The 144,179-nt window shown below is 36.3% G+C and overlaps 7 protein-coding genes and 2 non-coding genes across 18 annotated transcripts; 2 read left to right on the forward strand and 7 right to left on the reverse strand.

The window, feature by feature from the left end:
• Positions 1–31,551: 31,551 nt before the first annotated feature.
• On the reverse strand, positions 31,552–34,133 carry LOC133797695 (uncharacterized). The gene is made up of 2 exons (XM_062235689.1): positions 33,462–34,133; positions 31,552–32,284 (listed from the first exon to the last, which is right to left on the reverse strand). Exons 1-2 carry the CDS (start codon positions 33,783–33,785, stop codon positions 31,766–31,768), a joined length of 843 nt encoding a protein of 280 aa, XP_062091673.1. The 5' UTR covers positions 33,786–34,133; the 3' UTR covers positions 31,552–31,765.
• A 2,052-nt stretch (positions 34,134–36,185) lies between these two features.
• Positions 36,186–36,278, forward strand: TRNAY-GUA (transfer RNA tyrosine (anticodon GUA)). The gene is made up of 2 exons: positions 36,186–36,222; positions 36,243–36,278. It is a non-coding gene; the product is annotated as a tRNA-Tyr (tRNA).
• A 760-nt stretch (positions 36,279–37,038) lies between these two features.
• On the reverse strand, positions 37,039–37,131 carry TRNAY-GUA (transfer RNA tyrosine (anticodon GUA)). Its single transcript has 2 exons — positions 37,095–37,131; positions 37,039–37,074 (listed from the first exon to the last, which is right to left on the reverse strand). It is a non-coding gene; the product is annotated as a tRNA-Tyr (tRNA).
• A 144-nt stretch (positions 37,132–37,275) lies between these two features.
• Positions 37,276–41,101, reverse strand: LOC133797694 (elongation factor 2-like). The gene is made up of 4 exons (XM_062235688.1): positions 40,985–41,101; positions 40,557–40,599; positions 40,381–40,468; positions 37,276–40,094 (listed from the first exon to the last, which is right to left on the reverse strand). Exons 2-4 carry the CDS (start codon positions 40,557–40,559, stop codon positions 37,654–37,656), a joined length of 2,532 nt encoding a protein of 843 aa, XP_062091672.1. The 5' UTR covers positions 40,560–40,599; positions 40,985–41,101; the 3' UTR covers positions 37,276–37,653.
• A 4,935-nt stretch (positions 41,102–46,036) lies between these two features.
• Positions 46,037–65,347, reverse strand: LOC133797696 (ubiquitin C-terminal hydrolase 12-like). 4 transcript variants are annotated; one of them, XM_062235693.1, is made up of 32 exons: positions 65,122–65,347; positions 64,859–64,931; positions 64,193–64,337; positions 63,928–64,085; positions 62,706–62,971; positions 62,399–62,617; positions 62,204–62,312; positions 62,005–62,120; positions 61,719–61,817; positions 59,803–59,912; positions 59,186–59,260; positions 58,511–58,589; positions 58,267–58,413; positions 58,085–58,165; positions 57,832–57,951; positions 57,101–57,223; positions 55,912–55,989; positions 55,702–55,790; positions 55,501–55,609; positions 55,314–55,382; positions 55,020–55,124; positions 50,504–50,559; positions 50,240–50,417; positions 49,329–49,430; positions 49,159–49,230; positions 48,830–48,895; positions 48,480–48,545; positions 48,171–48,254; positions 47,956–48,072; positions 47,725–47,799; positions 47,526–47,612; positions 46,037–46,611 (listed from the first exon to the last, which is right to left on the reverse strand). In XM_062235693.1, the coding sequence occupies exons 1-32, from the start codon at positions 65,149–65,151 to the stop codon at positions 46,570–46,572; spliced, it is 3,345 nt and encodes a 1,114-aa protein (XP_062091677.1). In that variant the 5' UTR covers positions 65,152–65,347; the 3' UTR covers positions 46,037–46,569. The 4 variants fall into 4 exon arrangements, with proteins under 4 accessions (XP_062091677.1, XP_062091675.1, XP_062091676.1 ...); XM_062235691.1 differs by having other exon boundaries at positions 64,193–64,340; positions 65,122–65,346; XM_062235692.1 differs by having other exon boundaries at positions 64,859–64,934; positions 65,122–65,346.
• A 3,468-nt stretch (positions 65,348–68,815) lies between these two features.
• LOC133797697 (ABC transporter I family member 6, chloroplastic) lies at positions 68,816–73,078 on the reverse strand. 4 transcript variants are annotated; one of them, XR_009875682.1, is made up of 8 exons: positions 72,641–73,078; positions 72,486–72,536; positions 72,136–72,357; positions 71,470–71,592; positions 70,807–70,983; positions 69,989–70,088; positions 69,226–69,271; positions 68,816–69,138 (listed from the first exon to the last, which is right to left on the reverse strand). XR_009875682.1 is itself a non-coding variant. In XM_062235694.1 (7 exons), exons 1-6 carry the CDS (start codon positions 72,992–72,994, stop codon positions 70,002–70,004), a joined length of 1,014 nt encoding a protein of 337 aa, XP_062091678.1. In that variant the 5' UTR covers positions 72,995–73,078; the 3' UTR covers positions 68,816–69,271; positions 69,989–70,001. The 4 variants fall into 4 exon arrangements, 2 of the variants coding, with proteins under 2 accessions (XP_062091678.1, XP_062091679.1); XR_009875681.1 differs by having other exon boundaries at positions 69,226–69,355; XM_062235694.1 differs by having other exon boundaries at positions 68,816–69,271.
• Positions 73,079–74,188: 1,110 nt separating this feature from the next.
• LOC133797699 (protein cornichon homolog 4) lies at positions 74,189–78,431 on the forward strand. Of its 2 annotated transcripts, none has more exons than XM_062235697.1 (6): positions 74,189–74,475; positions 75,843–75,918; positions 75,996–76,096; positions 77,455–77,636; positions 77,771–77,893; positions 77,998–78,431. In XM_062235697.1, exons 3-6 carry the CDS (start codon positions 76,025–76,027, stop codon positions 78,032–78,034), a joined length of 414 nt encoding a protein of 137 aa, XP_062091681.1. In that variant the 5' UTR covers positions 74,189–74,475; positions 75,843–75,918; positions 75,996–76,024; the 3' UTR covers positions 78,035–78,431. The 2 variants fall into 2 exon arrangements, with proteins under 2 accessions (XP_062091681.1, XP_062091680.1); XM_062235696.1 differs by having other exon boundaries at positions 74,190–74,475; positions 75,832–75,918.
• A 2,040-nt stretch (positions 78,432–80,471) lies between these two features.
• On the reverse strand, positions 80,472–83,323 carry LOC133797700 (pentatricopeptide repeat-containing protein At1g25360-like). The gene has a single exon (XM_062235698.1). It carries the CDS (start codon positions 83,047–83,049, stop codon positions 80,641–80,643), a length of 2,409 nt encoding a protein of 802 aa, XP_062091682.1. The 5' UTR covers positions 83,050–83,323; the 3' UTR covers positions 80,472–80,640.
• A 131-nt stretch (positions 83,324–83,454) lies between these two features.
• On the reverse strand, positions 83,455–86,861 carry LOC133797701 (MATH domain and coiled-coil domain-containing protein At2g42480-like). Of its 3 annotated transcripts, none has more exons than XM_062235700.1 (7): positions 86,710–86,861; positions 86,343–86,484; positions 86,085–86,242; positions 85,812–85,936; positions 85,557–85,607; positions 84,457–84,792; positions 83,455–84,376 (listed from the first exon to the last, which is right to left on the reverse strand). In XM_062235700.1, exons 1-7 carry the CDS (start codon positions 86,729–86,731, stop codon positions 83,696–83,698), a joined length of 1,515 nt encoding a protein of 504 aa, XP_062091684.1. In that variant the 5' UTR covers positions 86,732–86,861; the 3' UTR covers positions 83,455–83,695. The 3 variants fall into 3 exon arrangements, with proteins under 3 accessions (XP_062091684.1, XP_062091683.1, XP_062091685.1); XM_062235699.1 differs by having other exon boundaries at positions 83,455–84,379; XM_062235701.1 differs by having other exon boundaries at positions 83,455–84,379; positions 86,343–86,475; positions 86,710–86,850.
• Positions 86,862–144,179: the final 57,318 nt, after the last annotated feature.

The following is a 144,179-nucleotide window of genomic DNA, read 5'->3' on the forward strand; positions in this document are numbered from 1 at the left end:
TGGAAGAAATGTAAATTTTAATAAAACAAACTTTTAAGACCATTAATTTACTTAAAAAGTTCTTAGTTCATAGTTCTTTTATTACCCAAGAAAAACAACTAGATATTTGTAGGATTCTTCCTTCATAAAATAATATAAGCTTGTTCTCTCTTTTTTTTTTTTTTTTAAAAAAAAACATTTGGGTCCGAAAAGTGGAGTTACAAAACATACCGGGGTGTCTTCTAGCTTAATTTCAAATTTAAGGTGGTCTCTTTTCAGAAGAACACTTAAATATTAAAGTAAAAGAATTTAAAAGAATAAATAAATAAAAACATGGGATAAATATGTGTCTACTGTCTACTGTCTACTGTCTACTGTCAACTTCAAGAGTTATTTTTTTTTTAACAATACTGTCAAGTGTTATTAAATTAGAAAAGATATAATTAATTATGAATATTATTTGCTTGAAAGACCTTATCTAATACATTGATAATTTTTAGAAACTAATTAGTAATTATAATAAAGTTTATTTTTAAATAAAATATATCTTAATTAATATTTTTTTAAGGAAATAATTTTTAAAAAAATATTACATGATATATGAAGTTACATGTCACTAATTAATACTTATTAAATATTTTTAGTCAATTATTAAACTAATCACAACTATTTAATGATCTAATAACTAAAATTAATATAATCATCTATAATATATATTTATATAACCATTGAGTACTTACCTTATTTATTATAAACTATTTAAAAAAAATAGAAATAATTATCCCATATTGATTAGAGAGTAAATTTTTCATACCATTCTCTTCTATATTATATACATATATGTAAATACATAAATTACAAAATTTTAGGGGTCATGGCCCCTTTTACCTATAACATGGTTCCCCACTGCAACCATTATATGCATAAAAAAAACTTCTATATTTTTTTGCATAAGGGAAATAAAAGCAACAATGTCATTCAAACAAGTAAAATCAAACCAAAATCATCAACATCACCTATCATAAAGTCAAAATTCGACCAAAAGAAAATTTCAAAAATATATGTAAATTCCAAATCAAAATCTTCAACATTATTTTTCATAAAATCAAAATTCAACCAAAAAAATCAAAAGCACATATTAAATTACCAACGAGCATTTTGAATTTAAGAGGGTAATTGTTTAGTAGTGAAAATGTATATTTATTGATTTTAAATGTCAAATTAAATTAAGTTTTAATTAATATTTAAAAAATAATTTTGTAATATATTTTACAATTAAAAATATTTAATTTGAAATTGATTTATTTTTACAGAAATTAAAATATATTTTGGCAAAGAGTAACAAAAAGAAAAAGCAAACAAAATAGCATCTTTGAAGACCCAAACTTACATGGCCCAAGCATAAAGCCCATTTTTTCTGGCCCAAATTCATGAGCAGTTCACGTGTAGGCTCCAAAGCACATGCATGCATCTCATATCATGGATCCAAGTCCAATTACTCTTACATGTTAGTTTCATCTAAGGCTAAATGGGCCTTAACTCCTTTCACTTGGCCCAAAGCCAATCAATGCATAACTTGGCCCAAGCTCTTCAATTCAGCAAATCATCAGCGCATTCAATGCCTATTTCCATCAGCCACGCGCCTACGTGGTGTCCTGACATTGGTCAGCACCTGCCACGCGTCGATACATCAGTCAACGTATCAGATCAATCTTTTCCATCAGTTTCAGCTGCTCCTGTCATTTTCTACTCCACCTACTTCCATAAGAAAGATCAAATTAGCAGTTATAAAACCACACAAAATAATACTATTAATAATAAATATAATTTTTGGACTGGGCTTTGGTGCGGGCGTACGAAACGTCTGCATCTGTGCGGCTGTTTTGTGATAGTTTTTATTGGTTGAAAAAAGAAGGTATTATTTGGTATTGTGGGGTTAAATGTAGGATATATCTCTCAGCTTATTCACCTCACCAACGTTCAGTGTCAACTTCTCAGGTGTTATTTGGGGTTGGGCTTGAGCCGAAAGAAAGAAAACCTTGTGATTTTCATTTGATGCCGAAAAAATTTACAGATTTGTAGCCGATAACAAAGACCTTGGGTTGAATGATATGTGGTTTCTTCATTATCATCTGTGGTTTCTTCATTATCACCTTGGTTAAATGTAGTCGAGTGTTAATGGAAAGGATGTGAAATTTTTTCCTTGTCATCTTTGTGCGCAAATTGTGTTTTACTCCACTATTTTGTTTCTTAACATTTTACCCAAAATAATCTGTGTGAAGTTTCAGGGGGAGTTAATTCTCTAGTGTGGTAGTAGTTTTGTAGAGTGTTTCGACTAAACCCTAATTTCTCTGGTTGGCATCGTCAAAGTTAAGAGGAGATCACTGGTAAGAGGATTTTTGGGGTTCACTAGTATGAGGGTTCTGCGTTTACTTACTTGTTATGCTTCATTTATGTTTTATAATTGGTTATAATTTATAAGAATTAACTATTTACACGGTTCTGCTCATTTGTTGGCAGTAGGGCGAATTAGAAGAAGATAGAAGGAGAAGCTACTGAATCCAAAAAAATCACCTCATATACCATGCATTCCATTATTTGATGATACGAATATATGCATTTTGTACCTGAAAGTATTTTACCAGTTATTTTGTTTTATATACATAAATGTGAAGGGGTTAAACAACACAAAAAAATAATAAATATTGGATTGTTATTATTCATATGTCTTTGTTTGGTGGCATTGACTAGAGAATTCAATAAATATATATTCTTTAGTGGTGTTTATGTTAAAGAGAGGCAGTATTCATGAAAAATATTTTGCTTGTTGAAAAGTTATGCTGAGAAATTTATATTGAATTGAATCTCTGCTTTCTGTCATTATAAATTTAGATTTTTTGGTCCCCGTATTACCATTATTGCATATTTTGAGCTCAATTTTACTATTTCTGAATGACTTTTTGTATAACCATTGTAGAAGTTAGTTCGCTTTATAGTATTTTTGGAGGTTGAATTAGAGCAACTATGTTATAATAGGCCAAAAAAGCACCTGCCACTAGTGCTAGTACACTTTATTCAGTGGATTTTTGTAGCTTAATCCTGAAATACATAGTTGTAGCACATATCGTGTTGTCAAATAATTAGCAGGGGGATTTATCTTAATGGATTAGATGGTGTCATTTATTATTGCATTTAGAAGTAGATGAATTTGTATTAATTAATACAGACGGTGCAAGACCAGTATGTAAGGTGTAGTGTATCTATAATAAATGAATGTGAAAGTTGAAATATTTGAATTTCATTTATAAATATAGACATGTAATTGTAAATTAATCAAAGGCATTTATTATTAGTTGAGGTGGGGTGGTTGTTATTGTTCTTATTATATGTTATTTGTTTTGTATACACAGATGGAAGTTTTGATTTTGAATGAGATATTAAAGTCTATTGGAAGACTGCGTAACGAGTATGATGCAGTGAAGGATGATTTGAGGATAATTAAGTGTGATTTGCATAGAATACTCGATAATGGTAAACGTAGAGATGACGATCGAAAAATGTATGAATCTAGAGTGGTAGAAAGGTTTCTGGGAAGTTGTGATGCAACGGACTTAGTGAATCGCTCGGGGAAAGACGACATTGGTGATTGTGATGTACATACAGAGGGTGGGTTTGAGGGTAGAAGGTCTGAAAGTAAGATTGGAGATTTGGGTCTGGGTTCGCTAGACAGGAACAAACAGGGACGTTTGAGATAAATAAACCCACTTCTTCATTTGGTTTGGGTGGCTTTAAAAGTGGCATGCAAAGTTCTGTTGATTTGTGTGGAAAGAGTGTGAAATTCCGTTTTTATAAGATTACCAACTTAATTATTCAAATAAAATAATTAATTGTTGAACTGTTACAAAAATGTTTAAACATACACGAAGACTGTTTGAACAGAAACCAGATATGTTTAAACAATTTGTGACCAGAAGATAAAAAAGAACTTAAAGTAAATAACACACGAATTTTTACGTGGTATCAGCAATCTTTGCAAATTGCTACTAGTCCACAAAGCCACGCCCAGAGAATGAAATTTATTAGAAGAATATCTAAATGATTACAAAACCAAATTGACTTATACAAATAAAGACTCCATCTTGAATTTGTCGCAACTGTTGTAATCTAAACTCCTAATCAAATTTCTGAAGTGCTAAGATCTTGAACTCCCTTCAAATCATAACACTTGCACTTTTCCTCCCGAAAAGTGACTCACGAACAAGACTTCTCCCGAAGCTTGATGACCAATGTCCAAGTGTGTTCAACCTGCACAATTAACACTAAGAAACCAATACAGAAGTACACTGTAATAAACCACTAAGAACTTGCTGGACTCAAGTTCTTCACATAAAAAGTCTCTCTAAAACTTGAAAAATATTTGGAAATAATACACCAAGAGAGATAATCAAAAATCAGCGACCTAAGGATGATTATATACATTTTAGAATCCCTTTAGGTCGTGGAAAAACAAATCAGAAACCAATCAGCCAATAAATGGAAAAATCGTCCAAAACAGGAAAGTCAGAATCTGTTCAAACAGACTGGCAATCCGTTCAAACAGATTCATTGAACCTGGACAGTTTTTCAACCCAGTTTCCTTAAATAAATAAGGAAACAATATCTACATTATCACTGCAAGCTGTACACGATTTCTGGACAAATAAATCAGATTAAAACATAAAAATAAATACCAATAATTTCCATTTCAAGAAAAGATATTCTTTTATAGGAAATTATATATTTATTTTATTAACATATATATAATAATCTGATTATAAAAAGACACATTTCAACAAAACAGGAAACTACCTATTTTTCGAAAATACTCATTTAATTAATTTTGTCAATATTGTCAAATATGCCAATAAAAGATTTTACAGAGTGAGAAGAAGGTTATAAGTAATATGGGCGGTAGTTCCATGAGTGGGAAGAGGATGAAGTTTGATGATACAGTTTTTAAGATGTCATCTCAATTTGGTGAAACTCTAATGTAGCGTCAGATGTCGAAGAAAGTAAGTAGATTTAACTAATGATATCTTTAATAGATTTTTTGTTTTAATGTTTTTTTGGTTGGAAAATCATTATGGTTGTCTAACTTAGATTGTGTAAAAGGGAGGAGTTCGCACAATAAAGGGCAAAACACAAAGTGTTGGAGATGTGAAGGGGCAAAGTCGTTCATCATCGAGGACAAAGTCCGGCAATTGTGAACTTGAAAAAATGAAGGTATATGTATCGTTCATTCTTAATATTTTTTGTTTGTTTTTGTTATGTGATTGATTTGTTTTTGTTATGTGATTTTTTATTTACTTGAACGATCTATGTCAATAGGCGAAGACGATGCCTGAGTCAATTCCACGTGGTGGTGGTTTGTCAAAGTCTGATGATCATATGAAGGCAGTTGGTCCATTCAAAGTGTCTCACCCAATTTTTGATGCTGATATTGTGGAGTTGGTTGAATATATATTTGATGAGGGTGGACCGTTGGAGTATGTTTGACATAGTTTTATAAAGTTATTTTTTAACTTTTTTATTCTTCATCATTTATGATATTTGTGTTTTTTTTTTATTTTGCTTTAGTGACATATTGGTACAGACTAATTTTAATTTCCTAGACAGAAGGTTGCTTAGAAGCTTGGGTCCACATGAGCAGTTGAAGGGAGATGTTAGCTATGTTGTTTAGTCGTATATTGATTGGTGTAGTTGGTTGAGTAGATTTTGTGCTTTAATTTACAATTGTTTTTAAATTAAATGTTGTCCTACCTTCCTTATTATTGGTTTTATTTTTATTTAGAAATTTTTTGATTGGTTTCATTGGAAATATTGCAAGTGTTGAATATAGTTTGTGAGATGAATACACGTCAAGAGCTACTCGTCTTGGAAGATCGATCACATTGGTATCTAAATACTAGAATGACGGTACGTTTATATTTATTTGGAATGTGGTATATTTGTAATATTGGGTTGACGACTGACATTGAATCTTATTATATTAACGCTTAGACATCTGGGGTGAGTGTTCAGACTTTATTTCCTGATAATGGTAGTAGAGATTGTGCTCGAAAGTTTTTTATTGGAAACTTGAAGAAATGCAAGGAGGTAATTAAATTTCCTTTATTTTTGTTTATGTTGGTCATGTGAAATTCGCATTTCATGCATATTGTTTATTTATGTGCATTATATTGCAGATTTTTATTCCAATTCATCAACAAACTATATTACACTTTTTGCTGTTGATAGTCCATGTGAGTTAGGAAGTTGTAGAAATATGTGATTCTTTGCTTGGAAAAGATGACATTTCTAGTGGCCGTGGTCTTGTGAAAATGGTGGTGAGTTTTAATTTTGAATACTGAAACTTTGATTAAAATATGTCATTAGATGGAATTAGGCTGTGATTATACAGGGGTAATTGAAAGGATTCTTTCAATTATTTTGTTTAATTAATTTAACTGTTTAGTGAGCATGTGAACCTAAATTTTATGAATCCTTAGTAGTTGAAATTGTAGATGCAGAAGCTTGACTCATTGCTGGCTGAAGACATAGCAAAGATGGAGAAACATTTTTCATTTTGTACCTTTAAGGTCCTAACAAATTGTGGAGTTATACAACAATCAAATGGATATGATTGTGGCGTCCATGTTATTAATTTGATTGAGCGTCGACATGCTCTTTATTACAAACACTCATCAGTAAGGCATTGTCATGTTAATTTTTAATATATTTGTTGATTATTCCACTAAAATCGTTGCTGTAGTTATGATTATTTTGTAAATATTTGTTATCAGTTTAATTCTGAAGAGGAGAGGATTCACATTGCTGTTAGTTTGGTATCCTCCACTCACAACAAGAAGTGGCCAGAAGTTAAGAAGGCGATTTTGGCTTCGAAGCATAGCAAGAAGTGTCGCAAGGGCATATTTGAGGAGTAGCTATTTTAATTTGATTTGGTATGTTTTTTGATGTGTTATAATTTTTTGAGAAATCAATGAACGATTGAGGTTTTACCTTACTGGTAGATTTGAAATAAAAAAGTATGATTTTGAATTTCCACCATATTGTTTGTATAAACCTCATGGTTTAACATAACATTAAATACGACTGACATGATATGGCATGGTTACATAGAGTTTGGGGATTTGATTGCTATAATCTATATCTTACTTTTCTTTTAAAGCTCATTATTGTTGTACATTAAAAGATAGACCATGTGAATAAATAAATTTTAAAGAAAACAAAAATCTGGTTGCCTTACCTGGTTTAAAGGTTTGATCAAAAGAATGGCTATGTGGACGTTAGTTAAATTTGTTCAATTAAATTTTGACATTTCAGTTTGTCAATGAGCAGGCAAGGTTGTTGCTGTGAAAAAAGAATAGTAACCGAAGATCAATATTGCTTCATAACGCAGTTATGAAAGAGATGTGTTTGATAGAAAGAACCAGTAATTAAACATGTTAAGGCAAAAACCTATTATATGCACAATCAATGTTTCTTTGAGTTTGTAATCATCACAGGTTATGCATTACATAAAAAAAGAAAGCATTTCAATAGATTGGCTACTTAGAAACTTAATCTGAGATTTTGGGTGTATTAGATTGCAAGTTAACACCGAGTCTTACCAAACACATTGTTTTATTTGAACTACTATTCATTTACTTATGGAATTTTTTTATTTAGAATTTAATAACTTATAAACAAACAACTATCAAGTCGAACATAGTATTATTCCGACAGGGTTTAACTAAGTAGATAACATGTAAGTATTTCTGCCAAATTTTATAATACAATTCTAATGCAAAATGCTTTCATTTTCTTTAATTTACATTGTTATTTCCCACCTAGTTTTTGCATTTTTCCTATTTCATTCCTTTTCAAGTAAACATTACGCTGAACTCCCATCTGCTTAGTTAAAATTTTAAAAAAAAAGAACAACATGCTTCATAATACACATAATCATTAGACTCTTTGTTAGGGAAAACTGGAAAATTGGGTCATCTATATATAAAAAGCATGATCAGTGCATATTGAATGTTGCCACACATGAATTCCAATATACGATGAATATAGAGCAATACTTAACAACTATATTGGTGTTACATGTGTCCATGCTCTGTCCAGCACCCCTTCTATTTCAGTTATTCAGTTATAGTGCCCAAACCTTAGATGAACTTCTCAAACTCTGCGTCAATGCAATATCAACAATCCATAAAGCAATTCCAGAAGTTGATCACATCCTTATTATATCAATTATATATACAAAGTCGTATCATTCATTGTTTTATTTGAACTAACTTCAAAACTTTCATTACCACTTAATCTAAATATATTCGACATTAAGGACATCAATTGCTCCTTAAATTAGTCCCTCTAAATACCTGAAAATATTATTGTAGAGATACTATAGATGTATTTGAACAAGATTCATAGTAGGACACCACCAAATTTATATGTAATATATCAGAATTAATCCATCAAATTACAGTTGTAGTTGTTTTTTCAACTTTTGTCTATTCCCACTAGATATCAAAGTAACTGGTATGGCTTACTTGTGAGATAATTATTATTCACACTAGCTCTCCACACACCAGCCAAGACTACTTTACAAGGGCGGCCAAGATGATCCTTAATGTAATATGATTTAGATCAAGTAGGGGGGCTCACTTTGTTAAGTGCCTTCAAAGTTGTCTGGAGACTCTTTCACGACCTTTGTTATGTTCACCTGGACAATGCATATCACAGTAAGCGAGGGATTGACCACTATGTCATGTTATTTAAGAACCAATGTCCACTGTAATTAATCATGTCTTTTTATACATCTCCGACATTTCCATTTGAAACATGTATGGAATATTAAAAAAAAGCTTAAAAGTTATATTGTCCTTCATTTTTAATACAAATTTCCACTCCATTACCTAAAACCAGAAACAATGTAATTGATAATTCTTTAGTAAAAGAAGTCTGGCCAACTAAATCACAGTTACTAATACAATTTAGACCTCATTCATGTCATATTTTACAACTTGCCTACTTAACCAACTTAATGTAATGTATTCTCAAACCAAGGTACATCAAAAAAGTGAAGTTATCATGTTCTTAAAGTGCCCACATATTGCCCCACAAGTTAAATTTTATCATGTTCTCAGACTCTTCATGCTCTTCCATTTCAACATTTACTTCCTCATTCCCATCGATCTGTAACTCTGGTGTTCCATCCCTCTCATTACGTTCCATATCCATGGTGGTTTCTGTTGTCCAATTCACATCTTCTTCTCCCTCCACGTGTGATTGTTCATTATCATATGCTGAATCCTCGTGATCCCCTGCTTTCTCTGTTTTCTTGACTTTGCTTGGACATGTCAACTTGTTGTGGCCTGATTTTTTGCAAACACTGCACTTCCGCCCAACACCTGCTCTAGACCCGACCATCCTCCCTGTTCCCTTTGTCTTGGTGAAGTCTGGATTGGCCACCTTAAATTCTGAATGCCTCCTCAGCGGCAACTTGCTCTTCCCTATGTCTTCTCCTATGTGCAATGATTCCTTCAGTCCAACACAAATCCTCTGAATTTGAAGGACAGCTTCTCTATACGCTGCCTGACTCTGACTTCCGAGGTACGCTACTTCATTTAAAATACTACTAAGTTCACCAAATCTTCCCGTAACCTTAGACTCCTTATCGGGGTAATTGGCGGGCTCTGGCTACGTAGTACTCAGCCCAGCTTCTAGCGTCCACTGGGTCAATATAAGTGACTTTGGCATCTCAATTACATTAAGGCGTTTGATGGCTGCGAATATATGACGACATGGTATGCCAAATGAAATGAAGTTTTGGCACTCACAAACAAAAACATCACGGCCAGCTGTCGCATACACGAATCTCCTATACCTATTGTCTCCATACTTCTGCAGTTCCATAATAGTCCCCTCCTCGTCATTTTCCAAACTACTAACTCGGTAATCACCTTCCCGGGACATTTGTTGTCTAACTTTGTAAAACATGTTCCTTGTATAGATTTTAGATAACTCTGCTTCTATTTTAGGCAAATTTGTCACTCCCAAAACAGGATTCGTGTGTAAACACTGATAATCTTCTTTTAGATGTCCATGTCGAACCCATGAAGTAGCCATGTCAATGGTTCAAACAAAGTCGTACAACCTCATATTTTCATTGACTTTCCTCTTCAACACTGCATTAATACCTTCGTTACACTGTGTGGTGGTCATCCCACAAAAATTTTTTACCCTGAGGAAAGTCTCCCCCCACTTGTGTTTTGTTGCCCATAGTTTTGCTGCATAGTCGGTGCCATCTAGTTCGTGGTCTGTTATTAGTTCATTCAGTTTGTGGTCAAACACCTCCTCCTCATAGTACGTGAAACATAAGTCACTAAACCTTTCCGCAAACGTACAGTCCTTACCCTTCAAAATAGCTTTGTTGTGTAAATGCCAATAACAAAGACGATGTACTGCATTCGACATCAGCGCTTCGATGGATGCTTCCATAGCAAGATCACCATCTGTGACCACAGTCTTTGGCGCCACCCCATTCATGCATTCGAGGAATGCCTTTATTGCCCACATATAACAACTTGTCGACTCATTATCAAGGATTGCATAGCCAAATGGACATGTTTTGAAGTGGTTATTGACTCCTATCCATATCAACAAGGGCTTACCGTAGCTATTTGTTTTATAAGTCGAGTCAAAGGCAACTGAGTGTCCATATGTCCGTAATCTAAATGAGCTTTCCCATCACCCCAAAATAAGTTCAGAAGTTGATTTGAATTATCATATGAAAAAGTTCCAAAGAAATTAGGGCCCATATCTGCTTTATGTTCTAAGTACCCCAACGCTCGACCGGCATCTGATGCAGCAAAGTCGATTGTTGACACAGTTCACATTCGATTGTAAAGGCCCTTCATTGTAAAAGGCATTTTATGGTAACCTCCAACTTGATTTTCCATGTACGACATTATGTGACACATCCGCACACCAGCTTCTTTCAAGGTCTTCGCTTGGTTAGTATATCCATCTAAAACAACCCGGTTTGATCGAAGGAATTGCTTGTGCAATTCGAAAGTCAACGGGTGGGAATGGTCAGTAATAAACTCCTTGCAGACCCACTTGCTAGTTGTCTGAACAAGATTAACTCGGAAAGCCATCTTGCAACACACTCGAGTTAGAGCATTGGGCCTCCTTTTCCTATTTTCCCTTGTCAAATGACTGTTTGACCTAGTTCCTTGTCGTGAGCAAACCCACTCTCTTTCCCGAATCTCTCCACAAGAATTCTTCCTCATGTGACTTTTGCGAAGGCTAAATCCCACAACCTTAGCGTATTCATATATAAATTCTTTGTCGGAATCCAAAGAGTCAAATACGTGGCCTATAAGGCTACTCTTACTCAACTTGAATGGGTCTCCATTAATTCCATACTTTTCTAAAACATTTGCCTCATCCATTTCCAAATGCAAGCTAACATCCCCTTGTACATTTTCCTCTGCGGTTTACTGTGTAGCACTAGTATGGCGACAATGATATCCCATTTCAGTGTCGTCATTATAATCAAATATTTCATCGAAATCACCCTCAGCATTGACTCCTTCCATGTCACTGTTGTCCCTGGTCGTCAAGGAAATATAATCAATAATGACACATGCAACATATTTCATTTCATAAACTGACTTATAAATATCTGAAATCACCAAATCAATTTCGTAGGCCCATATTTTACCCATGACTATACTAACACATTCATCCTTAGCCTCCCAGCCCAACTGTATGGTGGGCCTCACCTATTCCGACACCGAAACTCCTCATCCAAGAATGTCCACCTTCTGATATGGGCCGCAAATTTTAAAACCCCAAATGACATAATTCGCAACATTCTACTACCATCTTTGGATAAATCCAAACTAACTATCAATATTAATGTTTTTTTAAAACAAAACAAATAAACTAATACACCAACATTGTCATTAAAGTTTACAATTTTTACCAAAATTACTATTTTAATTCAAATGCGTCAACTAAGTAACATAGCCATGTACATTACCAAAAAATATATTTAAAAAAATATAAACTATTAAAAAGAAAATGTACCTGTTATTTACGGTGCTTTAGTTCCTACAACTTGGTGACTATTTCAATGGAAGGATTCAAATAAATTTTATAAGACCACCTCCTCCTTGGTCGACTACTCTTTCATATATACATCACTCCTTTCACAAACAACCTACCTCTCTAAACAAGATAAAAAAACCTAGTGTTAATTGCCATACAATAAGAACCCATCATTCCTATACAGAGGTATATCACGCCCAAAGAGTGTTAGTGTTGTCTACGTGCCACTCTTTGGTCCAATGGTTTAAGAAATGTTGCACCTTTGAAATTATGTTCACATGGGGGAGTACAATCGAGCCCCGATATTGTGATCACTTCAAGCTGTGGAACACGTATCTTTTCCTTTATGAGAAATTGTACGTTTAATTTAATTGACAATAAAAATAGTTTGCTTTTGTACTTTGACCTGACACCTTTTCAGCAACTAAAGCATCACTCCAAACGTGTATAGCTGACCTTCTTAGACGTGTACAACTGAATCATATTGCTACTCGGTACACAGTTTTAGATTTATTAGTTTGGCCAATATAAAATATTATTTAAACACGTACACTTTTAATGAATTATAATCATTACTTTAAATGAATAAAATATTATTCAACAAGTTGCAATAATTTAAAACTTCAGCTGTAACATCTCAACATGTACGGTATCGTCATCTTTCATTTTTTATTCTAATCAAAAGTAAATGTGTGAGACCATTTAAAATTTATGAAACATACAATTTTAAAAATTGCAACCACAATCAGACAACATAATTTTAGATATTAAAGAGTTAGTACCAACAAAGAAATAGATATATGACACATTATTATTGGTAAGCATGAAATGTGAGTTTATAATACTAAATATGTAGAATTTTAAAATACAGAGTACCGAATATGTACAATTTCAAAATATTGGGTACAAAATGAATATTATTGTAAACACAGGTATCAAAATGATACTTTACAAAAACACAGGGTACCAAATGGTTACCTACCCATTTTTTTTAACAGAAAAATTAAATAAAATAACCATTTACAACCACCAAGATTTTTTATATCTATTAACTTAATAGAGGTTCTTGGTTGAAAAAGATGACCAATGAACAACAAAGGGATGCTACACGATTTGGGTCTACAGTATTTTTTATACTTAATTTTTGTGTAATTGGAGTAAGTCAGAACCGTGCACATGGCATTTGTTTTTATCTCATTAATACACATTTTCGAAATCAATATTTTACTCAGTCTTTTCTTTTTGCTACAAACCGGTGAGTTGTTTTTGGGAGAAACGATGAGGTTATCATTATCTGTTGAACCAAAAAAGAAATGAAAAGACAGAATTTTGGGAAACTAAATACACAATTAATTTTGTTTATTTCTTTTCTATTAAATAAAGAATAAAAATATTACAACTGTGATGCCACATGCACGGGGGTTAGAATCCAACCTCATATTTAGGTTTTCTCATTTAAATCAAAGCATTTGGATAGGCGGCGACCGTAAACATTCGTTTATCCTATCCATTATAGATATGTTGTTTACTTCTCAAATAAGCTATCACCTGCACACGTAAGGGAGGAGATTAGACACCTATATCATTAATGTCTGACCACAAATCGACACCATTGGCCACAATTTCGGTATCTCATTTACAAAACCCATTATTCTTCTTCCTTGCATAACCATTATTCTCTCTCTCTCACTCAATTAACCTCCCACACACTCTGCAATGTCCATGGCTTCCACACAGAAAGGATGTCGAAGGGGCGACTTTGGTAGAGGAATCCCCAATAATTCTACTGATTCATGGACATCAGATGGTTATTCTGACTTTTCTGGGCCAGTTCAAGTTTCCTACGAAGTGCCAATGGATATCCGTCCTAAGAAAACTGAATATGTCAAATGGACGTCCTCCTTCCCAGATCCTTGTATTCTAAACAGGAGGGGGAAATAGTCCGTCGTTGATCTCACCGTTTCTTCTGAGGAGTTAGGTCCACGAGAACCTTGACATACCAGTAAGTCGCAGTCAAATCTCTCAACTGGTTTTGGTTCAACCCATAAGCAAGGTACGTACTTATTCCCAAAGTTCAGTGAATGTTTTGCACACCAACTTCAAGTGGTACATTCCTTTACTAGCTAACTTCGTCCCTTTGCATGTTCAAGGGACTTGTAGTGACTCCACTCCTCACCCAGCTTATAATAATATTCCTAAAACACTTTGTCTAATAAATTTGTTACCAAAAACTGCAGGAGTTCGTCACCCTAAACCAGACAATCAGGCCAATACTGTTAGGCCAGGGAAAAGTGGTCGCGTTGGAGACGATTGCCTTCATGATGCTGTGTATGACGATGACCTGCTAGACGAGCCCATGCTCTACATGAGTCCTGATCTCTTCCAGGCAATAACAATGGCTAACATGCGAACAATCCAGGAGGAGCTGGCTAAGTGTAACCAGAAGCTGAGTGACATATGCGAGCATCTCCAACCAGCCGCATATGGACCTGGAACTGGTGCTTATAAGGAGAATGGGGTACCCGCTAAACAAATTACTATGGCACTGCGCCGCTCCCCAAGACTACTCTCCCGCAAGTCAGGTTAGTGTTGCACTTCAAAACCTAGGGAAGTGCCTTTTGGGTTGTTTTGTTTTAATGCATTCTGTGTATCCAAAAACATCGGACTTTTCCTAATATGAATTAGTGGTTAATGCTTCTATATGCGTAATGCTTCGGAATCAAATAGCACGACTTTTGTATGGTTGATGTTTCCGACTCCAATAGGAGGACTTTTGTATGCGTAGCATTGTACAATCTTCTTAATCTTGCAATGAACATCTACATGTATATTTTATTTGTACCGTTTGCTTTGATAGCTTTTAATCGTAAAAGTTTAAAACACATGTCAATGTTGATTGTTCGCTAATAGGTGCTACAATCTGCTCTTAGTTCCTATTTCGTCTAATATGGCCAATTAACTGTGATTGGAACCTTTTAATTGAGTTCGCGCTATCTAACCCTAGCAAAAAATGGAATAACCACTATGTGTTGCTATCCGTTACGAAATTAAATGAATTATTCCAACGTTCATCAAAACGATTTTGGTTTATAATTTTCCCTTTCATATAATTTTCGAACGAAATTAAATGAATTATCCCAAGGTAGGTGGTGTAACGTATATATTGAATGCTTGTATGATTTTCAGTTAATACCATTCCGTGTATTAAATTTAATTACGATTTACACTATCATTATCTACACAATAATTATCAATTTGTTAGATAAATTTTAATATATCGAAATGTTAGTATTATAAAATATAAATAACAAACATTTATTTTCCATTTAGTTATACCTTTTATGTTTTACTTAAAATACAAATCTCTTACATACAATGTCAGTAATACAATCAATTTAAACCTATTTTATTGCCTTACTTAGTTTGGTTTTATTTCTTAAAATCACTATTTTATTGAAAAATGGCCAATTCCACAATCCAAAATGGAAATTGCATTACATAAATTTAAAATTAAATAGTTTATTTTTTAGGAGAAATCCATAAACAATATTTGTATATCTACTCCATTATACATAATTATTGATTTATCTGGATACTATTTTGTTTTTTTTTTATATATATTTTTATCAATTGTTTTTTTTATATATTTTTGTCAATTATTATTTTAGGCCAACGAAATGGTATCAAATATCATTTCTTTCAAAATTATTGTTATTCTACTTGTTAACTCACTTTTCATAGTAGTATACTAGTACATAATTAATAAATATGATATTAATAAGTTTTTGTTCTACTAATGGGTATTCATAATTAAACTATGGAAAACACCAAAAACATAGAACATCTTTCGACAACTTGGATTATGCAATTAATCCATCTAAAGTGAATACTTTTTATTTTTTGTTATTTATTTTATTTTCATAGTTTTAACAAAAAATCCATTGAATGATTAAAATAACCCTACCCCTATTCCAATATAAATAAATTTTATCACATTACATTAAAGTCTTCCTAATGACTCCCCATTGTATATATTTTTAATCCACAATTTTGACATCACTCATTTACAAATTTCACAGCCATAAAGTAATAATCCGAAGATCAGGATTTTCCACAGGAATAATTAATTTAGTAAAATGTATAAGCACAATGGTCTTCTAATCCAATCTACAATTAAATCAGTTGACATGCACTAATTTACTAACTAATGAATTATTTGTTAAGCATCACTGAATGTAATCGAACTTACGATCCCTATAGTTGGATATTATATAAAGATTTGATATCCCTTTTTTCGAGTATGATCCAAAAGGGTATATGCTTGAACTTATTACTGAACTTATTCCTATTAAGAAGTAATACATAAGCTTCTCTAGTGTTATCACCAGTCACCCCATATCTTTAAGGATACTTTCAAATTATTACATTGACTCGGTCAGTTTAGTCGATCTTTATCTGAAAACATATCCTGCACATGTCACTCTTCAAACAGATTTAACTTAGGGGTTCCGAACAATCCCTGGTAATTCAACGTCGACCCGAGACTTAGTGTTTTCCATACTTTAATGTTTTATTTAAAAAAAATTGCAATACAAGTTAAGAAAAGTTACAATCCCATATTTTTGCACATTGATAGTATAAAATGCCCTATTTTTAAAACAATCCCTATTATAATTGGTATAAAATAATATATTAGTCATTTAATATGTGTAATGATTCATAAAAAGCTTGGAAAGCAGAAAATAAAAAACACCAACTAATGTTTGTTTTGTTTTGGAGGAGTTAAGTAAATCAACAAATCAAAAGGGCCCATACGGTCTGAAGTGGGAATCATTTGAGCTAATAATAGTTCAATATGTGGGCCTTGTACATTTGACCACTCCATCAGCCCAGTCCACTGTACCTCTTCCACATAATAGTTATCGGCGTCTACCTTATTGGCCACATCAATGTGTTTTCGAATCCATGCCCTACCTTTGAATGATAACGATGTTGTGCTAAGAGATTCAAAGTTAAGTTTTGGGAGGCAGTTAGGAGAGGTAGCCAGTCATTAAATTTGAGGAGATTATTAGACCTACCCAACATGAGTGGGTTCTGATTTGGGGTTTTATTAACAATAGTCAATCCAAAACCTTTCTATTACGCTGGAAGCATAATATAAATTATGGTATGATGCACAACCACTCACAAAATCGAGGTACAATCAATGGAGGCAGATTGAATAACCGTAGTTACAGGCGATGAGGAAGGGAATTCAATGGTTTGCACTGCTATGAATGAGATCAAGTCAGGTAAGCACCTTCTTATATGATTGTCCCTGGGTCTATACACATATAGGCACCCTCCAAATTAATTATATCTATACATTTACGATGGTAGTATTGAAAAATGTGGACTGTATAGATTGCAATCCATGAATCACCACGCCATTATTCAATCTTCTAATTCATAGTGCGAGTAGGAATACGTATATTGGAAAGGTTAGATCTTGTTAAGGATACCAATACTTCGCATAGAATAAGGCTAGCATAAGGTAATGCCACATAAGTGTGTGTATCTGTGTGTGCCTTTTTGCAGAAAGATGGCCAATGTAACATAACAGGCTTATTTCTCTAAATTTAGGTATGCTCAGTTATGCATTTGATATGTCATGTTGGTTTGGTATTACTGGTATGTTGGAATACGTCGTATGTTATAAGTAGGGCACGTTTGCTATCATTGTCTCTCAATTGATAGTCTAGAGTTATTCATCCTGTAATAATTTTACTTATGTTGTTTCGATAGGGTTGTCTGGAGGAAGAGTCTAAGGCAGTGTTTGCCCTTGTCCCACATATCTCGTATTATCCGTACAACGCAAAGTATTATTTATGAAACGAAGAGCGAACCTTCACCAAGCACAAATCCATTATGCCAATGGAGAAGAATTTTTGGGTGCGACTATTCAGCCTCCACCCTCATGGTCAACTAACAATTCCCAAAGTATTTCATCGAGGAGGCAGAAATCTTGTAATGATGAGTTGATTGTCCAGTAAGGGCAGCATGGTATTCGCCGAAGAAACCATTTGAACTCCAAAAAATTTATCAGCAGTGTTAGATTACATGAGGAGGAACACATCTCGTATTCGGTAGTACCATTCTCTAGCCTGACTAAACTTGATAATAAATTGAATTTCATTAACCAAATTAATGTGTATATTAGGAAAAAGAAGTAAAGATTGAAGGAGAGGGAAACACTCTGATGTTATTGGAATGGTATGCGCTTCTACCAACCCAAGTGAGAGAACGAGTCAAAGTTACAGGGATGCAAGTATTATTGGATAGAATAAATCATGCAGAAATAGACAGCCTACTAATACAAGCACTGGCCGAGAAGTGGTGGGATACTACACACACCTTCATATTGGAAGATTTATGAGAGATGACTATGACTCTGACGGACTTTAGTGCAATTGTGGGTCTACCAGTGTACGGAAGGCCATTGGCAATAGACAGAAGGCTTCATCGAAACACTGGAAAAATTAAATAATCTGGTCGGGGAACCATTAGCCAAACTAAGAAAAAGAAGGGTGGACATCACTTGGTTGTACCAAACGTACAAGAACATGGAGGCCATGTCTGTAAAAGATTATGACATACTTACGCGAGTCTTCATCTTAGCACTGCTAGGTTTCACTCTATTTGCACGGGCAAATAACATGGTGCACTTGTACTACCTGCCTTGTTTGGAATGTATTGCAAATATAGGTAGTTTCAATTGGGGGGTGCTGGCTTGGCTTTCTCATATCAGTAGATGGATGATCTATGCAGAGAGAATACAACATGCATAGGTGGCCTTTGGAAAGGATGGGAGGTAAAGTATATTGCAAATACAAATAGTTTATAAAATATTGTCATTCAATTATTAAGTGTTTGCCTGACCTACCTATCATATTTTATTTGCTATGGACAGGTTTGGGGAAGAGAGTACATCCCATCTCTACGAGTAACCGTACAATCCATCCCATTGAAAGTATTCCCACGAAGTATCCTATGGAGTTGTTGTCCACCACCTAGCATGGACTCTTCTGTATTATTGAAGTACTACAGAGGCAAACTAGCCCGCCTAACAGTGAATGAGGTATGTCAAATTAATTTTCGATACTATAAGTTCAATAGAAGCGAATTTCCTTTTCGGGTCAACAATAAATAATACATAAATCATATAGCATGGCATGCATCCTTATTTATATAATCAATGGTGCACAATCATTTAGTTGTACGATTAAAAGTTGGCATTCTTATACAAGTTTAATGGGAAGACCTAATTCAAATTAATTTCCTAAATGTTGGTTTTTAGTCATTTTTTTTCTCCATTCAATATCTACGTTTTTATTGTGAAGATGTCTGCAAGATCCCAAGGCAACTTCCTATTAGCTATCACTGACCTTACATTTTTTTAGAACAAACTATCTGATTTTCCATATTAATTAACCATGTTTTATACTTACAAAGAGATACTAGAATGATAAAACTCATATAATGTAATTAGAATCAAGTCTATCGTGTGCAACGAAAATAGTGGACACTTATTTGCCTAAAAAAAAATTAGGGGATTAACTTGGGAAGCAACATTAAAGATTAGGCTATGTATAACACAAATTAAATCATCTACCAACATAAAATACGATACTCAATTTAATCTGTAATAATGTAAAGTGATACAAGTGTATAAATTCCAGGTTGAATGGTATCCGTGGGGAGAAGATGTGATCCGACCTTATTATGTTGCTTAGAGTAATGAAGCAAATACACGCCGCATACTCCTCCTTGGCCCAGAGGGAGCAGAATGGTACTTGGGTGAGCGAGTGACGATGCAGAGTTGGTGCTACTTCCCACCCCGTATACCAAGGCTACCACCAAACTCTATGTTATGTAAAGAATGCCTAGTTATCATTACAAAACCATGGTGTTTGACAGGCAAGCCAGCAACCAACTTTTGCGATGACAGGACAACAATAAATTATGAAAAATACAAGACCCAAGTGTACTGTAAAACATTTCCTCATAATGTAAAATCTATTAAGTAGATTGTATTTATTTGGTAAGTGTTGTACTTATGTTTCAAACCAAAGCCCCGAAATACACATCACTTGCAATAGGCTTACCGCATCTTATAATCATTCTCTTTAATAAACCATTGAACACAAACAAATTTAAACTGTTTTTGCAGGCACACAAGCATGAAGAAAATTACAAAAAAGAAAAGACAGTGGCCGACCCTCCTTTCTCAAACTATCTTTCCATGGCAAGATGAATCATTTTATATTAAGTTGTATTCATTTCGTAAATTACTAATAATAATTTAAATTTTATGTTACTCCTAGACAAAATTATCATCAGCTACCCACCTTGTAAGCAAGATGGACGGGGTGCAGCATAACCTAATAAAACATATGACGTCAACCAGTGAAGCACTTAAGCAATACAAAGCTATACTTGACACCGTTCATAAGGAAATGGTATAGTTCATTTTGTTTTTATATAATGTATATAATCTGAAATGTCTCCTCATTTTAAAAATTGACCATCTAAGTTCATAAATTATGCAGAACCATTGTGGAAACAAAGAGTTTGACGATGAGTCAACTGGTAATATATGAACACTTTAAAGTATAAAGCATCGTCAACCGTTCATCAAGTATGAGGTTATGCAACTGAAATAAAATAATACTGAAATATGTAAAAGGAGATGGACTGTAATAGTTTTAAATTTTTTATGCATTATTCAAAGAGACTAAGGATCGAACACATTTGTATTGAAAGTATAATATAACTGACTTTATTTTAATTTGGGGATCTGGTAAGTATGTACAAATAAGTATTTCTGCAAAATGGCAAACCATTTCACACTGCTAGTGGTGTTTGGAGTACAGTAAACTAAATTATCTTACCTCACTTTTATATTTTATAATTTGTGATATAGTGATATTTACCATATTATCCAAACTCCACCTTCCATGAAATTAATTAACTTTTAAATACTTAGCCTAATAGTTATGAAGTCTTATCTAATGGATTCTTTTCAAAACTACTACTTACTTAACAAATAGATCAAACTCCATTCACAACATTTTACACCTGGATTATAGCTAAATAAATAAAATTTCAATACTTTATTTCGATGAACAAGATTAACTCTGATTGTGCATATGGACCTATATGAACTTTAATTTCCATTCTGCCAAAAATCACTAACTAGTTCACTAGATTATAGATAAAAAATATAACTATTAAAATGTCGACATTGAAAAAGGCATTCAAACTTTACAAAAACAAAATACACCAGTCATGGCCTTTCATGCCCATAATTGTATAGAAGAATGATCAGCAGTTGATTCAAAATCTTCCAACATCATCGATGGAGGGTGTCAACAAAGTTGTTGAGCTTTATGAAGGAGTGTATGTCTGACTTTGTTACTCCTAGAAGTCAAAATCCTTGCACCTATAATTTGTCTATCAAACTCCGTTGGTACCTTCAAAGATTTACAAACAAAAATTCCAAATAATACCATAAGATATAAAATCAACCCATGTTATAACAAACAAAACTAAGTAATAAATAAAAAAACTTGCATTAGTTGGGTCGATGCTTATGCATCTGAAATCCAATTCCTAAAGAACGTCATCTCTAGAAGAGCCAAAAACTCCACCCACATATTCATGCAACAGCATCTTCATCACATACACCCCACAATCATAATCCATACACTCTTTTTTGTGTGAGGCGGGCTCAGCAATACTGAAATCACGAAAATATACGTCATCCCCATGCATGGCCTTCAATAACTCACTAAATGCATTTTTCATTGATTCCAACTGCACAAACAACAGTCAAAGCAATAGACCATAAATAATAAATATACTAGTATAAACTAATCTCAAGTCAGATAGTGTTTTCTATATATATGACCCAAAATTGATAAAACCCACCATCTTGTTGATAACAGCAAGACCCAACATAGAAGAAGGCATCTGAAAGTTATCATACACATCCACTTTCTTTAAAGGCAAACGTAATATGGCAAGGAACCAATGTCTCTTAGCAAGGACAGGGACATAGACCTATAATCATAAAACATGCATCATTTCGCATATTCTACAAAGTATAATTGAATACTCATACACAAAAATATGAGACAGTACCTTTTCACAATGTCCGAGTTCTCCACACCACTCAAACCATTTACTTCCCTCACTTTTAGTACTATAACATAACGGATCTGGACGCTTCAATAGCAAAATTACAAGCAATTCCAAAACATCAATGATACGTATTTCTTAGTAATCCATCAGCAAAGAAAGATTCGAAAAAAAACATATAACACTCACACATAAAGATGTCGAGATCCACCAAAATTTACTCTTCTGACCACGTTCATCCACCTCAGCAGCTGATAAAACTTCAACTAAACAGTTCACAACCTTTAAAAATGCACAGGCTAATGTACGTACTCTTCTTCGTAAGTATTGAAATGTAAATCATGTGTAAAAAAATTAGGAACTTACTCTAGCACTAACAAGTTGCTTTTCTGCTAGCGTCCAGAAGTCTACCCTCAGTCCAATGACTTTATTGCCAACAAACACAATCTCACTATAGAAAACAAAATACAAAAATTATACTACTGGCAACTAACAACCAATCAAACAAAGAAAATCTAAACAATATAAACATTCACTGGAGCACAAAACTACTACTTATAAAATTACTTTGGGGGTAATTTACGCTCCATGACATAATTCATCAACAGTTTATCAACCCCATTAAAACCATCCAATTCTCCCCAATCACTATGATTCAAAATCGATGATGGAAAAACAGAATTCTCACACAACTCCTGCATAAACAAAAAATTACACAATCCTCAAAAGAAGACCTAGATAAACTATTTCATAACTCACAAAATTTAATTTGGTATAGAAATAAATAACATCAAATGGAAAATACTCACCTCTGAATCAACCAATAAATTTTCACCAACTTCAACATGAAACAAATCACAGTCAAATCCAGAACCACCATACTTTGACACCAACACCCTCTCATCATCAAAGTGTTTCTTTATTTCATCATTAACATTGTACAATCTGCGATTAAAGTACTCCTTATTGCTTGAAAGCATTTTCACGAGTTCATTCAATTGCACAGAAAAGTCATCTCCTTCTTCAACACTATTCGACCCAACATATTCTGAAGAATAATGACTCTAAAGTGTGCAAGGCAAACTAATGTTCAACCCTTTATCCTCCATATCCAATACAACATTTACATCTTCCTCTCTCACATTTTCTTCGTCCAAAAGATTCAAATTAACTAAACGATGTTCATTCAACTTAAAATCTCTCCTTTCTAAACTCAAACTACCTTTACAATTATTATCATCATCATCCATGTCTACCTCAACAATTTCAAAACTTAAATCTACCAAGCAATTGTGATTCAACTCTTCTCCAACATTTTCTACATCACATCTACTCCTAAGAACCTCAGGAACATAGTCGCCCCTAGCTCGGTGTTTCTTATCAGCCAAAATACTCTAACACAAATGCCCGTCTACAATATATTCATTGAGGTTGCATGAAATGACCTCCTTGCAATCCATGTTCCTTATCTCTACATTGAAATCATCCTGAGGGTCCTTAACCAAACCACCTTCATTCACCAAATTTGTATTAAAATCAATGCAACAAGCATCATGCAACTCCCCCTCCTCACTTTTCACTTTGAAATTACCTGAAGAAAGCTTACCCATATTGCAATTTCCAATCTCAGTATTGATCTCACCAAACGAATTGTTAAAAGTTTGAGTACAACATTCACATTCTGACATTATGCGAGCTGCTTCCTCAATCAAGAAATCTAACGAATCCCCCCTCTCAGCTTCTGTATTCTGTTGAGCACTTAACTGAGACACATCATGTCTAATACCAGCAACCTGACACCTAAAATCTTCAAATTCGCGCTCGTGTGCACACAACGACGACAAAATTTCACATAACTTTGCTCTATCCATATTTACCTACAACCATGGCATAAAAACAGTCAAAGATAATTATTCAAACGATCGAAAACAAAAAGATAACATTAACTATTAAAAATAAATGATATATTTCTTCTACTACATGCTAAACAACTAACATAAACTAAGACTGAGTTTGATTTATTCACCAGTAGTATCAAGGTATCAAAATTCACTTTTCAAAAACAAAATCATTACTTAGTAACCAGTGAGGTGGTTTTCCTAACCTAAAACAACCATAACAACTGATTTATACAAAAGAATAATACAGATACAAAATATTAAATCATACATATTCAGACAAACATGGTAAATTAATATCAACTTCAACTAAATTATAACAACTATATAAATAGCTAGCAAAGACCAAGAATATTTACATATCTCACCAACGACACTTATTTAGTACTCTTCACTTACTATATATGATATTTCAACTATAATAGTATTCAATGCCCAAATTGAACTCCATAGACAACGCGCAAAATTAAAATAAAATTTGTATCACATTTCCACCAAAATTATACCATTCTGAAATCTATATTACATCATTAATATACCAATGAATTTCTGAAAGTTACAAGTGGGATATACTCATTAAAAACATTTCTTCCAACCAATTATACGATAGGACAATATGTGCTACAACTACAAAATGCAATAAATAGAGTTTACTAGTCCTGGTCGAAGTTGCTTCTTTTGCCTTTTATACCATCGATGCTCTACTTCAACAATGAGATACAGACAGTCAACGTGTACTCAACAAATGCAGTAATGGATTCGATTGAAACAACATGAAATTAAAAAACTACAGAAAACAGCTACTCAATACATTTTTCTCAACAAAACTATTCAATGTGCAGAAGATTTTCTCGACAATGGGGCCTTCTCTTTAACATAACAATTGCTATTAATATATACGTTTTCACTTCTCTACTTAATGTCACTGAACAATGACAAATACAGGTGTATCATAATAAATCTAATTGTTATTATTATTTATCATATAAAATATAATTTCAAACGTTCACATTTCTATCTATACAATAAATAATATTCTTCTATCTTCTTTTAATTCACCCTACTACCAACAAATGACCAAATTCAGAATCTACATACATACTATTAAAATCCCTAATATAATTGTTGGAGAATTAGCTCACAAAACAGAGGACATGTCAGCCACTTCTCTTTTAGGAAATTGATTTGGTTAGTTAGTTACTCTCTCGGATCAACTAACTCCAAACCTTATAAATAGACCACAACACTCCAAACTCGATATACAACTCAACACCTAGATGAAACTCTGCGATCTATAATTCTGTCCAAGAAAACCAGAGTGAAGGAGGGTTGTAAATGGAACACACGTGTATTTGATCATGTGATTCCCAGTGTGAGATTTATGTAATTGGTGTTAACCACCATAGCCATGTAAGGTTGAGTTGCAATCTCAGTTTGTAATGTGCTGAATCTAGTCAATAAAGATCATTCAATTCTCCATTGTTTTCAAGCTAAGTTTTCTGGTTTTATTAGTTTCTGGTTTTACAGTTTTTGCTATTCTTACAAAGTTTGCAATAATGTGTGTTCTTAATCATTGTTTACCAATCAAACAATGAATTTATGGTGAATTAATTTCACTACAATAATTTACATCTCCTCAACTAACTGGGTACTGGCCCAACACAAAATAGCTTCATATTTCCTCTATGATTTACATTGCCCCAAATTATATGCTTTCGTAATATTGATTTCAAATAAAAAATTGATGATAACAAAGAAGGTAAAAGAAATATACAAAACAACTTCACAGATGATAATGAAGAAACCACATACCATTCAACCCAAGGTCTTTGTTATCGGCTACAAATCTGCAAAATTTTTTGGCATCAAACGGAAAACACAGGGTTTTCTTTCTTTCGGCTCAAGCCGAACCCCAAATAACACCTCTGAAGTTGACACTGAACGTTAGTGAGATGACTAAGCTGAGAGATATATCCTACATTTAACCCCACCATACCAAATAACACCTTTTTTCAACCAATAAAAACTATCACAAAACAGCTGCACAGGTGTGGGCATTCCGTACGCCCGCACCAAAGATTTTTCCTATAATTTTATATAAGATTTCATTATTAATATTATTACTATATTTTGTAACCTCAAAATTTTCTTTGTTTAAGTTTTAGTATTTTTTTAGATTTTATAAATAAAAACTCATTTTTCATAGTTTAATATGTAATTTTGAGCTAGTAAAACTCGACTAAACATTATTCTCAACTTCTTATTCTTTAGAATTTCTACGAGAATGTGTAACATAGGTTAACATTATTTGAAATGTTAGAATGATTGTATATGTACTATAACTTTATTTGATATTTTTTATTTATTATGTTCTTCAAGTTTATCTATTTTAATGATTTATTTTATTTAATCTTTTTTTCTTCATCTTATTATCTTTATTTATATTTACTAATGGTATATAGATTTTGTCAATCACTTTCTATGTATTATCAAATTAATAAAAATAATATAGATAATATATTTATTATTTTCTCTATCTCATTCATATGTATTTACTTTTGCTAAATCGATATAGAATTAGTCATGCAATTTCTATTTATTTTAAAAATAATAAAAGTAATACTTGTATTAGGTTTTATGTCCAATCTTTTATTACATTATTGTCAATGATGTATTATCATTTTTTGATTTCTCATAAGACTTATCTCTTCCTTCCATAGTAAATAATATTAATCACTTAAATGCATTTTTATGAAATATATTTGTGCTTCAATGTTTAAATCTTACAAATGAATAGTTGGGATGTGAACTATTGATTTGTGTAATTTTTGTGAAACAAATATCCAAATAAATAAGTATGCATATATGTGACTCTTATTCATTCCTACTAGTTATTTTTTGTTACATCACATATTTTTATCTTCTCTTTATTTGTAATCATTAAACCCTAAAACAACAAAAATATCAATTGATCTATTTTTCTCACATTATTTATCTTTCACTTTATTTATTGTTAACTTTGTTTATTTACCTCCACGTGGAATCGACCATAATCTATACTACAACCACCGCTAGTGAAAATCACATTTGGGTGTTAAACATTAATATTTTTCTAATACATATATTTTACAATTAATCTCTTGTGGGCCAGCTATTGAGATGGCTATTGAGATTTTTTTATAAAGTGACTAAATCACAAAGAATGAAAAGAAAAAAGCAAAAACATAGACGAGTCATTTCCATATAGTTAGTTTATTGTCAAGCCAAACAACATGCAAATCAATCTATTAGTCGCCTTATAAGAAAGAAGATTGAAATTCCGTTTTTAGTAATTACCAAATTAATTAAACCAAGTGAATTAATTAAAGTGCGGAATGGTAATTAACTGTTTACACAGAATACAGTTCTGTCGGGACAGAAACTGAACACAATAAAAAGACAGTGCAAAACAATAAAGAACACAACGAATTTTTACAAGGTTCAGAAACCCTTTTGGATAACCTACTCCTTGGGGCCACGCCCAGAGAATAAAACCAATTAATAAAGAATCACAAGTACAAAAACATTGACTTAAACAAAACAAGACTCCATCTTGAGATTTGCCGCAACTTGTTGTACTTCTCTTCACTAATCTGATCTTGATTGAAACGCTCAACCACTTGAACTCCCTTCAATGGCTAGCGAGTGCTTGCATCCTCCCGACGCAAGGCTTGTAAAAATCTTCTCCCGAAGACTATAAACGTTGTGTTCGAATTACAATGTGTATTCACTCATGAACATGGTATAAACTCACCACTAAAAAACTAAACATACATAATTCTACAAGATCACATGAATACTTATGATCTTGAATACAAAGAGGAACTCTCACAAATATTACAATAATGCTCACAAATAATGCACCAAAGAGTTCATCTTTCTCACTGCCTTTAGAGCCCTATTTATAGAGTCTTTTTCGTGCTCACAAAGGCAGAGAAAGAGTTCTTCTAATAAAGGCAAGAATCACAGAAGATATTCTTGATTGTCGAAGAGTTTCCTTATTTAGAAGATGCTGATCCGACAGATGCGATATCGGTGGGGACAGCTCAGACCTGTGTCGGATCAAAACAAGCTCAAAAAGGAAACAATAATTAATGACATTAAGAACCAGTTTCCTGATTGCAATCCTTGAGCTGCACGAAAATATATCAGCAAATAATCCAAAAAACAACTTTGGGTAAGTACCGAATATTTGCAATAAACTTTGTTTCCTTTATAAACAAAATGAGACAATATAGGCTAAATAAGGAAGCACATTATTGTCCAAAATTCACACAAAAGGAAAGTGGTTTTCCGAAAATATCAATAAAGGAAACCAAACAATTCCGAAAATTATAATAAAGGGAAACAAACATTTCCGAATATTATAATAAAGGGAAACAACTAATTCAACCAATTTTATCTTTTAAGAAAAAGATATTTCTATAAAAATGCCAATAAGGATTAACAAAGATTAACAAAAAGATAGATGCCTCATATTTAAACAAAAAATATATACAAAATAAACAAAACAAAATATAAGATCGAGCACTTGAGCCCCCAAAACACTTGCAAAATAGGGAATTTACTCATTTGGTACCCTGTGTTTTTGTAAAGTATCATTTTGGTATTTTTTTTTTTAATAATGCTCATATGGTACCCTATATTTTAAAATCATATATATTTTTGGTACCTTAGACTTAGATTTGACAAATAAAATTTTATCAATATGATAAAATTGTTATCAATTATATATAATTAAGAAATTAAATTTGAATATGAATTTGGAACTCATATAATTGAGAGCAGCTTGATTAAATTAGAAAAATTATAGTAATTAAATTTGAGTTTAAGATACCAAATATGTACGGTTTCAAAATACAGGGTAACAAATGAGCATTATTGTAAACACAAAGTACCAAAACGATACTTTACAAAAACATAAGGTACCAAATGATTACCTACCCTACAAAATAAATAAACAAATGAATTAGCACACTAAATAATGATTATATTAATAATATGAAAAAAAATGATATTGGAAGAAATATCTTCCCAAATTATTCATTTTAATGAAAATGCTAAAACCTCTTTTTCTTAAAAAGAAGTTGAGATTTTTTATAACAGTTTCTCCTTTTTGTCAATTAAGCTTCTTTTTCTTAAAAAATGAGCAAACTCATGTTCTTGATTATCAAGAACACAAAGTGATATTTTTCTAGTATATTTTGTAATGAAATGTAAACACATAATTAAGTGAAGAATCTAGCCTGATTCCATTGTTGTCATTGTTATTACGAGAGAGACAACATGCTTAATCTTTTTATGAAAATGGTTGAACATGTGTTATTTTCTTATAGGGTAAGAGAGAAAGAACTTAAGTTGTAATAATAACTTCTTTCAAAGACCACTAAAGTATCAAATAAAGAAGTTTACATAAATATGGTTAAATTAAAGTTAGTTTCTATATTTATGGAAAAAAAAGATATGCTACATAATATAGTAAGTTGACTAAGAAAAAGGTTAAAATATGACAATTCAATAAAATATAAAAAAGAGATATTACCATAAACAAAATCACAAAATACCCTTTCTCACTCCCACTCTCTCTGTGTCAATCTCTCTCTCCCCCCCACCCCTCTCTTTTAACCAATTATCTCTTCTTCTTCTTGGTTATTTCCAAATCTCTTTAGTTAACGAATTACCTTCTTCAATCTTCTCTTTTTCTTCTCTTTTTTTTCTTGGTTGTTTTTAGATCTGATTTCGTTTTTCAAATCTATTTTTTTTCTTCCAAATGTGGTTAAGTAACTAGTTATTTTTTTTTTATCTTCTTCTTCTTAGTTGTTTTCAAATCTAATTATGTTTTTCAGATCAATTTTTTTTTCTTCAGATTTGGATAAGTAGCCAGTTACCAAAGTGGGATCGGATTAGCTTAAGTAACCTATTTTCTAGGTTTCAGATCTAGTTGTAATTAGCATAACGCGGTATTTTGATAGTGGTAATTAGTTACTATTACATCACTAAAAAAATAAAAATTATTTTAATAATGGTAACCGATAATAAATTCTTAAATCATGAAAATAAATATTATTTTAATTACATTACGTGAATCTCACAATTTTAAGAAATTTTAATTTAAAATATTTCACTGAGGAAAAAATTGCAGATTTCATTTCAGCCTTACTCTTGCATAGTTGTCTTCATATCCTCTATAAATCTTTAGTCTTTTTTTTTAATTGAAAATAGAGGGGAAAAAAAACTGCGTTATCACAAATGTTAACTTCTCCTAGAAAAACTTTAATATTTTTTTCAAATTTTTATTGGTAAAAGTCTTATGTCTTAAGTTAATTGCTATATTGATCATCTTTCCCTACCCCTACTTTGTTAGGGGTATTCGTGGTGAGATTTTTTAACAAATTTTCAAATCTAATTTATTTTTCAGATCTCGTTAATTAACCAATTACCCTCTTCGATATTCTCTTCCTCTTCTTGGTTGTTTTTAGATTTTATTTTATTTTTCAGATCTATTTTTTTTCTTCCGAATGTGGCTAACTAATCAGTTACCTTTTTTGATATTCTTCTTCTTGGTTGTTTTCAAATCTAATTATGTCCTTCAGATTTGGATGAGTAACCAGTTACCATTATGTGAGATCGGTTTAGCATAAGTAACCTATTTTCTAGGTTTCAGATCTAGTTGTTATCAGCATAACAAGTTATTTTGATAGTGGTAACCAGTTACTATTACATCACTAAAAAAATAAAAATGATTTTTTATAGTGGTAACCGATACCACCACATCGCTAAAACCATAAAAACTAATTTTATAGTGGTAACCAATTACCACCACTATAATAATAATAATAATAATATTAATAATAGATTACTACCACATAAAAAAAAACTATTTTGATAGTAGTAATGTTAAAAATAACATTTGACACTAGTAATTGGTTATCATCACATAAGTAAAAAAAAATGGTAAAACAAAAGTAATATTACTAAAATATGGGAAAAAAACTCACCAAGTGTAAATATATAGAAAAAACTATAAAAAAAATTAACAAAGTTGAAAGCCCCATATTTATCAAAATTATAGAAGAAAAAAATCATATTTCATGTAATTTCCACTATTTAGCCCAACTTTAATGATATATATATAATATTATAAATTATATATTTGACAATTAGACTTCTACACAATTAAACTCATCGTATACTAATAAGTGGTAGTTTTGCAAATCTTGTATTATTCATAACATATCACATAATCGGTTTCGGACCTTAATTAATTAAATAGCCAATCTTTTGTGTGCTATAAATAAATGTTAGCCCATAATCATTAAATTGCATGAATAATTTAAAAATATGAGGATTGATGTGAGCATTTGCAAAATATTGACACAAATAATATGTTAATTTTTTTTTTAAAAAAAAAAAACTTAACTATTACATGTAATTGGTATGCCAAAAGAAAAGACCGCAAAAACACAATCGTAATAATCTGTAAGACTGCCTTATAATTCAACGACGTGCCTAGCACGTGAGCTAGCTTAGAAAAGAAATGGAAGGAGAGCCTTGACGTGTTTAGGGAAGTCTTCAAACTTGGAAAGGTACCATCTCCTAGTGGCGCAACTCCTTCCCATCAAGTAGAAAATAGTGGCTAATGTGAAACAGTATGCATACAAAGTTTGAGAAATGAATGAAATTCCCACAAAGGCTAAAATCTCAAAGAGGTAGTGAGGGCAAATCACCAACCCAAAGAGACCTCCCTTGGGAATCTTGTATGTTGATGATGACTCTTTATCTCCTTTTTTCCTAAGTTGGGAAAGAAGGCAATGGTGGTACAAGTTCCCAGCTATGCCTATCAAAAACAGCACAACTCCAATGTATTTCATATCAATAAATGTTGTGCTTGATTGCTCACCATCATTACCAGCTGTGTCTTGTAGTGTTGGGTACAGTTTATAGTGACAATAAATCATGTTGGCTGTGGAGAAGAAGTAACTGAAGCTTATCAGAATTGCACTGTCAATCACCATTGCTCCACTGTACTTGTGAATGAACAAAACCTACAAGTCAAAATTAACAACAAATTATTGACTGACTTTGATTTGGATGTAGTTTTCCAAGTTGATGTGTGCAATATGAGATTGTGGGCACCGAAAAATACATCTCGTTAGTTATTTCTCATTGTAGCTGTAGCTATATATAGATTATTAATGTATTTTTTTAGAACTTGAATTTTGTCCTATTAATTATTTGGATCCTGTGTTTTGACAAATTATTTTTTGGACCCTATATTTTATAAAATAGTTAAAAATAGAACCCTAAACTCGATTTTGGTGAATGTTTTTTCAACTAAAATCATAAATAATTTATCAAACTAACAATTCAGAACAAAAATAAAATTATTCTGCTTAAAAACCGTGTTGTTATATTCAATTTTTTCTTCATTAAAATTGAGTTTAGGGTTCTATTTTAACAATTTTACAAAACATAAAGTCCAAAAAATAATTTATCAAAACACAGAGTCCAAACAATTAATGGAATAAAACACAATATCAAAAAAAAAAAGTATAAATTCAAGATGAATTTCTAATAAGCGTGTAAAAAACAAATAATTTTTTGAGAATGAGCTGAAGTTTAAACTAGTCAAAAGGGTATATGTCATATCAATAATAGTAATTTATGTCAAAATTGCTATTGAGGTGAGATGATGAAATACTATCTTTAGTGCTTGAGTTGAGATTTTTCAAATCCAATATGAACTTTTTTTTATATATAAATCACATCTGCTTAAATTTAGAATCACACTTAACTATCTTTCTCATTTCTCTTTATTATTTTATTTTATTTATGTCTCTCTTGGAAAAAAATATTTTTCAAACTAGGTGGTGGTATTATTAAGTGCCAAGACAAAACTATTAAATGTTAGTAGGTGGTAGTTCCACTCCCCAAATATATTCATACATTTACACATGTAAGTAACATCGACATTTCATTAATGTTGTCACCTGCCCATTAAATACGTACCTATCTAAGATTTCATTCACATATACACAGTTCAATTTTTTTATTTATTTTTTAAATCACAATTATAATGTTAGCTTTGTTAGAACTCCAATTCAAATCCCTTCACAAAAAAAAAAAAATAAGAAGAAAAAAAAAACTCCAATCCAAAGAAAAATCAAAATAATAATAAAGAGATAAAAAAAAAAAAAAAAAGATATGAATGAATATATATACCTCGAAAACCCTTTTGAAGAAATGAATGGTGAGGGCTAAGGTGAGCAAAAGGAACCTGAGATCGTTAGTATGTGGCACAAGCAGCAGCAAGGAAGCAAGGCCGGCGAGAAAGGCCGGCGTGTAGAGCAACAACATGCCGGCTCTGCTCGACATCTTGGCACGATTTTGTGAGCTGAAATTGTAAAATTTGGAATACCCTAAATGTTTTCCGGCCACCTCAAGCAACCCCAGCACACCTATTGCTACTAAGGTCACCAATGACAAGGCCTTGATGTAAAGAGAAGGTGGTGTTTCCATCATCACTCTTGAAAATATGGACTCCATAACTAATTTCTCTCCTCAAAACCCAAAATATGAAAAGGAAACAACAATTAGGGTACTGTTGTGAGGAGAAAGCCTACCAAAGCTCTTTTATATATAGGTACCATTTTGGTAATTGCATTGCCAGCCGAGAAGAGCCTTCTACTATCTTATACAGTCAGCTTTTGAATTTTCTTTTGTTTTTTCCTCGAAAAAGGAAAAAAAGAATATTGTTTTGTATTTTTTATTACGAGTTTGCTAAAAACACATGTTTCGCAATGCTAATCTTTTCGGCCAAGAAAATAACAATTGTTTGAAGTTTGAAAGAGAATAAGTTCAAAAGGAAAAAAAGTGTACGAAACACCACCGACGTCGAACATAAGTCAAGTAGATAACCAAGTTTTTATTTGTTTTTACAAGTTCTTTTGTAGTGAACGTGGGAGCACTCAGAATTATTATGTAAAATAGTTAAAAAATTATATATGAGAGCTGTGACAGGGAAATTTGATTTTTTCTATGATTAATAGTGTCGTGTAATACAAAATAATATTAGGTATTTTTAACATTATAAAATAATACCAAAAATTTTACTAGTACCTAAATTACCCCTGTTACAATACCCAAAGTTTTACAATTATGACATGGGTATTTTTTATACTAGCAAAACTTTTAGCATTATTTTGTAATGTTAAAAATATCTAATATTATTTTATATTACACCGCACCATTAAGTATAAAAAGTACAATTTCCCTATTAAAATGTTGTGCTGTTCCCATTTCAAATAATAATAATAATAATAATGTTGTGGTGTCCCATACCATCTTTGACTGTATTGATATAGTGATAAGATCAGATCTGGATTGGTTGATTTTATAATTAATAAAGGAATCTTTGCTTGATGGAAACAATAGTTGTATTTCTTTATTTATATAATTTTTTTTTTAAGTATTTGCATCACTTTTACTTTTATTGTAAGAGCATTTTATTTATTTATTTTCATAACCTATTTTTTTTTTTTTTTGCATGATGGTGAATGTTATAGTTATAACAGACATTCTGCTAATTTTTAAAAAATTTGGAATAATTTATGATGCTAAAATCAGAGTTCAAACAGTCAGTTGCACACATGTTTGATTTTTTTTATACGCGTGGAAAACTGACTATTTGAACTCTGATTTCAATACTATAAATTTATCAGAATTTCTTGAAAATTGGCGGGATACCTGTTGTAACTACAATATATATGCAATCGTGCAAAAAAAATTGGGTCATAATTTCTCCAAGTACTAAAAATAAAAAACGGCAAAAATAATGCTCATACCTATGAAGCTTCCTATATATATATATATTAAAATATCAATCAAAACATTATTCATATACGTTATGTTCCTCAGCTTATTAGAGAATAGAATCCCACGTAGAAATTATATGGGATTGTCATATTATTTATAAGAGCATGAGTTACTCCACTCATCACCTATTAGTTTTTAGATGAAACCTCATGCTTCTTACCATGCACAATTTCCTACTTTCTAACCAACCTTTTACATTCTAACATGGTATTCGAGCCAAACAAAACTCTAATGAGTCTGATCCAAATTCAAACCGGTCTAAAAAGAAAGAGCCAAAAATGACACTTGTGATTCAAGGATAGTAAGCCAAAAACAAACCAAAAAAGCCACTTGCGATCGAGCCGTCCAAGATATTGGTGAGCAAAAATAGTCACCATCGAATGATAGAGAATAGAACCCCACATAGAAAGTGTATGAGATCATCATACCATTTATAAGAACATGAATTATTCCACTCAACACTAATTGATTTTGAGATGGAACCATGCTTCTTACCATACAATATTTCCAAACTTTATAAACCACCTTCCATATACTAACGCAGCCTCTCATACCATACATTTATTATATATTTGTGTTTGCATGCTCGCTTTTATAGCTTTCATAATTCATAAGCTTGGAGTTGGAGGCTATACCCATGATGTTGTCAGCCTACATTATAAGACCATCTTAGCTTGAAGGAGAAGTTAATTAATTAGAGAAATAGAGAGCTGAAATCTCGTGTACATACCCAGAAATTTGACCCTACACTAACACTTTGATCACCGCCAGTAACAATTTTATTTATGTAAAAAAAAAAAAGAGTAAGAAAAATATCAGTACAATCTGAAAAATAATCAGTGTTTTTATGTTGCACTTTTACAACACTATTATACATAACATTTGGATTTGATATTAGGATATACATAGCCAAATGAGTTAAAAAAAAAAGTACTTCTTTTAGATATGGTACGTGAGAAATCTTTTAAGAGTGTATAAAAATGTACATGCAATATTAAAATAGAAAATAGTAAGGGAAGGTCTGAACTTTTAAATTGATATGATTTATATTATGCTAAGCATTAACACAAACCGACCTTAGCTCAGTTGGCAGAGCGGAGGACTGTAGTTGGTAATAACCAAATAGATATCCTTAGGTCACTGGTTCGAATCCGGTAGGTCGGATTTTTTATTTTTTTTCCTTTCCTTTTTATGGTGTTTTCTAGTTAATTATTTTTTTCATTAGAAAATCCTTGAAATCGGTTAAAAAAATTCTTTCCATAAAGTTAAAAGTACAATATTCGATTAAAAAAGTTAGTACACTTTTTCTATGATGAAAGTATTCTCAATAGACAAAACTTTCCACTATCCTCCTATTTAAACTTTTCTTCCTTAAAAATTTAAATGTTCAACATCCAATGATTAAAAAATTTGTCACCATATTTGGTTGTGATTGATAAAATTTTTATTTTTGAATTTTTTAAACACAAAAATAGAAATATTATTTTATTTTTGTTTCTTTATTTTAAAAAAATAAAAATATATTTGATAATTATTTTTGTTTTCTGTTTTTAAAAACAAAAAATAAAAATAAAAGTTATCAATCATGTTTATTATTATTTTTTCAACAATATGATGTGTTGATTTGAATAAGAGAAGAAAAAAAAAAATTGAATTGTCAAAACCCATAATCTTGGTCAAATTTTTATGTTTAATTGTCAAATTTTTAATTAATTAAATAAAAAACTATTTTCTTAAGTGTTATCAAACAACACCTTTAAATTTAAAAAAATATATTTCAGAGGTGTAATAGATTTTAAACAATTTGCAATTTTTTGTAGTGAAATTATCTTGGTCTTGTTATAATCTTTTTTCTAACCATGTGTTGAAGTTAAAACTTGAAACACAATTGTAAAGCTCTCATTTAAAAAATAAATAAAAAAAATCCGACCTACCGGATTCGAACCAGTGACCTAAGGATATCTATTTGGTTATTACCAACTACAGTCCTCCGCTCTGCCAACTGAGCTAAGGTCGGTTTGTATTAATACTTCCAAATCTCAATTAATCATTAAAATTTAGTTTTAGTTATCAAATCAAAAGACTTTCCCGAGATAATAACTTCAAGACAATTTGATCACATATGACAAGGAGTGATGTTATACATAATTGAGAAACTATCTTAAATATATAATACGATACCTAAAACAATTTTATTATTAATTGGTGCGATAGATTTAATACAACCCCCCAATTGTTTGTGCTTGAATAATAATACAAAAGCTCGGGAGATATGCATGTTTCGCTAAAAGAACACCCCAAAAATATTATAAACAAATCCACAAACCATGCAAGACGTACTCATATCATAAAATAAAAACTCACATAACCTCCAAACCAATGCGGTTGGAGCAACTCTAAGGTTAAATAAACTAATTACTAAGGACACGAGACAACATAAAAAAAAAAAAGACACTAACTACCATAATTCCAAATCCCGTTTATTGTCTGTAACTTTATATTATCAGGCACTTGAGGCTTTAATGATGTAAAAATTAACTCACAGCTTGTCTTCATACTCGGAGAGTGGAGTCATTTGCTCCTTCAAGCCCTTTCTCTTGCGGATGTCAGCAACCAGCGCGGCTGCCTGAGTTCCAGGCTCCAAAGGGTCGGACATCATCATATCCCAGTGGTCGAACACACACTGAGGGAAAGCCTGGCCGGATGTTGCAGCTCTCAGAGTACTTGAGAATCCAAATGACTCAATGACTGGTAGATATGCCTTGATGTTGTAGAGTGGAGTACCAGGCCTCTGCATTTCCTCAAATACATGCCCACGCTTCTGGTTAAGGACACTGTAGATACCACCAAGAGCCTGTTCTGGAGCTTGGATTTCAACAAGGTAAACGGGCTCGAGAAGCCTTGGCTTGGCTGTGATTTGAGAAGCATAGATAACCCTCCGAGCAGTTGGGATAACCTGACCTCCACCTCTGTGGATGGCATCGGCATGGAGAACAACATCACAAACTTCAAAGCAAATACCCCTCATGTTTTCTTCAGACAAAGCTCCTTCCTTGGAGGCCCACTGGAATCCAGCAACAACAGAGTCCTTGATTTCATTCAGGTACTGGACTCCCTTACACATGTCCACAACCATATTTGGACCAGTGGTCTCCGGGCCAAAGCACCAAATCTTCTTAGCAAGATCCTTATCCCAACCAAACTCCTCGGATAATATCTTGGAACGAACTTTAGGATCATCCCTTGGACCAATACGACCATCATCAATGGCCTCAGCAAGCCCATCCTCCAAAGGTCTTGCTTCCATGTACAAACGGTTGTGCTTGTTGGGTGACTTGCTCATCACGGTGCGGCTTGACTTCTCAAGAACAGTTTCACGGAATGAGACAACTGGATCAGATTTTATGATTTCAGCACCACCCATGAAGTCGTCCTGCAAGTCCTTCAAGCAGATCTCCAGATGGAGTTCTCCAGCACCAGCAACAATGTGCTCCCCAGATTCTTCAATAGAACACACCACCATAGGATCTGACTTGGCTAAACGTTTCAGACCTTCAACAAGTTTGGGAAGGTCGGATGCAACTTTGCATTGCACGGCCACACGCACAACAGGGGAGACCGAAAACTTCATGGCTCGGATAGGATGAGCATCGACTTCCTTTTCATTTGTCAAAGTTGCATTCTTGGTAATGAACTGATCCAAACCAACCATAGCAACTGTATTACCACATGGAACATCCTCAACTGTTTCTTGTCTCTTTCCCATCCAAATGACAGTTCTCTGAACACTCTTCACATACAAATCTTTCTTCTCTCCAGGGACAAAGTTTGGACCCATAATCCTAACCTTCATACCAGTAGCGACCTTGCCTGCAAAGACACGACCAAAGGCAAAGAACCTACCCTTATCGGATGCAGGAATCATCTTTGATACATAGAGCATAAGGGGTCCATTAGGATCACAGTTCCTGATAGCAGTTGCGTATATATCATCAAGAGGACCTTCATACAAGTTCTCCACACGATATTTCTGAGCCGTTGCAGGGGAAGGAAGATGAAAGATCATCATTTCCAACAGAGCAGTACTAGCAGGAAGCCATGTTTGCATGACTCGCTTCATCAATGCCTTTCCCATCAGTTCTTTCTCATCAGACTTCATGGTGACACCAAGCTTCTGTAGCATAGGCCATAGCTTATCCTTTTGGTCATTCATACAAGTATTAATAATCTGCTTGATAGGTTCATAACAGAACATAACAAAACCACGCTTGCAGCTGGGAGATCCAGTGTTCTTGCTTGTCCATTTCTTGGTAGCAGGATCAAAGAAGTTTTCACCCCAGAGACGCTCCATCATCTTTGACTCATCGACACCAAACTTGGAGGCATACATCTTGGCAAAGTTAGTCAGAGTAAACGCCCAACCATGCAAACCAGCAGAGAAAGCTACTGTTCCTTTCTCAGGATAGACCTGAACATCACCAAGAAGAGAATCTTCATAGGTAGCCATAATCACATTGGCATTCTCAATGACTCTCTGGAAAGTTTGGTAAGCTTCCTCCCCATCAACCTGCAGCTCAAGGAAACACCTGTCCATCTTGTTAACAGTCAACACAGGCCTAATCCTTTCACCAAGGGCTTGACGGAGCACAGTTTCTGTTTGGACACAGACACCCTCAATACAATCAACCACAACAAGTGCACCATCAGTGATACGAAGAGCAGCAGTGACTTCTGATGAGAAGTCAACATGCCCAGGTGAATCAATGAGATTGATGAGGTACTCATTCCCTTGTCTCTCTCCTTTGTAACTCTTAAGAGATTCATCAGACATCTCATAATAGAGAGAGATACCCGTGGACTTAATTGTAATGCCACGTTCTGCCTCATCCTGACGAGTATCAGTCATACGTACATCACCAGCAACTTCTTGCGCAATAATACCAGCAGCAGCCACTAGAGAGTCGGTAAGAGTTGATTTTCCTGAGACACACCAAAGTACCATTAAAGAGAAGTATACAAATCAAATAAGCTCAAATGAAGAGTAAAATTCTGTTTTTTTTTTTTTTGTGGATCAAATATTCCATTATAAAAGTTGAAAGATTGGATTGTTTCGGAAATTATTACTGTATTAACAATACTATTCAACAGCAGCCCCATAAAAATCCAACATCATAACAAAAACTGGAGATAATTCTTTCACATCTACACTGCTTTTGACAAGTTTAGAAAAGTAATGGAAAAAGTGAGTAAAAAAACATAAACTTACCATGATCAACATGGGCAATAACGGACATATTCCGTATATTGTGCTTATAGTCCATAATTCTCCTCAACTCCTCTGCTGTGAATTTCACCTGCACAAACAAGAATAATTTTGTCCATTATACTCGAGCAAAGAGCAAACAATTCCTTCAAAATCACTAAATTAACAACTCATCTTACCATCTTGACTAGATTTCACGTGTATCACCCCCGAAAGTAACCCCTGCCGACATAAACAAAAAATATATATGTTATATATCTTTAGGAAACTGGCAAATAAACAATAAAATGCTCACAAAATTCCAACATTCAATCATTAGAAGACAACAACAACAACAAGATATCACCATCAATACACACATTCTAACACTCAGTTAAAAAGAACATGTTCAATTAAAACTCAATCTAGCTACAAAATAGATGTTCACCACATCAAAAAATCTATATGTCAAGAGCCAACTACCAAAAAAAAGTTAATCTTTCATTATATCCATGAACAAACAAAATAGTATCAATTGTTACACCCGATGATATATATAAAACATAATCCGAAGTGACGAGATATCAAACAGAAAAGAGTTTGTGATCAGTGAAATAAAGAAGAAAACCTGAGAAGAAAAGCTGGAAGAGAGAAAGAGAAAAAGCTTGTGCGCCACCAGATAGATAGGGGTAGGGATTATGGGGATTATGGGGAATTGAGAATATAACGGGAAAACAGTTGGGAGTAAATAATAGGAATATAATATATATATATATATAATATAAAACTCTCGGTGGTAGGGTTTTTAGTAGCTGGGCCACTCAGAGAATTCCCTCAAATGGGCCGCCGGCCTTCCATTCTCTTTCTTTATTCGGTCATAGATTTTTATCATGTTTAAAAAAAACTTTTTTTTAACATATAAATATTTTTATTAAATATCTGTTTAGTATAAAATTTTACACCTTCAAATATTTTTTAATTTCTTATTTGATTAGAAATAAAAAAAATTGTCATTCAGGTACAGTTGTAGATAAACTGGGTTTATTTTTTAAAAAAAATATACAATTTTAAAAAAAATTTAGAAATTCTAAATAATTAAAGTTTCAAAAATAAAATTCAAACAACTTGTTGTAAGCTTGTTTTTATTTATTTATGGTTATTAATTATACACTTTGCGTGATTTTTTGTAAAAATTATAAATTATGTATAAATAAATCTATAAAATAATTAGGAAACATATAATGTATATTATTAATAATAATATAATTATTAAAAAATTAGTTATTCACAAATATCTTATTTAAAAATTAAAAAATAGTAGAATAAAAAAATTAGAAAATGGGAAGTGAAAATAAAAAAAAAGTGAAAAAAATGAAGAATGTTTAAAAAGAAATAAAAAAAGTGAAAAAAAAATGAGAAAATAGAAAAAATGATTTGAAGCAATTTTAGAGTGTCACATTATCTCTTTGGTGTTCTTCTTTATATAAACATGTAGATATACATTATAATTTGAAAAAGAAGAATTAAAAAATGTGAAAAATTTAGAAAAAAATTATATCTTATAATTATTATAAGGTGTATGGTAATTTATTAGTGCAATTACATTTAATAACATGTGAATAGTTTTTAATTTTAGATATTTATATATGTTTAGATGGTTTAGATATTTTAGTTTTTTTCTTTTTTAATTATTAACTAATAATCATAAATTTGAAAAAGAAGAATTAAAAAATTGTGAAAAATTTAGAAAATGGAAAGAGTGCTTTGAAGCAATTTTAGAGTGTTACATCATCTTTTTGATACTCTCCTTTATATAAATATTTAGATATATAGATTTACTAATTATTTTTATTAAGTATTTATGATTGTCATATTAACTTTAAATAAATAAAAAATATTATACATAAAATAATGACGTAAATATATTAAAATAAAAATTAAACCAAAATATTGTTTATGGTTTTCTTTTAAAAAAATAAGTGAAAATTACATATTATATGGGAATTTTAATAGATTGTGCAAAAATATAGCTTTTTTTTTCAAGAAAAGTTAATCTATGGCTTTTTTGTTTTAATTTCACTTTTATGGGTTTAGTTTCCCATATTTTTGTAATAAAAGTTTGTTTATGCCATATTTTCACTCTTAATCAAGTTTTATGAATTTGGAAGGGTATGTTTGTAATTTGATTATTTTTTTAGCTTATTTGATTATTTTTTTATATTAATTTTATATAACTATTTTTATATTACATTTTTCCATGGTTGTTTTGCAATTTTTTTTTTTTGTAATATGAATTGTGTTTATTATTTTTTTTTTATTTATTGTAAATATTTTTTTTTCCTTTTTTTTAGGCTGTACATTTTTTTTTTCAAATTCTGGGTAGGGTAACCAGTTACTTGATTGATCTTAAAAAAAAATCTTAGAGCTAGGTTAAATAACATGCACCAGGAGGGGTAACCAGTTATTCTGAGATGGGTAACTTTCTGCCATAAGAGAGGTAACCAGTTACCTAAGAGAGGTGACGAGTTACTTATATTAAATATGAAAATAAACATCAAATTTGAAGGAAAAAAATGAAAGAACATTTCATTAAAAAAAGGAATAATAAGTAACTATGATTTTAGTAACATAAGTAACTAGTTACCATAAAGAAACCATAAATACACACACACCAGAACGTGAAAGTAACCAGTTACCCTCATAAATATACACACAAAGAATGTGAAGGTAACCAGTTACTCATTCACGTTTTCAGATTTTTATTAGTTTTCTTTCCAAATTTTGGTATTCCTATAAGTGTTACAGTAAAAAGAAAATGCTGAAAAAATTGATTTGAATTTTTTTTACATATAGTGGAAAAACTATAAAAAAAATTACAATAATAAAAGATAATAAATAAAAAAAATAGTAGAATAATTATGTAATGTTAAATAATATGTGTGAAAAAAAAGAAAAAAAAAGAAATAGAATGAGAAAAGAATAAGTACAAAAATGAAAAAAAAACAAAAGAAATGATGAATGAAAAAAAAAATAGATGAATAAATAAGAATGAAAAGAAGAAGAAGAAAAATAATGGAAAATGAAAAGAAAAAAATATGAATGAAAAAATTGGTAGAAAAAAATGAAAAAAGAATGGAAGAAGAAAAAAAAGCTCATATGTGTGAAAAAATGAAGAAAAAAAATTAAAGGAGAAAATAATAAATTCAAAAATGAAGAAAAAATAAAATGAAAAAAAAAACTGAAAAAATATGAAAAAAAAAACAAAACAATACAAATGAAAGAAAAAAATAGATAAATGAATAAAAATGAAAAAAAATAGTACCCCTCCTTTTGCTCATTTGTTTTGATTAGTTTTGATTAATTTTGATTTCAAATATGGGATTAGTTTTCCCATAAACTAAGTTTTCTTAATTAAATTTTCCCATACAAATTAAAGAAAGTTAAACTCCCATATTTTTGCACAATGGTGGCTAAAAAGCCATATTTTTGAAAAATCCCCAAAAAATAATACTATAATATTTTAGATCACAAACTACCCTACAAACAAACATTCATAATATCATTCAAATCATATCTCAATGATTGGAGAAGAAATTTGTTTATTCTTGATGGAGGATAAATGTTATTCTAATGTCTTATTTAGTTACGCAGTCATATTATTTGTACACATATGACATATATATAATGTATTTATTATGTATGATATATTGTTATAATAATAATATTTTATAACATGTTAATTTATAATAATATAATTATTAAATAATTTATTTTATATTAAATATTATTATAATAATGATATTTATAATATTTTAATTTATATTAATATAATTAATACATATTTATTTTTAATTTGTTTCAAAAATATATTTTATTAAATATTTAAAATATTATGTTAAAGTTAATCAGTTAAAACTAAAAATTTATATTATCTACACACTTTTTATATGGAAAATATAGAAGATATATTTTTATTTAATATCTGCTTGATTTAAAATTTTAAATATTTGAAAATTAAAAAAATTTAATTACTAATTTATAATCTTATAATTAAATATTTTAACTTTGAAATTATTCTACTTTCTCAGCAACTAAGTTATTACTTAATTTGTGCTGCAAAAAAAAAGTTAGTTACTTAATTTATTTATTAACACTTATTATTATTATTATTATTATTATTATTATTATTATCATTATTATTATTACTACTACTTCATGATATATTATGTTGCAATTTTCTTTTATTCAATGAATGATGCATTTTTTTTAAATAAAAATAAAAATATAGTCAACTAATTGTGGTCTACTCTCAAAACTTGCTGCCCAAGTTTCATTGCTAGCCATTCAAATCCATTTAATCCTTCAAAATCCTAAATTCTTGCTCCCCAAGTTTACCTGAGAAATTTTGAAAGAGATTTGTTTTCTGAAATCGGATCTCTACGTAACTAAATTAAATAAAAAGAAAGTGGGTTAACCCTAATTAATTTTTTTAATAGTTGTATTATGCTAATGATAAGAAAGGGAAAGCGTGATTTGAATTATAGTTGTTAGGTGTAAATAGTTTTTATGATTTTAATAATAAAGAATAGAAGATTATTTTTTGTTCATGCATTTGAATTGTTGATATGTAAATTACTCATTAAGATTTTCAGTAACAAAGAATAAGGAGATAAGCATTAGGGAATTAGGGAAATATTAGAGGTGATTCGATTGATTTTTTTTTTATCAATTTTAAAATCGTCGAATTAATTTTGATTTTTAAAACCAAAACCAATCAAGCTTCAAGCATTTAATAGCAAGCGATCAACTGATAGAAGTCACAAATGTTTTCTTGCCCCTTAGTAGCTATTGGAAGTTTTAACCATCCTTATTCCTCCCCGGTTATTATTCCTCCCCCGGTTATTGGTTCAAAACCAAGATGTTTAACCGACAAATTAAAATAATATCATTTGAGTACCTTCCGACTATACATGTATCACTCCTTACTTTGAGAATTTTTGTCGTACATTTTTTAAATTTGAATTAATTTAAAATATCTTTTTAATTTATTTTTCTAATTTAAAATATTTTTTTATAAAAAAATTATGAAATAAACCAATTACAAAATGACAAATGTTTACCTAGTCAACATATTTAACAACTCTAATAAATAAAATACTTACAGAAACAATGTTTTGACAACTTTAAATATTTTTACCACAAAGAAAAAAAATTAAACATTTATCTTTAACATATATTAAAGATTTAATATTACTGCCTTAAAAATAAAATATTATATATTTAACTGTAACGTGAAACAAACATTTTGAGTACTCATGCTACAAATACTCCTTACTTTGAATGATCTTTAAATTACATTACGTAATTTCACTGTTGGTGTTCATATAATATGATTTATGAAGAGCTAATGAAACAAACAATAAAATTCATTTTCAAATGTTAGCCAAATAAACTCTAAATTGTTTTTTTTCTAGCAATATAATAGAAAATCTTCACAACTACAGGTATAAGAAAACTAGCCATCAACTGACACATCACCAATTTAAATGTTTGTAGTTGCACATTAGTAAAGGTTCTAATCGAGGGAAAACAAATTCAAAACTGTCATATCTGAAGCATTCAAGTGTTGTTACTCGAAGTATCTGAATGAAATCATGGAATTTTTGAAGTAAAATCAACATGAAAATAAAAAGTTAATTTCTTTTGCCAAAATCGAGAAACTAATCATTCCCTCCCAAAGGAAGAAGGGGATCGTAAACTTACAGAAAAAGAAGCAAAGCAGCTGGCTGTAAGCTCAGATGATAGAACATTATACACAAATCCCCATCCCCTAATGATGGGAGAATCAGATGAAACAAAAACCACATGGAAGAAATATCCACCTATACTCTATACATTCCCTAATCCAAAATCTTATGTACTAAGATTACAAACGAATCGAAGACAAAAGTTCCCACCTACCTCATCTTAAGCAAGCACGCACGCACCCACATCTGCAAAAGAATACCACTTCTTTTAACACTTCAAAAGTGAACCCACCTCTTCTATCACAGAAAGAACTACACACAACAAGAGTAGTGTGAAGCCAAACAGCGCAAGCTTCCTCAGCCCCCTCTCACTTTCTCTACCCAAAAAACGCACAGGCTACTAGAAATTGGCTGAATCGAGTGAGCTGGAGTAGTTCCATTTTCTTTTTCCGCCCTCGCCCTTTTCCTAGTTATAAATTTTCACCGGCTTCTCGTATGCATGACGATTCTGCAAAATTCAGGCAAGGTTCCAAATAGCATATAGGCATCAGCTAGTAAAAGAACTTTGACAGTACAATATTTTTGGTTTTGAAAATCTTTTAGAAAAGAGTGTTCAGTGGTCCTGTTTTGAATTGATTCTAAAATCTTTAAAAGAGTTTCGATACTATGTTTAAAAAGCAGCTAGTCAGTATCTGATTCTTGCAAAATCACACCTTTCGAATTTCAAGACTCCCGTTAATTAATTATAACTAACTCCAATTCACTTCAAATTATAATGAACTCATTTTGCAAAAAACAAGTCTCTTATTTCCTGGATAATCAAACTCTGATTACAACCTGATTTATAAAGATTGTTCAACAAACTCTCCTAAATAATTACAGCAATTAGTTAGTTTTCTAAATTACACACCACCCAAAAAACCATCTCTCAAGTCATTTATTAGTTGACATGAATTGGCTATGGTTAGTTCAAGTAAGGTAAAGTTGGGAATGCCCTACTCTAAGTAAGAAAAAATCCATCTTTACTTGTGAGGTAAGGTCAACAAGGATGTATGATAGGATAAAAGTTGTGGCCCAAAATTAGTAGAAATATGAAGATTTGCAATAAAATTCCCAAGGGATTCCATCATTTCGATAAGTGTGTGAGAAGAAGTTATAAATAACACACTTCTTCTTAGACAGGGAGTGGCAATTGTAAGTGTCAGATTCAAGGGTTCAAAGGTCGTAATGACAGATAAACAGTGGTATACACAGCTTTGGAAATTATGACAAATGTACAAATTAATTAACTGAAAAAGTGATCCACCAGTAACTAATGAAAGCATCACCTAATACCATGTTTCTACATCCATCTGCCAATGTAAAAGTGTGCATGGATTTTACTTATTTAAAAGCTGTGGCAGGGACTGTGAAGTTATATACCTGATTGGCAGTGTAAGATCTTTTAGGAGCAGTGTCAGTGTGTTCCAATCCAAGATATTGCTCCCAAGCACCATAAACATCCCTCCTCTGAAAAATCAAATAAAAAATAAATTCAACATCCAGAAGTGAGCACTTGTATTTTATTTTTGTGTGTTTGTGGGAGAGTAAAAGAGAGAGAGAGAAAGAGAGATCTCAGCACCTGAAACCGACTGGCCACAACATCACTGTCTTGAAGGTACTCAGGACGACCCAGTGACAAAAATGCAAATTTCCACTGAAAAAACAAAATCACAGAAAAAGATTAAGAGAGGTATCATAGTTTTTACAATCAAACTGCAACATAATGTTCAGAAAATGATCATAGACGAACTGGGTTTCTTCTTTTCAGTAGTCAGTGTAATAAATATCAACTAAGGAGAGAAGATAATACCTTTGCAAACTCCTCGTCAGGGATTTGCAACTTCTTCTGTATTCTCACCTTAACTTCAGCTAAAGTCTCATCCTCTCTAATTACCAAGAAAAAAGGCTCCCCAAAATTTTGAACTTGCTGCCATATTCAAATTTCAACATGTACAAAAAAATGGTCACATACAAGGACAATTCTTTTAAATAACCCACTACAAAATAAAAGGTAGGTCTACCCACCTGGTTCTGAGCTGTGTCCTTCATAAAATGATAAACATGAATTATGCGGTCGTGAGGACCAAAGTTTTTCTCTTCTTCGGGGATCTGGGTAAGAAGAGATTAATAAGTGGAGAGAGAGAGAGAGAGAGAGAGAGACTCCTTCATATAATGATAAACATGAATTATGCAGTCATGAGGAACAAAGCTTTCCTCTTCTGAGAGAGAGAGAGAGAATTTTTTCATATTTAGGTAAGCAAACCACACACACACCCAAAAATAAACAAAAACAAAAGACAACAAGAAACTCCATTTTTCATCAGCCAAGCATACCTCTTCAGCACGCAATGTCCAGTACTGATCATTAATATTCTCAATTTTTTCATTGAGCGGAAAAATCTGCAGGCAGACAGTTGAAGAATTACAGGACTTAGTAGAAAGTGCAATAGGAGAAGCAATAACTCTACAAAGAACTGTGAGTATCCAACTACCAAGGAGCCTTAATAAAAGAACCACCATTTTCATTCCGAGACATGAAGGAATATATAACAAAAAATTAAGCGATAGGGTCTGGGGTAATTTGGGGATAGGTGAAATCCATAATTGCTAATTGCCACAAATTCTTTATAAAGCAAAAACTATAATTGACAGCTAATCTCTGAAGCAATAATTTTGTCTCATACCTTGTAGATCTTGTGATAGAAAACCTCAAGCAATCTAATCTCTGCAGTAGGATGAGACAATTCCACCTGTTTCAAATATTTAATGAAAACAAAATTTCTTCTCTCAATTCATAATTTCATATTACCTACAATTTTTTTCCAAAAACACCCTTCAATAAAATAATATATATAAACTATTTTGAAAAAACACTAGCAGTTTGGCAGCAAATACATTTAAAAAAACAAAAGTTACCTTGTTCTAGCAAAGTTTCTTTAATTAAGAATCTACTTAACACAATTTCTTGTTTCTTGTTAAAGATGTACACCTGGATATAGTAAATATTCATTACCTTTGTTTTAAGATCACTAATTACATCCCCTACAGTGCTCTGCTTTGGCAATCTAACAGTATGAATGACAACCTGAGAACATGAAGATAGAAGTAAATAATAACCTGAAAATACAAATATAGACTTGCAACTAATTACAATGCACAAGATAAAAAATCGCCAGCACTCACTTCATCCTTGGTGGCATGATGGAAAGCAACCTTTAACGTTTTGAGACCTTGCAATTCCGGGAGAGGGATGTCCAGAATTTCATAATAGAGGATATCGGAAGTCTAAAAAATAAAGACGACATTTTGAGAGAAATCAGGACATGAAAGGGGGAAAACATTCAAATAAAGAATTACAACCAAAAGAGATTAGCTAAGGCAAAACACCAAAAAATAATCTCAAGCTAACCCTTAAAATTGACAAAACAGTAAAAAAACTTAAAATCGATAAAATTACATCAAGCATTCCCAATCTGAAAAGGAAAACACGGTAAAAATTCTGACTCTTTGTTGTTTCATAATAAAAATTCAGAAAGAAATATATATATAAGAATTTTCTTAGGAGAGGAATCACCTTTGCCCCCTATCAGGGCATTTTATATTTTTGGCACTTAGACAAATTATAACCCAATTTTTTTTTTTGCATGATGGTGATGGTGTACATTATAGTACATTATAGTTATAACAGGCTTCTCACCAATTTTCGAGAAATTCTGAATAATTTAAGGTGTCGAAATCATAATTCAAACAGTATGTTATACACGTGCCTAATTTTTTTTATATACGAGTAGAAAACAAACTATTTAAACTCTAATTCTAACAAGGTAAATTATTCAGAATTTCTCGAAAATTGGCGGGATGCCTATTATACTTTCATGTATGCAGTCATACAAAAAAAATTGGCTATAATTTCTACAACGCTCCTATGGTAGGGGCAAAAGTAATGCGCCTACCTAAGAAGCTCTCTCTCTCTCTCTCTCTCTATATATATATATATACACACACACACACACGAATACATAGGAGAGAAAGAAAGAGACTGGGAGGCAGAAAAAAACTGGAAATTTTGTCTACATTCAAAGAGAAAGAAAGACCTGATTGTAATGCACCAGCATGTCAGACAAATGGTCTACTCCTCTGTACTTGATAGGTTGGGGTTTTGGTTGCTGGGAGTAACAGTTATGGGATGTGAGCCTGATTTTTGAAGGATCGTCCAACCCTAGATGTTGAGCAACTTTCTCGACAACATCATCATAGGTATTGAGCTTTGACCTAAAAACACAAAAGAGTATCAAAGAATTGGAAATGTAAGACAATCAAAAGAACATAGTCGCAAATAGTGGTAATAAGAAATTTACAGCTCAAGACAGAACTCATCCTCTTTTGGTTTCTCCAGAGAACGAAAGCGAACAACCTAAGCAACACATGACAAACAGAAATGTGGCATTATTAATTTATCATCAAGAGCTAAGAATGTCAATGAACCCTATTTTCCCAGCTCAAACATAATAACTTACACTCCACCTTAACCTCGTAGTCCTAATAAACATTTGTTTCTTACTAGAAAGGTTTTGTAACTTGTTTATATTAGCATTCGCGAGAAAGTTTTGAATCTAATGCACCACTACAAAATTCTTTCCTGAATTCATACCATCAAATATTTATAGATTTATAATTCAATTATGAACATTTTAAAAGAAGCAATGTTAAGATGCTCTTCGGACAGGGAAAGGAAAGTGACACCCAATTTGTCAAAGCATAATACAATTAAATTGTGGAGTCGGTTCCTTTGAGTGTGATCTAGTTTGTAGCTGAAGAGCATACCCCTCTGCATTGTCTCCATAATTCAAAGGGGACAGATCATGCACAGCAAGTTCGCCAGTGGTGGAACGTGATGGTTTGATTACAAACAAAATTATCCACTATTCAATTGTCAACAAGGTTTGACTTTGACTTTGATGTTGATTTGATTTTTATTTATAATTTGTGTTTGTTCTATATGTTCTCATTGCATGGATCCGCTCTCTTTCAGACAGTAATATATAGTTTCTACCCTCTCAATTTGGATTGAACTCTCTCTGGATTGTATTTTATGTATATTATATATATATATATAAATATATGCATCATATCAATATATCAATCTTTTGACTCCTATATTAGCCAAGTATGTTCTTACTCCCCTCTCTCTTTCGTGTTCATTCAACTTGCCATTGTCTAACACATGTTAATATAAATCTACTAACACCAAATGCAGTAATAGTTGGAATAATTGGAAATAAAAGAAATATATCACATTGAAAAATTTATAACATACACTTCACTTTCGCAACTGATTTTTTCCTGAATCTTGGCTTCTTCCTTATCCTTGAAAATATTTTTTTTCCCTAATTCATAAAAATAACTAATTTTTATTAAAATTTAAATAGTTGAGCGGATATCAGAAATCTACTTCTCCTCTGGTTCATCCTCTAATTTTCTTTAAACATCTTTACATTTTTATTATTATTTTTTCTTCTTCCTGCGCTAGATCTCTGCCAAGGTAACTTTTTATTTGTTATAATAAGGCAAGTTTCACTTAGCTTGACAGTTATTTAAATTAATTTTCTTAGGATAGTCATGTTATGGTTCATTTCACTTTCTTTACTTTTTTTTTTATTTGTGGGCCCTGGCAGTTCGATCGGGAGACCTCCCAATGGCCCCAAGTTTTTGAGTCTAGAGGGATTTCTACCCGTACATTCCATTGTCCATCCTTACCCCCTTGGGGTTCTTCACCGTTTTCAATTACAATTGTTAGTAACTGAATTGATTAAATTATTATTTTCTTATTATTTTTTTTAGGGGGGGGGGGGGGGGGGGGGGTTTATGTTTTATGCCATTATTATGATGAACTGAGATATATACATACATTACTACCATACATATATACATAGTACAAGGATTTGAACTGTATAGTTCTGTATAAAAGAGAACTTTTCTGGATTGATGCAATAAAGTAGTTTTTATCATCTACGATTTATTATCTCTTTTAATGCTTTGTTAGTGTCTAATTTATTTATTTATTTATTTTTGGACATCTATACATATAATCTGTAATTTTTATTTTCCGATGATAATTTGTCCACAATTGAATTCATTTTTCTTATGAGAGTGGTTATTAATGTGGTTATTATGAGATATTTTTATCTATTTTTAATCAGATATGAACATCAATTACAATTATTCCCACAGTTTATTTTGTTACCGTTTTGTTCAGATCAGTTCTATCTTTGTTGTTCTATTTGTTCTTGACCATTTGTTTTTCTATATTAATTTTTCTACAATTCTAGAAAAGTTTGATTGCCAGTGAATTTTTTAATTTTTTTTTAAATAAATAGTGATAACTCATTTGAAACTATACTATTTAGACTTCTAACAGTTAAGTTACTTATTTTTTGTTTTGAGAGCCAGATATTTAAGTTAGTTATTTTTTAGATAAATATCTTAACCTTTTATTTTATTATTTTTAACATTTCAAATTTTCAAAGTGTCAGTTTTGATGAGGTTTAGACACTTTATGTTTTTATCCAATTTTTCAAAAAAAAAATCATTTTAGTTTAAAATCATTATTTTGAAACATTAGGTTTAATTAATTATAAATATTTAAATTTTAATTGTTATTTTTTCAAAGCCTAATTACAATCTAAAATTTCCAGCAATACTCAATTTTGTTTCACAATACAAAACAAAAACGTATTACTATATTTACTATGTTATTGGTTGATTATGTAATTCTTTAGCATTTCTTTTCACGTTTTTATTAGGGTGGCTGCAAATGTAGCAGCACAATCATTCGATTTGCTTCACCAGAAAACAATAGTCATTTGGCAAGGACAATGTTTAGACTCTCTTACATAGACAATGACTGATTCTTTTAATCCTAGAAACTTTGACTCAGTCTTTCAATGTCATTCAGTTTCTGATTGTGATTTCTCTAATTTCATGGTGACGGAGATGCTGAGGATTTGTTGTCAATTTTTAAATAAAAGATGGTGATGCAATTAGAGATATATCCTAAGGATGCACAATCAGATGTCAAGAAATTTCAAATTTACTCTTTTATTTAATTTTTCACTTGTATGTCAACAGTCCAGGTGTGACTTATTTTGTTTCTTACATTAGCTAAATTTGCACTTTTGTTGAAAACAAGTGTGGTTGATTAGAGACATCTCTATACCGATTCAAACTATTGCACTTTTTACTCTTCTTAATAAAAAGCTATGACAGGAAAAAAGAAAAAGAAACTCAAGACCATTTTCCTCGTGATTTTCTATTAATCACAAATTAGATTTGTTATTGGTTATTGTTTATTGATTAGGATATAAGTTATTGATTGAATATGCAATTTTTTAGCATTTGTTTCACTTTCATTTTGGTTGGCTGCAGCAACCTTATTCTTTTTGCATCAATAACAAATAAAGCTAGTCATTTGGCAAGAATAATATTTCAAATCACTTGCAAATAAAATGACTAGTTTCTTTCTTTGCTCATCGAGAATAAGAACCTTACTTATCTTTCAAAAAGACAACGATGCAGTTTGATGCTGGAAGATGCTCAATCAGTTGTCAAGCAATATTGGCATTATTTTTTTAATTTGTTTGCGACTTGTAGGTCAACTTTCCAAGTGTAACTTAATTTGTTCTTTATTTGCTAAGTTTACACTTTCGTTGATAACAAATCTGGTGGGTTAGAGACATTCTCTTTACCAATTCAAATTATTTACTTTTTATTCTCCATAATAAAAAGTTATGGTAGTTTTGTCAAATATATATATGCATATATATAATAGATACAAGTTTTATTTATAGAATCTATTAATTATATTTATTAAATTTGTATAATTGTCATAAATTTCAAATAAATAAACAATATTATATATAAAAGAATGACATAAACATATTAAATGAAAAATTAAATCAAAACATTGTTGTTTATGATTTTTATATATATATATACATAAGGTGATAAACTTTTTAAATATTTGAATTTTTTTTATGTAGTCTATGATATTTTATAATATTTGAATTTATATTAATATAATTAATAAATATTGATTGATGATGTCTTACTTTATAATAACTAACAATTAAGTACATATATCAGGGTACAACCATAAATTAATATTGAGACTACAACATGTAGAAATTAAGCCTTTGTTTGTTAGGAAAGTATAAGTAGGGGGGAGACAATTAGAGAGAAGCTAAAAAGGTTGGTTAGGTAGGAGAGAAAATGGGGAGGAAAAGAAAAGTGAGGAGAAAAAAAAAGGGTGGAACCCACAAGAAAATTTTCCTCTCCAAATTAGAGAGAAAATGTTTTAAAAAAAATTTACGAAAATAATTACTTCTATTTTTTCTCCACATCATTATTAATAAATTAATTCTTTTAAAAAAGGAAATAACAAAATAGAGAAGGGTATGCATAAATTTTTTTTAAATAATAATTTTCAATAATACATAGATGGGGTAACTTTATAAAGTTTTGGGGTCAAAATATTGAGTAATACAAGAAGATTATTATAAAAATAAGGAAAAACATATAAATACTAATATAAGGAAAACCATATAAATACTAATATAAGGAAAACCATATAAATACTAATATAAGGGTAAAAATATCAATACACTTCTTTCCTCTCAATTTTAACTCAAATACTAAACAAACAAAAAAAATCCTCTCCTTTTACCAAACAAATAGGAGTATAATATACTTTTCTATCCCCTCTACTTTTTCTATCTATCTTATTTTCTTTCCTCTCTGTGAAACATAGGCTAAATAAGCATGTATGCCCATGCAAGAACATCACCACTAATGTGCAAATAAAACTGTGTCGCATACCTGACGATTTCGGACATACTCTAAGAATGAAGGAACATCAGGATAGCGGCACTGTTCACTAACTGGAGCAGACTTCTGAAAGCAAATGATGTCTCCATCTTCAAGCTGGAGAATCCAAAAAATAAAGGATTGTTGTAAGTACATAAAGGAAATAGAAAACTGAGCCATAAATGAATATTGAGAGAGAGCACCCTAGCTCAACCACCACTTCATTTCATTGAAAGAAAGCTAAATGAACGAATATATTCCGTGAAGTAACCAAAAAAAGAGTAAAAAATTGACCACTAATGATACCTGACTAGCACGAAAAGTGGCCTTCTTGTCAATGTGTTCGCACATCACATTAGGCTCAAACTTTATTTCCTGAATAGCAAAGAAGAAAATGTAAGGTACTTATCTAAACAAGAGGGAAGGGGGAAAAGAGCAATAATCTTGATATAATATACGACAGAACAAGGAAACCCAGAATACCGAAACCAACCTCAAAAAGTTCAATTTCTTCATCAGCACCAAACCCAGCCATTTCGTTTAACTTTGTCAATATCTCAGAAGGCTTCCCACTTCCCTTCACAAAAAGCCTCCCTAGATACCTGATGCATAGACAAATATTGATTATGCATGCAACTCCAATTTTTAAGGCTTGAGTGAGATAGAGAGAGAGAGAGAGAGAGAGAGAGAGTACCGCATTTCTTCTTTCAAAGGGTCATAAAGTTTAAAGAATATAAGAATTTCCTCTTTAGTCTTTTCTGGAGGAGCAACAGGTCGCTGATCCTGCAAAAATGTGAAACAGAGAAGAGTGCAGTGTGTTATGCTGTTAATAATGAATTAAAAAGTTCAACTACAGCTCAGACTCAGCAGGTAAAAACCAAGTGTATGACTGAAAGAACATTACCAGACCAACTTCTACTTCCAGAAACAGCTTTAGCTCTGCATTATTTGCCTTATTTGAAACTTCTCTTAATTGTCCAACCTGCGAAAGTCAGATTCTTGTCACAAACAGGAGAGTGCATCATGCATGAAAATCTCAAAGAGTAAGACATTACAAAGTATATCAAGCAGTTGTATAAACCTTCGTAATCCAGTGCACTAAGTTAAAAAAACATGAAAATAGAAATTACTACTTACTTTAATAGAATCATCTTAAGAAACGCTCAATGGCACTCCAAAGTTTCATTACAAGATTGACAATGTGTTTAGTACATGATATATATTATATATATACACCGTCAACTTGTAATTAATGAGTTTTGGATTCAAGTGCCAAGCACATTAACTTGGCCTTAGACATAGCTCAGTAAAATTTATAAATTTTTTTTTTTAAGGATTTCTTGTTCAATGTGTTTTAGCCTTTCAGTATTCCATGGCTGCCAAGTTAACACTTATCAACAGTGTACAATTATAATGACACAACCAACAATGCATTACAATTTAAAGACAAGAGAAGAATGACGAATATGATCACATACTGATGTTCCTCCCAAATCTCACCCCACTCTAATTCCTTTTCTTCGATCTTCAGACTATTGCATACTCTGGGACCCAGTTTAATTCAGCATTTTTTTAAGATACATTTAATGGGGACATGAACCCCCTACCACTCACACACTCACCCAGGAGCTAGCCTCAAGTGGCCCAGTTCAATTCAGCAATGATAAGAATAAGAAAACAGTAGTTTTCAGAAGAACAATCAAAAGGAAAAGAAAATATCAAATTCATCAAAGCAGAGGACAAAAAGTCCCATAGAGTTTGCTAATGCCATTAGAATAGCCAAAAACACATGCAACTTTAAAAAAATCCATTAAATATATAATTGTGCCAAAGCATATTTTTGGACGGGCAGATCTAAATCTGGTCCTTAAATAAATTCTTCCTCACAGCTAAAACAGATATATGTCAGAATATATAGGGTAGATAAAAAAATGAGGTCAAGACGTGAGTCAAAACAATGCCCTTATAAATGCACAAAATTCATACTCAAAAACTATACATGTGTGGAATATGAAGACAGATTCTTTTAAAAAAAAACCTCTGCTGTATTAAAAATGCACAGAATATGAAGACAGATGCACAAGAGCTCTTACAGATTGTGCTTCCTCCAAATGTGTCAGTGGTCGATTTGGCCGATATGTATGGTTTTGGCGCTTTGCCCACAACCAGAATCGTTGAAATTGCACTGGGACACCAAATTCTTTGGCAACCTCTTCCTGAAGGTAAACTTTTGATTAAAATCATAACGAAACAGATAACAGGAAAAAAAAAATATAGATGCAGTTTTTCAATTCAAAGTTCCAAATGAAAACCAATTATGTAGTTAATTCGTGTATGTTAAAAATTTAAACAAGTGAATGCATGTCTGGGCACAAGCAGAACAAATGTTTTTATAGGTGTATGTTTTCTTCTTCTTCCTTTATTTTTTTTAATAAGAAACTGAGAATCTTTATGTATACATATACTTCATCAGTAAAAGCATATACAAATACATACATGCAGTTTATAATAATGTCTATGTGCACATAAAAACATACATATGTATACCACACAAGTGCAAATAAAATGTTACAGAAAACTGTGAATTTTTTAATATACTGAGTGGTACAAAAGAAAGTGTAGCATTTTGAAGATACAATTGAAGTTTGAAACCTGCAGAAGAAATGGGGTGAAAAAATTCTTGTTACATGCAATTTCTTATTAATCTTACTCATAAGACCTATGTAACTAGTAAGAAATACCAATTCCCCAGAGGGTACGTGAAAATAAGATAAAACTAAATTCAAACATTAATTTGCAACCTTGTAAAAATGAAATACAGTACCTTAAACAGATTAAAAGGCATCTGTTTCTGAATACGAAAACTTCGAACTTTGTCATGATCCACAAGGTCAAAGTATATATCCTTTCCTATCTGTTCAAGTAGATCCTCATTACGTGCAACCTAGTAGTCCGAAAAAAATAAGCACATAAATCCTGAGTCAGGTAATTGTCCAATAGATATCCAAACAGAGAAGGAAATGTGGAAACAACAAACAAATTGAGGTGACGGAATGACAAAACTTCTGCAAGGTTACCTTAATAATAGTATAAAGGTGTGCTTCAGCTTTTTCCTTTCTCTTTAGCTCCTTTTCTTCTTGTTCTTTCTTCAACCTTATCTGTATAAAAAAAATAAGGCATAGCATTCCATTGCTATCTCAAAAACAAAGTTTCACAAACTCACAATTCAAACCCATAGTGACATATATTTTATACTTACCCTCAGATGTTCGGCAATGTCTTTCTCATCAACATTACAAATTATTTTCTCCTTGTCACTTTCACGTATATAAACAAGCATATAAGCATTTGAATATTTTGTAAATTTAAATGGAGCATTGTTGAAGCCAGGATTTGCTTGTGGTAACTGTTGAAAGTAAAAAGTAAAATATCACCATAAAGATAAAGGAAGCAAAATATCATTAGAAACATAAAATAAGAAAGCGATCCCCAGAAAACTTTACCTCCTCCTCACCACCATACTGCTCCTCTAATGCCCTTTTCACATCTTCCTTGGTCACCCGTTCATCATCAAACTTAAACCTTGAAGCAAAAATGACAGTGTATGTGAAAACTGATTATAAGTCGTAATAATGTAAACGACATGTTCTCCTCAATTCTTTATTCTGTTTTCTCCCTAACAATAGTATTTTTTTTTCTCTCAATAGAAATCTCATGACCAAAAAAAAGGATAAAAGACAGGTCATGTTTTAAAAGTTAAGCGATGTTGGATAAATGAAACTAAAACACTATTTCCTCTTAATAATAAGAAACAAAATTTTATCAAAAATAAGATGTACATAAGAACATAAGATGGTGGATCAAAAATCCACCAACCTAAATTAAAACAAACTACCAAAACCAGTACAAAGGGCAATAACTGAAGATGATTTTAAGATAATTTGCAAGAAGTGTGAGCCTACTTCAGGTGAATTAGATCTACTTTATTCTTTATGTGAAAGAAATACTAATCAGGAAATAGTTCTTAAATCAAAAATGTACTGTGAGTTGTATCTGAAACATCGACAATATCTCATAAAAATATTTTGACAAACCAAAACTAGACAAGAAAGTCCCAAAGCCCTATCAATCGTAAGACAATATACAACCACAAGAAGAAAATTGCATTATATACATACCACTGATCAGATAAAGTTGGCCTGATATAAGCATAGTAGTGTCCACCATGCACCCCCCCACTGTGCACCAAGACACTGCAAATAAACGATGATATGTTATAAGCATCTTGTTTTGAAATTAACAGGACATAGTTATAAATTAAAATGAGAAATTTATAACAAGAGGCCAACCTTAAATGCCTTGGTGACACAAGAAATATCCAAAATGAGGAATTAAATGATAAAAAAAATGCAATCATGGAAACTAAAGGCACACAGGGATAATGGAAGTGTAGAGAACAACATGAAATTAAGAAATCAGTGAGAAAAACCATATAAACAAGGTATGCAGAAGTTATGCTGAAAATAAATAATGCAGAAATTTAGAGTTTCACATCATCAAAATATTGTCTAGAAACAAATTATAAATAGAACTGCAAGTATAAAGATGATTCCCATTTTGATTACACCATTAAAAACAGTTCAAAAATGGGGCTAAACCACCATTGTAAATAACCAATGTTATGCAACTATCATTTTTTTAAGCGTTTGTTGATTTTCACTGCAACTTTATACATGATTAACACAGGTAAAATTCGTGAACACAAGATATGCGAAAAAAATAAAAATGTCGATACCTATGAAGAGTGTAAAGATTGCGGATGCTCCTGTCAGCATCAGGTGATAGATATTTCCCATCCTCCCTATCAAGATCAAGTTGCAAAGGGAACTCATACCGGTCATTTATCTGTTGGAAATCAGTGGACAGCTTATTTCAGGCAAAAGTCATTCTAGTAATTACAATGACATACAGATCAGATGAAAATTTTAACAATGAACAGAACAACTAGTAGCTGGAGTTCTTGACAAAGAACAAAAATCATCTGCCAGATTTTCACATAAAAGACAATGCAAACTCAAGATTAAGAAAGGAGGGGGGTAGGGTTGGATTCCTAATCTAGCTTTGAGAAATTAAGTGCAAAAGCCAAATGATTGACTATAACAACTCATGTGTAAGACTAATCTGTGGTGAAGACAAAAATAAATTGAATTCTCATACAATTAATGAATAAGACCAGATCATCTAGGAAGATACAATTTAAAGATTGAAATATTACATATCTCACAAAAGTTAATTAGAAGTTAGACCAGCATTAAAGGAAAATTGCATCAACAAGTTGTAACAACAGACAGTGTGAGGAAAACAACAGTGACAAAAAAAGCTCAATCACTGAGCAAAGTTTGGTACAAAAATGCAATATAGACAGAACTATTCTTTATCTCCAAATGAGAATGATGATAAAAGTTGCAGTAACCATAAATTACTCTTTTCGGCGAGAGAGAGAAAGAGAGAGGATAACTTAGCCCAGTAAATAACCCTCTAAATGTCCCACTGTTCCTTCTGCTAACAGTCACTCCATTATGTACAGAAAGCATGTTTTAAAAATGACAAATCATCGCATCAGAAAAACTATATCACGCAACCCCATAATTGCAAGCCAAAGAACACAACACAACACATGGCTTTGAAAAAATTTCAATGCGGAATCTGTTCTCTGGCATGAAAAACACATTAAATCTGATGTTTATGCTGAATTGTGTGAGAATCATGCCTCAATTGATCAAGGTGTGGGTTTTGAAACTTTATGAGGCATGAGTTTCAAATTCTTATTATATTGGGCTTTTCAAACAGATCTATTGGGCTTTCTTAAGCTATTTGGTTGAAAAAGGCTATTTCCCTTCACCCTCTCCTCAAGTTTGCACATGAAGCGAAGCACCAATTTACCATGGGAAAAAAAATAAGGCACGGATCAGGCTGTATAAGATTCACTAGAATTGATAAGCAAAGTCAATTGAAGGAATTACTCGAGACTCAGCCAACTCTAAAGTCTAAACCCATAAAATTAACACCCAAGTTTTAGTTGCCCCCAGCAAGGCAGCAAGTAGTTGTGGGATTGGTCCATCGTTAGTTCTCTATAATTGTGGTTGGGAGGCTTCAGAGTTGGGTCTCTTTAGGAGTCTTTACTAATTTCTACACAGTATGTTATAAAGAAGACCGAGCCTTCCTTGGGAGGGGACTCTCAAGTAGAGCTTATAGCAGTGCCATCTTGCAAGATAATTTTACATGGCACCCATTTAAGTAAACATATGAAACATCAAGCATCCAAAGTTGCTTAAAGCAATCAATAATAAATAAATTGCATTCTGTGCTTGCCCACAAAGCTACCAAGTTACATCCACGTGATCAACAGAAGGTTACAGTATAACTTGTTTGCAGTAATTATTTTAGAATTATAACAAACACCTATATGACTTGAACATTTTGACCTTACTAGAGATGAAAACAATTAAACTGAGACCAGAATACAATTTTTTCATTAATGCACATGGATGCCCTAACTTCCTAGAGCACAATTACCACTAAAGAAAAAGCCATGTATGAACAACTACAGAAAAAATATTAATAATAATAGAAAGACAGAAAAACAAAATGAAAAATAAAATAAAAATGTACACGTTATAGGTGCAGAATTTATATCTATCAGTTGCTAACCTTCACCATGGTATCTCGTATAAAATCATACTCAAAACGCTTTAGCTGAAGTTGAAGGACTGGAGGAAAATCAATGAATAGAACACCTTTCTTAGCATCCTAAATAAGACGGGAAAGAATGAAAATCTTTAAGCAGTTAAGAATATATTTCTAAATACAAACATCAAAATAAAAAAAAAGGTGTCAACCCAAGGCGACAAATTTCAATGCTTATACTAAATCCAATTCCTGGGATTTTAGTAAGATGAAAATCAAATTAGTTCTACACTATTTTGACATGATTTACCTGTAAACCATATTGTTCAGCATGATACTTATTGTCACCTTCAAGACGCTCAACTTCCACATATTTGTCAAAAGAAGCATAAACATCCCTACAGCCCTTAACATCAAGCTGAAGATCTACATTTAAAATATATATGAAACCATAAGGTCCATAAACAAATGGTAGCAAAAGAGTATCTAGAACAACCCCATTTATTTACCATAAAATGATTCTTTTCTTGTCGATTTGTAGTCCACATTGATGCATTCTATATAGTTCATATGATGCCCTTCAAATAACTGCTGTATAGTACCCTCCACAACAGTTCCCTGGGCAGTAAAGCAAGGCAAAACATACATATTAGAACAATCTGCAGAATTTTTGTAGGCTAATATTGTTATAACCTTTTCTATACCTTCATCTTGTCCTCAAGTTTTTCGCAGAGAACCCTATTTAGTTCTTGGACATCATGTTGCATAAAAGAATCATATGTATCCCATCCAAAAGACTTGGTCAGCTCTTTTGTTGCTACACTAGTGTCACTATACTGAAGCTTGTAAAATAAACTCTGCAAAGCCAGAGGGATGCTTCCTGATGGATTATCATTTTCAGTTGTTGGCATATGATATACAGCCTGAAAGAATAATACAAAGTATGCTTTATTGGAAGGAACTTGAATCAGACAATTTTAAAATAAAAATTAAAAAGTATACATGCTTAACCTTTCTAAAGTAAGGTATATGGTACAGAGTTTGGAGGAGAGAATTCATATAACATGTAGCTCCTTGATTCTTAAGCCCAACATAACCAGTTTCTTTTTTCGAGTCATGTGACCAGTAATCAACAACTCTACGTACAGCAACATCAGCTTCAACTATACATGTGTCATTCACAAGATAACCTCTACCAGGATCATATAATTCACCCAGGGGCATGAATGAAGTGAAACCCCAATCACTCTCACGTGCATTGAACTGATGTTGTGTTTCTGCAAAATACAGTACAATTATGATTAAATAAAATTTGGAACTGAAAATATCAAAGGCACATTGCTATCTTACGATGAAGATTGCAATAACATCTTAGAATTATCAGTCACTCCACTTTATGAAAGAAATACATATAAAAGGCTTCAATTGACTTATATATACAAAAAAGTGGCAATTGTAACCTTTTTTTTTCAATACTGCAATTAATATCTTTCCTTACTTATAAAATTTGAAACAGAAAACCATAAGTTCGTTCTGCAGACAACATTGTCCTATACGTCTATACCTTTTGGTCCTGACACCACTTTTTTAAATAACAGAGGAGAGATATTTCACTATTAAAGATGTGGAAAAAAACCAAAAGATGATAGGATGACATCAAATCAAAGTTTACAAAAAAGAGTTCAAACCTCTATCTAAATTTGACAAACAATTCTTAAGAAACACCCAATACACAACATGACCCTGTCCCAAACTAAATTAAATTCCCTCTTCATGTCTTTAAAGATTCTCCTATTCTTTTCCAACCAAATAGACCAGCAGTCATAATACTTTCATTCAACAAGTTCCTCCTTCTCCCTTCTACCATTCAGTACCCTTACTAATTGGTTCTACAGGCATATACTAACATCAAAGCTCTTATTTTCACCATATACAAGCAAGCAGGTCACAAAAACAATTAAAAGTGATGCATGCATGATGCATCATAAAATTTCAAAAATATACTTTTCAAAGATGTGAAACCTTAAAAAAATCAGGAAAAAGAAAATGCTCTATCCACTGTCAATTATCTTCAGAATGCCCAAGTTGAAGCAATAACTCTTCAACTGTGAGGACATGAACAATTAGGATATGAACGAGAAGATGCATTAACACTTAAATCTTATACTAATAAAGCAATGATTACTAAATGAAGTTCATTTCTTAATAGGAACATCAATAGCAGAGATAATACCTTTTCTTACTGAATATTTACTCTGAAGTTGATTGACAACACTTAAGCTGAACTGGGCATATCTACTCCACCCATAAGGTAGATTTGTAGAATCAGCAACATCTAGATACATTGACAAGTGATCTACATTGTTTCCTTTGGGGAATACAAGTATCCTCCTGCAAATTTCAATTTGTATAAAATGCATGATGTAATTTTCCTAAAGATGTAATGCTTTTCTTATAAGCATGGATGAACATTAGCAAAAAAGCTGAGATTCAATTACCATTTGTAGCCTCCAACGTAAAACACATCAGAATATAGTTTCTTGGTATTAAGCCTCGAAAAGTTATCAATTGTCCATGTAAAACGCGCTGATGGTGGATCATCCACTGGCTGAGCCTCCACTGCGTTTGCAGTTTCCGGTTGAGCTACTAGAAAATAGTTATCCATAAATCAACACTCTAATACTTACAATAACAATATAAAGTATATAAAAGAACGATATCGCATTTGGGAATTAAAGAACCAAATTGGGACTAATTAACAAAGCCAACACCACATATTTACGAAGCATTATTCGAATTCCATGTATTCCCTCATCATCCTAACGAAAATCAATTAAATTTGCAAAAACATTAACTAATGCCGTTCCTCAAAACAACAATCACTAAAAGCCTACTTCAACTTACGGGCCATTAGTAAAGAAACGCTATCTTGGTCGAGTTAAATGCAAACCTTCTGCAAGCATAGATACCTCGAATTACAATACCAATTTTTACACTTTATCCAGGAACCAAACGGAATATTGATCCAAATGAGAGAAGCCCACAATTCAATGCACAATGAGCGATTATAATTTGCTCGAATTTTCTCTCAAAAAGAAAAGAGTGACTTGTGACCAAAGAAAATTATAGAACAGGGAAGGAAGATAGATAGAAACAATAGTGACCTTCCATTGGCTGAGGACCATGGGCGAAGTCGGTGTGTGGGACCAGCATCTCGTCGTCCTCCTGCTGCTGCTGCTGCTGCAAACAAACAAAGACAAAACCCAAAGCTTATATGAGAACTCGGATCTGCCACCGAAACCCTAGAACACTACCGATGCACCAAACCAGTTGGTTTACGGATCGCACAATTGAATTGATTTGGAAAGAGAGAGGGGAGGAGAAAAAGAAACAAGAGTATGGGGTAGAGTGGGAAATTGAAAATTACATCGAGCGGTGGAGGAGTCATCAGAGTCATGGGTGTGGATTGGGCGCCGTCCGATCGTCGAATCAAGGAGAGATAAAGAGAAGGACAGACGGAGAGAGAAAGAGAGATAGTCTGCAACTGAGAACGTAGAACGAAAGAGGGGTTGCTGGGTTTAGTTCGAAAAGGGGCAGAATAGTAATTTCGATGATGGATGGAGGGGAAGACGAGAAAAGGTGAGATTGCAAAGACCCCTGACCAAGACGACTCTCTCCTCTCTTATTCTCACACCGTTTCCCACTTCTGCTTCTGAATGTCCGAGAACACAGGCCCAACCCAACTCTATTGAGTTGGGCTTTCACTTATACTTTTTTAGATGTTTAGATTACAAAAATACATTCATTTATAAAAATGATGGTAAATAAATAATATATTCTCCATAATTAAAAAAAAATGAAATTATTTTCTACAAATACTTTTTTTCGAAAATATACAATATCAAAAAACATTTTTGTTGTACATATTTCCTTTTAGTGGCAATTTTTGTTGTAAAAAACATTTACAAATTAATTCATAACAAAAAAAATTCATAATTAAAATAAATATTAAATACAAACAACAACGTTGCAATATACATTTGCTTAATTTATTTATAAAATCTATTAATTATATTTATTAAATTTGTATTATTGTCATATAAATTTTAAATAAATAAATAATATTATATATAAAATAATGACATAAATATATTAAATAAAAAATTAAACTAAAACGTTATTGTTTATGATTTTATATATATATATATATAATATGATAACCTTTTTAACATAGATGATAATTTTTTTAATAAAAATTAAGATTGTGTATTATATATTATTATAATGATATTTTATAATATTTATAATTATATTAATATAAGTATTAAATATATAGTTTTGTATTAAATATTATTATAATAATATTTTATAATATTTGAATTCATATTAATATAATTAGTAAAAATTAAGATTATATATTATTATCATAATAATATTTTATAATATTTAAATTTATATTAATATCATTATTAAATATTTAGTCTTGTTTTATATATTATTATAATAATGATATTTTATAACATTTGAATTTAAATTTATATTAATATAATTATTATATATGTAGTCTTATATTAAATATTAATATAATAATGATATTTTTTAATATTTGAATTTATATTAATATAATTAATAAATATATATTTTTAGTTAGTTTTAAAAATATACTCCGTTAAATATTTAGAATATTATGTTAAACTTGACAAAACAAAATGTTAAAACCAATAATTTTCGTTATCTACATACTTTTTATATAAAAGAGATTTGCATGACTAATTTTATAATTAACAAATATATTTTTGTAACTAAATTTTACAAAACTAATTTTAACAAAAATTGACATAACGAATCTTATAACTAAATGATTCATTTTTGTGACTAATATTTACAGAAATACTAAATTGTATAAAATAATTAGATCTATAACGAATGTTTACTAAAATACTAAATTTAAAAATAAAATAAAATAATACATTTTCTCTAACAAATTTAGTGACATAGAATAACTATAAGTTAAAGTGCTTGAGTGGCCTTACTTTATTGTCCTGAGCAATTTAAATTTAACCGTGCAAAGAGTTTGTTGTTTTAACGTCGGAGTTAGCTAGAATTTGAGGTTGAAGGTGGCAACACTATGAATAGCGATGCACACGGGGCGAGGAATTGGTGGAGAGTGCTCCCCCGTCCCAGTCCCCATTTATAATTTTAATCTCTGTCCCCGCCTCATCCTCGCTTATTCCCCGTCGGGGACGAGGTGGGGAATCCCCTATTAGGGTAGGGAATCCTCGTACCATGACTAGCCTCTGGATTCAGCTACTACTCCCTTATAAATTTAATTGTTAGATTTAGCCTATCTGTAACATGCATTAAGAATTTATGTTGGTTGACCAACTTAAGGCGAAGGGTTGCATATTTTGCAAGACTGTAGATGGATGTTGTCTAGCCTTGGTTGGATAAGAATGCGTGTGAAGCTACAACTAGAATAGTTGGAAGGGACTCCTATGGAGCGATTAACTTTCTGAATTCTAGAAGACTATAGGTTGGCTCAGCGTTGGAGGTAGGGGTGAACATTTGATTCGCAAAACCCGAAAACCCACCCGACCTGAACCCCGAGAACTTGGTTTTTCGGAAAACCCGTTCATTTCGGGTCTAATCCGATCCGAACTCGACATGTGTCGGGTTGGGTTCGGGTTCTAAATTTTAACATTCATGGATTTGTGTTGGGTTGCACCCGAACCCAACCAAGTGTATTTTTTTAAAAGAATGAAACCCTAAAAAAATCACATTTCTTTTCTAATTTCTAATTTTCATTTATAATTTTCTATAAACTTATATTTCATGATTATATTTTTTTCAAAGTTTTTACCAAATCCCAATTTGTAAAAAAAATCAATTGAACAAAACTAACAACAAACTTTAAAAATTAAAAAAGTGTAAAAAAAAAATTGTATTTTTGAAAAATTTGTGCCAATGTCCATTTTCGGCCCAAAGCCCAATTGGCCAAGCCCAACTAAAACCAACCCCACCCGATCTGATTAAACCTTAAACCTGAATTTGAACAAAAACCCGAAAGATTTAGACCAGTTTATGTACCACTTTTATCTATCCAAAATCTGCAAAACTCAAACCCGAAAATACAACTCGTGTATTGGAGGGTGAGATGCAAGCTATGTTGGTGAGGTGGCGAGGCTTTGGAGGCATTGGCGATTTGTGAAGCGGTGGTGTTGTCTTAGTGAGCGGTCTAGAGGGCACAAAGTACAAGCTTTCTCATCTCTTCTTTTGACTATTATCCAATATGCATACAACGACAATGAAAGTTAACTAGGATCATCCCTTTAAGTAATATTTCGGCTCATGTTTTGGCTAAGTGGAGGCCCTTTGTTAATAAATTGTCTTATTCATTTATGAGCAAAACAATATTGCGGGACCCATAAAAATTCTTAATTGGTTCGCTATTTTTAAAAACTCATTTCAAATTCAATCCAAATCAACATTAATTAGTCTTACAAAAAGAGAATACAATTTTTCTTTTGTATCCAATCAAGTTTTTGTAAACATATAATCAACCTATTTTCAAATACTTTATTTTTGATACACTTTTTCAAAATAAATAATTTCAAAATCAATTATTTCCCTTTTTAGTTTCGGTATCTCACTAATCACTCCCAAACCAATCACCCTAATTTCCTTTAAAAAAAATCAACCAAATCCTTTATTTAATAACAAAATATGTAGAAACAAGGGAGGTTGTTTTAACAAACTGCTAACAACTAAGCTATAACTATATTCTAACAATTATATAATTAAAATAAAAAATAAAAACTCAAAAAACACTAAATAATATTTTCAAAACTCACTCAAAATTTATAGTATTTTTTTAAACTTAAGAATTTCAGTATTTCACAAAATTAGTAATCCTCAAAATTACTCGTTATATTTTGTTTTCCAAATCTATTGAAATATATTACTATTGTTTTTAAAATTAAATTGATTGAAAATTAACTAAAATATTAATATTTATCTCACACTAACTAATTACTTTATCGCCTTAACCAAAATAACATAATTTACAATCATTGTTAATTATCAGCATTCGCAAATAATGTTTTATTGCATAGTGGGCACCAAAGACTGAACCACATTCTCTGTTATTCTTCAAACAACAGTCAATAGTGTAAGCTACATACAACGAACACACCTAAAGCCTTCAATTTTCTTTCAACTTCTAAAGTATCACAACATCACATCTGTTTCAAGTGTTGAAAGAGATTATACCTATTGCGAATCAAACTACGACTCATCAAAGAATATTGATAGAACTTCTGACTTTAGGGGTAAGAAAAGAAGTGAAGTAAAAGAAATAAAACAAAAATGGTTCTACCAGCCTGAGAAATGTATTACTACCAAATCCTTGGTTTTCCTGGCATGTTCCTGTCAGAAAACAGCTTTTCTGCATTGAAGAGACAAAAGCCTCAGTATCGGTCACATTGCGACACCACGGTCTGAAGAGAAAGTCGCAAGTGAAGCCTCTACATACCTTGGGTTGAAATATCCAGTGAAATTCACTTGCTGCGCTGCATATGCTGAAATTTTTTCTTTTACTGGATGAGGATCTATACAAACATGAAGTGAAGTTTTCTTTCTGGAAACTCTAGAGATAAATTAAGCTGAAAACAAAGTGGAAACCACATCAAGGGTTCCTCCCTTTGGTTACAAGAACCCGAAGAGCTACTGACTCTAGCCCATTTGGCAATACTATCAGCTAGCAAATTGAACTCTCTAAGGATATATTTAAAAACACAATTATGAAAACAAGAAATAACATAGTAAACATGAAGTGAAACTTAGTAGTGCACATTTATAGAAACAGAACCAGGGAAAGTGAGTTCGTTTGAAGGGTCAAAAACTGCAAGTAAAGTTGAATTTTAACCAATACCCTCTAACTAACTCTATCATCCTCAATTTCTAGACTGTAAAAATAAATGATCTGGTATGAGTTAGCCTTGGGAGATACATTCTCTTCTAGGTATCTTATCACTGTTTTTTAAGTGCCACTATTAGGAAATCAGAGAGAATGGGGATTGAAAAGAATAAAAACAAAAGACACACACAACAGTATTTATGTTCAATCCAAATGCTCAAGAAAAAGTGTAAACAATAAGACAATGACATATAAAAGAAATTTTACATTCTAATGCAAGCAAAATAAGGTATTTTAGAAGAAGCTTTAGGCTTTGAAAATAAAAAAACAACACTTCCAATATTTCAACTTGATGCACTGAAAGAGATAGCATTAATACCTATTCTTCGCAGTTATGCATCAGAAATTCCTTTGTATCCTTCTTTCTCAAGAGTTTTTGCTATGTTGATGTCTCCTGTCTTCACAATTTTTCCATCCTCCTATTGTCCAAAAAAGCAAATAATTACATTGCAAAGGAGTGCTTAATTTCATTAACTTGTCCATCATTATAATGGCTTTGTAAGATTAACAACAACAACTACATTGGCAGAACATCATATTTGACAATATTTTTTTTTTAAATTTTACTTTGCTCACTAACAAGTACTTATCTTCATATAGTTATGTCCTTAAGAACTATTAATTTACATCCAAAAGTAATAAAATCATTTAAAAATTTACATGTCAAGATACTATTAGAGTCTAGCCTGTTTCAATATACTTAAAAAGCCATACATGGATTTCTTAAGTTTGTTTTCTCCCAAACAAGAAGCATCTGAGAAATGGTGACTATAATCAAATCTCGTAACCTTTACTCAAATAGAAATAAAAAGTAGAATGAGGAAGCAAAATGGACAGCCTACTTTGAATGAGGAATAAAAGATTCTTGTGAAAGTAACTGTCAAAAAAATGGACTACAATATAGCTTTTAATATAGTTTGAATGAAAAAGAGACACAAATTGCAATACAAAGAGTCATCACCACTTCATATACAACATGTCAAAAGTTCACCTCCAGTCTAAGCTATGCAGTCCTTGACACTTGAAAAGAGATTCCTTGATTTTGAAAAGTTAAGAACTTTTACGTTTTTTTATTTCACAAGACAAACAAATCCTCAAACCCTACCTTAAAGTATTCAATAGTTTAAAATGGCTTACCATAACATGTATACATGAAGGCTTTATGAATTCCAATAATCGCAGATAATGAGTAATCATCAACACAGAGTTTTTCGGAGTCAGTAGACTGTTTACTGCTTTCGCCACATCGCGAAGTGCGTCAACATCCAATCCAGAATCAATTTCATCTAATATAGACATTTCAGCCCCCAGAACCTGAAAACATGCATACGTATCCATAAACATAATTAGTTTTTTTAAAAACAACCCCATAAACAATATGAGCTATGTCATGAATATATGCCACAGAAAACAGCTGTAGTTGGAGTCCCCCCCCCCCCCAGTCACTTACAAATCTTATAGAAAATTACCCATTAAAACAAAGTACTTATACACTTCATATTTACTTCTAAAGACAGTTGCCCCTCCTTCCCAACAGTATAGATAAACATCAAAAGCTTGACATGACAATATCAATCTTAAATATTTTGAATTTTTCTCATCTAGTAAAAGTGAGCATTAAAAATTTAAACTGATATCACAGTGAAGCATAGTAGCAACATGGACCTTCTCCAAAACGCAAGAACATAAATAGATTGGACATTTGACATATCTACATTAGATTACTTTTAAAACTTTTTAATATTCATATTTCGGTCAAATGGCATAAATGAAAAAAATCATTAACAATGCTTAGCATACCGCAAGTTGTAAAATCTCATTCCGCTTCTTTTCACCACCACTAAATCCTTCATTGACATTTCTATTAAGAAAGTCCGTCTTCATGTTAACAAGGTCAAGTTTAGGAAATATGTAAGCGTAGAACTGCAAGGACAAAACAGCATCTTATAACAGAGAGCAAGAAAATATTTTAAGTATCAATGAATTAGCCAATTCAACAATCTTATTTCTTTCCACATTTATCCACTATACACAAAACGGGAAAGAAGAATATCCAAGTAATGGTCCTCTGCTGAGAAAACAAAATATCATGAGAATTGCCATAGTTATAGCACCTAAAGTAGATATTATAGATTACAATGAGTTTGCGGCCATCTTCTTCCACCAAAATGCAAGAACACAGCTTCATCCATTCATTCTCAGAGTCATTTCTCACCAAAAATGGTGATCAAGATACATAATAGTAATTGACACTTCCAATTCCAATTCATGGGATCAAGCCCTACTTCTTAGGCCCAAGTCCTTCAATTTTTACGACAAATGCATAGGATTACATTTTACTACGCACCGACATTAAGTAATAAATTATATAAGAAAATAGTATTCAGCAAAGAGGATGTCTACTTCTGGACTGTCAAATTACTGGTTGAGAAGCAAAATTTAATGAAGCTGCCAATAGTTATATACCTCGATTGGTCCAAGCTCCGGCAGACCAAGTTTTCGCCTTCGAGCATTGTAAGCCATGTTCAGAAAGTCAATATTGCTCACACCCGGAATCTCAACTGGGGATTGGAAACTCATAAAAAGGCCTGCAATGGAGCGGTCCTCTGGCTCCATGTCCAGTAAGTTCTCTCCTTTAAACACCATACTACCTCCTGTAACTTCATAGTCTGGATGCCCAACAAGAACCTACCAAAGTATTGCAGCCATAATTACATTTTCATTCCCCATTGGAACACAAAAAATTATCAACAAATCATAGAGAATTTAGCAATAGTAAAACCAGACCCAAATTAATTTCTCACAAAATCATGTACCTTAGCAAACGTGCTCTTCCCAGAACCATTCTTCCCCATCACAGCATGAATCTAAACCCAAAAAAAAGCCAAATAAAATGAAAATTGGCCACATAATTATGTCTTTCAGTGCAAAGTTTCGAAATTGGAAAACATTTTAGAGAAAATTGACTGACCTCTCCTTCATAGACGGTGAGGTTAACACCCTTGAGAATTTCCTGTTTAGATTCGGCAATGACCGCAGTCAAATCTTTGACTTCGAGGAGGAGCTTTTTCTCACCATTGGAACCGGAAGTGGCCTGAGATTCTACGGCGGATAGGCTGGCGGAGACGGAAAGGGAAGAACGGCGGCGGTTGGAGCGGGAAGTGAGGAGCGAAGAGATTGTAGCAGAAGGATGGGATAAGGGTGGGAAGCGAAGAAGAGAGGAAGAGCAGGAGTGAGGATGAGGAAGAAGGGTAGCAGCCATTGGAGAGATTATGGTGGAAGTGGAAGAAGAAAGGTTAAGGTGCAGCGGCATGGAATATCCCATTTGGCCGGCACTGTTTTCTTCTGTTTCCAATGGAAATGTTCAGCGTTTTCTGTTATTTGGTTGTAAGTTCTCTGAGTTAACTCGTGCCGTCTAAATATAAAGCAGGCTTAGCAAAAATCCAGAACCTAACCCATTTTTTGCATTTAGGTCATTAATCTTAAATTTTTTGGACTTAAATTTTCAATATCTTACAAAGATATCATTGTCTCATTTTTCACTTTTCCTTCACATTTTCTTACAAAAATTTCTAACTTTTGCCCACAAGTTTCTAACTTTAAATTTTGACTCTTTTTTTTTTCAAACAAATATAACTTCAAATTTATTAAAAAAAATTACATTTCATAATTATTTTAAATTCATAAATATATGAGATTTAATATACTATTTAAACAATTGATTAAATTTCTCTTGTCAGGATAATTAATTTTTTGTAAATGTATTTTTAGCATAGTTCCAATAAAAAATTATTAATATATTTAATGATAATTTCAATAATTATATCATAAATTTTTCAAAAATTTATAAAATAAAATTATAACTTTTTTAATTCACAAAGTTATGCTATCATTATTATTTTGATTATTTAGATTTTATTAAAAAAAAAATCAAAATTAAAAATTGAGAACTTATATACAAAATGATATATAAATTAGGAATTTTTACCACAAAACTTTAATGTTTTAATGGAATAATTAGATGAAAAAGTGAAAATAAATAATGGTGCTAATTTTTTAAGAGGTTGGAGAGTTAAATATAAATAATTAGATGAAAAAGTGAAAATAAATAATGAGACAGTTATTGTATATTTCCATGGCATTTGGGAAGAATTTTCTACACAGACGAGATGCCTTGACTTGAATCCATTCGTAAAACCAATAATACCATGCAAATTAGTTTGACTTCGTTTAAAACCTTCACATTTCTTCCAATCCTCCTTCATAGATGTATGGAATCATTCCGAAATGTCTGAATCAATTGTTGAGAGGAGAAGACGCACATGAAAATTATAGATCTTCCTAGTAACAATTGATAAAGGATGTCTGAATATGATCCTCAAGCATAATAAAAACGGAAACTTTTTCATTCATAAGGATAAGGATGTATAATGAAAGAAATGAGGTCCAACAGTGAATCTTAAATCAAGCTTTTTAACAAGACAATCCTGTTATTATGATTTATGAGCTCCTCCCCCGAACAGAATACGGCTGATTGTTATTCAAATCCAACTTTATGTTTTCAAATACACAGAAAACACTGGACCCACATTTTCAAAAAGCTCACAATCCAAATCCAACGTATCATAATCGTTCGTTTTTTGTCAATCTGAATCTCCTGCGTTTTTCTCTTCTCTACTCGAATGCTTTCGCCTTCGCATTCCAGCCAGCCATTCACATTCTTCCTCGATCGACACTCTTCCTCCGGCAACTAACCAAGGCTGCATGTTGCTTGCCCTTCCGCAAGTTTGAAACTTCTGGGCAAAGGTTTGATTATTTCCTTTTTCCTTCTCTTGATGCAATATTCAACGATTGATGAAGAACCCATTTTAGATTTTATATAAAAAAGATTCATTTCTATGGAGTTTGGATTTTGATTTGGGGGCTAAAACTAGATTTTCTCTCCTTCTTTCCTTTGTTCCTTGTTGCTCTTTCATCAATTACTTTATCTCTCTGTTTGATTGTTGTTCCAGCACTATTATTCTGTCATTTTAAAAAAACAAAATTTGATTTTTTTTTGGCTTTGTCCAGCCCCTTTTCAAATATCTTTAGTCTTGATATCTGGGTTTTGTATGCTTTGTTCTAGTTAGTTACTATTTTTTGTACTTTTCTTGTCTTTGTGTTGATAATAACCTGTTATAGTGCTTAATATTCATGCTTTATGCTTCTACATGAAAATTATGTTCTAGAGTGTTTAGCTAAGTGTTGGTTTAGTTCATTAGTCTTTTGCTTATCGAAAGAGTCTGCTTTGTGAAGTTATGATCTAAGTTATTAGTTTACATGTTGAGTTTAAACTTGTCAAATGTTCTGAATATTGAACATTTGACAAGCTTAAACCCAACATGTAAACTAATAACTTCGGTAATTGGTGAATTACTTAAATAAGCTATTGGTAGTTCTATCAAGTTTAGTGCAGTTGTCAATGGCAAGTGGTTTCCAACATATTGTTTGTTCAGTTTTGTCAATATTAGACACAATAAATGGTGCTCAATTCACCACAAGCATAATGAGCAACCATCTTTTCCTCATTTAGAAATGCAAATATTAGATGGACCAATTTACTTACATCCTGCAACATAGTTTATCTTAGGGAAAGATCCAACCTTTATACTACTCAATTTTTTTTTTATTAATTTTTTTATCGCTAGTAAATATTTTTAATTTGTCTGTTGGGAACTCGTTGAACATGCACTTGCACTATATTGGTATATTGCATTTCTTATTTATTGATTTTTCTTTCTATTCCTTTCAATAATAAAAGTTTGGAAGTTAATTTTTTTACTTGTTTATATAATTTAATGAATTACGCCAACTTAACATTTGAAATCAATGAATAAAAACTTTTCCATATATTTATATTGTGTGGAAAAAAGCAATTATCATTATCATATTAAAATTGAGTAATAAAATAAATTATTATTATCAAAGCAAAACAAGCCAGCCAGCCAAATAGTGTTTCTTTATTGTTTTAAGATTCACAACCAATCAATCTCAAACTTTCTTTTAATTCAGAAACAGTGAATATTAGTGGAACCAATTGCATTGTCATTAACGTATTTTACTAACTAATTTCAGATTCTGAGTTGCAAAACATCCTTTGTAATAACTTAATTTTTCAATTAGGAACTAATCAGAGTTTGATGAGGAGCTAAATAAAGGGGGGTCGGCAGTATTGTTGGCTAGCCAACAAGACAACCCACTTTTCAGTTGGTATGCTTCTCAAGTTATTCTCTTTCACTTTTCAATTGCACACATACTTTTACAACTTTACTCTATTGCTGTTTTAGGACTCAGAGCTTGCCCAAAGAGAAGGGCCATGGGGGATCTTTATGTGTGGCTCATCTCTTTCTTCATCATCATTGCTCTACTCATCCTTATTATTTACCAGGTCAATCCCTAATCCACTATTTCTTTTCCTTTAAATTTATATGTTATACATATTACATACACACAACATATAATTATTGGGTGTGTCGTAAGGAAATGAATTTTTTGGGTGGACGAACTTGTTTATTTGGATCTAATATCGTGATTTGCAGCAACAAAGGTTTTGAAAATTGTGGTATTTGAACAAGGTTAAAAAACTACTTTCTTGTATAATTTTCCAATTGTTTTATTTTTCTCCACTTGTTGAGATGGACCATATTCTTGGTGGTTTGTGATTGTTGGGTGTTTTAAATTGAAAAGGGTTTTGCTTTCTTAATCATTTATCTTTTAAATTGAGGAAAATACTTTTAGCTAACTTTGTGTGATATTTTAGGGGAGAAGAGATTTTTCTTAAAATATATATGTTTATATATATAGGGAGTTTTTTTAGGTTGGGACATTATTTTTGGCCTACCATAAGAGTGTTTTCTATTTTTGGTATTTGGTGGAATTATAACTCAATTTTTTTTTTTGGTATGATAGCGTATATGATAATTATAGTAGACATCCCGACAATTTTTTGGAAATTTCGAATAATTTAACGTGCCAAAATTAGAGTTCAAACAGTCTTTTCCACTTGTATAAAAAAAATCAGCGACGCTTGCAACTGACTATTTAAACTTTGATTTCAGCAATGTAAATTATTTAGAATTTCCTGAAAATTGACAGGATGCCTGTTGTAACAATGTCCGCTCTCATACAAAAAAAATTAGGTTATAATTTCGCCAAGTGCTAAAAATAAAAAACGCTCTTATGGTACCTATGGTAGGGACAAGTAGGAGCAAAAGTGATGCCTTTACTTAAGAAAATTGTCTCAATGCGTGAGTCATTGCTTTTGCAGTGCTGGGCAATATTCTAAATTGGGCTATAGTTTAGTTGCCGCCTATCTTCTAATTCCTAATCATGGAGTAAATTATGAAAGATATTTTACTAAACTCGAGATAAGTTTTGGAGATATTTGTTGTCTGTGTGTTCTAGTTGTTGTAGTATGAGGATCTCTATTATGGTGTTTCAGTTGTAGTAGGTTTGAACATCATTATGTTATGGACTTGTGACCCAAATAACCATTGATACAACTAGCAAGTTAGAAGTTAGATATCATTGTAGAGCTATTAGCTTAGCAGTAGAACAAGCATCTCTTCGTGTACCATCAACCATTTGAAAATGAAAATTGGCATCAAGCTTGCTCAGGGGCTTGGATGTAATGAATTGGCTGAATTTAGTTTCTCGAATGTAATAACAGTTTAAGGACTAGTTTGACTAATGTTATAGATTCTTTCTCTTAATTGATATATTGATTCTAACACATTTTTATTGCAGCTCATGTGCCTTGCTGATCTAGAATTTGATTATGTCAACCCGTACGACTCTTCAACAAGAGTAAATAGCGTGATTTTGCCAGAGTTCATTACACAAGGAGTTTTGTGTGTCTTCTTCTTCCTGACAGGGCATTGGGTTATGTCAATATTATGTGGTCCGTATCTCTTTTACAATGTGAAACTGTAAGTTCTCATTCATCCTACTTCTTGTTATGCAGCACTTCATTCTTCGTAGACTGTAATCGGGTTATGCCATTATCGAGATTTCGAAAGGTAAATGCTGAAAAGTGTAACACCTTTTAATTGGTTCTGATCAGGTACATGCAGAAGCAGCACTTGGTAGATGTAACTGAGATATTCAACATGCTCCATAAAGAAAAGAAGCAAAGGCTTTTCAAACTCGGTTATCTTGTCCTCCTCCTGTTTCTTTGCATATTTTGGTATTGTGACTGAGAAAAACTCTGCTTCTTGGTATTACAGAAGACCATGTCTCAGATGATCACTTAATATGACACTAATTATCCTGCTTTGTAATATGTTGCAGGATGATTCTGACTGCACTCGAAGATCATGACGATTAAAGGAGATAATTGCTTTCTTTATTGGTGTTTTCTATGAGTTCTCAGATTGATTACTACAACATGCTATTTACCCTTTCTTATAAAATGTCGTTTTGTAATTTTGCTGTACAAGTCCATTTGTTAAGGAGTGAACTTGTGGCACTTTTACAGTGTTTTGTAGTAGCTGCAGCTGCAAGGGAGCTCCTGGGTTGTGTTTTTAAAAAAAAAAAAAATTAAATAGGCTAGTTTACTATTTCCATGAGTTTACGGAAATAGGGTGGCTCACATATTAGCTCAACTTTGCTACTTGTTTTCAGAGTGATATGTATTGGGTTGTTCAAGTACTTTGTTTATTATATTTGTATCGATGATTATTATTGTAATAAATGTCTAGTTTAAGAAGAAAGTAAAAACACAAGCTCAATCTTCAATCTAATCTTGCACTTTTGGTAAAAAAAAAAAAAAGAATGCTGTAATATCGAAACAAATAATTTGCATTTATCAGTTGGAGGTCAACCACAACATTCCCTAAATCCTCACATAATCATTTGAAATAAATAATTTGCTAGTACCTTGGTCATACGTGGGCAAAACTTAATTTATAGATGCTATCAGGTAATTGTCATGAACAAGCTCCTTTAAGTTTAGAGGAACATAAAAATAATGCAAAGAGCAATATTACCTGACTTTGGTATGGTAGTTAGATTTGAGGGGAATCAAAATATCAAATCTAAATCAAAGAGTAATTTTAATTTTAATGACTCGAGGGTCTGCGATTCTAAATGGATCTTACATTTTAATTTAATTTATGGTAATCTTGAATTTCATATTCCCTTAGTTTAAATCCTCGCTAACTCTGGTTGTGTATTCACTTCTTTTAAAAATTTCCCCCTTCATCTAGCTTTTCGAAGAAAAGTAGTTGTAGATTTGAAAATCAGAACTACAAAGGTTAAAATACAACTCTAGTAACAAAAGATTATTACAGCCTTTAAGTATGGATGTTTGCTTCAGCATCTTGTCTTCTTTCTGGCTCTCACTTGTTTTATTTCCCATTCAACCTTACCTGCAATGTTAAATTCAGAGAGCACAATAATGCTTTCTTGGAGACATTAATGGGAAAATTCTATTTCTTTATTAGGTAACTACTATGGCTTAGAGTCAATGAATCAATCTACACACACCATCTGCTTTAACAATGAAACATGATCATGAACTGTAAATTAGAGTACTTTTTCTAACTGTTTTTTTTTTTTAATTTGGATTTTTAACCGTGTTTTTACCATCAAGTCGATTGATAACTGATAAGCTTAAGACATATCTAGTCCATCCACCACATGGAAAAGTTTCTGAACCAGAAAATCTAGATATTTTGCCAAATGGTCCACATTGTACCCTTTTGGGAAAGTTAGTTCTCCTGCATTCATATCAGAACCAATCACCTATGTTATTTTGGACCAACATTGCAAATTAGATCAAATGTAAATTATGTAATTACCTTTTGTAGCTTCCTACATAAAAAGTATCAGAATAGAGCTTATTGCTACTAAGCAGCGAATCAATTGCTCATGTGAACTGTCCAGATGAAGAACAATCTATTGGCTGAGCTTTAAGAGTACATCAGTTTTCTGCTTGCGCTTGAATGAAATTGAAAAAAAGTCTCTGATTGAATAAATTAAAAATTAAAAAGGAAAAATAAAAACAAGTATTTGGAACTTGTGCAATGACTAGAAAGAGGTTAAGTCCAGCCTACTTAGTATATTTCACTAAGTTTGCCAAAAAAAATCAAAACATTGTAACAACTACTTGCTGTAATGTCATCAAACATAATGTTTACCACAACAACATTAGTATTCCTAATTATGAGAAATATGATGGTAATAATATACGTTGAGTATTTGGCAAATAAATTGGTCATCTTTTAGGTCATAACACAAATAAAAGTACTGTGACTTGTCCAAAAACTCGTGTATCCCAAACCATGTCATACATACACTCAACATTAATGCACGAGACTCTTCGTTTCAACACATTTCTTGGCACTTGAACAGCAGAAAGATTAAAAAAGGCGACACCATGAAAAAACAAAGTAGTAGTTTCACATTTCCAACTGTGCGCAACAACTTTTTTCATTGTATTTTTCTAAATTTTAGCAAGATGGGACATTTTCTTGACTCTTCTAGGGAGAAGTAAGAGAATTTGTAAAAGAAAGTAGTAGTATTACCTTTCCATTAGGCATGAGCTGAAGACTATATCTCGATCCCTGCTAAACAATCTGTGTGTGTGTGAGTGTGTGTGAGAGAGAGAGAGAGAGAGAGAGAGAGATCCTTTTCATCTTGTTCTTTCTTCATCCTGCCTAAAATTCAAGTTAAAACAGCAGAATGTGCCTGGTGTGAAAAATTCAAGTTCTTTGATTCTCTCTACAGTCAGGACTATGGTAAAAAGTTTACAAGAAAGAATTAAAGGCAAGATTCCTTGCTTCGCAGGCCTGATGCCATTACTGTTATAAGCCAAAACCTATATTTCTGTGTACCATTTGATGCTTTTCCGATCTTAATAAAATCAGCTTTTGAATCAAGTGGCCCAGAAAAAATGTTTTAGAAATAATAAATGTGGAGCAAACTCTCTGCCTACCAATAATTGCCACAAGAGCATTCACCGTTTCTAAAATGGTGAAATCTCTTCCCATCTCTGACAACAAGTTCCCTCTCCACCACTCTTGACAGGAACTTGAAAAAGTTATGGCAGTCTCCACAGATCCTAAGATTCTTGAAGACCCTAATGGTGGCTCCTTGTGGAATATTCAAGAGTCCAAATGCAACAGCAAGCTTCTCACTGTGAGTAGACAAAGCGTACTCCTTATGCTCCTCACACTCAGTATCATGTAACACAAATTTTGTATCAGGGATATATCCCAACTTCCTAATTTCGAGTCCCAGTTTCTCTAGATATTTGTAGACTGCTTGAACCCTGGGATGTGCAGTGTCATCAACCAAGAAAACATGCACTTTGTTCTCAACTTCAATCCAACTACAACCAGGTTCCTTCTTGATCCCTCGTCCTCTCATTAGTTGCCGAATTTTTGCCACATTATCCCACTTGCCCACATTGGCATACATGTTTGACAAAAGCACGTAGGTTCCATCATGCTGTGGCCTCAGCTCAAAGAGTCGCTCTGCAGCTTCAACTCCTAAATCCATGTTCCCATGGGTCCGACAACCAGAAAGAAGCGACTCCCAGACTGCCACACCTGGCTCAAATGGCATTGAATCAATCAAGTTCCTCGCTTCTGAGAAATTCCCAGCTCGACACAGCAAATCAATCATCCGGGCATAATGATCTTCACCTGGGGAAATACCATAAGTGCTCAACATAGAATCAAAATAGTGCTGCCCTTCTTTGATCATACCAGTGTGGCTGCAGGCTGAAAGAATTGTGAGAAAAGTTATCCTATCTGGTTGGATAACCTCTTTTAACATCTGTTCAAAAAGTTCTAGTGCTTGGCGACCACGACCATGTTGTGCTAAAGCTGCAATCAGAGCATTCCAAGAAACTGAATCTACATAAGGCATTGTAAGGAAAGCAAGCTCTGCGGAGTCAAAATCTCCACATTTTGCGTACATGGTAATAAGTGCATTTCCAGCTGATAGACTAGAATCGTGGCCCAAATGGATTACCTGAGCATGGAGTTGGCGTCCATTCTCCAATGCCCCAAGAACAGCACATGATATAACTGCTCCAGCGAATGCATAATCACAGGGTTCGAAACCTTCCGATCTCATTTGGTTAAAAAGCTTTATAGCTTCTTCTCCATATCCATTTTGTGCTAAAGCAGATATCATTATCGTCCATGTTAGAAGATTCCTCTCTGGAATCTCACTGAAAAAGGATTTGGCATCCTCAATTCGCCTTGCCTCCACATACCCCGACAAGATTGCATTCCATGAAACAACATCTCTTACAGAGATCTTATTGAAAATCTTTCTTGCTGTATCCATCTTACCACATTTATAATATAACGTAACCAATGCATTACTCACTGGCAATGGGAATTCTGGTGTGGCCTTTGCTTCTGTTCTTAAAATATAAGCATGCAACTGTCTTCCAAGTTGGAAGAACCCCCCGTTTGCACATGCACTGATGAAATGCGTGTACGTGAAATCGTCTTGCATGACACCCTTTGAAAGCATCTTCCTAAAAATTTGCACTGCCTCTTGAAAACGGCCATGGTGTACGTAACCTGAAATTATGGCATTCCATACAATTGCCAACTTTTCAGTCATCCCATCAAGAAATTCCCTGGCTGCAGCTAGGTCGTTGCATTTCACGTATCCGGTAATTATCGTCGTCCATGATAACTCATCCTTTTTCAACATGTCATCAAACAATATCCTAACTGAAGTCATCAGCGAAGCCGAGGAAGAAGAAGCCATTGACGACGATGCACACTTGACATAAACAGATATCAATGAATTCAAAACTGAAGTAACAAAACACAATCCAAACTTCACAACCGCACAGTGCATTTGTTGACACTGCTTTTCATCATCAACTATAAGCCCCAAAGCACTAAGAACACTAGATAGTGTAAAATCATCCGGCCCAACACCAGCACGCCTCATGTCATGGAAAGTATGTATAGCAGCAAAGCCATCATTGTTATGAGAGCAACAAGTGATCATGGCATTGTAGAAAACCGTGTCTCGCATGCTCAGTGGAGTTGCAAAGAATATCTCCCTTGCTAACTTAAGACTCCCAGCAGCAGAGTAGGCGGCTATCATCGTCGTTCTTGAAACGACATCTGGTTCAGGAATTTGGTCGAACAGCTTGCGACCATAAGCCAAATTTGATGATTTGCAGTAGATGTCCATCAAACGGTTAAGAATATGGCCGCGTGGACGAAACCCAGAAGCAATCATGTGGGCATGGACATTTCGAGCAAGAGAATCTGATATGGGGTTTTGGATGCGGCAAAACTGCAACTGGGTTGCATATCGATTGGCCAATTTTCCAACATCCATGGCGGTTCTCATATTCATAACTGCGAAAACTCATGCTTCGCCTGTCCCATAAGAACAATCAAAATAATACTTATAAACAATCAAAATAATACTTAACTAAATTATAAATAATTAAAACAGGAGTGAAATTTATACAAAAAAAAAAAGAGTGAAAGTTATTAGCTTGCAAATCCAATTTGGGATTGTAACTGTAATTGATTTTTCTTTTAATATTTATATAAATGAGTACATTAATGATTATTTTTTCATGAATGTTAGTTGAAGGAACATACTTGTAGATAGGATGCTTTTTCTTGTGTTTGTTTTTGGGTAAAATTATTTGTGGTCTATAGTTACAAAATAATTTAGAAAATTTGAGTTTACTATTTTCAAGTTTCCATACTCTTTTCAAGTGTTTCGTGAGCTCATTTAACAAAGGCTACCTGAATAAACTAGAACATTTTTTTCTTATTCATAAGCTTTGAATAACTTAAACAAAAGCCTAAGAGCAACATATGAATATGATGGGCGGTATAAGCCTCCCAAATTATGGTGAAGCGCCAACCGAAGTGGCAACTCACACTACGCAAACACAAACACACAACTTGTTCCACCACCACCACTAGTATTGCCACAATTGTTCCTTTGGTCACACGATAAACATAGTTCCAAATAGTCAATCGAGTCAGGGAATTGAAGACTTCAGAATCTCCCATGACCATTCCATTTCACTAACCATCTTCTCAACTTGTTTCTTCTTGTTTCTCAACAGCGAAATGACCTCTTGAGCATCGATCAATGCTTGTTTTGAAGTAGTTGCTCGATCAACTAAATCTTCAAGACTCTTTTTAAGCCATACCTTCTTTGCCTTCTTCTCACTCAACTGTCTTTCTAGTTCAGCTATTTCTTGATCAACAGCCTCAGCCTGATTCCTCAGAGGCATGAACTCAGAAGCTAATTGTTTTGCAGTAGTCTCCAGCTCATCATCTATTGATTTCTCCTTATCTTGAACCTCCCTTAAGTCTTGCCGTGCACCTGCGTATTGCTCTAAGTTGTCTACAAACTTGGTTGTAAAACTTACAATGTGATCAGGACATGCATTGCCAGTTATCATGATAGAAAGTGAATTCTTGAGCTCAGTTTCTCGACCTTCTTCGATAACACGGGCAAGCTTCATATTAAGGCATTCTTTGAAAATGTTCTTTGCATGGGAAATCTCCTCTTCGCTACATGCACGAGGAGGGCACGAGCTGCTCAAAGTGTTTGAGTTGGAACTCTTTCCTGCTAATAGATTTTTAATGTCACCAAATAAGGCATCTAATTCAGACAAATAAAAGGGACTTATTTCATCTTCTACAACAGTTGGCTGCTGAAAGAAAGTAACAAAGGAGTTAGAATGGCTCAACGATCTAATATGAAATGGGACAAAATGAAGTCTGAGTTCACCTGAGGAAGCTGGACAGTTGGTGGATCAACAATAAGCGGGGCCAATGGAATGGATGTCGTTTTAGCTTCTTCCTGCACATCCTTGGTCATAAGAGTAACCTGTTGAGTCTGTTGTAAGGATTCAATTAAGAGACTAGCAGCAGTAATGGCTTGAGCATAAGTGTTTGCTTTGGACATAAGATTTTCTCCATTAACATCTGAGGGAACCGCCACTTGTGTTATTTGCTCATGAATGAGATTCTCTGGTGTTGTAGGGAGCTCACTTAGATGAGCATCTGGAATGATAGTTTGTGAATCAATAGATTTAGGTTCTGGCTGAGATTCAACAGGGACTTCCTGCAATAATTTTTTGATCAATTGTAAAAATATGCCAAGCCTAACCAAAAAGTTCGATCAACCCCAAGAAAATAACGCTAGAGAAGTGTAAAGAGAAATCATGTCTGGTGGAATTATGTAGAAGTTTGGACCATTGGTCAGTTATCTTGACAAGAATAAAGAAGTGATAGCAGAACAGCATTAGGAACCTTAGTAAACTTATTGAAACATGTATTTGCCACTTGTGTTTTTTCAGGTTTCGCAAGATCATCTTCATTACATAACTTTTGAATACATGAATAAGAAATATTGATTTAAGCTTCCAATATAATATTTCCTAAGTTGTTTCCAGAGATTCAAGTTAAAAAAGCAAAAGCAGAAGTAGAAAAAGGAAGTTTAAAAAGTAGAATGAAGGCTAGAAGAAGGCAAATACTGATTCTTCAAAGCATTTGTTTTTTCTTGTATTTGAAAAATCATAATATTGTTTTCTCAAACAAATCCCAAATGGACCCTAAAATTGTAAATTGTTTTGCAGTTTAGACTTACAGCACAAACTCTTGGTATGATAGGAATGATGAGTAAGACAACTACAATACAGTTTTCTCATGGTCATTACAGAGGTCTCATCAAAATCAAAGTAGTAGATCACATTCTTGTGAGTTGTGATAGAATCAAACTTATGAACAATCCACATTCTATTCATATTGTTGACGTTTTCCAAGAGCCAAACTTTACACAATAAATTAATCAAAACGCATGACCAATAACTAAAGATTTAGTATTACCTTTTCCTCTATCTTTAGCTCATTTTCATCTTGCTCTTTCTTCAATGTTACCTGCAATGTAAGTTAAAACAGCAGAATTCAACTTCTTCGACCGAAAAATTCAACTTCTTTGATTCATTCTCTCTATGGTTAAGGAGTAAGAACTATGGTAAAAAGTTTACAAGACAGGATCAAAAGCATTACGCTCATCGCTCCTTAGGCCCAAAATTAACTTGTTTTTAAGGGTTATGTGAGCAGGGTTCTATGCACACTAACCTCTGCTTTAACTATGCAAGTGTCGTTCACAAGAAAACCTTTGGTAGAGTCAATTAGTTCCCCAAGAGCAACAAATGATGGGAAACCCCAGTTCCTCTCACCCGCTTTAAACTCATGTTCAAATGCTGCAAAGTGCAAAAGAAAGATACATTAGCATTTAGAGAGAGTATTCTTCTTTTAAGGGTACTGAGAAAAAGTTGTTTGTTTCATGGGAAAACGATAATGAGAGAAAACTTACTTCAAGAGACTTGAGTACAAAACTGGAAAGAGTACCTCTTGCAACTGTGTATTTAGGATCAAGTTGGTTGATAACAGATAAGCTGAACATGGCATATATACTCCAACCATGAGGCAAAGTTAGTGAATCAGCAACAGCTAGGTATACTGATAAATAATCCACGTTGTTCCCTCTAGGAAAAACTAGAATCCTCCTACACATTTTTCATTTTAATTATCGTCAAATTATTACCAGAAGTGTCAAAATTAAAAACCTTGGAACGATAGTAGCAAATAAAATGAGTATTTCAGTACCATTTGTAGCCTCCTACATGGAATACATCAGAATAGAGCCCCTTCACATTAAGTTTGGAAAAATTGTCAATGGCCCATGTGAACTGCTCGGATGGAGAACCATTCCCCAACTGAGCTTCAACCTTCGTCGTTTCTGCTTTAGCTTGTGAAGTTTTTTACACTTATAAATTAAATATAAAACTAACAAAAAATTCTTAATTCTTAGAATCTTAGCGGAAAAACTCAAAAATTGAAAGCAGGAGAAGACTTTAAAATAATAATCGATGAAGTATAAAGCATGTTGTGATCATAACATGTGTATATAGATATTTTTTTATGAGGACAGAATGGAAGAACGAAGAATAAATGAATCGATTAATTGATTTACCTTGGAGTGCATTAGCTTCCATGATTAGAGGGACAAAAAGTATCTATGGAAGAAGAGCGATAGTCAATAGTCAATAGTCAAGTCATAGTCAATTGTTTTTATAGTAGAGAAGAATTGTTAGTGCAAAAACGATAAAGTTTGCACTGACAATTCCTCGAAAGACGAATAATTGTACGGACATTTTGTTTGTTGTTATTTTACTCAAAATTGGTATGTTATTTGTTGTGATTATTCTATGGGAAATAATGAGAGTAATGGTATGTGCACACATAATACCAAAATATTCCATACTTCTACTTAATAATTTTTTTTTAACTTTGTGAAACTTAAAAGGGTGCACATATTCTCTCCTTTAAGTTACAAATTGTAAGGTTTTAGAGTTTGGAGAAAAATGTTTATGTGTTGATATTATTTCTCAGGAATAAATGATACCGGAAGAAGAGTATATATATACTCTGTTTTATAACATATTCACACGGGCCATTACAAGGCTATTTACATGGGTCATACGTATTGGGCATATACCACAATTATCCTTTATCATCCCCCGGCAAACTCATGGCGCGAGAGGGCATCGTGAGTTTGGATTGAAGCTAGAGAAAGCGAGCGGAAGACAAAGCTTTGGTGAGACATTCTGCTAATTGGTCTTCGGTAGGAGTATGTCGGACAATGAGAGACTTGGAAGAGACATATTCACGAATAAAATGAAAGTCTATGTCAACATTCTTTGTTCTAGAATGGAGCACGGGGTTGACACTAAAATATGTAGCAGAGAGATTGTCACGAAGCAAAATAGGAGTAGTAGGATGCATTTTTAGGTCACGAAGAAGAAATTCAAGCCATGATAATTCAGTGAGACCAGTGGCAAGAGCACGAAATTCAGATTCCGTGCTAGAGCGAGAAACAACTTTTTGCTTGGAAGATGACCAAGAGACCAAATTAGTGCCAAGAAGCCCAATCAACATCCATATAGCAGAGAAGATTGTAATCAGAACAAGGTTGCAAAGACAGACCAAAATGGGGAGTACCTTTAAGGCAACGGAGAATGCGCTTAACAGCTTGCCAATGAGTATCTGTTGGAGAGTGCATATATTGACAAACACGCTTCACAGCGAACACAATTTTAGGACGAGTCATAGTACATTATTGGAGTGCACCAACCAGGTTTCGATAAGTAGAACCATCAACAAGAGGAGTGCCAGAAGAAGCTGATAAAGCAGCAGCTGAAGACATTGGTGTATGAAACAGTTTGGCATCTAACATTTCAGCACGATGTAAAAGGTCTTGAATATACTTATACTGATTTAAGGGACGACCTATAGAGCAGTAAGAGACCTGAATACCAAGAAAATAATGCAGCTTACCAAGGTCTTTGATAGCAAACTCAGTGTATAGAGTAGTAAGAAGAGAGTTCAAAACAGAGGAGTTGCTGCCAGTGAGAATTATGTCATCTACATACACCAATAATACAAGAGTGGCAGTGGAGTAATGATAAGTAAACATAGAGGAATCAGCGGCGCTATTGACAAAATCCCAGGACAATAAAAAGGAGCTAAGTTTCATGTACCACGCGCGGGGGGATTTCTTAAGACCGTAAAGGGTCTTATCCAAAAGGCAAACATGTGTTGGATGATCAGGGTCATGGAAGCCAGCAAGTTGATCCATGTAGACAGTTTCTTGGAGATTTCCATGGAGAAAGACATTGTGTACATCAAGATGCCGAATAGGCCATGACTCAGACAAAGAAAGTGTCAAAACAATGCAAATCGTGGCAGGCTTAACAACTGGACTAAAGGTCTCGAAATAGTCAATGCCAGTTGTTTGATGATATCCTTTTGCCACCAAACGGGCCTTGTATCTATCAAGGGTTCCATCAACTTTGAGCTTAACTTGAAAAGCCCATTTGCAACCGACCAATGTGGCATGGGGAGGAAGAGGAACAAGGTGCCAAATTTTGTTTTTCTGCAAGGCCAAAATCTTAGCACGCATAGCAGCCTGCCAGTGTGGAAGTTTAGCAACCTGTTTGTAAGTAGTTGGCTCAAAATAATCAGCAGAAACAGTAGTAATAAGAGTCTTGGGTTTATGAATACCCGCCTTGGCTTGAGTAATCATGGGGTGAGTGTTAGTGGTGGTAGTAACAACTTGTTGCTCGTGTGGGACATGTAATTCTGCCACTAACGGGGTTGTAGAGGGCGGAGAGGAGGAAGGAGAAGACTCGGTGGAGGAATGAGAGGGAGAAGGAGGAGGAGGAGGAGATGGAGAGGGAAGAGGAGAAATAGGGAAAGAGGAGGACAGAGAAGGAGAAGAAGATAAAGGAGGAGAAAGAATGGGAGAAATAGAAGGTAAAGCCAAAGGGAAAACAGGTGGGGAGGAGGAGGTTGTAGGCAAGGAGGAAGCAAAAGGAAAAGAGGGCTTCATTAAACACAACATGGCGGGAAATGCAGACACAACCAGTGGGAAGGGAAAGACATAGGTAGCCCTTATGCTGAGAGTTGTAGCCCAAAAATATGCATTCTTTGGAACAATATTGTAATTTATTGTTATTGAATGGACGAAGATAAGGGAAGCAAGAGCAGCCAAAGATCTTAAGGTGATCATAGGCAGGGGGTGTTGATAGAGAGTGAAATAGGGACTGTTATTGTTGAGGGTGAGAGAGGGAAGGCGATTAACCAAGTATATGGCAGTGGAAAAGGCATAGGGCCAATAGGAGAGGGGAACTGAAGCATGAGAAAGGAGGGCAAGGCCAACTTCAACAACATGGCGATTTTTACGCTCAACTCTTTCGTTTTGTTCAGGTGTAGATGGACAAGAAATTTGATGAAGAATGCCTATGAATGAAAATAATTTGTTGAGTGTGTGAAACTCCCCTCCCCAATCACTTTGAACCGGTTTAATGTGAGTGTTAAATTGTTTTTCCACCATACTTTTGAAATGAAGAAATGTAGGGAATGCTTCATCCTTTGTGGTTAGGTGGTAAATCCATGAGAAACGACTAAAATCATTAATGAATAATATAAAATAGCGAGCACCAGTAATAGATTTTTCAGGGGAAGGACCCCAAACATCAGTGTGAATTAACTCAAAAGGAGATGAAGCTTGTGATAATGACAAAGAAAAAGGCAATCTTTGAGATTTTTCCAATTGACAATCCTTACAAAAATCCAAAGAGGAAACAAACTGTTTTGAAAAATTACATATATCAAAGAAAGTAGAAATAACACTAGAAGAGGGGTGCCCGAGAACGTGGTGCCATAATGAGTAATTACGAACAGATGTGTGATGAGCTTGGGTAGGAGAGGAGGGAGGAGAGGAGTGGACTGGACTTTATAGAGGCCCTGATCAAGTACTCCTGTGAGAAGAACTTGCTTGGTTACCTGATCCTTGACATGAAAACAATTGGATGAAATTAAATAAGAGCATTGTTATCACTACAAAGTTTGGAGACACTGATTAGATTATTTTTAAGGGCTGAAGTGTGATAAACATAAGAGAGGGAAAGATGAACAAACCGAGAAGGCAGAGTAACATGTCCAATATGAGAAACAGGGAGAAACTTACCATCACCAACCTGCACGTGATCTTGGCCAGTATAAGGAGTAGCTGCATCTAATATGTCATACTATGGTGTGAAATGGTGAGTAGCGCCAGAGTCCATAAACCACTGAGAAGCGAAAGGAGCTGAAGGATGGTCGGACCCATGAAACCCAAGATGTGGAGTGGGAAGTAAAGGTCCAAGTGACCCATTGAGTGGGCTCAGAGGTAAGGAATTGAGCATGGTGTTGAAATTGCGTGGAGGTTGAATCGATAGGAGAGGTTGGTGTGATGGTAGCAGATAGCAGCAATATGGCCTAGTTTACCACAAATTTGACAAGCTTGATGAGAGCGAGTGGTAAGGAGGCGATTGTTGTTTGTGTTTGACCACTGATTTGGAGAGAAGATAGGGGGTCGATGATTAGAGGTATTTGGGTAAGGTGGATGATTGTGTGGTCGAAATGGGTAAGAAGAGTTATGTTTAGAATGAAAGGATGAGTGTTTGGCATTTGTGCTTAATTTTGAAACATTAGCTTGAAGGGAACTCAAAGTTGCAACTTGTTGTGAAAAATCCAACACGCAAGTATACGTATCGTATTTACAAGTAATAACTCATGTGAGTGAGATCGTTCCCACAAGGACTGTAGCTAATTACCAAGTAAATTGAATCTATAGTTCTATTTGGCAAATAAAAATTTGTTTTGAGGCTAATTTAATTAAACAAAGAAATAAAACTAAACAAATAACAATATTCAATCAAGAGATGAAAATTAGGGAAAAATAATTTCAATTGCTTCAATTATCTAATTCAATAATGCAAAATAATTTTCCTTCTTCTTCTAAGGTGATCGCAAATTATAAAATTACCAATATTCCTATTAAGTCATAAATGTACTAAATTGCAAGGTAAAGTAATGCATTTCTGAGATAAATTACACAAGCAATCAGCATTAAGCAATAATCTAAATCCACACAAGCTACACAAATTGTAACGACCCCAAATTTGCTAATAAGGCTCAAGGGCCTTGATTAGTGTGATGGGAGGGCATAATTGAGCTTTAAGTGATTTGAATGAGTTTATTGATTTAAATGCATAATTATATGATAAAAAAATGCTCGTATGATTATATGAATGTAAATGTGATATATATATATAGTATTTGTGAGAACCACATTATTATGTGGGCAGGTTTGCAGAGTATGACTTGAGGCGATCCTAGGGCTAGATAGCAGGAAAAGTCACAAAGGGGCTTAATATTTGACTTTGGATAAGTCAAGGGTATTTTAGGTATCGGGTAGTTATTTAGACTATCGGGTTATGGAAATAAATATATGGGGATATATTTGAGGTTAGGAAGTCTAGGCGGGAATATTGGGGAATTTTACCGTTTTGCCCTCGGGGACGTTTCCGGCACCCCGAGCCTCGGGATTGACCTAAGTAACCAAGGTTAGACTTAGCCAAAAGTAGAAGCTAGTGGAACAAAAAATAGACCGACTTCTACTTTCTCTCTCTCTTTTAAGGAAAAAAACACAAAACACTGAAAATTTAGGGAATTGAGCTGGGAATTCAGAGGATTGAAGTGAGGATTTGGAAGATTAGCTCAAAAATTATCCAAGGAACACTCAACCAAGGCTAAGGTGAGAATTGAATTGTGTTTTTGGGGTTAGAATTCTGAGTTTTTGGCTGAGTATTAAGGTATTTATGATTTTGTTGTTTAAGGGCTGAATTGAAGCTGAGAGCTTGGGTTTTAGCTCAGGAATTTGTCAAGGAAGTGGTTCAGCAGAAGAGGTAAGCTCCAATTCGTGATTTGGAAGTTTAAATTCTAGTTTTGTATGACTGGTTTTGGTGTTTTAAGTTCTTGAGTTTCAGAAATTAAAATGGGATTATAGTAGGTTTTTGGGCTGGATTTCTGTTGAGTTATGTTGTTAGAGTCATGTTAAAAGTTTTGTGATTGATGGGTTTTGAATTAGGGAGCTTTGGGATGGTTTTGGATGAGGGTTAGATGTTGGAAATGGTGGATTTTCTGGGCATGAAGGGAAGGGTCGTGGCTCTGTTCTAGAGCGCTGCGGCCCTAGGATGCAAATGAGCCAGGGAGGCTCGGCCAAAGGGAAGCGCTGCGACGCCCAAGGGCAAGGTCGTGGCGCGTGTCTGCTTCCAGGGATGGCCTTGGTTCTATTTTAGGTCAGGGTCGCGCTAGGTTTCAAGGGATGTAGCCCTTAGGGGCATTCTTGAACATTTGGGGATTTTAGGCGCGGGAGTCTAGCCTAGGGTGCTCGGGATCGATTTCCCCACCATGCTTGGTGGAATTCGATGTCCCGGAAGCTAGTATTATACTCGGAAACCTTTACTTGAATATTAACGGAACCCAATACCTTGGTTGTGACTAGGTGTTAAAGCTAGGGCTCGGGAACAGATTGTGCTTGAGGAGCGTCGCTCGTAATCAGTGAACGTAGAAATTAAAGGTAAGAAAATTGCACCTGGTTGTATATCTGTAATGGGACTAAGGGTTCCCTAACGTGTATGCTTGAAAGGATGGTATTATGCCATGTAAACTAATCAGTGAACCAACGGCCTAAGAGTGCCAAGGGTTACACTAGCGCACAGGGCGTGGCTCGGCCACTGGTAGCCGATGACAGCTTAATATGCACTGAGCTCAGTTTAAGCGGGCCGGCGTCAGTGGGGTAAACAGAGGGTGAGGCCTAAGTTGTCGACCCTGACTATTATGTGACCTGGTTGTTATGAGACTTGAATGTTATATGTGATTAGTTGCATCTCTGATTCTGAGTATGTGCTGAATGGTTAATGTGGAATATTTAATGATTGATCATGCTTAAGGAATTGTCTATTTGTTATTGATGTTTGTGTTGCGCATTATGTTTTCTTGCTGGGCCTTGGCTCACGGGTGCTACGTGGTGCAAGTAAATGCAAAGGCAAGCTCGATCAGCCCTGATTTGGAGAGCTCTACGAGCCGAATGTACATGACCATCTGCTCAGGCGCTACGGTTGGGGTTTAGGCAGGGACGCGAGAACCAGAAATGTCTATTTTGCCTTAGTATGGCTAATGGTTGTATGTATTTTGGGAATTCTGTAAACTAACTTTTAAACTCTATTTCTTTTTGGGATCCCATGTATTAAACTGTTTAATTATATAAAGTGAAACTTTTGAGACCAAAACCTTTTTAACCCTAGCTCATACATGTTTAGAGACACGTTTTTAAATTATTGACTTGATTAGTGAGTCCTGCACATTTATAAGTACACAGTGTAGCGGTCTTGGCTATCCAGGGCGTTACAACTTAGTATCAGAGCGTCCTAGGTTTAAGGGTTCCTGAAGACTAGCTGGACATGTACATTCGCTGCTAGAGACAAGCTCAATTCAGGGTTTGGTAATGTGTATATGTGTTTATATGCTTATATGCCTTAAATGAATTATAAATGTTGTTTTTTATTGGATTAATAGGAAGCATGAGATACTGATAGGGCTTGACCCTTGACTATTGTGTGAGAATATTAAGGCATGTTTATTAGCATTGCCGTGCATGTAAATGAATATTTGGATGATTAATTGGATATTGTGTATGGATGAATGTTTGTTTCATAGCTATTGTGTGATGAGATTAGAGGCATGCTTATTAGCAGCCGGTGCATGTGGATGGATGCCTATATGTTGATTGTTTATGATTGGTTATGTTCCATTGGTGGATTTTGGAAAAGTTTTATTTTACCCTGTCATCATGGTCTGACTGCCGAGTCATTGATTGCAGATTGACTTGGATAGTTATGCGTCCAAGAAAATCTACGCGACTAGCCGGCACTAGGTCCGGGACCGAGGGTGATGACCAGGGCCAGATTCCTCCGCCAGTCCTTGAGAACTGGCAGCAACTCATGGCTGATATGCAGGCTCGATTACAGAGCCAGGATGAACAGATTCGCGTTCTGCGACAGCAGGCTCCATCAAGGAGCGCTGCCCATTTTGTACCATCTGCAGTGGTACCAGTTGTACAGTCTGGGGAGGTTGGGAACAGGTGGGAGCCGTTATATGAGCGGTTCAGGAAGCAGCAACCTCCAATCTTTGAAGCTGGGCCAGACCCACTGAAGGCTGAGCAGTGGCTGACTATGATTACGACTATACTGAATTTTATGAGAGCATGACAGAGTGGCAAGTGCCACGTATATGTTGAGAGAAGATGCCCACATCTGGTGGGAAATGGCATTGCAGACCAGGGATGTTACTACTGATGGGAAACATTAGTTCCCCAAGAGCAACAAATGATGGGAAACCCGAGTTCCTCTCACCCGCTTTAAACTCATGTTCAAATGCTGCAAAGTGCAAAAGAAAGATACATTAGCATTTAGAGAGAGTATTCTTCTTTTAAGGGTACTGAGAAAAAGTTGTTTGTTTCATGGGAAAACGATAATGAGAGAAAACTTACTTCACGGGACTTGAGTACAAAACTGGAAAGAGTACCTCGTGTAACTGTGTATTTAGGATCAAGTTGGTTGATAACAGATAAGCTGAACATGGCATATATACTCCAACCATGAGGCAAAGTTAGTGAATCAGCAACAGCTAGGTATACTGATAAATAATCCACGTTGTTCCCTTTAGGAAAAACTAGAATCCTCCTACACATTTTTCATTTTAATTATCGTCAAATTATTACCAGAAGTGTCAAAATTAAAAACCTTGGAACAATAGCAGCAAATAAAATGAGTATTTTAGTACCATTTGTAGCCTCCTACATGGAATACATCAGAATAGAGCCTCTTCACATTAAGTTTGGAAAAATTGTCAATGGCCCATGTGAACTGCTCGGATGAAGAACCATTCCCCAACTGAGCTTCAACCTTCGTCTTTTCTGCTTTAGCTTGTGAAGTTTTTTACACTTATAAATTAAACATAAAACTAACAAAAAATTCTTAATTCTTAGAATCTTAGCGGAAAAACTCAAAAATTGAAATCAGGAGAAGACTTTAAAATAATAAACGATGAAGTATAAAGCATGCTGTGATCATAACATGTGTATATAGATATTTCTTTTATGAGGAAAGAATGTAAGAACGAAGAATAAATGAATCTATTAATTGATTTACCTTGGAGTGCATTAGCTTCCATGATTAGAGGAACAAAAAGTATCTATGGAAGAAGAGCGATAGTCAATAGTCAATAGTCAATAGTCAATTGTTTTTATAGTAGAGAAGAATTGTTAGTGCAAAAACGATAAAGTTTACACTGACAATTCCTCGAAAGACGAATAAATTGTACCGACATTTTGTTTGTGGTTATTTTACTCAAAATTTTGGTATACTATTTGTTGGAATTATGCTATGGGAAATAATGATAGCAATGATACTTGCCCACATAAATACTAAAATATTCCATACTTCTACTTAATAATTTTTTTTAACTTCGTGAAACTTATCATAAGTTAAAAAGGGTGCACATATTCTCCCCTTTAAGTTACTAATTGTAAGGTTTTAGAGTTTGGAGAAAAACATTTCTGTGTTGATATTATTTCTCAAGAATAAATGATACAGGAAGAAGAGTGTTATCCAATAAATCAGCATTGGTGATGTGGCAAATAATCTCTGGACACGTGGCTGACACCTGGAAGCGTCTGCTAGAACATCGACCAGAAGACACAGTAGAGGCAGGGTAAGCCCTCTTACCCGCGACCAGACTGGTCGATGGTTCCGTGTACAAGGCAACTTTTATGGGAAGATCTTTATGAATCCTGAATTTATCTCATACAATCTTTTGGATATCCGATTATCCAGGGAAGAATATCTGTAACAATCTCTTGTAACCCTCCTTGAGCCTATAAATAGCAAGAGATAACTCAAAGGAAGAGACCTTTTTTCGCTTTTGAATTATTCAAAACTACAGTAATTTTCCAAGTAAACTTGTATTGTTCTTCAGAGGTTAGTGAAACTCATTGAACCCAGGTTCTTTGATCACCCTTCTGATTCTTATATCAATATCAGTCTAAGTGGACGTAGGTCATTACCAGATCTTGGGGCCGAATCACTATAAATTGCTGTGTTTTCTTTACTTTTGTCATTACGTTCTTTTCTATACACTCGTTCATATCAATCACGTTTCGACTCCGTGTCAGTTGGCCAAATCGTGGGTCAACAAAGAGTAATATATACTCTTTTTTACGACATATTCACACGGGCCATTGTAAGGCCACTACACCATATTTACATGGGTCATACGTATTGGGCCTATACCACAATTATCCTTTATCATGCCTCGGCAAACTCATGGGGTGAAAGAGCATTGCGAGTTTGGATCGAAGCTGGAGAAAGCGAGCGAAAGGCAAAGCTTTGGTGAGACAATCTGCTAATTGGTCTTCAGTAGGAGTATGTCGAACAATGAGAGACTTGGAAAAAACATGCTCACGAATATGCCAGTTGATGCAATCAGGGTGTGAATTATGTGGAGGGCTTCATTTGTATGAACAGTGTACAGTGGCCAACATGTATAGTAATATGCCAGTTGATCAGGCTCAGGTATAGGCAGTTGGTAATTTTCAGAGGCCATATCACATGCCATTATCCAACACTTACAATCCTGGGTGGAGAAATCACCCAAATTTCTCATGGAGAAACAATCAGGGCCAACAATCACAGTTTCAAGGGCCAAACCAGCAGAATATGTCACAACAGCCTATGAATCAAGCCTCATCGTCACACCAGCCTAGGCCACAGGATCAACCAGAAAAGCCTAATGATTTGCAAGCAGCTTTGTTGACTCTCACTAATACTCAGACTTAATTCATGGCTGAGACCAGATCCTCTATTCGAAACCTTGAGACACAAGTGGGTCAGTTGGCCAACATGCTTAATAACAGACCGCAAGGGAATTTTCCTAGCAATACTGTGGTAAATCTTAAGGAGAACTGTCAAGCAATTTCGTTGAGGAGTGGTAAGCAAGTGGAGCAGCCCAGTGTACAACAGTCAGCAGTTCAGAATGAAGAGTTGGGTGAGAAATCTGATACAAATGAGAAAGGGATTACTGAAGACCACAAGAGATCAGAAAAGAGTCCTCCAGTTGTTGTTGACCAGCCAGTTCGTGTTCCATATCCTCAGAGGCTTAGAAAAACTACACTAGATAAACAGTTTTCTAAGTTTCTAGAGGTATTAAAAAAGTTGCACATCAATATCCCTTTTGCTGAGGCCTTAGAGCAGATGCCCAGCTATGTGAAATTCATGAAGGAGATTCTGTCCAAGAAGAAAAAGATGGAGGACTATGAGATGGTGGCGCTCACTGAAGAGTGCAGTGCAATATTGCAGAGGAAGTTGCCCCAAAATTTGAGAGATCTGGGGAGCTTTACTATACCTTGCACAATAGGGAAGTTTGAGTGTAACGTCCCTAAGGTAGGGTACGTCTGCCACATACTCGTAATTCTAGGGTTTACGAGTATGTAAGGCCCTTGACCAAAAGAATTAAATAAAATGATACGAAGAAATACAGAAAAATTTAAAAATTTTATATAAACTTATTAGTAGAAATTATTACACGTATGAATACTTTAAATTTAAGGCAGCTATATGAAAACTCTAAACCATTATTGCATTGCTACTGAGTCTGTGCTCCACAAGTTGCTCAACAGCTAAAGCCACACCTGGAAAAATGTTGGAAAATAACATAATGAGCTAACGCTCAGTAAGAAAATCTCATGCATACACATACACATGAATGTCGTGAGTTTGTAGTGCACGTATACTAATATGCTGACTTATATACTTATGCATTTCATTTATTGCTCATGCACTTTCAAACTTTACTTTTATGCTCTTTCTTTTAGTTTCACATTTTTATGGGCCCAATATCACTTGTGCACACTGTTTGATTTGGCCAATGCCTGCAGGGCTTGTTACACATATCATATAGAATCCCATGGGTTCTCCTCCGGCTAGCCATCATCACAGCTAGGCTTATCATAACACTCATTTCATCGTTGCCATAGCTGCCATACTTATTACACATATGGAGGAGAAAGACGGAAACATGGCAAACATATCTGAATGGTCAACTCTGACCTAGCCCACACTAGTGGGCAGCCACTATAAGTCTTATAGACTTCCGTCTTCTTTACTGAACTTACTTGATTGCTTCATCAAAACAGTGGCACCATTTTTTTTTAACATCTTATTATCACTTTGCTTAAGCCTTGTGTCATTAAAATGTTCACTTTTACATAAGACTTTTCAAGGCATTTCATAACTTTTCTCATATTCATATGCATGGTCTTATATCACATAATAATGTATCACATAACTGTACATGCCATGCATACATGCTGATGCTGAAATGCCAATGTTCATGTTCATGATTCATGTTGATGGTATTCAATCAAGGCATTGTATCACATCTCATATAACTCAAAACATCTTTAGTCATAATACATGAAGCTTTGGGTTGGTGGCGTTGTTATACCTTAACGTAGAGCTATGGCTCAGGTCTAAGGTTTCCAGCCTAAAAACTTAAACGCTTCATATATCATAACATATAACAAAATCATGAACATAACAGTAATCCACATATTCATCAACATAAGAACACATACTTGCACATAATTCATATCAATCTTAACCAAGTAAGACATCTTTCACATATCACGAAATTCATCAATTTCATATCACACAACACTATCATGATATTCATATAACCATTCTTCACATACTTATCATATGCATCATCTGTTGGAAAAAACTTATACAGGATCTTTATTTATTTTCATGTATATCTGATATTAAACAAATTAATACGAGATAGCCTAAAACATGTTTCTAAATTGAATTCAAAGAGAAACAAACAATATAATACTTACAGTATACGCAACGGAATTAAGAGTCCTTCCTTCAGTTTCTCTAACTCTTGTATCCTTTCTGTCGCAGAGTATTATCAAGAAACTGAACCAATTTTCTATTTTCTTCACGATCTTCCAATGTATCCTTAGAACCACCTAGACTAGTGTGGGCAATTCTCAACACATGAGATAGATATAGAGAGAAGAAGAGAAAATACAAAGAGGCTTAGAAAATGACTTGTGTTTAGAGAGAATATAAAACTATCAGAAAATCTGACTTATCAAAAACCCCTTGTTTTGACTTCTCTATAAGCACTCCTTTTATAGACTCAATTATGCCATTTAATTTAATTAAAAAAATCAATAAAATAGCAGCCATTTTGAATCCCTAGGTCGAAATTATCATGGGCTATAGGCCCGTGAAATTTCCCATTTGATTATAAATCCATTGGACTTAAAATCAAGGCCTGTATTATTAATAATTGATTTAATTAATTAAATAATTGTTTAAATCCTTTATCAAATTAATTATTTATAATTTGAACCTTGATTTAAACTTATTTATTAATTTAGATACCAATTTATCTTAATTAATAAATCTGCCATAATTTATCTTTTCTTCTCAAAATTACACAACTCTGTGAAACTATCCAAAATTGACCTGGTCAACTTTGATAATTCTAATTGATGATTAAATCAATTTATTGAGACTATCTAGATGATTTTATCCAAGGTACAATGGGGACCATGGGCCTATGAAATCAAGCTCCAATAAGTTATCATAAATCTAACAAATAAATTTACTAACTTATTAATTCCTCGTGACTCCACTATAGACTTGGAATTGCACTCTTGAATTCATAGAACGCTCTATAACAAATATAGATACGCTATTAATTATCCATTGTTACAACCATAATTTTCACTCAATCCTCTATAGACGGTCTACAATGAGATAGGACTAAAATACCATTTTACCCCTCATTGTATTTTATCCTTAAAACACTTAGTTCCTTGTAAATGATATTTCAGTAAACTAATTTAATTACTGAAATGAGATCTCTATCATTTAACACCTTGAACCAAACTAAAAGGAAACCATCGTTTCACTTCTTCATCAGAAGCTATAGATGTTCATATCTATGATTAACACTCCCACTCAATTATACTACCGAGTTCCCAAGATGTAAGTATGGGCTAGTCCGTAGGGTAAGCTGGTAACGAACAAGTCAAAGAACTCAAATAATACAATCAGTTTGAATACTAACCACTCAGAATTGAGATTGAATTGACCTATGGTCAACTATATGATATGACTAGAATAGATAATAACAGTATGTTTACTTATCTTATCAACTGTCAATATCGGTCCTGTCCGATGTAACAAGTACATCCGATCTTATCTACTTTGCTAATGTTCTGGAAAGAACATAACACTGTAATGTGTAAGTAGATCATATCGTAGATTGGCAAGTCAGTGTAAATCCGGTGCACTGACTAATCTTAGGACTAACTTATTTTTGAACATATAATCATATTTATATTCCACTGTGATTACGTCACTATAAATAAGATTAGCTATATGCTCGGGATTTAATAGAAGTTTATATTAAATAAATAATCATGAAAATAAAACATGTGAGCAAAGTGATTGACCAAGTCAAAAAATGATTTATATTCTTTTATTGATAATAAAATGAGATTACAAAGAATTTGGGTTTTAATTAGGGCATAAAACCCCAACATCATCATCATACCATATGTTATCCAGATTTCCGGATAGCGTTTAGATTGATGACCTCGGGGAAGCAGAATTATCGATGTCTTTCACGGTAGGTGACCAGAGCTCGCGGATATACAGAAAGGCTTCGCCTCTCCCGTTTAGTGTCCGGATTACTCTTCCAAGCAAACACAATACGGAAACTCGTCAACTCTCCCGGACTCCCGAAGGGGTATCCTTCGGGGAAGCTCCTTCCAGGAGAAGCTCTTCGAGTGGTCTCCGCGGAAGCAGTTCCGTGCCTCGCACGGAACAAAGCCAAACGGTCGAGTCCTGGAGGAGGCATATTTGGAATGATATCCGCCTGACACAGGATCCCGCCTGACACGCCCGTCAGGTCAAAGCCGCACACATCCCAGCACGCCTAAGGGTACCTTTTCGCCTACTGTTCCGCTGACAACTTGGAAAAGACGGCTGACTTTGTGTGTTCCCCATACTTTCACGTAAATATACCCACATAGAGTCTTGTAGCCATGCTACTACAGTAATTGTATCCCTATTTATGGCTGGTGTAATTAAGACTCAGGTACGTAGAGAAAAACCCTAATCCAAAACCCTAGCTATAAAGACCCCTTCATTTTACAAGAAGAGGGACGAACAAATCAGATAGCAAAAACTCTACTAAAATCTCTCTAGCTTCATCTTCTTCAAGAGAACCCGAGAGAAACATTGTGAGTGTGTGAAGTTCTTATGCACCAGCCATCTTACTGTAATCTTTTCCAAGTATAATAACATCGACTCGTGGACTAGGGCTTGTTAACGCCTGAACCACGTAAAAACACTGTTTGTTTAGTTACATTTCAGTATTTCTACAGTTCTTATCTTTTTATTATTCTGTTAGTTATTCGTTTCCGAAAAACTCGGTAAACATTTTGGTGCTTTCATTGAGAGCTGTAGGAAGTTGTTAGTCAGCTCTTTTTCTGTGTACGTTTTTTGTATTCACTTCGTGCTAAAGAGATGGTGACTACGAGAAAATCCGCTGTTGACAAAAATGCTACGGTCAACCCCGATACCGTGATGGAAGATGTGGTGCAAAGCGAACCCTTAGACTACCAAGGTGAAGACCCGACATCCCGCCAGGATCAGGTCAGTACCGAAGATACAACATACTTAGAAGACGAAGAAGAGTATGTCCAAGACGGTTATTACAAGGACGGCTGCTACTATGAGAAGGACCCAGAACTGGTCCAAGTAGCCGAAGAACTGGTGGCCACTAAGGCCAAGCTTGCTGAGCAGGAGCGCGTCTCCGAAAGAATGCAACGCATGATGGAACGCCTCCAAAGTAAGTTCGGAGATCTAGGCGACTCGGACGAGGATGCCTCTGTTCTAGGTGGTGCTGATGCCCCCATGCCGGATCCAGCCGCTGATGGACCATCCAAAGCCGCCCCTAACAAGGGCAAAGAAAAAGTTGGAGAGCCTGTGCGCGCTGACGCCCCTGCACCTCCTAAAGGCATGAATCACCAGGCCGACTGCCCCCCCCGCGCGCAGAAGGTCTCTGGCGCTCCTAAGCCCAGACGTCCTTCAGCCCCAAGGGGGCACTCTGTGCCTAAAGGGCCTGGTGCTAAGGCACCCAGGCCTAGGGGAAGGAACAACCGCCCCAGTGATTCCGTCAATCAGGACGGTCGGGCTGCGAACTCGCACTCCGAAGATAGCTGGTCCACGGTGGACCTAAGAAGAAGGTTGGAGGCCAAGTATGAAAAGGCCAAAGGGGAAAAGGCCCGGCCTCGCGGAGATGACCTCCGAAATCATATTAATGACAAGCTCCGGGGACGTGACCTCCCGGAAAGTGATACGAAGAGGCTCGAGGAACAGATTGCTGCCTTGACCAAGCTGGTCCGGAAGCAAAGTGGGGCCCTGTCAGATTCTGAGGAGGAAGACCCGGAACCATGTATTAGGAGGATCGCGGAAACGTCCCTCCCGGATAACTTCAAAATGCCTCACATAGAATTATATGATGGGAGGACAGACCCGCGTACCCACCTAGCTAAATACAATAAAATGATGCAAGTGGCGCGTGTCAGTGAGGACGCCAAATGCATGTGCTTCTCACTCACCCTTACCAAGTCCGCGGAGGACTGGTGGAAAAGATTAGCTCCCGGATCAATCCACGGTTGGAAGGAGCTACAGTCCGTGTTTAGGAGACAGTTTATTGCTGCCCGCGACCACGACATGGAGGTTGGTTCCTTAACCAACATCAAGCAGCAACCCACTGAGAACCTCAAAGCTTTCATTCAGAGAATGATGGAAGCTGCTGCAAAAACCAAGGTCAGCGATGACATGAAGCTGATCGCCCTTCAATCGGGCCTTACTGTCGGCTCCCTGCTATGGGGGGAAATGCAAAGGAGACGGGCAGAAACACTGTCCGAATTCATGTCAAAAGCTCAGGGAATCATCAACCTTGAGGATGCCTACCAGCAGGCCTTTGGAGTTCCCCCGGCTCCAACCCCTTCCGTGACTGCGCCGAGCTTTGCTTCGCAAGCTCCCGCACCAGCCCTCACGTTTCCAGGAGCCCGATTCACTCCAAGTGTGTATGGGCCTTCCGCGTCTGCTCAGACGCCGAGTCAAACCCATTTCTCTGGGTACGGAGCAGTACAAACCGGATGTAGTATCGCTCCTGGCATGCCGCAGCCGCAAGCGGAAGCCCCAGAACGAAATTTGAGCCAATCGCGGAGCAAACGAAGCGGAAGAAACTCCAACCGGGGAGACCATTCAAAGAAACCCCGAAAGGACTATGAGCCCAAGTTCACGGAATATACCAGTTTGATAGACTCGCGAGAGAATGTCTATCGGGCGACCTGTAATATGGTCAACTACAGGAAGCCCCCGAAAGTGTCTCACGGAGGAAGGCGTCCGCGAGACTCCAATAAGAGGTGTGAGTTTCACGGAGACGTGGGGCACACCACGAATGAGTGCCTTCAGCTGAAGGATGAGATCGAGTCCCTGGCAAGAGCGGGACACCTCGGTCAGTGGGTGAGGATACCCATTATCTATCCCGGACAGGGGGTAGTTCACGGAGCTGCATATTCCCCGGGACAGAGGGGGGCCGCTAGCGCTCCTGGAGCCGGTCACCCCCAAGCTCCCGGGTCTCAGTTCCCAGCACTTCCTGCTCCACCCGCTCCGGCGCCCATTGCCTTGTTGGCTCCAGGACCAGGCAACCCATATCCGCCCGGCCTTGCTCCGCCACCCGTTGACGGACACGTCGCCACCATTTCCGGAGGACCACACCTTGCCGGAAGTACCCGCAACTCCCAGAAGAGGTACTTGAAGGAGTTAGAGCACGCCGAGGAGATGTGCGCTTTGGTCCAATCACCTGCTCAACGTCCCCGAATGATGGATCTTCCCATCACCTTCACGGAGGACGATGCTCGACATGTGCACTTCCCCCACAACGATCCCCTCGTAGTGGAAGCCCAGATTGCCAATAAGAAGGTCTCACGGATCTTGATCGATAACGGAAGCTCCGTGAACATCCTCTTCAAAGCGGCCTTCCACGCGATCGGATTGACCGAGACGGACCTGGCCCCATGCCCCATCCAGCTTCAAGGTTTCAATGGGGACGCACTCATGCCATTAGGCAAAATTCAACTTCCAGTCACCCTCAGAGGAGAAAGCGACGCTTGTGCCTTCAAGCATAGCACATTCGTGGTGGTCGACTGCCCCACGGCTTATAATGCCATCTTAGGCCGACCAGTCCTGATCGATTGTGGGGCCATAACCTCGATACGCCACTTATGTTTGAAGTTTCCATGCGACGATGGGCGTATTGGCACCCTCCGAGGAGACCAAAGAAGTGCACGGAGCTGTTATAACGTCTCCGTCCGAGCCGTCTACACGGTCCGAGAGACGTTTGCTGCCATTCCTTTGGCGGAAGTATTGCCAGAAACTAGGGATGCTCAGGAGGCATACTTTGACGAACTCGACCCAAGAGTGGGAATCGAGAAAGCAATAGAGCCGATGGAGGAAGTCGAAGAGGTGATCCTCAATCCGGGAGAACCCACCAAGGTCATTCAGGTGGGGAAAAACCTGCCGTCGGCCGTTCGAGATAAGATCGTGGCCACTGTGAAGGATAATCAGGATATCCTGGCATGGTGCCACGCTGATATGACGGGGATTAATCCCAATGTTGCGTGCCACGCACTCAACATAGACCCAGCTGCAACTCCAATTCGCCAAAAGAGGAGGCCGCTGGACCCAGTGAGAGCCGAAGCCGTCAAAGCTGAAGTGGACAAATTGATGTCCATAGGCTTTCTCCAGGAGTCGCACTATCCCGTGTGGTTGGCCAACCCAGTTCTGGTCCCGAAACCCGATGGGTCCTGGAGAATGTGCATTGACTTCACGGACCTAAACAGGGCCTGCCCGAAAGATTGTTTCCCTCTCCCGCGAATCGATCAGATGGTGGACGCTACTTCCGGGTACGAACTCTTATCCTTCATGGATGCGTACTCCGGATACAACCAGATCAAGATGCATGTCGCGGACCAGGAACACACCAGCTTCCTCACGGATAAGGGTGTCTACTGTTACGTGGTCATGCCTTTCGGTTTGAAGAATGCTGGGGCGACTTACCAGCGTCTGGTAAACAGAATGTTCAAGGACCAACTGGGGAGGAACATGGAGGTGTACGTGGACGACATGTTGGTAAAGTCCAAGACCTCCGGGGACCACAGTAACGACCTTGAGGAAGCTTTCGCCGTGATCCGAAAGTACGGGATGAAACTAAATCCAAAGAAATGTACTTTCGGGGTCTCGTCTAGGAAGTTCCTCGGTTTTATTGTCAGCTCCCGCGGCGTGGAAGCCAACCCTGAAAAAATAAAGGCGTTCATAGATATGCCTTCCCCCCGGAAGCATAAGGATGTCCAGAGCGTTACCGGAAGGATAGCTGCTCTCAGTCGCTTCGTATCCAAGGCCACCGACAAGTGTATCCCCTTCTTCAATGTTCTGCGAGGGAACAAAAAGTTCGAGTGGACCCCCGAATGCGAAGCGGCCTTCCAACACCTCAAAGAACATTTAACCCGAGCCCCCATTCTGTCCAAGCCGGTCGAAGGAGAGGCGTTGTTCTTATACCTAGCTGTGACTGAGCACGCAGTAAGTGCCGCTCTCGTCCGGGAAGATGGCCGTCTCCAGCTCCCTGTGTATTACGTAAGCAAGAGGTTATTGGACGCCGAGTCCAGATATTCGATGATCGAGAAACTCTCCCTCTGCTTGCTGATCGCTTCACGGAAGCTGAGGCCATATTTCCAGGCGCACACCATCAAAGTACTCACCAACCACCCTCTCCGACAAGTCCTGCAGAAGCCCGAGTCTTCTGGCAGATTGCTTAAGTGGGCCATGGAACTAAGCCAGTTCGACGTCCACTACCAACCGCGTGTTTCCATAAAAGGTCAAGCTCTCGCGGACTTTATTGTGGAGTGCTCGGGAATGAATGACCTCCCAGAAGATCCTGTCCCGGAACTTCCCACCTGGAAGGTCTACGTAGACGGAGCCTCAAATGAAAAAGGAGCTGGAGCGGGGGTTATCCTAATATCTCCCCAAGGGCATCAGCTCCAGAGCGCCATCCGTTTCGCATTCCCAGCATCCAACAACGAGGCAGAACACGAAGCCATGTTAGCTGGGTTACGACTGGCCAGAGAAGTCGGAGCCCAAAAAATCGAAGTGTACAGCGACTCCCTACTTGTGGTAAACCAAATATCCGGGGAATACCAGACGAAAGGCGAAAGGATGGCTGCCTACGTGTCTCTCTCCCGCGACCTACTGCAGCATTTCAAAGGCTACCAAATCCGCCAGGTCCCCCGGGACCAGAACTCACTCGCGGACACGCTGGCCAAGCTTGCAACGGACCCGGAGATTGAACAGTATGGCTTAGTCCCCATCGGGCACTTAGAAGCCCCCAGTACTGAGACACGAAGGATAAACGCCATCATCGACCATTCCCACTCCTGGATAGGACCCATCCTCAGATTTCTCACCACCGGAGAGCTCCCCACTGATAAAGCTGACGCAAGGAAGCTCCAATATCAAGCTCCCCGATACGTGGTTATGGATGGAAAGCTTTACCGCAGGGGGTTGTCCATACCCTTCCTTAGGTGTGTTGCCGGAACCGAAGTCAGCACCATCATCCATGAGATTCACGGAGGCTTCTGTGGCGATCATACCTCCGGGCTGAGCCTCTCCAAAAAGATCCTTCGACAAGGATACTTCTGGCCCACCATGAAGAAGGATTGTGTGGATTATGTCAGGAAATGTGAGCAGTGCCAGAGATACGCCAAGGTTCCGCGAGCGCCGCCTACAGAAATTACCCTAATGACCAGCCCCTGGCCGTTCGCCGTTTGGGGCATTGACCTAGTAGGTTCCCTCCCAACTGGAAAAGGTGGAGTGAAGTACGCCATAGTCGCGGTAGACTACTTCACCAAATGGGCTGAAGCTGAACCTATGAACACGGTCACATCAAAAAAAGCACTGGATTTTGTCATCAGGAATATAGTGTGTCGTTTTGGGCTTCCACGGAAAATTGTGTCCGACAACGGAAGGCAGTTTGACAGTGAACACTTCACGAACTTCTGTGCTTCGCATGGAATTATCAAAAGCTTTTCCGCAGTCGCCAGACCCCAGGCTAATGGGCAAGTGGAAGCTGTAAACAAAATATTAAAGACCACGTTGAAGAAAAAACTCCAAGCCTGCAAGGCTCACTGGCCGGAAGAACTTCCGCGAGTACTTTGGGCCTATCGCACAACAGAGAGAACTTCGACGGGGCACACGCCTTATTCCATGACCTTCGGTTGCGAGGCCGTCATCCCAGTAGAAGCTATGATCCCCTCTCACAGGCAAGACACCTACGATCCTACCCGGAACCATGCCCTCCTCCAGGAGTCCTTGGACATGATCGAGGAGCTCCGGGAGCAGTCGCAGGTCCAACTAACAATGTACCAAGGCAAGATAGCCCGACACTTTAACATGAGAGTCCAGAGCCGTACATTCGAAGTTGGAGATCTTGTCCTACGGAGAGTATTTCCTGCTACGCAGGACCCGGGAGTAGGAGTCCTCGGACCCAACTGGGAAGGCCCCTACGAAGTCCAAGAAAAAGTGGGCCATGGGACGTATCACTTAAAGAGACTCGACGGATCTAAAGTCCCGCGCGCCTGGAACGCGGAGCACCTCTGCCGTTACTACCAGTAGGCCCCGGACCATCCAGTCGGAAGTCCTTGGTGAAAATAACAAAAGTGAAAAATGTGGAAATAATCCTCCCTGTTGTAAAACTCACGCCTAGCAGGCTAATTCAATGAAACACGGAGAGATTCACTCCGCTTTTACTGCACTTTTTATCCCTGTGTTCAAAGCTGCGTTTTAACAAGTGACCACGCGGTCCGGAGACGTCCGGACCCCACGCTCACTTGGGGGGTATACATGGCTAAGGCATAACCATACGCCCCTTGAACAAAACGTACACAGAACACCACTTATGTGCTAGCATTGTGTTTGAAATTTTTAAATTGTTTGAAATGTTTAAATTGTTGAGCTTAGGTTTATTTGTTGCCATGAACATGCTTGCATTACGTGTCATATGTGCTTATGTGAAAATTGCCATGGAAATGCCTGCCATTATGTATCATAAGTATTATCTCCTGTGTAGCCCAGCGATGGACGGGACTGGGGGTTGAGGCACGTTCATAGAGCTACGCCAAAACACCCCCAACTCCCTGACTAGTCCTTTGCAGAATTCTCCGCGAGCGCTGTAGAGCTTTGCTTCGCAAAGCTCCAGCTCCGGATCCCGCAAGGCGAAAGATGGCAAGATCCGCGAGCGCTGTAGAGCTTTGCTTCGCAAGCTCCAGCTCTGGGTCCCGCAAGGAGAAAGATGGCAAGATCCGCGAGCGCTGTAGAGCTTTGCTTCGCAAGCTCCAGCTCCGGATCCCGCAAGGCGAAAGATGGCAAGATCCGCGAGCGCTGTAGAGCTTTGCTTCGCAAGCTCCAGCTCCGGGTCCCGCAAGGCGAAAGTTGGCAAGATCCGCGAGCGCTGTAGAGCGTTGCTTCGCAAGCTCCAGCACCGGGTCCAGCGAGGCGAAAGATGGCAAGATCCGCGACCGTTGTAAGCCTTGCTTCGCAGGCTCCAACTCCGGATCTCACAAAATAATGCATGGCAAGCTCCATGGCCATTGCAAGTTTCAGCTCCAGAAGCAGACATGCTTGATCCCCCCACTCACAGCCGGCTTTGCTTCGCAAAGCCCCTGCTCCAGGATCACACCTGGTGGGCGTGGCGATTTCCCCAACAGCAATAAGCCTTGCCTCGCAGGGCTCCATGCCAGGTCCCTGAAGTCAGCCACAATGAGGTTCGCAACAACAGTTAGTTTTGCTTCGCAAAGATCTAACCTTAAGTCTAGCGACGCTCACCAAAAGAACTCCCGTTCCAAACAATGGAACGACTCACCTTAGCAATCCCAGCGAACAGTATAACTACAAGTCCCGGGATTGGCTATTTGCCTCAGGAAAGATAAAGTACGGTGAAAGGAGCCTGGCCGTTGGAACCAGAAAACCTTCGTAACCTAGAAACTACGTGGGGAAAGACATCATCCGTTAAAGCTTCAACTGGGAAGTGCATAAGTCTTGGCCGTTGGAACCAAAACCCCATACGCCCCTACAACAGTTTCTACCGTATAAATGTCTACCCTAAGCGCAAAGATAAATAAAGAACTCGGCAGAAAAAGAAAGGAGAATGCTATGATTATGGCAAAATTGTCCGCAATGAAAGACTCAAAATGAAAAACAATTAAAGATAAAACCCCTTCAAGCATTGGGGGTAACTACAGCGTCCACGACCGCAGCTTCGGGGGCATCTGTTTCAGCTGAGGCTGACGGAGTCGGCTCATTGGAAGGAGGAATTTGGTCATGAGAAGGTTCAGAGGTCCCCGCCTCTCCGGGATCTCCCGCCTCAGGAGCTTCAGCACGATCGTCAATGTTATAAGTTTGGACGTACGCCTCTGGGCCCTGATCCCACACGAGTAGCTTCTCCCTCATGGCTTCGGCATCATCTCCCAGATAGCCTAACACCTCCGGGTTCACTTTCCAGAGTTGATGCATGAGGACCACATGCGATATATTAATAGTCCTGTTCAGTATCACCTCAGCATCCTCCTTCTCCTTCAACCGCTCCGCCTCGGAGGTTGCCAGCTGTGCTTCCGCGGCAGTTAGTTGGGCCCTCAATTTTTCCATTTCGGCCTTGGAGGCATCCCGCTCCCCCTTAAGAGAATCAATCGCCTTGCGCTGCTCCCTATTTTGGTTCAGCACGGATTGCTTCTCGGTCACATGCCCCCTGGCAGTGAATTGCAAAGCCCCGATCTCTTTATCCTTCTCGGCGAGCCCCAACTGAAGCATAGACACGAGATCCCTGCTCCTCTTATGGAGTTGCTCCTCGTCGTGCAGCTTACTCTGAAGAGTGGAATATTCCTCTTGCCGCTTAAGGAGGAGATCGTTCTTTGATTGCAAGCGGGCTTCCAGGGTATCTTTCTCCACCTTGGCTTGGGACAGCTCTTCCCGGAGCTTGGAGTTTTCGGTCTTAATCCCATCCGACCGCTGTCTAAACTCATTCTCTGCTTTGGCCCGGTACTCTTGATATTTGGCAAGATATTTCTTCTCCGCCTCTTCTTCAGCCGTGCGCCGGGCCTGATCAATCTTCTCCGAAGCCCCCAAGGCCTGTTGGGTCAGTTTCTGTTTCTCCGCTTCCAAGGCCTGGCGAGCCAGTTGGCTCTCCTCCAGCTGAACCAGAGCTGCACCAACCTCCCGGAACGAACGTTCCGCGATCATAGAGGCCTGCAAGGAAAGACAACAGAATGAGCTAAAGCAGGACCAAAAGACAGATGGTCCCAAAAAAAAAAAAAAAATAATAATAACAACTGACGGCTTACCCCGGACAGTTGCTGCTTCACAGCGTGTGTCAGCAACAGCGGATCCTTGCTGCTGCTGATGGCCCATTTCTCAGAATTGAGCTCGCATAAGCTCAGGGCCATGTCCTCCATCATCTCAGCTCCGAACGGCGCCAATGCACGTCCGAGCCTAGGCACCAGCCTCTTCTCCAAGGCTGGACCATCCAGAACCGCTCCGGCCGGGTGAGGAGATCTCACCCCCTCGGCCAGCTCAGCCCTCTTCACGGCAGACAAGTTATCTGCCCTTCCCTGAGTAACGGCCTTCTCCGCCTCTAGCCGCCTCTTCAAAAAACTATCGGCCCGTCTTACACCCTCCAGGAGGGCAGCGGGAAAACTGGTCGGCTTCCGCGGAAAGTGGAACTTCAGGCCAGGCAGGGGAAGATTGGTTGTCTGAGAAGACGGAGACCCCGGAAGGGTGGACCCCCGTTGGGCTGGAGGAGGAGGCAGCCGGGGTATTAAGGCCCCGGTCTGTTGCTTTTGCTGCTGCGGTGGCAGAAGTAATTGCCCTTGCTGCTGCTGCGGCGTTGGTGATTGTCTCTCTTGTTCCTGTTGCTGCTGTTGTTGTAGTTGTGATTGCTGTCGTTGCTGTTGTTGTTGCCTTCGACCGGGAGACGAGTGTCTAAGGCATTTGTTCTTAGCACCCTCAGCATCTCCTCCGGGACGCTTGCTCACCCCAGTTGTCCTCACGGGGAACACAAGCCCTTCCCCGTCGCTACTGCTACTCGAGACCATCATAGTCTCGGAAGGCCCTTCAGCAGGGGACTTCTCTACCCTCGGAGACGCTTGCGCCTCGCCACTTGTCTTCTTGGGGGAGGCAGCCTTACCTCCCCTACCAGCCTTGGTCTTCCGTCCTTTCCCCGTGGGCGGGTCTTGGCTGGTGGCAGCCTTCTTAATAAGCAAAGTAACCCTCCCCAACATCTTGGCTTCGGGATACTCTGCAAGAAACGTACAAAGCAAGGTTAACGAACCAACAAGAAATGAGAAAGAAGATAAGCGGAAGACAAGACAATCAGCAACATAAAAGTACAAGCAAGCCCGCCAGCAGGGAACAAGAAACAAGAAAAAGAAAAGTTTGAAAGGGACGACCATGCACGAGAAACGTGGATGGCCTTCCCCGAGCAAAACAAAACATCGCTTCCTGCTCCAGGAAGCTCCCGTACTCCTTGAAGTCCGGGAAGAACATGCTGAGAGAAGAAGGGTCAACCATGATGACACCTTCTGGCAGACTACCATCACTCAGACACCAGAGGAGCTCATCTACCCTATCACAGTACCTGTCGAAAGGTATCCTACGCGGATCTAGCCTAAGGAAACGAGGATCAAACCCCATCTGAGAGGTTTGGGAAACTTCAGACAGGCTGGGGGTGTGGATCAATCGAAAACTAGTCTTACCTCTCCCGGAGGAACTAGCCCCCGGAGCCCCTTCGTTAGGGTAAGCCGCGGCGTGGCGAGCCTCGATCTCCTCTCCCTCCGGCTGGGGGTCGGGGAACCTCTCCGCCCAACTAGGAGATAGAGTATTTTCGTCCCGAGCGGCTTGGGTGATCACCTTAGACAGCTCCAGGGCAATCTGCTCCCGGATGTCAGCCGACACCTGAGTCTGCCCCCTACCACTTACTGGCTCGATATTTTGGAAGGAGGCGAGTAACCCATACTCCCTCAACGATTCGGAGGTCACAAGTCCCTCCACTCTCAACTCTTCCTCGGAAAGCCCTTCGTAGAACTTGGACCTCCTTATCATCTCCGCGCAGCGAGGTGTCCGCGGAACGACTTCTGCAAAAATCAAATACAAGCGTTAGAGATCCTCCCAAAAGGCAAATCAAACACAAAGAAACAAAGTTGAAAAGGAAAAGAGGAAACACTTACCAGGGATTTTGAAATCCAAAGATAGAGCTGGCACCCTCTTCAGCGGGAAGCCAGTCGTCAGGAACCAGTATTCCCGGAGGTCTGGAACCCTCGCGGTATGACAAGTGGGGCACATCACATCCGGGTGCCTTTCTAGCCTGTAAAACCCCACCTTGTCTGAGTGACCCCTCATAGGCTGAGACTTCAACCCATAAAAGTACAGCACCTCCTCCGGGGTAGGAGCTTCCAGTCTCCGGGACTTGCAAAAGATGAACCACCCCGCTAAGAGCTTGTAGCTGGGAGGAATTAACTGGAAGGGGGCAATCCCCGCCTTCACACAGAAATTGGCGAAGTAACTCCTTAGGGGCAAGTGCGCTCCGCACACTATGTGTGCCCAACTCCAGGCACCAAAGCCCTCGTGGCTCTGGCTAGCTGACTCGCCCAGCACCGACAGACGGTGCCACATCAGACCTGGGATGTTCTTCAGGCCTGCCTCAGAGGAATACAGCTCCAGCATGCCATAATTCCTGAAAAGGTTCGGTTTTTGGTCCATCTCCCAGATGGAACTATTGGAGGTTGGTGGGCTAGCCGCGACCGCTTTCGCCTTTCCTTTCCCCTTTCCACCAGCGACAGGAGAGCCCTTCTCTTGGGCAGAATCAGCCTCCCCCGCAGCAAGGAGTTGTTCCTTCGAGATGTTCGTCACTGGACAAAAGAAAAGAAAGAAGAAAACACTCTAAGCAGTCAGCACCCTTGTCATACCCTAGTGGTATCAAAGGCGTCGGGGAGACCCTCCTCGAAAACTGCTTGGAGAGGCTCCCACCGAGCTTACCGAGGGATTGGCACCATGCCACCCGAAGGACAGCAAGGAACCAGACTCAGACCCCGAGCCTAAGCCCACCAAAAGAAGTGTTTTTCCAGAGAAAGACACCCTAAAGGCGTTCATGCTTATGCCCTAAAACAGCAAAACAAGGGACGACTTTCCAAACGCAAATCGCCAAAACATGCAGAAAAGGCTACTTATCGACTCACAATCAATCACATGCCTACCAAAGCCCTATTCACAAATGCACATAAGCAATAATGGCAGAAACCTCTACTCTAACAACTACCAACAACCTAAGGTTTGGGAGGAAATAGCAAAATAGAAATACTTACTGATATTCGGGTAGTTGGAGGTTGAAGGAGTAACTGGATCACTGCACAGCGCGATCGCGAGAAGTAAAAGCTGCAAAGACGAACGGCGATTCAAACCAGGAACTTCGGGGAATAAACCCACTGCCAAATCAAAAAGAAAAGTTTCCAGATACTTACCAAAAGAAATGGCAAGTTCGGGGGAACGTAAGCTGGGAAGCCTGAGAGTTCGAAGGTTTGGAAATCTGAAAATCCTAAAGATGGAGAATCTGAAAGCGTAAAGAGGAAGAAAGGTCCTTTCCCTCGTTTTTATAGCAGGGAAGAGGCCGTTTCGAATTCCTCAAGTGGACGGTCCCGATCTTCCCATTCCGTGTGCATCAGATCCAACGGCTGGAGAGGAAGCGACGATCCTATTTATGACTCCTCGGATGGGAATAAAGTATTTATTTCCCATCATTACACCACCTCGGGCCCGGAGTACCATTAAAAACCGTCAAATCATTAGTTAGATGACTGACGCACGCATACTCAACCAGTCGCCTCACGCACACGTCTTGGTCGCAGAACCATTCCCAGAATGACACGTGGTCCTTGCCGCACTTGAGTACTTGATCTCAAACAGAAGAAATTCCCTTTCTTTTTCATACTAACACTCAGGCGGGAAAAAGGAACCCTTCCGGGAACACAGAAGGTGCCCCCTCGCCTAATCTAAGAAACCGATTGTACAAGCTCCCGGATCTCTCAAAGCTCCGTGACCTTGGGGGGTAAATGTTATCCAGATTTCCGGATAGCGTTTAGATTGATGACCTCGGGGAAGCAGAATTATCGATGTCTTTCACGGTAGGTGACCAGAGCTCGCGGATATACAGAAAGGCTTCGCCTCTCCCGTTTAGTGTCCGGATTACTCTTCCAAGCAAACACAATACGGAAACTCGTCAACTCTCCCGGATTCCCGAAGGGGTATCCTTCGGGGAAGCTCCTTCCAGGAGAAGCTCTTCGAGTGGTCTCCGCGGAAGCAGTTCCGTGCCTCGCACGGAACAAAGCCAAACGGTCGAGTCCTGGAGGAGGCATATTTGGAATGATATCCGCCTGACACAGGATCCCGCCTGACACGCCCGTCAGGTCAAAGCCGCACACATCCCAGCACGCCTAAGGGTACCTTTTCGCCTACTGTTCCGCTGACAACTTGGAAAAGACGGCTGACTTTGTGTGTTCCCCATACTTTCACGTAAATATACCCACATAGAGTCTTGTAGCCATGCTACTACAGTAATTGTATCCCTATTTATGGCTGGTGTAATTAAGACTCAGGTACGTAGAGAAAATCCCTAATCCAAAACCCTAGCTATAAAGACCCCTTCATTTTACAAGAAGAGGGACGAACAAATCAGATAGCAAAAACTCTACTAAAATCTCTCTAGCTTCATCTTCTTCAAGAGAACCCGAGAGAAACATTGTGAGTGTGTGAAGTTCTTATGCACCAGCCATCTTACTGTAATCTTTTCCAAGTATAATAACATCGACTCGTGGACTAGGGCTTGTTAACGCCTGAACCACGTAAAAACACTGTTTGTTTAGTTACATTTCAGTATTTCTACAGTTCTTATCTTTTTATTATTCTGTTAGTTATTCGTTTCCGAAAAACTCGGTAAACACCATACTTAACTCATCAGATGTACATAATCAATGTAGTCATGCATCTTACACTTAAGCACAAAAGGTGAGATTTACTTACCTTAGGTCCTTAGCTTATTTTAAAATTGCTCAGCAAGAGTCAATCAATCAAATCCATATAAATCCTATTCAAGGCACATCATTTATTAAATTCTATCAAAATCGTAAATATACACTATTGATAGTGTATATTAACAATACCATAAACTATATGAATGATAATAATAATTATTATCAACGTAATACAAATAACTCTTCATATAAAACATTGCTCATTTAATAATGTACTCTCATGATAATAATAATAATAATAACAACAACAACAACAATAATAATTATCATCTATAAATAAACTTATTTCAATAATAATAACAAAATACATCAATAACAATACATATATGAATGTATATATATTCAAATAGTCATTTTATAAAAGAAATCATATTTTTAACATAAAATTGTAATAATCAATATAATGATAATAATATAAATATAAATATTTATATTATTATTAATTAGTCATAATATCACTTCCAATGATATAATAAATATACTTTCTCCAAAATTCACTGGTCTTACAAATATCAATAACTGCAAGAAACTAATATTTGATATTATTTTAATATTCAAATATTAATAAAAATATTAATATACAATAATAATGGTTAAATAATATGTTTACTATAAATCACCATTTTCATATATATATATATGAATCTGTATTCTTGATTTACTTAACAAAATAATAACAATAATAATTAAAATGACTTAATCATAATAATTTCCATATTAATATAAAATCAATTAAATATGTATTTTTATACTTTATTTAATATCTAATATTTTCTAGAAAATTGGACAGCACAACGGCTATAAAATGGACAAACCCAAAATCAAAACCTGTATCAGAAATATATATATATATAATCCCAGACAGCCAGTATAATTACAGAAAAATATTCCATATATCAATAATATATAATTATATACTATAAATACACATAATAACAATTACTCTAATCAATCACAATTAAATCATAATATATAGGTCAAAGAAATTATACCACAATGATCGGGTTCCACAACAAGTCAAACGATGATTTTCTGAGACTCAAAACGTACTTCAAAACCTCGAACACTAAGTTTCGACCGTCGGTCTACGGTGGATCGCGGTGGCTCGTGGTGGGCCCACCACCCAACTATGGTATATGTAGGAACAAGTTATTGGGTTTTGAAGCCCACAACACGAGGAACACGATGGTGGTGCGGATTGGCAAACGGATGCCCGAGGTGGCCGAATCGCAACTTTGAAGTCGCGGGGTGGCCGAACTTAAATCGACCAGTTGAGGTGTTTAATCGGCGAGTGAGCTCTAGATTCCAGCGTGGTCGATAGTTCAGAGGCCTCTGAATCCAACGGTCCGGCGCGTGGCTATAATTGGTGACCACCGGTGGACGTTTGGTGGTCGGGCAGACGCATGCACGCGAGAGAGAGAGAGAGAGAGAGAGAGAGAGAGAGAGAGAGAGAGAAAGAGATTTTCTGAGGAGAGAGAGAGAAAGACTTGGTTAAAAGGCTGAAGCCTTTTTTTTTTTTAATTTATTTATTTATTTAAATTACACTTGGACCCAAAATACTAAAATTCTTTTCAAATAAGCCCTTTAGCAAAACTTTCTTAATTTTATAAAAATCCCCAAGTAAAATTATATGACATTTGGGTCCAATACTTGACTACTCAAGTTTCTCTCTCTTTAATCTCATTAAAACATAAAATGATATTTTAAACACTATTTTTCCATTACTATTTCTTAAATTTGTAAACTTGTACATTTTATGTATTAAAACTCTAATTTATAATAAAAAATGTATAATGAAAATGTTGGATATTACATTGAGTGTAAGCATACTTTGTGTGATTTGGGGATGAGTATAAATCTGATGTCATTGTCTGTATTCAGAAGACTTGGTTTGGGGGAGGCTAGTCCTACTACAGTCACATTACAGCTAGAAGATCGTTCAGTTAAACATCACAGGGGAATCATAGAGGATGTTCTTGTTAAAGTGGACAAAATCATTTTTCCAGTAGACTTTATAGTTTTGGATATGGAAGAAGATGAAAATGTCCCAATCATTCTGGGAAGGCCATTTTTAGCTACTCGTCAGGCTCTAATTGATGTTCAGAAAGGTGAACTGACACTTCGAGTTCAGGGTGAAGAAGTGGTATTCAATGTGTTTAAGGCTTTAAAGTTTTTGAATGTAAATGACAGCTGTTTCAGAGTTGACATGGTAGAGAAAGCAGTGGCAGAAATTAACCTCACAAAGGATTCACTTCAGAAAAGTTTGACGACTGTTGATGTAGATGCTAAGTTAGACAGAGAGATCCAAGAGTGTGTACAGTGGATGAATTCTAAAGGACCAATTTATAATCGAAAATATGAAGAATTGGGTCAGGGACCTGAAAGACCATTACCATCAGTTCAGAAACCTCCAGAGTTGGAATTGAAATCATTGCCAACACATCTTCAATATGCTTTTTTGGGTGAGAAGGAGACTTTACCAGTCATTGTGTCTTCTTCTCTTTCTACTGAGGAGATGGGAAAACTGTTAAGGGTTTTGAGAACCCACAAGTTGGCAATTGGATGGACATTGGCAGATATTCAGGGTATAAGTCCATCAACAGTTATGCACAAGATCTTGATGGAAGATGATAGTAAGCCCTCCATTGAAGCACAACGTCGATTGAATCCAGCAATGAAAGAGGTAGTAAGGAAGGAGATCTTGAAGTGGTTAGATGCTGGGGTGATCTATCCCATTTCAGATAGTAGTTGGGTAAGTCCAGTTCAGGTAGTCCCTAAGAAAAGAGGGATTACAGTGATAAAGAATACAATAATGAACTTACTCCAACGCGTACAGTAACTGGTTGGAGGATTTGTATTGATAATCGTAAACTGAACAAAGCAACCAAAAAATATCACTTTCCACTGCCTTTCATTGATTAGATGTTAGATAGGTTGGCTGGACACCAATATTACTGTTTTCTGGATGGCTATTCAGGGTACCATCAAATAGCCATTGCTCCTGAGGATCAAGATAATATGAATTTTGTAACGCCCCAACTCCAGGGACCGTTACGGTGTGCCTTGTAAACAGTGCTAAACTCGCTAATCGAGTCATTTGGCCAAAATCGTGAACTAAGTATGATTAGCAATTTAGGGATTAAAAACTTTGGTTAGGATGTAACGTTTCACTAGAACGTTTAATTTATACATTGGGATCCCGAAAATAAGTCTCAGAGTTTATTACAGAAAATATTTACAACAGGCCGTTCTAAGCGGCAAAACGTTCAACCCTAGTTCCACTTTAAACCTCGGCCGTGGCGGACGAGCAGTTGCATATGTACACGTCATCACCTAAGCTCTCCAACTCAAGGATGGTCCAGCTTCCTCTTGCCTTTACCTGCACCACGTAGCACCCGTGAGCCGAAGCCCAGCAAGAAAACCCAATAAAGCATGATATAATGTCAACAACGATCATAACAACCATTCAGGACTATCAGTCCAAGCAAATAGGTGACAATAGCCAAAAGCCACAATAATGAGCATCGCTCCTTCTAGCCATGTGACGATAGGGTCACCAGGGCTCAACCGATAAGTGATTCTTTCTTAAGTTTGATTAGGACAGGTGCATGGTGAATGGTCACCAACATAACCTTCCTCCCGACTCTAGAGTCGTGCTATGGACAATGTCCCTGGGCCATGTGACAAACAGTCACCAGGGTCATATACCTTGGCCATAAACATCTGGTCATAGACCAGGCAAGCGCTTATAAGTTCTTCGACCTTAGGGTCGGTCTAGCATTTATGCCATAGAGCCATTCAATGCGTGATTCTCGACTTAAGCTTGTTTAGGACAGGTGCAAGGTGATTAGTCACCAACATAACCTTCCTCACGACTCTAGAGTCAAAACTATGGACAACGTCCCTTAGCCATGTGACAAACGGTCACCGGGGTCATATACCTTGGCTGTAGTCATCTGGTCGTAGACCAGGCAAGCGCTTATAAGTTATTCGACCTTAGGGTCGGTCTGGCATTAATGCCATAAAGCCATTCAATGCATAATTCTCGACTCTAGAGTCGGTCCCTGACTAGTCAGTGTCTTTCACTAGTAAGACATGCCACCAATCACATATCACATGTTCCACATCCATAAACGAGGCATTTAGCATGCTTACCAAACAGGTAGTAGTGCTATTAGGGTCATGCATAAACACAGAGGCTCAAGCTCTGAACAGTATCATACTCAGTATATAAAGCATGTCCCAAACACATGTTTCACATGCATCATCTGCAATATCCAGCAATCTAACATGCATCAATAACAGCCATGCATGTCACGTTTAATAGTCAACCAACATGCATCAAGAATAGCCATACATGTCATACATAATAATCAACCGACATGCATCATATAATAACCACGCATATCATACTCATTAATCAACCAACATGCATCATAATAGCCATGCATGTCACATATACACAGGGTGCAGTTTTCTTACCTCAAAGCCGAGCTAGAACAATTAAAAGAACGACCCTTGAGAACGATCAAATTTTAGTCATTTAGCGGTCACCTAGTCATAACCAAATATAAGGTATCATTAATAAAAACGATAACTGAGGGTTCCCAAACCAAATCCCAGCCCCCGAGACCTCAAACACTACCCAACCGGGTACTAGGTTCAACCCCGAGGCCTATGGTTTGAATCCCCGAGCTAAAAACCACACTTTAACAGAATTAGCCTTAAGGGCCGCGGCCCTCCCCTGTTGCGCCGCGGCGCGCCCTTCAGACAGAAGGTCTCCCTCCTGACAGACACCAAGGGCCGCGGCGCACCCCTGCTGCGCCGCGGCGCCCAGCCCAGACCAGCTAAGTCGGCCACACGCACCAGAATTTTAACCCTGTGTTTTCCCTCTCAAACCAGTCCCTCAAACCATCCCCAAACCTCCTCCAAACATATAATTTAACCCCTAGACAACACTCATAACCTTCCCTCATCAAAACCCAATCCTATAATCCATCAAAACCCCTTTTAATCCAAGCTTCTAACAAAGATCAAAAGCTGAAAACCAAAGCTTGAAAACAGAGCACCACCTGAAGTAAGTGACTAGAACTCACCTTGAATCCTGTTTTGAGTCCCCTTTGATGGTTGTTACAGGTTCCCTAGCTGCCACCTTTAATCCCCTAGCTCAACACCTCCATTTGAGCTCTCAAAATTCAAAGAATGGTGAGGGAAGAAGCTTGTACGGGATGGAAGGGAGAATGAGGATATAGGCTCTGTTTTAATATCAATCTACAGCCTTCAAATCATATATATCCTTAGGGTTAAAAGACCAAAATGCCCTTATGTCATCTAAAGCCTTTCAAGCCACTCTAGGGGTATAATTGATACTTTTAGCTTAACCCGTTAATCATAATTAACGCTTCCCAATTCCCGCTAATCTCAATATCCTCAAACACCAATAATTAACATCTCATTACCCTTTAATCCCCGGTAACGCTATAACCATTAATATCACCCCGAGACTCACCCCGAGCCCCGAGCTTAAACCCGTTATGACTAGACCGAACACTTACATCTCATGATCGTCTCATGTCGATAGCTCGAGCCAATCCACCTTATAATGTGGCTATATTAATTAATCACAATCACGCACCCAAAATATACAAGTACACCCACAGTGGCCAAATTACCAAAATGCCCTTGCATTATAAATATGAGCCCATATGCATGCATTCACCATCATATAATAATATAATCCACGTAAACATGCATATAATCATTAAATATCATAATAAATCATTTATGGCCCTCCCGGCCTCCTAATCAAGGTCTTAAACCTTATTAGGAAATTTGGGGCATTACAACTATCCCCTCCTTACAGAAATTTCGTCCTCGAAATTTACTCGACAGCTCGGAACTAGAACTCCACTTTCTTGTCACAAATTCCTTAAGTCATCCCTTGACTTCAGTATTTCGATAGCCTTACCTTAACCCGAGGTATATTCTGTTCAACAGAACCTCAATACTTATGTCACAATCTGAACTGGCTATTCCTTACCGGAATACTTAACCTAACCTTCAGATTCTCATAATTCAATTTATAAGTTCCCTCAGCCCATGCCCACTGCATGGAAGCACATAACTCACTGTACACAACTGCCAGTACCAAAAGAAGAGGCTGATCCAAAATCAACCTAACCAGCCTATCCAGAATCCAACCGCTGAGACATACTAGGGCTTAACTTGTCTTAATTCCTCACCCTTTTCCCCCATGGTGATACCTTAGAGAAGATACATTCTCCTACCTGGAATTTCACATTCCTACTTTCCAGTTCGATAATACTGTTCTGTCTACTCTGAGAAATGAGCAACCAAAATTTAAGCTCCAGTAATCTCATAAATCCCCCTGAACCACCTTAGGATCCAAATATATACATATATTACCTTACTCATCTTATAAGATGTTCCTCCAATAATAATTGGATAACCCTCTCTCTCTGATTTACCACCAGTCTGAGAGTGATAAACTACATTGAGTTCCATCCGTATACTCATCACCTTTTAACCCTTCCAAAACTTGGAAGTCACAATAAAGTCTTCATCTGATAAGATAGACCTTGAGTTCACGAAGACTCTCTATCCTTCTCACAAGGAGACTCAAATATTGATCAGCTATACTATTCATCTATCCTTACTGATACACTAAACTCACTTGGACTACCAGTCCACAATGACTTAATACCAAATCATTTCAATCCATCAACCTGGGAATCCCACCGCGTAACCCATCGCGATGCTCACTTATTCCCACTATGAAATATCCAAAGGCTGTAATGGCCTTGCTGTTTCCTGATATACTGTCTTGACCTGCTAACAGGTAAGAGCTTTACACATGCCTCGACATATGTCTCCTCATCTCAGGCCATCACTATAAAATTTCCATATCATGTTACCTTTTCGTGATGCCTGAATGAAACGAATAAAAGAATAGCATGAGATTCATCCAGAATCTCCCAGTTAATCTCATTGTCCATCGGATCCCAGGTCCGATCTTTATATCATAACAAATTCATATCTTTCGCTATACAACTCTTTAGCCAATCCATCTAAAACTTTCCATTCAATCTTGCCCATCTGTGGCTCACTTAACCATCTTTCCTCTTATCCTTCTTGAGATAATAATCTCAAACAATAACCTGGCCATCTGGCCTACCAGAAACTCTACTCCAGTCCTGGTCAAATTCTTTAATCATCATGTTGCATAGGCAATCACTTTTCTCTATCACTAGGATGTCATAACAACCCATGAACTGATCCTGGTCTATAAAGACCCAGCACTTTCTCCCCAAGACACCTGAAATATCTTTACTATCCATGGACACTCCTGTCCCCAAGGTATTCTTCACTCTTGGCAATTCTCCGCAGAGAAAACACCACTATACCATCGTCCAAGACGATCATAAGTCCCATTCAAATAAACCTTTGAATGCTCTATTCATCTGACTTACAAACACCTAGCATCAAGCCAATTCTCAAGATATGTTCAGCACTCGCAGTGCTCTAATCTGATATCAACTCAATCCCTTACATAATTTTCTCACTCTGATCTCTAACTGGTCTTAACCAGATCCAAGATCCACCTTAAAGAATTCCATCTTACTCAGCAACTAACTCTTTAATTCTTATAACCCCACTGAGCCACTCGAAACAGTGTTTACATCTGATTCCCTCTCTGGCACTAAATCAAACACCATTCTAGTCCCCTTTTCATAAAAAGGAGCCCTGGCAAACCACTTGGGAACACATTCAGAACTCACAGACTAGTCCAGTCTGTCCTGATCTCACTAACACAATCTAAGTGGTATCCACCACACTGGCTAAAAGTTCCATGCACCTCCCTGCACAAACTCCAGCCCTCACATCTGGTACCATAAACATATCAAATCCATGCACAGTGCCAATTGTCACAAGACTTTCCGCTCACAAGCTCAAGTATACTACACTTCCCTTACCATTCAAGACTGCTCTGTAATTAATTAACCAATCCAAACCCTGGATCAAATCAAAGCCTATCATAACCACCATTATCAGAATCCCCGATGAGTCCTTGCCATAACTCAACTTATCTCTTAAGTTGCCAATTCTGTATTACTTTTTCCCATCACAACATAGCCATGTGATCTACATATACCATCCATATACTTTCTCCATATACATACCAACAAAGAATAACATGGCGCCAAAGCCAAACAGCATAATTCACAACTCAGAACTAGAAGGCTGACCTGTCATCCCCGAGGAACTAGTCTCGGTCTCAGACTCTGATTGCTCTGGAATAAACACTCGAGTTGGAATCGAGCTGTCTATCCCTCTTTGCTCATCCCCTAACACAGGGCACCTCTTCACAATATGCCCAACCATACCACAAGCAAAACATGACCTTGCTTGGCATTCCCCCAAATGCCGCCTCTTGCACCGCGTGCATACTGGACGAGTCTGCCAACTTTTCTTCTTACTTGCTCCAATAAGTGGAGGTACCACTATCTGGGCTCCATGCTCTCCAGCACTCTGCCGCCCAACTACTGTACTCTTAATAGCAAGAGCCTTCCCTACCACCTGAGCATAGGTAGAGACTTCATGCACTGGGGCAACTCTAATGCCCTGAGCTATTCCAAGATTCAACCCCTGAATAAATCTTTCCTTATGAGCTACATCTGTAGGTACCATGTCTAAGGCAAACTTGGCCAACTCATCAAATTTAGTAACATACTCGGTCACTGACGCGTTACCCTGAGCAAGACTCAGAAACTCACTCATCTTAGCGGTCTTAGCCACATCACAATAATACTTCTCATTAAACAGCTGCCTAAATTCTTTCCAGTTCATCACAGCTGTGTCTCGTGTCTGGGATACTACCTCCCACCATGTCCGGGCATCATCCCGCAATACACATGTAGCACAGATCACTCTATCATGACCCACCAGTCCCATACTATCTAGAATGGAGCTGATCATGCCCATCCATTGCTCAGCTCTGAATGGATCTAGGCCTCCCTCAAAGATTGGAGGATAAAACTTCAGGAATCTTCCACAGAGAAATTCCCATCTATTCTCAACCCTAGGCTGAGCTAAAACTGATGCCACCCCTGGCATAGCAAAGGAAGAGAGACTCCCCAACAGACCCCGCTGTTGCTTCAAATACCTGATCTCTTCCTCTTGCCTTTGCAATCTTAATTGCAAATCTGTAAGCGTCTGCTGAACATTCAGATATGCAGACGAAGAACTAATACCCTGGTTGTAACTCTCAGCCCCTGTATAACTATCACCAGGCCTCATAATCTGCCTTAAGTGTAAACCTGCTGATTCAATCTGCAGTCAATAACTTGACCTATTAGTCACAATAACCATATCAAGGGCTTTCTCCCACGGGATAAATCTTACCACACCACAATTATAAACCACTCGCAGTGCTGCAAACATGCCCATGGCATTCATACTTTACTCATATTCCCTGCTCTTCCAATACTCAAACCATGCTTCTAACTCCAGCATGCAATAACACAGTTATACATATATATATATATATATATATTCACAGAGCAGGTAACCATATGATCACAGTCATATATATATTCACGGAGCATATAATCATATAGTCAAGAGCCAGGCTCTATCAGAATCTCATGCTCCCTAATACAATATGTAGGTAAAGCATTCACATTTTATATAAGCAGCTATGCACATAGCTACAGAAATAGTTACCATTCCTTGAGTGAAGCTATCTTCAGTGATGAGTGTACATGCCCAGCTTATCATCAGGAACCATAAACCTTGGCTCGCTCTGATACCAAGTTGTAACGCCCCAACTCCAGGGACCGTTACGGTGTGCCTTGTAAACAGTGCTAAACTCGCTAATCGAGTCATTTGGCCAAAATCGTGAACTAAGTATGATTAGCGATTTAGGGATTAAAAACTTTGGTTAGGATGTAACGTTTCACTAGAACGTTTAATTTATACATTGGGTTCCCGAAAATAAGTCTCAGAGTTTATTACAGAAAATATTTACAACAGACCGTTCTAAGCGGCAAAACGTTCAACCCTAGTTCCACTTTAAACCTCGGCCGTGGCGGACGAGCAGCTGCATATGTACACGTCATCACCTAAGCTCTCCAACTCAAGGATGGTCCAGCTTCCTCTTGCCTTTACCTGCACCACGTAGCACCCATGAGCCGAAGCCCAGCAAGAAAACCCAATAAAGCATGATATAATGTCAACAACGATCATAACAACCATTCAGGACTATCAGTCCAAGCAAATAGGTGACAATAGCCAAAAGCCACAATAATGAGCATCGCTCCTTCTAGCCATGTGACGATAGGGTCACCAGGGCTCAACCGATAAGTGATTCTTTCTTAAGTTTGATTAGGACAGGTGCATGGTGAATGGTCACCAACATAACCTTCCTCCCGACTCTAGAGTTGTGCTATGGACAACGTCCCTGGGCCATGTGACAAACAGTCACCGGGGTCATATACCTTGGCCATAAACATCTGGTCATAGACCAGGCAAGCGCTTATAAGTTCTTCGACCTTAGGGTCGGTCTAGCATTTATGCCATAGAGCATTCAATGCGTGATTCTCGACTTAAGCTTGTTTAGGACATGTGCAAGGTGATTAGTCACCAACATAACCTTCCTCACGACTCTAGAGTCGAAACTATGGACAACGTCCCTTAGCCATGTGACAAACGGTCACCGGGATCATATACCTTGGCTGTAGTCATCTGGTCGTAGACCAGGCAAGCGCTTATAAGTTATTCGACCTTAGGGTCGGTCTGGCATTAATGCCATAAAGCCATTCAATGCATAATTCTCGACTCTAGAGTCGGTCCCTGACTAGTCAGTGTCTTTCACTAGTAAGACATGCCGCCAATCACATATCACATGTTCCACATCCATAAACGAGGCATTTAGCATGCTTACCAAACAGGTAGTAGTGCTATTAGGGCCATGCATAAACACAGAGGCTCAAGCTCTGAATAGTATCATACTCAGTATATAAAGCATGTCCCAAACACATGTTTCACATGCATCATCTGCAATATCCAGCAATCTAACATGCATCAATAACAGCCATGCATGTCACGTTTAATAGTCAACCAACATGCATCAAGAATAGCCATGCATGTCATACATAATAATCAACCGACATGCATCATATAATAACCACGCATGTCATACTCATTAATCAACCAACATGCATCATAATAGCCATGCATGTCACATATACACAGGGTGCAATTTTCTTACCTCAAAGCCGAGCTAGAACAATTAAAAGAACGACCCTTGAGAACGATCAACTTTTAGTCCTTTAGCGGTCACCTAGTCATAACCAAATATAAGGTATCATTAATAAAAATGATAACTGAGGGTTCCCAAACCAAATCCCAGCCCCCGAGACCTCAAACACTACCCAACCGGGTACTAGGTTCAACCCCGAGGCCTATGGTTTGAATCCCCGAGCTAAAAACCACACTTTAACAGAATTAGCCTTAAGGGCCGCGGCCCTCCCCTGCTGCGCCGCGGCGCGCCCTTCAGACAGAAGGGCTCCCTCCTGACAGACACCAAGGGCCGCGGCGCACCCCTGCTGCGCCGCGGCGTCCAGCCCAGACCAGCTAAGTCGGCCACACGCACCAGAATTTTAACCCTGTGTTTTCCCTCTCAAACCAGTCCCTCAAACCATCCCTAAACCTCCTCCAAACATATAATTAAACCCCTAGACAACACTCATAACCTTCCCTCATCAAAACCCAATCCTATAATCCATCAAAACCCCTTTGAATCCAAGCTTCTAACAAAGATCAAAAGCTGAAAACCAAAGCTTGAAAATAGAGCACCACCTGAAGTAAGTGACTAAAACTCACCTTGAATCCTATTTTGAGTCCCCTTTGATGGTTGTTACAGGTTCCCTAGCTGCCACCTTTAATCCCCTAGCTCAACACCTCCATTTGAACTCTCAAAATTCAAAGAAAGGTGAGGGAAGAAGCTTGTACGGGATGGAAGGGAGAATGAGGATATAGGCTCTGTTTTAATATCAATCTACAGCCTTCAAATCATATATATCCTTAGGGTTAAAAGACCAAAATGCCCTTATGTCATCTAAAGCCTTTCAAGCCACTCTAGGGGTATAATTGGTACTTTTAGCTTAACCCGTTAATCATAATTAACGCTTCCCAATTCCCACTAATCTCAATATCCTCAAACACCAATAATTAACATCTCATTACCCTTTAATCCCCGGTAACGCTATAACCATTAATATCACCCCGAGACTCACCCCGAGCCCCGAGCTTAAACTCGTTATGACTAGACCGAACACTTACATCTCATGATCGTCTCATGTCGATAGCTCGAGCCAATCCACCTTATAATGTGGCTATATTAATTAATCACAATCACGCACCCAAAATATACAAGTACACCCACAGTGGCCAAATTACCAAAATGCCCTTGCATTATAAATATGAGCCCATATGTATGCATTCACCATCATATAATAATATAATCCACGTAAACATGCATATAATCATTAAATATCATAATAAATCATTTATGGCCCTCCCGGCCTCCTAATCAAGGTCTTAAACCTTATTAGGAAATTTGGGGCATTACAACTTTCACTTGTCCATATGGTACATTTTGCATTCCATCGTATGCCTTTTGGTCTGTGTAATGCTCCAGCCACTTTTCAAAGGTGTATGATGGCTATTTTCTCTGATATGGTGGAATGAAGCATTGAGATCTTTATGGATGATTTTTCTGTTATGGGGTCTTCTTTTGACGATTGTTTATTGAATTTGGAGGCTGTGCTGAGAAGATGTCAAGAGGCTAATTTAGTCATGAGTTGGAAAAAATGTCATTTCATGGTAAATGAAGGCATAGTACTTGGGCACAAGGTGTCTAAGATGGTATTGAGGTTGACAGGGCTAAAATTGCCACTATTGAGAACTTACCGCCTCCAGTTTCAGTGAAAGAGGTGAGAAGTTTCCTTAGTCATGCGGGGTTCTATAGAAGATTTATAAAGGACTTCTCCAAGATTTCTAAGCCACTCTCGGCATTGTTGATGAATGGGGTGCCATTTGAGTTCGATGAGAAGTGTCTTGAAGCTTTCAGGATACTAAAGTAGAAATTGGTGTCAGCACCTATAGTAATTTCACCAGATTGGGAGCTCCCATTTGAGTTAATGTGTGATGCAAGTGATTTTGTAGTGGGGGCAGTTGTTGTGTAAATTGATTCGATTAAAATGTGCAAGTGTACACAGTCACAAAACAAGTAATAAAGTAGTAAGTATTCAAGATCGTCTCCACAAGGATTGCAAATTAAAACTAAATGCAAAAATTAATTACTAAACAATTACACTAGTGAACAAATTGAATTTCTTTGATTTTCCAAATTAACCCAATAAAAAGAAAGTAAAATTACCTTGAGAGAAATATATGAATTTTAATATGGACTTTAATCATTGAATCCCCCTATATTATTTTTCCTGAACACATTGCGAACGTGTTGCTGCAGCAATTTTCTAGCAAAACTCCCAGGATAACAAAAAGTTCATTTAACACGCATAAAACTTTCCCAAATCTTATGACCTCAATTCTTCTACCTAATTAAACATATTCCTATGCAAAATCAGATTTAAGAATGCAATCACAGTTCAATTCTCATATGTTACACAAGGTAATTAACATATCCCTATATTAATTACTAACATAAACCTAGATTATGACTTGTGTCATCCAAGTTTTTCCTATTACATTCAACCTTTCCAGCATTAAATATAATTAAAATAACTTGCCATTGCTGGCCAAACAACAACAAGAAATTAATTTAAGCACACTTGAATGATCAAGGGAGATTTTACTAGAATAAAGTGCAAGAAATGGATAGATTATAACATAGGGTTCATCAACAATCCAAGCCACCAAGAAATTAGTTCATGGCTAGTTTCATAAACAGTAATTCACAATCAAAACAGCCCATAATATTCAAATTTAGAATCTAACTCAGAAATTAATAACAGAAAGTTTAAGAAAAGAAGAAAGAACAAATCCAAATGATGCTTGAGCTATGCTTGTCCTCCTTCTTCCTTGTTGGTATCTCATCTTGTTTTCTCTATTTTTTCTGGTTTTTCTTTGCCAAAAATGGCTGCTGGTTCAATATTACGGCTGGAGCATTCTTTTGGTATATTAGGTTTTCTCTTCTCCTCCCAAAAGTACCATAATGCCCCTCTTTTTCTCCCAAAACATCAAGTCTTCCTTCTCTTTTGTCCTTTTCTCCATTATGCTGATTATTTCCTTCTGCCACTACCACATCAGCTGAAATGTAAGCTTGACTCTTGACTGCCACGTGTTCCATGCTCCAAAATATAGCTGATCACAATGCTTCAGTTTTGCTGCAGCAATCCTGAATATTCAGCCATCAACACAATAATTTCATCACAATAGACTCTTAAGCTCACTCACTCCTTTGTGCAAATACTTATCCATGAAATCATTATATTTAACCCAATAGCTATTAAAAACTAAAAAATAATTACACTTAATTAAGATAATGAAAACATCCAAGTTAGCTACAAAAACAAATAAACTAACATCACCCATGATTTTTTTCACAATTATAAGTTTAAAAGCACATGAAATAACTCTTTATTCAAGAGTTATCAGCAGTTCTGGGGCAACGTGTTAACAAAGTATTTCAGACTATTTATTACGCCAGCAGAACACTCAATGGTGTTCAATTGAATTATGCCACCACTGAGAAAGAACTTCTTGCCATTGCATATGCATTTGATAAATTCAGGCCTTATCTTATGGGAATTAAGGTTATTGTGTATACGGATCATTCAGCAATCAAGCATCTTATTTCTAAGAAAGATGCTAAACCTAGACTTATTCGTTGGGTGCTTCTTTTACAAGAGTTTGATATGGAGGTTTGGGACAAGAAGGGTACAGAGAATTTGGTAGCGGATCACTTATCAAGACTTGAGTTGGGGGATGAGTCAGAACTTGCTGCAGGGGAGATTAATGAGAGTTTCCCAGATGAACAATTATTTGCAGTGGAAGATGAGTTGGTGCCATGGTTTGCCGATTATGTGAATTATCTAGCAGCCAGCGTAGTGCCGCCTGAATTTTCAAGGCAGAGATTGAAAAAGTTTTATCATGATGTGAAGCATTACTATTGGGATGATCCTTTCTTATTCAAACAGTGTCCGGATTTGATTGTCAGAAGATGTGTACCAGAAAGAGAAATGAAGGACATCTTGTTTCATTGCCATGCATCACCTACTGGTGGACATTTTGGGGGAGCAAGGACTACTGCAAAGGTATTTGAATGTGGATTTTATTGGCCTACTTTGTATAAAGACAGTTATGACTATGTGAAACGTTGTGATCGTTATCAAAGGGTAGGTAATATCTCAAGACGTCATGAAATGCTTCTCACTAACATATTGGAGGTTGAATTATTTGATGTTTGGGGTATTGACTTTATGGGGCCCTACTCACCGTCGTTTGGTAATTTGCATATCCTGTTGGCGGTGGTAATTTCTTAAGTGGATTGAAGCAATAGCTACTTCAACTAATGATGCTAAGGTGGTAGTCAAGTTTCTGAAAAAGAACATTTTCTCTCGTTTTGGCAGACCTCGAGAGATTATAAGTGATGAAGGGACTCATTTTGCCAATAAGATTTTTGATTCCTTAATGGAGAAGTATGGAATTAAACACAAGATGCCATTGGGATATCATCCACAGTCAAATGGGTAAGTGGAAGTGTCAAATCATGAGATTAAGCTGATTTTAGAGAAGATGGTGCATGTTAATAAAAAGGATTGGTCTGATAAGCTTGATGATGCATTATGGGCTTATCGGACAGCTTTTAAAACGCCAATTGGTACGTCTCCTTATTGTAATGCCCCGAAATCCCTAATGCGTTTTAGTGGCTGGATTAGTAGGCCGGGAGGGCCATAATTGTTTAATTATGCCATTAAATGATTACATGCATGTTTATGTGAATTATATTATAATATGATGTTATATGCATGCATGTGGGTCCACATTTGATTATTAGGGTGTTTTGGTAATTTGGCCCGCCGAGGGCATATTTGTGTATTTTGGTGCATATTGTTATTTATGGATGAGATCCCATTATTATGGAGATATATTCGAGCTATTCGGCATTAGACGGTCTTATATTTCAAATTAGCAGTTTTGTCATAACGGGGTCTTTTATTGGGATATTGAGTAATGGGAATGTTATTTGATGATAAATTGGGAGTTATTGAGATCAGGAGGAATTCTGGGAGTTTTGACTATAATGTTCTCGGGGGTGTTTTTGGGACCCCGAGCCTTAGGTTTTATTTGAGGTTACTTAAGCTTGAAGTAGCTTGTCAGATAGAACCGTGCATTAGAAAAACCTCTTTCTCTCTTCCCGTTAGTTCATTTTATCGTTCGAGGCATTTTCGAAGAAATCTTGAGTTCTAGGAGTTGGAATCAAGCGAGGATTGAGGCATATCGATCCTAGGAAATATTAGAAGCTTCTTAACCGAATGGTTTGACGAGAAACAACCCAACCAAAGGTAATCTAAGTTTTAAGTTTTAGAGTTTCTAAGCTTTGAATTGGATTTTGTGAATCGTTGAGTTTTTGGTTCGTTTGAGCCTCGGGATTTGATGGTTTTGGATCATTGGGAAGTTTGGGAACTTTGATTTTTGGATTTGGAAGTGTTTAGGTATGTTTTTGGAGGGTTTGGGATGAAGGAGATCGAGTTGTGGCTGGTTCTGGGTTGGGGGCCGCGACCCTGTTCTTGGGCGCCGCGACCCTAGCTCGAAGAAGCAGGTGGAGCATTTTGGCCTTGTTGGGCGCCGCGACCCTTGCTCCTGGTGTGGCTGGGGGCCGCGGCTCAAGGTGCTAGTGTCGCGGCTCTTGGGTGGTTTTGAGCCCGTTTGAGTGTTTTGACCTCGAGAACTTGGTTTTAGGCCTCGGGATTGTTCCTACTACCCGGATTAGTGGGGATTGATGTCCCGGAGGCTAGATCTTGGATTGGGAACCTTTGTTACTCATTTTATTGATGGTTTCCCATATTTGGTTATGACTAGGTGACCGCTAAAGGACTAAAAGTCATATCGTTCTCAAGGGTCGTTCTTTTATTCATTTTCGCTCGAATCAGAGGTAAGAAAACTGCACCCTGTGTATATGACATGCATAATTGTTTTTTAGGCATGTTGGTTGATAAATGTGGACATTGATTGCATATTAAATGCTTAGCAGAGCTTGTTTACTTGTGTATGACACTGATTAGTCAGGGACGGCACTGGTCACATATTACTGACCTAAGAGCCGGATAACGACATAAGCGTCCTGAACACAGGGCCGATTAAAGATTAGATCTAATCGATATCAGCGTTGAATGACTCTAGAGCATTAACACTGGACCGACCCTAAGGCCGATGAAACTTATAAGCACTTGACTAGTCTAAGCTAGTTACTTAGAGCCAGGGCCTAAGGCCTAGGTGATAGCTTGTCACATGGCTAGGGAGCAGAATCCCATGGTTATGACTCTATGGTCATGAGGTAGGTTATGTTGGTGACTAGTCATCATGCACCTAACTTGTTTAAGCTAGTGAAAGTATCACTTATTTCTAAAGCCCCGGTGACCCTATCGTCACATGGCTAATGGGAACGGAACCCACTCTAGTGACTTTTGCGACTGTCACTCATCTGTGTTGGACTGAAAGTCCTGAATGATTATTATGATCATTGTTGATATTATATTCATGCTATATTGTGTTTTCTTGCTGGGCTTTGGCTCATGGATGCTATGTGGTGCAGGTAAAGGGAAAGAGAAGCTCACCCAGCCTTGAGTGGAGAGCTTAGGTGGTGTTGTGTACATATGCGGCCGCTTGACCACCACGGCCAATGAGTTCTTAGAGGAACTAGGGGGTTTACCCTATTTTTGCCGCTTAGGTCGACGGGTTTGTAAATTTGAAACAGTAATGACCATTTTGAGTTGTAAATAACTTGTAAATGTTTTTTAATGGGCCCATGAACAATTTTATGTATTAAATAAAATATATCTTTTCCTTTTGATTGGTTTTCCACCTTAGCCTGTTAATAATACTTAGAAGCACGTTTTTAACCAAAGGACTTGGGTAGCGAGTTAAATTTCCGGTTCACCGTAACTGTTCTGGGGTAACCAGGGCATTACTTATCGTCTTGTATATGGTAAAGCTTGTCACTTGCATTTGAACTAGAGCATAGGGCATAGTGGGCCTTAAAAAAGTTGAATTTCGATCTGAGCTTCGAACGCATTAAGGCTAGCTCAACTAAATGAGCTAGATGAATTGCGTCATGATTCCTACAAGAATGCAAGAATCTACAAGGATAAGACAAAGAAATGACATGGCAACAATATTGTCAATCGGACTTTTTAGGTGGGTGATAAGGTGCTGTTATTTAATTCTCGTCTCAAGTTATTTCTGGGAAAATTAAAGTCTCGATGATCAGGACCATTCATTGTTACAAAAGTCTTTCCATACGGGGCTTTAGAGATTCAACAAGGTGATTCTTCGCCGTTTAAATTTAATGGACAGCGGGTGAAGCATTACTATGGAGGTGAAATTGAGAAGAAGGTCAATATTACAATGGTGGATAGTTAAAGTCAAGATTGAGTTGCAACGTCTAGCTAGAGACGTTAAATGAAGCGCTTATGGGAGGCAACCCATAGTTTTTATTTATTTATTTTATTTTACTTTCTTTATTTTTATTATTGTTTGGTTAGACTATTTGAACCGTGCAAAACGTTAAAAAATATATATATATACATAAATAAATATTTCAAACTGCATTTAGGCGATATATCGCCTAAACCAGGCAATATATCACCTGGACAACAGATTCGAATGAGATTTTTTCATTTTTGCATTTTCCTAACATTTTTTTTCAGGTGCCCAAGAGATATATCGCCTACCAATGGCGATATATCAGCACAATTGACTGAGGCAGTGATATATCGGTGGTGTTGGTGGAGAAATATCGCCATTCTGGGCAGAGACGATGCTGGGATATACTGCTTGTGGCGATATATCGCCTGTTGAATATTTTGAAAATTAAGTCGTCACGTGGTGAGCATGTGATTCTCCAAATATTAGTTATTTTCTCCCAAAATAACCCCAATTCGACCCATTCTTCATCTTATTTTCTCCCATTTTCCTCTCAATTGTATCATCAAGTCAAGCATCCAATCACCTCCATCAAGCATCAAGCATCAAAAGTCTGATTATTGCTGTGATTCAAGAACCATTTTCCTCATCCTTTTCAAGATTTTCAAGGTACATTGTGGAGTTTTGATGTTTTTATTGAAATATTGAGGAAATTTTAAGAACTTAAGTTTTCTTTTGGGTAACGGACGGATTTTAGGGAGTTATTGTGAGATTGGTTTGTGGTTCTTGCTATTGACATATTTTGAGATTATTCTGTATATTTGGGAGAGATGGTGGGGTTAGTTGAGTATATTTGGACACTTTTTCAAGATTGCACACTACTTGTTCGATAAAAGTACTCAGTGAACGGTTTTGACATATTTTGGGGATTCTTGTGAATTTCTGAGTTGATTTGGGGTTGTGTGTGTGTTCAGCGACTTTTGTTTGTGTTTTTGTGATTGAACAACTCCATGGCACCTAAGAAAGCGAAGACTATGCCCACTGTCCAACGAGCAAATGTCACTATTCCTCATACGTTTGTTAACCCCACTGCTCAAAACAAATTTGAGGAATGGATTGTCAAAAATATAACAGTGATTGTAGAATCTCATTTTCGCCCGAGTGAATTGGGTGACATTCTCCCGCAAATGATTATTAATAGAAATTGGCAGCAATTATGTGAGCCCAAATTGTTGGCAAATATAAGTGTGGTACGGGAATTTTATGCAAGTGCTTCTGTGGATAGGGAGGATCATACTGTTTTAGTTCGTGGTAAAAAAGTTTGTTATTCTCCTCAAATTATAAATAGGTTCTATGGCCTTAATGATCCATGGGATGATGATTATCGAGCAGGAGTTAATGACAAGGATTATGATTTGCTTTTAAGAGAAATGACTAAACCCGGATCTACATACAAAATGGGGAGTGACATGGTCACTCCACGATCTATCAAGGCCACATGTTTAAGTTCATATAGGCAGCTTTGGAACATATTTGTCATAAGTACTCTTATGCCTTCAACTCAAAAAATGGAGGTAACTGTTGAACGCCTCTATTTGTTATATTACATTTGTTCGGGGAATTCCATCAATGTTGGGAGGCTTATCGCTTAAAGTATTAGTTATATTGCTCGAGGGGCCACATCTGGTGGTCATGGCCATGCTTCGTTGATTACAAGTTTATGTAAGGATCAAGGGGTGCCCATGAATATCAATGAAGTCTGTGAACAATCTCCCATAATTAGTCATCAGTCAATGTTGCATCAAGATGAAAATTATGGGGGAATTCCTAGGCCAACTGGTTTGGGATATGAGCCTGCAGACCCGAGTCTGTTGCGATTGCCACCTACTGCTGAACAACCTGATTCTTCTAGGCCGAAGAGAAAGGGTAGAAAACCCTCTACTTCTAGAGCTACTGAAGGCTCTAGTTCTAGGCCATACAACACCATGCAACAAGACATCGAAGATTTAAAGAGACAACAACAACTGTTGTTGCATGGTCAGGCTGATATTCGAGATCGTCAGTTCCACATGACCAACTACATGGCAGATTTTTGTGGGGAATTTGTGCGATACACATGATTTCATGATTTTCCACAATGTCCTCCAGAATTGCGCCAACCATATCAACCGCCACAAGATTCAGAAGAAGACGAGTAACGTTTCTATTGTCAGGATTTTGGTATTTTTTTTCTTTTAGTCAAAGTTCCTTGGGATTCATGCAACTGTGAGGACACTGTTTCTTTTAAGTTTGGGGGACTATTTATTTTTTCTTTTGATTATTTATTTTTATTTTTTTAATGTTGGATGACTATATGAAACTATTATTGACTAAGACAGGTGGGGCTTCAATGATGAATTATGCTAACTCTTTGATGTTGTTAGATTGATGCTTTGGATATGTAGACTGTGTGCTTAACTTGTTGATAATTGATCTGAGTATTGTCATTTGTTGTATTATATGTGTTTCATTTAATTTTTGCTTTACATGATATAAGTTTATAAGTATTGTGGGAATTGGTATGTTCGGTGGATATTGAAATAAGCTAGAACTTGCTCAGTTAATTTGTTGAGACAAAATTTTGAATGGAGTGTTAAGTAGAGATGATTTAGGCAATTTTTTTTTTTACTTTTGAGCCTTTCCAGCTAACCGATGAAATTTTTGTCCTTAGTTACCCTTTTTGAGCCTAAACCTGTGGTTTTTTTGTTCTTGATTGTACTATGTTGAGCCTAAATTTCCTAACTTTATTATTTTTTTTCTTTTTTCCTTTGTTATCATAAGCATATAAATTGTGGGAAAGAAGAATGGAAAATTGTGAAGTTTTGGTGTGATTTAGATGTAGTATGATTGTACAAAAATAAGAGAGAGAGAGAGAAGTTTATGAGTTTATAGACAAAAATTTGATTGTTACACTCCTTGAAAAAAAATATATCCATATATATATATATATAGAAAATATTAAGTTTGGGGGAGTGTGATTTGAAAGAAAAAAATGTGATAATCTTGAAAAGAAAACCAAAGAAAAAAATTATGCAAGTGTTGTAATCTCTCTTTAATTGTATAAAATGGTGATTTTTGGTGTGATGAATAGAAATTTGGCTGGTTTTGGGGTTTATATGCTTATGGTATTTATGAGCCTAAATGACTATTTATCTATCTTTACCTAAGCCTAATGTTATGAGCCTATCAAAGTCCTTTTGATCTACTTGATACAAATTTTATATTAGTGGAGACAAGTTAATTGAGCAAGCTTATGGTGAATTTTGATGGGTCTGTGGTATGAATGAATGTTGATACTTGTAAAATTATGTTTTATATGGTATTTATTAAATGAAATGTGTATTTGCATGAATGACAGTATTTTGAGAAATTGTTGATATGTTGAAATTCTAGTCACATGGTTTGAAGCATTGGTTGAACGATTGAAGAAGAATTTGAATTTTTGAGAAAAGTTATGCCCCTGGTCAAAGTTTAAATTTTTCTGTGAAGTTAAGTCATCCAATAATTTTTTTTTAGTTTTGGATTGTATCTTTGTTCTTTCTTTTGTTTGCTTGAGGACAAGCAACCAGTCAAGTTTGGGGGTGTGATAAGCGTACATAATATACGCTGATTCATAACTTTTTCGGTTTGATTTGGTTGTTTTTCTCAAGTGAAAGTTTGTATTTGATCTGTTTGGTGAACTTGTGCAGTGTGTCATTATAATTCTGATCAGTACGAGAATTCAGATAAATATCAGTTTAATTAGTCGAAATTGGTTAATATTTAGAAATCTGGCACATGCGATATATCGCCTGTCTTGGGCGATATATCGCCACTTGAGGAATATCAATTTTGGCTGAAGCAAAAATGACAACAGATATTGCCTTTTCATCGATGTTATTCGACATGCGATATATCACAATTTGTTAGGTGATATATCGACACAAGGGTATTTTTGGAATTTTTCATGGAATTTCGTAGGTTTTGTTTTTGTGGAAATAAAAGAAGATTTGGAGATAGAGGGAAGAGAGTTCCGACGATAGAGGAGAAAAACAGAGAAGAGTTCATTTTTTTATGCTTTTGAATTTTAGATTATGTGATGATGTTTAATATTATGAACTAAATTCTTATTTAGAGTATTTTAATGTAGTCACTGGATATTCTATTCATCTTTAATGCAATTTCTATGATTCTTTGAATTTATGTTTATCTATTATTCTTATGTTTAATGCTTGTAATTGATTGTCCGTCTTTTGCATGATTATTGGTTTTAATTCAATATCTGAAAAGTGAGAATTGGAATAGCTTTAGGGAATAGACATAGATTTTAATTTAGAACGAAAGTATCAAATTGGTTTGTGTATCAATTAGGTTTTTGTTTTTAATGCGGTTTATGTGTAGAATTATCACAGACATGTAGAGAATTCACAGGTAAACTGAATATTTTATATCTTGAGAAAGAATAGAATTGTCAATAGTAAACCTGCTATAATCATAGGTTTAAGAATCATATTAGTAGTATTATTGTTTGAATATAATTGAAGGTTGATGAAATTAAAATGCTCTAATATTTCTCTTATGTTAAATTTCATTAATTAAACTTTGCTTTTCTAGTTTATTGTTAGTTGTTAATTTGTCATTCGATTTTCACTAGTCAAATAGAAATAAAAGTTTGCTATTGGTAATTAGTGGATCAATTTCCTGACGGAACGATACTATACTTCCATTACTATTACTTGTTTATTTGATTGCGTATACTTGCGCAGCAGAAAAATCGAAACAGCAGGCTTAACAACTGGACTAAAGGTCTCAAAATAGTCAATGCCAGCTGTTTGATGATATCCTTTTGCCACCAAACGGGCCTTGTATCTATCAAGGGTTCCATAAGCTTTGAGCTTAACCTGAAAAACCCATTTGCAACCGACCGATGTGGCATGGGGAGGAAAAGGAATAAGGAGCCAAGTTTTGTTTTTCTACAAGGCCAAAATCTCAGCACGCATAGCAACCTGCCAGTGTGGAAGTTTACCAACCTATTTGTAAGTAGTTGGCTCAAAATAATCAACAGAAACAGTAGTAATAAGAGCCTTAGGTTTATGAATACTCGCCTTGGCTCGGGTAATCATGGGGTGAGTGTTAGTGGTGGTAGTAACAACTTGTTGCTCATGTGGGACATGTAATTCTACCACTAACGGGATTGTAGAGGGCGGAGAGGAGGAAGGAGAAGAGTCGGTGGAGGAATGAGAGGGAGAAGGAGGAAGAGATGGAGAGGGAAGAGGACAAATAAGGAAATAGGAGGATAGAGAAGGAGAATAAGATGAAGGAGGAGAAAGAATGGGAGGAATAGAAGGTAAAGCCAAAGGGAAAACAGGTGGGGAGGAGGAGGTTGTAGGCAAGGAGGAAGCAAAAGGAAAATAAGCTTCATTAAACATAATATGGCGAGAAATGTAGACACGACCAGTGGGAAGGGAAAGACATAGGTAGCCCTTATGTAGCGAGTTGTAGCCCAGAAATATGTATTCTTTGGAACAATATTGTTATTGTTATTGAATGGACGAAGATTTGGGAAGCAAGAGCAACCAAAGATCTTAAGGTGATCATAGGCAGGGGCGATGATCGAGAGTGAAATAGGGACTGTTATTGTTGAGGGTGGGAGATGGAAGGCGATTAACCAAGTATATGGCAGTGGAAAAGGCATAGGGCCAGTAGGAGAGGGGAGCCGAAGCATGAGAAAGGAGGGCAAGGTCAACTTCAACAACATGGCGATTTTTATGCTCAACTTTTCTGTTTTTTTTCAGGTGTAGATGGACAAAAAATTGATGAGGAATGCCTATGGATGAAAATAATTTGTTGACTGTGCGAAACTCCCCCTCCCCAATCACTTTGAACCCGTTTAATGTGAGTGTTAAATTGTTTTTCCACCATAGTTTTGAAACGAAGAAATGTAGGGAATGCTTCATCCTTTGTGGTTAAGTGGTAAAGCCATGAGAAATGACTAAAATCATCAATGAATAATATAAAATAGCGAGCACCAATAATAGATTTTTCAGGGGAAGGACCCCAAACGTCAGTGTGAATTAACTCAAAAGGAGCTGAAGCTCGTGATAATGACAAAGAAAAAGGAAATATATGAGATTTTGCCAATTGACAATCCTTACAAAATGCAAAGAGGAACCAAACTGTTTTGAAGAATTACATATATCAAAGAAAGTATAAATAACACTAGAAGAAGGGTGCTCGAGACGGTGATGCCATAATGAGTAACTGTGAACATATGTGTGATGAGCTTGGACAGGAGAGGAGGGAGGAGAGGAGTGGACTGGAGGAGACTAGACTTTATAGAGGCCCTGATTAAGTACTCCCATGAGAAGAACTTGCTCGGTTACCTGATCCTTGACATAGAAATAATTGGAAAATTGACAATGGACAATCTAAGAGGACAATTCAGATATTAGAAGACATGCTGCGAGCATGTGTGCTAGACTTTGGTAGGTCCTGGAGTAAGTATTTGCCTTTGATAGAGTTTTCCTACAACAACAACTATCAGTCGACCATTGGGGTGGCTCCTTATGAAATGATGTATGGTAGGAAATGCAAGTCCCCCATTCATTGGGATGAGACAGGAGAAAAGAGATACTTGGGTCCTGAAGCAGTTCAGAGGACCAATGAGGCCATTGAGAAGATCAGAGCTTGGATGCTCGCTTCTCAAAGCAGGAAAAAAAGTTATGCTGATCCCAAACGTAGGAACGTGGAGTTCCAAGTGGGAGACTATGTCTTCCATAGAGTCTCGCTATGGAAATTGGTAAGAAGATTTGGGAAGAAGGGCAAGTTGAGCCCTAGATTTGTAGGTCCATTTGAGATCATGGAGAGGATTGGTCAGGTGGCCTATATATTGGCCTTACCTCCGGCATTGTCGGCCGTGCATAATATATTTCACATTTCAGCTCTTCGGAAGTATGTGTCAGATGTGACTCATGTGTTGAGTTACGAGGATCTGGAGCTTGAGGCAGATCTCTCCTATGAGGAACGACCAGTCCAGATACTAGACAGAAAGGACAAGGTCCTGAGAAATAAAACTATACCTTTGGTCAAGGTATTATGGAGGAACAACAAGGTCGAGGAAGCGACCTGGGAGTTGGAGTCAGATATGCAGAGTCAGTATCCTGAGCTGTTTGGGTAAAATTTTGAGGACAAAATTTATGTAAGGAGGGGATAGTTGTAACGTCCCAAATTCCTTAATATGCCTTACTGCCTGGATTAGGAGGCTAGGAGAGCAATAATTGATTTATTGTGTTAGTATATGATTATGTGCGCTGTATTATTATATGACTGTATTTGTATTTTATGTGCATGTATGTGATATATGGGTGAGACCACATTACTATGTGGATATATTTGAACTATTCGGCATGAGACGATCTTAGGAGCAAATTAGCGATTTAGTCATAACATGGTTAGTTACCGGGCTCGGGATGAACCTAGGGGTAATTTGGTACTTAGTACATTATTGGGATTGAGCGGGTAATGTGAAATGATTTGGTAATTATTTGAGGATATTGGGAGTAACGAGAATTGAGGGTCGTTAATTAAGATTAACGGGGTAGGTAGTAATGACAAAATTTCCCTTGGTTGGCTTTGATGGATTAGGTTGGCCTTAGGGGTATTTTAGTCATTTTAGGTTAAAGTTAGATAGACTTGACCAAGGGGGAAGGCTTTGGAATGAACTGAATGAAAAATAGGGCTCTCTCTCTCTTAGTTTGATTTTGAAGCTTGAAGTTTATGAGAATTGAAGCTAAGTTGAGCTAGGTTCTTGATTGGGTGAAGCTTAGGGTTAATTCAGTGATAGAGGTAATGATTCTAAGCTTGAACTTTGAAGTTTTCCTCTGTTTTTATGTTGTTTATAAGCTTGGAAGTTTGATTATGGAATTGGGTTTTTGATAGTGTTTTGAGGGTTTCTAAGCTTGGGTTTTGTTGCTGGATTGATGATAATGTTGTTGTGAGTTATGGTTTTGATTTTGGGATTGATTGGAAGTATTTTAGGCTGAGTTTTAATTGAAGAAAATGCAGGGGAGCTGGGTTCTCGGGGTCAAGTCACAACTGAATTCTTGGGCGCTACGACCTGAGCGAACCCCAGAGCCTTGTTGAGGCTCTGTCAGTATGGCACACTGCGACCCTCAAGGGAAAGTCGGGGCTCGCCCCTGGCACACAGATAGGGGGGCTGTCTGTCTGGGAGGCGCGCCGCGACCCTTGGGGGCAGGTCGCGACCCGCCTGTTTCTTTTTGGCCATGCATGGTTTTAAGAGCGGGTTTTCAAACATTAAGGCTCAGGATCAAATCTACTACCCGGTTTGGTAGAGTTCGAGGTTTCGGGGGCTAGGACTTGGTCCGGGAATCTTTTATTACTCATTTTATTGATGGGATTTCATATTTGGTTATGATTAGGTTATCGCTAAGGGCCTAAGGTCAGGATCGTGCTCAAGGGTTGTTCTTAACTTATTTTACGCTCGAGCCTGAGGTAAGGAAACTGCACCCATTATGTGATATACATGATTTTTGATGAAGCATGTTGAGTGCTCTATATATGGATATCTGTTGCATCATGAATGCTTGGTTGAATTATTTACTTGAGAAACGCACTGACTTATCAGTCAGAAGCAAGAATAGTGTTGAGCGCTAGTCGTGAAGCTCTGACTTATCAGTTAGGAACGACAATAGTGCTGAGTGTTGTATGGCATTGACTTATGAGTCAAGAGCAGCAATAATGCAACGAGAACTGGTTGATATGATTAGATCTAATCAACAAAGCATTATATGCTCGTCCGACTCTATGGTCGAAGAAAACTAAAGCGCTTGGCTAGTCTATGGATAGTTACTCAGAGCCAAGGTTAAAAGGCCCAGGTGACTTGATGGTCACATGACTTAGGGCACAGGTCCCCATGATGACTTAACAGTCATCTATTCAGGGTGCAAGACCCTAGGATGATTTAACATTCATCTAATCAGGGCACAGGACCCCGTGACCATTTATTAATACTTGTATACATGCAGTAATAAGTTTTCTTGCTGAGCCTTGGCTCATGGGTGCTATGTGGTGCATGTAAAGGGAAAGAAAAGATTACCCAGCCTTGAGTGGAGAGCTTAGGTGGTGACGTGTACATATGTGGCCACTTGACCACCACGACCAAGGTGTTTCAGGGGAGCTAGGGTTTAACCCTATTTTTGCTGCTTAGGTCGACGGATTGACACTTTTGAATTGTAATGAACATTTTGGATTGTAAACACTTTTATGGGATCCCATGTACAACTTAACGTTTTTAATAAAATATCCATTCCTTTTGACCGAAATTTTAACCCTGGCTATTAATAATACTTAGATGCACGTTTATGGCCTAATGAATCGTTTAGTGAGTTAAGCACTATTTAAAATACACAGTGTGACGATCTTGGTTATCCAGGGCATTACAGCAGCAGTATGGCCTAGTTTACCACAAATTTGATACGCTTGATGAAAGCGAGTGGTAAGGAGGCGATTGCTATTTGTGTTTGACCACTAATTTGGAGAGAAGACAGGGGGTCGATGATTAGAGGTATTTGGGTAAGGTGGACGATTGTGTGGTCAAAATTTGTAAGAAGAGTTATGTTTAGACTGAGAGGATGAGCGTTTGGCATCTGTGCTTAATTTTGAAAAATTAGCTTGAAGGGAGCTCAAAGTTGCATCACCGTTCTGGGTTTCTAGTCGATAATCATAGCTGAGAAGGAGGCTAAAAACAGATTCCATTGAGGGGCGATCTGATTGGCTTACCAGAGGAGCAACAAAGTTATTGTACTCAGCACCGAGTCCGCCCAAGAAGTAGACAAGTTTATCTTTGTGAGAGACATGTTCTCCAACTGTAGGTAGCTTGTTGTAGTAGCTCTTGAGCCTTTGGATATATTCAGAAGCAGAGGGGAATCCTTCTTGAGTGTTTGCAATTTGCCTCAAATTTCTGTGATGCCTGATAGTGAAGA

The sequence above is a fragment of the Humulus lupulus genome, chromosome 8, assembly GCF_963169125.1.
Source record: "Humulus lupulus chromosome 8, drHumLupu1.1, whole genome shotgun sequence".
Taxonomy (NCBI): Eukaryota; Viridiplantae; Streptophyta; class Magnoliopsida; order Rosales; family Cannabaceae; genus Humulus; species Humulus lupulus.

What these genes read in the sequence shown, in the direction of transcription:
- LOC133797694 (XM_062235688.1), bottom strand. An exon ending in TATTGCCCATGTTGATCATG is followed by an intron (nt 40,095 to 40,380) that starts GTAAGTTTATGT and finishes GGTGTGTCTCAG; the next exon opens with GAAAATCAACTCTTACCGAC.
- LOC133797696 (XM_062235690.1), bottom strand. Translation starts at nt 65,151, where the DNA reads ATGACTCTGATGACTCCTCCACCGCTCGAT. An exon ending in CTGAACAATATGGTTTACAG is followed by an intron (nt 61,818 to 62,004) that starts GTAAATCATGTC and finishes CGTCTTATTTAG; the next exon opens with GATGCTAAGAAAGGTGTTCT. An exon ending in AATCTTTACACTCTTCATAG is followed by an intron (nt 59,261 to 59,802) that starts GTATCGACATTT and finishes GTTTATTTGCAG; the next exon opens with TGTCTTGGTGCACAGTGGGG.
- LOC133797699 (XM_062235697.1), top strand. Translation starts at nt 76,025, where the DNA reads ATGGGGGATCTTTATGTGTGGCTCATCTCTTTCTTCATCATCATTGCT. An exon ending in CTCTTTTACAATGTGAAACT is followed by an intron (nt 77,637 to 77,770) that starts GTAAGTTCTCAT and finishes GGTTCTGATCAG; the next exon opens with GTACATGCAGAAGCAGCACT. An exon ending in CTGTTTCTTTGCATATTTTG is followed by an intron (nt 77,894 to 77,997) that starts GTATTGTGACTG and finishes AATATGTTGCAG; the next exon opens with GATGATTCTGACTGCACTCG.
- LOC133797697 (XM_062235694.1), bottom strand. Translation starts at nt 72,994, where the DNA reads ATGGGATATTCCATGCCGCTGCACCTTAACCTTTCTTCTTCCACTTCC. An exon ending in TCACCGTCTATGAAGGAGAG is followed by an intron (nt 72,537 to 72,640) that starts GTCAGTCAATTT and finishes TTTTGGGTTTAG; the next exon opens with ATTCATGCTGTGATGGGGAA. An exon ending in ATGAGATTTTACAACTTGCG is followed by an intron (nt 70,984 to 71,469) that starts GTATGCTAAGCA and finishes GCATGTTTTCAG; the next exon opens with GTTCTGGGGGCTGAAATGTC.
- LOC133797695 (XM_062235689.1), bottom strand. Translation starts at nt 33,785, where the DNA reads ATGGAGTCCATATTTTCAAGAGTGATGATGGAAACACCACCTTCTCTT. An exon ending in TCTTCAAAAGGGTTTTCGAG is followed by an intron (nt 32,285 to 33,461) that starts GTATATATATTC and finishes TTTGACTTGTAG; the next exon opens with GTTTTGTTCATTCACAAGTA.
- LOC133797700 (XM_062235698.1), bottom strand. Translation starts at nt 83,049, where the DNA reads ATGAATATGAGAACCGCCATGGATGTTGGAAAATTGGCCAATCGATAT.
- LOC133797701 (XM_062235699.1), bottom strand. Translation starts at nt 86,731, where the DNA reads ATGGAAGCTAATGCACTCCAAG. An exon ending in CATGTAGGAGGCTACAAATG is followed by an intron (nt 86,243 to 86,342) that starts GTACTGAAATAC and finishes AAAAATGTGTAG; the next exon opens with GAGGATTCTAGTTTTTCCTA. An exon ending in TAAATACACAGTTGCAAGAG is followed by an intron (nt 85,937 to 86,084) that starts GTACTCTTTCCA and finishes TGCACTTTGCAG; the next exon opens with CATTTGAACATGAGTTTAAA.